The 144,179-nt window shown below is 36.1% G+C and overlaps 12 protein-coding genes across 14 annotated transcripts; 3 read left to right on the forward strand and 9 right to left on the reverse strand.

Annotated features, from left to right (window-relative positions):
• Window positions 1-11,722: 11,722 nt before the first annotated feature.
• On the reverse strand, window positions 11,723-12,382 carry LOC141715834 (secreted RxLR effector protein 161-like). The gene has a single exon (XM_074518748.1). The coding sequence runs from the start codon at window positions 12,380-12,382 to the stop codon at window positions 11,723-11,725; it is 660 nt and encodes a 219-aa protein (XP_074374849.1).
• Window positions 12,383-22,164: 9,782 nt separating this feature from the next.
• LOC141715865 (homeobox-leucine zipper protein HDG5-like) lies at window positions 22,165-27,638 on the forward strand. Its single transcript, XM_074518749.1, has 11 exons — window positions 22,165-22,303; window positions 24,297-24,429; window positions 24,631-24,748; window positions 24,936-24,998; window positions 25,290-25,637; window positions 25,830-25,925; window positions 26,094-26,312; window positions 26,522-26,690; window positions 26,770-27,038; window positions 27,132-27,233; window positions 27,312-27,638. Exons 1-11 carry the CDS (start codon window positions 22,165-22,167, stop codon window positions 27,636-27,638), a joined length of 1,983 nt encoding a protein of 660 aa, XP_074374850.1.
• A 7,945-nt stretch (window positions 27,639-35,583) lies between these two features.
• LOC141715896 (homeobox-leucine zipper protein HDG5-like) lies at window positions 35,584-41,057 on the forward strand. The gene is made up of 11 exons (XM_074518750.1): window positions 35,584-35,722; window positions 37,716-37,848; window positions 38,050-38,167; window positions 38,355-38,417; window positions 38,709-39,056; window positions 39,249-39,344; window positions 39,513-39,731; window positions 39,941-40,109; window positions 40,189-40,457; window positions 40,551-40,652; window positions 40,731-41,057. Exons 1-11 carry the CDS (start codon window positions 35,584-35,586, stop codon window positions 41,055-41,057), a joined length of 1,983 nt encoding a protein of 660 aa, XP_074374851.1.
• A 9,708-nt stretch (window positions 41,058-50,765) lies between these two features.
• LOC141715927 (uncharacterized) lies at window positions 50,766-51,332 on the reverse strand. The gene is made up of 2 exons (XM_074518751.1): window positions 50,915-51,332; window positions 50,766-50,830 (listed from the first exon to the last, which is right to left on the reverse strand). The coding sequence occupies exons 1-2, from the start codon at window positions 51,330-51,332 to the stop codon at window positions 50,766-50,768; spliced, it is 483 nt and encodes a 160-aa protein (XP_074374852.1).
• Window positions 51,333-59,353: 8,021 nt separating this feature from the next.
• On the forward strand, window positions 59,354-66,460 carry LOC141677840 (ubiquitin-like-specific protease ESD4). 3 transcript variants are annotated; one of them, XM_074483933.1, is made up of 10 exons: window positions 59,354-59,684; window positions 59,820-60,719; window positions 60,805-60,887; window positions 60,956-61,049; window positions 61,153-61,251; window positions 63,910-64,002; window positions 64,089-64,208; window positions 65,096-65,199; window positions 65,643-65,715; window positions 66,062-66,460. In XM_074483933.1, the coding sequence occupies exons 2-10, from the start codon at window positions 59,880-59,882 to the stop codon at window positions 66,122-66,124; spliced, it is 1,569 nt and encodes a 522-aa protein (XP_074340034.1). In that variant the 5' UTR covers window positions 59,354-59,684; window positions 59,820-59,879; the 3' UTR covers window positions 66,125-66,460. The 3 variants fall into 3 exon arrangements, with proteins under 3 accessions (XP_074340034.1, XP_074340025.1, XP_074340019.1); XM_074483924.1 differs by having other exon boundaries at window positions 59,354-59,679; window positions 59,842-60,719; XM_074483918.1 differs by having other exon boundaries at window positions 59,355-59,684; window positions 59,842-60,719.
• Window positions 66,461-67,396: 936 nt separating this feature from the next.
• Window positions 67,397-77,966, reverse strand: LOC141677860 (kinesin-like protein KIN-13A). The gene is made up of 13 exons (XM_074483945.1): window positions 77,744-77,966; window positions 76,870-77,133; window positions 76,357-76,578; window positions 76,052-76,243; window positions 74,440-74,541; window positions 74,211-74,288; window positions 73,903-73,984; window positions 72,549-72,711; window positions 71,063-71,392; window positions 70,245-70,463; window positions 69,544-70,144; window positions 69,384-69,449; window positions 67,397-67,794 (listed from the first exon to the last, which is right to left on the reverse strand). Exons 2-13 carry the CDS (start codon window positions 77,077-77,079, stop codon window positions 67,612-67,614), a joined length of 2,448 nt encoding a protein of 815 aa, XP_074340046.1. The 5' UTR covers window positions 77,080-77,133; window positions 77,744-77,966; the 3' UTR covers window positions 67,397-67,611.
• A 3,452-nt stretch (window positions 77,967-81,418) lies between these two features.
• Window positions 81,419-83,459, reverse strand: LOC141677864 (translationally-controlled tumor protein homolog). The gene is made up of 5 exons (XM_074483960.1): window positions 83,301-83,459; window positions 82,329-82,402; window positions 82,100-82,228; window positions 81,856-82,013; window positions 81,419-81,733 (listed from the first exon to the last, which is right to left on the reverse strand). The coding sequence occupies exons 1-5, from the start codon at window positions 83,326-83,328 to the stop codon at window positions 81,616-81,618; spliced, it is 507 nt and encodes a 168-aa protein (XP_074340061.1). The 5' UTR covers window positions 83,329-83,459; the 3' UTR covers window positions 81,419-81,615.
• A 3,084-nt stretch (window positions 83,460-86,543) lies between these two features.
• On the reverse strand, window positions 86,544-87,110 carry LOC141715944 (uncharacterized). The gene has a single exon (XM_074518752.1). The coding sequence runs from the start codon at window positions 87,108-87,110 to the stop codon at window positions 86,544-86,546; it is 567 nt and encodes a 188-aa protein (XP_074374853.1).
• A 1,330-nt stretch (window positions 87,111-88,440) lies between these two features.
• Window positions 88,441-89,033, reverse strand: LOC141724120 (peptidyl-prolyl cis-trans isomerase-like). Its single transcript, XM_074526121.1, has one exon. It carries the CDS (start codon window positions 89,000-89,002, stop codon window positions 88,466-88,468), a length of 537 nt encoding a protein of 178 aa, XP_074382222.1. The 5' UTR covers window positions 89,003-89,033; the 3' UTR covers window positions 88,441-88,465.
• Window positions 89,034-90,627: 1,594 nt separating this feature from the next.
• On the reverse strand, window positions 90,628-91,493 carry LOC141724128 (peptidyl-prolyl cis-trans isomerase-like). The gene has a single exon (XM_074526131.1). The coding sequence runs from the start codon at window positions 91,256-91,258 to the stop codon at window positions 90,740-90,742; it is 519 nt and encodes a 172-aa protein (XP_074382232.1). The 5' UTR covers window positions 91,259-91,493; the 3' UTR covers window positions 90,628-90,739.
• Window positions 91,494-125,873: 34,380 nt separating this feature from the next.
• On the reverse strand, window positions 125,874-126,695 carry LOC141715975 (uncharacterized). Its single transcript, XM_074518753.1, has one exon. The coding sequence runs from the start codon at window positions 126,693-126,695 to the stop codon at window positions 125,874-125,876; it is 822 nt and encodes a 273-aa protein (XP_074374854.1).
• A 1,072-nt stretch (window positions 126,696-127,767) lies between these two features.
• On the reverse strand, window positions 127,768-128,286 carry LOC141715991 (peptidyl-prolyl cis-trans isomerase-like). The gene has a single exon (XM_074518755.1). It carries the CDS (start codon window positions 128,284-128,286, stop codon window positions 127,768-127,770), a length of 519 nt encoding a protein of 172 aa, XP_074374856.1.
• Window positions 128,287-144,179: the final 15,893 nt, after the last annotated feature.

A 144,179-nucleotide genomic window follows, 5' to 3' on the forward strand; every position in this document is an offset into this window, starting at 1 on the left:
CACTTGTATGTACACTCTCACATTCATAGTATCTATTTATTATATATGCATGCATCTTATAATCAAGTTCATTCACAGATTCTATATATTAACTCTCTAAATATTCTCTAGAATGTTCTATGGGATCTATATAAAGAGCATTCTACATCATTTGTAATTATCAAATAAAAATTAATCAATTCAAAAATATAAATTTGTTCCATGTATTATTAGAGCTCTGCAGCAGCAACTTAATTTTATTTCCTTCAAAACATAAACCCTATATACAAACCCTAAAACACCTATATACATATCCTACTGTCACAACTACAAAACCTACAAATTGGCATCAAATCAGTGTTTTGATTCTAATCTGGGATTGATCACATGACATCAAATTCAGACTCTCAATCATCTCTAACTCCTGTCTTTGATGATGAAGATTATGACTATTGGAAGATCAAGATAAGAACTGTTCTAAGGGCTGAAGGCTTATGAAATATTATGCATAAAGGGTTTACAGAACCTGATGATGAAACTAATTTGTCTGAAGCAGATCTTAAGAAAATTAAAACATCTCGGCGTCAAGATACAAGAGCATCGAGTAAGCTTCAAATGGGAGTCACAAAACCAAACTTTACAAGGATTTCAAGAGCATTGATAGCAAAAGAAGCTTGGGAAATTCTTGAAGGTGAATTCCATGGAGATGAAAAGGTAAGAAATATCAATCTCCAATCTCTTAAAAGGATTTTCAAAATTTAAAAATAAAGTATTAGGAAAATATATAAAGTAATCATGCTCGTGTAATGGAGATTGTGAATCAAATGAAAACCTATGGTGATGATATTTCTGATCAACATGTTGTGGAGAAATTTTTGATCAGTTTAACAGATAAATATGAATATATTGTTGCTGTTATTGAAGAAATAAAAGATCTCACCAAGTTGTCTGTGAAAGAATTGATGGGCTCTCTTCAAGCACATGAAAAAAGAAGGCTTAAACAGGCAGAGCAATCAGAAAATATTTTTTTGTCCAAGGCAAAGGTGAAGCCACAACAATCTGCAAAGAAGGGTGTTTACAACCAGGAACAAAAGAAACCAGACTGGAGAAACAGGAGAGAGAATAATACCAGCAATTACAAAAATTATCAGAATGAAAGAGGTACAAGTTCTAAACCTAAATCTTTTTGCAACATCTACAAAAGAACCAGTCATATAACATCAAAATGTTGGTTCAAGGGTAAGCCTCAATGTATTGTAGAAGATTTGGTCATATTGAAAAAACTGCAAATTTAAAAATTATGAGAAGGCAAATTTTACAGAAGAACAGGAGGAAAGCAAAGGAGAATAAATATTTTATGCTTGTTATTACAGCCTTCATGGAGACAATAAAGCCTGGTATATTGACAACGGTTGCATCAATCATATGTGTGAAGATGAAAATATCTTTGTGCATATTGATACATCAATAAATCCAAAAGTGAAGATGGGTAAGGGAGCTGTTGCAGAAGCAAAAGGCAAAGGAACAGTGGCTATCAACAAAAAACTGGAGTCAAATATATACGAGATGTTCTTCTCATTCCAGATTTAAAAGAAAATTTATTGAGTATTGGACAACTTCTGGAACATGATTATTCTCTTGTATTTGAAGATAATTTATGCAGAATCTTTGAGAAAAAGAACAAGAATCAGGCCATTATAGAAGTAAAGATGGAGAGGAACATGAACTTTCCACTAGTTTTTGAATGCAATGCTCTAAAGACGGAAGTTCAAGACCAATCATGGCTCTGGCATAAAAGATATTGCCATCTAAATTTTCAGGGGTTAAAACTTCTCTCAGAAAGAAACATGGTGACTGGTCTACCAGAATTACAAAGTTAGAAGAACCCATGTGAAAGCTGTATTATGGGAAAACATCACAAACTGCCATATCCAAAAGGAAAATCATGGAGAGCAAAAGAACGCTTGGAGCTTATACATACCGACATTTGTGGTCCAATAAAAACACAATCTTTGGGACAACAAAGGTATTTTATAATTTTTATTGATGATTTTACAAGAATGACATGGATTTATTTTCTAAAGGAGAAATCAGAAGCGTTCAATACTTTCAAAATATTCAAGGCCCTTGTAGAAAAACAAAGCGTCTGTGACATCAAATGCATACGGAGTGATAGAGGAGGTGAATACACCTCTAAAGAATTTGAAGATTATTGTAAAAATGAAGGCATTTGGAAGCAGCTCAAAGTAGGGTATAGTCCACGACCAGAACGGAGTTGCAGAACGCAAGAATAGAACAATTGTTGAGATGGCCAAGTCTATGATGAATGAAAAAGGACTGCCAAAGATGTTCTGGGCAGAAGCGACAAATACAGCAGTGCACATACTCAACAGGTGTCCCACAAAAGCTGTAAGAAACATAACACCTATAGAAGCATTGAGTGGAGAAAAACCTACTGTAACTCATTTTAAAATATTTGGTTGCATTGGTTATGTACATATACCTGTTGAGAAACGTACAAAACTAGATGAAAAAAGTATCAAATGTATTTTTACTGTCTATACTCTGGAGAATAAAGGTTACAGGTTGTAAAATGTTGAAACTAACAAACTGGTTGTTGGTAGAGATGTTCTTTTTGATGAAAATGCAGCCTGGGATTGGAAAGCAAAACAAGTGGAACATGTCAATCAACCAAGGTTTCTAGAAGAAAATGAAGAACCTGTACAAACAGAAGAACAAGATCAACACACTCACACATCTGGATCAGAGGATGATAATGAAACCCCACCAAGAAAATTCAGAAGAGTGAGTGACATATATCAATCATATAATTTTTTGGTTAGTGAACCAGAAAATTTTGAAGAAGCGGAGAAACATGAAGTATGGCAGCATGCAATGGAAGAAGAACTACACATGAGTGAGAAAAACAAAACTTGGGAGCTTGTAGACAGGCCGGAAGGTAGAGAAATTATCGGGTTAAAGTGGATCTACAAGACCAAATTAAATCAAGATGGAGAAATTCAAAGGTATAAGGCGAGACTTGTTGCTAAAGGCTTTACTCAAAAGCCTGGTGTTGATTTTTCAGAAACATTCTCCCCGGTAGCAAGACTTGAGACTATAAGAACCTTGATCTCACTCACTGCTCAAAAGAAGTGGAAAATTTTTCAGCTTGATGTTAAATCAGCATTCTTAAATGGAAAGCTAGATGAAGAAATTTATGTTGAGCAACCAAAAGGATTCTTGGTGGAAGGGGGAGAAAATAAAGTGTACAAACTCATAAAGGCCCTTGACACATATTTTCTGAAAAACGGATTTCAAAGAAGCAAGAATGAAGCAACTCTCTATGTGAAAAAAGAAGGAAGCAAGATCCTCATTATTTGTCTCTATGTTGATGATCTCATTTTTATAGGAAATGATAAATAAATGATGGAAAATTTTAAAGAACACATGATGAAGTCTTATGAGATGAGTGATTTAGGGATACTTCATTATTTCTTGGGCGTTGAAGTATCACAAGGAGTTGACGGAATTTTTATTTCACAAAAGAGGTATGCAAAATGTATTCTTGACAAATTTAATATGTCAAATTGCAAGCCAGTTTCTACACCTCTAGTTGTTAGTGAAAAATTGTCCAAAGATGATGAAACATCAAAGGTAGATTTTTCTCATTACAGAAGTTTGGTGGGTAGCTTGTTGTATCTTACACCAAAAAGGCCTGACATAATGTTTGCAGCAACTCTACTATCAAGATTAATGCAAAACCCTAGTCAAGCACATTTTGGAACAACAAAAAGAATTCTGAGATACTTGCAGGGAACACTTGACTGTGGGATCTTATACAAAGCTGGAGAAAACCTAAATCTTATTGCTTACTCAGATAGTGATTGGGCTGGAAGCATAGATGACATGAAGAGTACATTTGGATATGTATTTTTACTTGGAACAAACATTTGTTCATGGCTGTCAAAAAAACAAAAAGTTGTTGCACAATCATCAGCAGAAGCTGAATATGTGGCAGCTGCAAAAGCAACATCATAAAACAATATAGATGAGGAGGATTCTGGAAGATATTGGAGAAAAACAACAGGAAGCTACTATTCTGTTCTGTGACAATAAGTCAGCTATATATATAGCTAAAAATCCAGTGTCTCATGAGAGGACTAAACACATTGCCATTAAATATCATTTTATCAGGGATGCAGTTGAAGAAGGAGAGCTCAAGCAACAATATTGGAAGACTCAGGAACAGCTTGCTAACATTTTTACAAAGGCTCTTCCCAAAGAAAAATTCTGCTACTTACGTGAACGCATCGGAGTTGTCAAACAAGTGCATTAAGGGGGAGTGTTGGAATTCATGCACTTGTATGTACACTCTCACATTCATAGTATCTATTTATTATATATGCATGCATCTTGTAATCAAGTTCATTCACATATTCTATATTTCAACTCTCTAAATATTCTCTAGAATGTTCTGTAGGATCTATATAAAGAGCATTCTACATCATTTTTAATTATCAGATAAAAATTAATCAATTCAAAAATATAAATTTCTTCCATCTATTATTAGAGCTCTGCAGCAGCAACACAGTTTTATTTCCTTCAAAACATAAACCCTATATACAAACCCTAAAACACCTATATACATATCCTACTGTCACAACTACAAAACCTACAGCCTATACATACCATCTTCTAAAAACATGTATCACAAAAACCAACTCCTACACAATCTCCACTACCTTATTTCTCCTAATACTACGCCAACTACTAGCTGACTACTTCTATGTACACAAGTAAATATATATAGCCATATAATAGCTATAATTTAAATATGTTTAGATTATTTAAATTCAACAAATTCCCCCTTAAGCTAAACATATTTTTGCATGCCTGGTTCGCCTGTACCAATGTCCTTGACACCTAATAGCTTCCTCATTGCTTGCCCAGAGCTTTTGGTAGGATATCTGCCCGTTGTTCCTGTGTACTCACGTACTTCACAATCAACTCACCCCGCTCAATGCACTCTCGGATGAAATGAAACCTGACATCTATATGTTTACTCCTTTCGTGCAGCATTGGGTTCTTCATTAGTTCAATAGTCGACCCGTTATCCACACATACGTCACAACTCCAACTTCTTGCCCTATTAGTTCATCCAGTAAGCCTCGAAGCCATATACTATGACACGCCGCTGTGGTTGCCGCCATATACTCTGCTTCACGGGAAGAAAGTGCAATCACTCCCTGTTTCTGTGATGCCCAGCAAATGAAATTTCCATCCAAATAAAAACACATCCCTCATGTGCTTCTTCTGTCTCCAACGTCACCTGCTAAATCACTGTCTGAAAACCCAATCATAACCCTCTTGCTCCCAGTTTTCTCATACTCAAGTCCATGGTCGACTGTGCCTTGTATATATCTCAAAATATGCTTTACTGCTTGTTGATGTTTCGTCGTGGGTGCTTCCATGAATCTACTAACCACTCCCACAACATACGAAATATCAGGTCGCGTGTGGGTTAAATACCTCAAAATTTCAACAATGCTCCTATACTCCGTAACATTCACCAGTTGTCCTCCTTCATCTTTATCAAGTTGTATCTACTGTTCCATTGGATACCTTGCCAAGTTGCAGTCTATCATCCACGTTTTTTCCAATATTTTTTTTGCATATGTTGTCTGCTTCAATGTAATAGACGACCTCCCATGCTTCACTTCTATACCCAAATAATACGACAGTAAACCCAGGTCGCTCATCTCAAACTTATCACTCATTTGTTTCTTGAAGTATTTAATCTCATTCTCACTTGAACCCACTACTATCAAAGCATCTACATAAACTCCCACTATCAACACACTTCCTTCCTGATACTGTGTGTACACTGCTTGCTCATGTAGGCATTTTTTAAAACCCAAATCTCGCAAACATCTATCCAATTTTGCATTCCATGCTCTAGGGTCCTGACATAAACCATACAATGCTTTTATCAGCTTATATACATTTTGTTCTTGACCTTTCTTCACAAAACCCTCCGGCTGTACAACATACACCTCTTCCAGTAATTCTCCATTCAAAAATGCTGATTTGACATTAAGTTGGTGCACCTCCCACTGTTCCCTAGCTGAGAGAGCCAATAATAAACGTATCATTTCCAAACGTGCCACTGGAGCAAACACCTCCTCATAATCAATTACTTTCCTTTGAACGTACCCTTTTACAACGAGACGGGCCTTATATTTCACAATATTTCCATCCACATCTCTTTTGATTTTATAGACCCACTTTAAACCAATGGCCTTTTGTTCGGATGGTAAGTCAGTAAGAAACCATATTTTGTTTTTCTCAATTGCTTCCACCTCCAATTTTATAGCATTCTGTCATTCCTGTTCCTTTGCTGATTCAACGTAACAAACTGGTTCCTCGACTTTTAGTAACATGAGCTCATCGATCATACTTTATCACCTCTGTCTCATTATACAGTTCTTCCATCATTCTATAATGATGTGGCCCACTACTAAGTTCGGTCGATCCACCTGTAGATGACTCAGGCGTAGATGTTTCCGGCGTACCTGTTCGTGGCGTTTGTACAGGTGTTGACACCTCGTGTTCTGTCCCTGAGGTGTCATCTGTCTCTGCAAAAATATTGGCAATGGTAAAGTACTCAGATGTCGCCATCCCGTCACCTCCTTCTTGTACCCATGGCCAGATATTCTTCTCCTAAAACACAACATCTCTACTTACATGTACAGTCCCTATTTTGGGATTATACAGTCTTTCTCCCTTTATTCCTGGTTCTCTCCCAAGGTACACAACCTGTTTGATGCGATCATCAAGCTTTCTAACACACACCACGGGTATTTTCATATATACAGTACACCCAAATACTGGTATATGGGCTAGATCAGGCTTCCTTCCATTCCAAGCCTCATATGGAGTTTTACCATTCAAAATACGAGTTGGCAAGCGGTTCAGAATATATACCGTGTGACGAGCTGCCTCCCCCACATATATGATGGCATTTTCGACTCCTTCAGGAAGCTTCTAATCATGGCTGCCATGGTTCAATTCCTACGCTCTACCAGCCCATTTTGTTGTGGGGTGCAAGGCGCTGTAAATTGTCTACTAACACCTGAGTCTTCACAGAAACCTGCAAACTTTCATGAACAGAACTCCCTTCCACGATCTGTCCTCAACATCTTTATGCTCATCTCCATTTTCTTTTCGACCAGCACCTTAAACTTCTTAAACACAATTAACGCCTCGCTTTTCTCCTGCAAACAGTAAACCCACATTTTTCTACTAAAATCGTCCACAAATAGCAAAAAATAGCGATTACCTCCAAGTGTTGTTGGCGAAATGGGTCCACAAATATCTGCGTGTATTAGCTCCAACACCTTTTTTGCTTCAAAATTCGCTTGTGAAGGGAACGAACCTCTGGACTGTTTCGACATTAAATATCCTTCACAACTGTTTGATGGGCGTGTCAACTTCGAAATACCCCTTTCCATTCCCTCATTTGACAAAAGCTCAAGCGCTTGGAAGTTTACATGTCCCATTCTGGAGTGCCATAACCATGTGTTTCCTCCGATTTTGTGATCAAGAACTTAGGCCACATCTCTTCAAGGCTTATTTTGTACAACCAGTTCTTAGACTTTTTCACTTTCATTAATAGTCTCCCTCGCTCATCGTACACCCATAGATAATCTCCATCCAATATCACTTTATTCCCATCTTCAGATAACTGTCCCAGGCTGATAATAATACTACACAGCGCAGGGATATAGTATATATCTTTCAGAAGTTTCTCTTCACCATTCTTGCACCTGAATGAAACGACCCCTTTACCTTTTATACTTATAGTTGATCCGTCCCCAAACTTTACCTACCCACTCATGTTCTCATCTAATTCTTTAAACTTTCCTCGATAGCCTGTCATATGGTTGGATGCTCCATTATCCAAATACCAGACTTGTGTCTCCTTCTGATCTCCTATATTCTCTTTCAGCTTTGGGTTCACTGTTTCTTCCTTTAGCAACATTGAATTTGTTGCTTCACTTGTGACCTCAGTAATAAGTAAAGCTGGTTCATCCTCTTGGAGCTTTGATAAATTCAACTCCTTTTGCGTGTCCCTTTCTTTACGAGGTTTTCGATATTCATACGTAAAATGTCCGTACACTTGACAATTAAAACACCTCACCTTGCTTTTGTCTCATCCACCACGATTCCCGTCTCTCCAACGTTTATCTCCATTAGCTAGAGTCCCTTCTTTATTGGTTCGCTTTAACCACTCTTCTCGAATCAATAAAACTTGCCCCTCATTGCTCTCCTTCCTTCTCCACTCCTCCTTAGTCAGTAAAAATTGCCCTCGACCCGCTTCAGTTCGTCCGCCCAAATGTTCTTCATGAACTTTCAGCGAGCTAATAACCTTCTCCACAAATATTTCCTCTAAGTCTCCAAATTGCTCAATGGCAGATGCAATTTGAAGAAACTTTGAAGGCACGGCTCTGAGAAGTTTTTTCACTACATACGCTTCTTCCATTTTCTCCTCTAGTGCTCTTATATTTATGACCAGGCCGTTCAGCTTTATGTAAAACTCGTCTAGCTGATCATTTTCTTTCATGCTTAAGGTTTCAAATTCTCCCTTTAGTGTTTGTGCTCTTGCTGTTTTCACCTTCTTAGCGCCCAGACTCATGACGTTGACTGCCTCCCACGCCCCCCTGGACGTCGTTTTGTCAACATCATATCTTCCGGTATTCCTTGGTAAATGACAGCTAGAGCTCTCTTGTCGATCTTATCTTCCACTGTAGCTTTTGGATCTTTTGGTTCTATGGCATCCCACACTCCATGGGCCTGCATAAACACCTTCATTTTTAGTGCCCATGCAGTGTAGTTCACCTTCGTTAACATAGGAAAGCTTAAACCAAACGAACTCTCTTTGGATTTGCTGGCCTCCATCGCAACTGATGTGGTAGAATTGCTTGAACAGCCGCCTAAGCTCTGATACCAAATATAGCACTGATATATACCCACACACACCTGTATGTATAATTGAGGAACGTTAACTCATCTTGTTATTAAAGTTAAACAAAACCTACTGTAACTCATTTCAAAATATTTGGTTGCATTGGTTATGTACATATACCTGCTGAGAAACGTACAAAACTAGATGAAAAAAGTATCAAGTATATTTTTACTGGCTATACTCTGGAGACTAAAGGTTACAGGTTGTATAATGTTGAAACTAACAAACTGGTTGTTAGTAGAGATGTTCTTTTGATGAAAATGCAGCCTGTGATTGGAAAGCAAAACAAGTGGAACATGTCAATCAACCAAGGTTTCTAGAAGAAAATGAAGAACCTGTACAAACAGAAGAACAAGATCAACACACTCACATATCTGGATCAGAGGATGATAATGAAACTCCACCAAGAAAATTCAGAAGAATGAGTGACATATATCAATCATGTAATTTTGTGGTTAGTGAACCAGAAAATTTTGAAGAAGTAGAGAAACATGAAGTATGACAGCATGCAATGGAAGAAGAACTACACATGATTGAGAAAAACAAAACTTGGGAGCTTGTAGACAGGCAGGAAGGTAGAGAAATTATCGAGTTAAAGTGGATCTACAAGACCAAATTAAATCAAGATGGAGAAATTCAAAGGCATAAGGCGAGACTTGTTGCTAAAGGCTTTACTCAAAAGCCTGGTGTTGATTTTTCAGAAACATTCTCCGCAGTAGCAAGACTTGAGACTATAAGAACCTTGATCGCACTCGCTGCTCAAAGAAGTGGAAAATTTTTCAGCTTGATATTAAGTCAGCATTCTTAAATGGAAAGCTAGATGAAGAAATTTATGTTGAGCAACCAAAAGTATTCTTGGTGGAAGGGGGAGAAAACAAAGTGTACAAACTCATAAAGGCCCTTTGACATATATTTTCTGAAAAATGGATTTCAAAGAAGCAAGAATGAAGTAACTCTCTATGTGAAAAAAGAAGGAAGCAAGATCCTCATTATTTGTCTCTATGTTGATGATCTCATTTTTACAGGAAATGATAAAGAAATGATGGAAAACTTTAAAGAACACATGATGAAGTCTTATGAGATGAGTGATTTAGGGATACTTCATTATTTCTTGGGCGTTGAAGTATCACAAGGAGCTGATGGAATTTTTATTTCACAAAAGAGGTATGCAAAAAAGTATTCTTGACAAATTTAATATGTCAAATTGCAAGCCAGTTTCCACACCTCTGTTGTTAGTGAAAAATTGTCCAAAGATGATGGAACATCAAAGGTAGATTATTCTCATTACAGAAGTTTGGTGGGTAGCTTGTTGTATCTTACAGCAACAAGGCCTGACATAATATTTGCAGCAACTCTACTATCAAGATTTTTGCAAAACCCTAGTCAAGCACATTTTGGAACAACAAAAAGAATTCTGAGATACTTGCAGGGAACACTTGACTATGGGATCTTATACAAAGCTGGAGAAAACCTAAATCTTATTGCTTACTCAGATAGTGATTGGGCTGGAAGCATAGATGACATGAAGAGTACATCTGGATATGCATTTTTACTTTGAACAAACATTTGTTTATGGCTGTCAAAAAAACAAAAAGTTGTTGCACAATCATCAGCAGAAGCTGAATGTGTGGCAGCTGCAAAAGCAACATTACAAGCAATATGGATGAGGAGGATTCTGGAAGATATTGGAGAAAAATAACAGGAAGCTACTATTCTGTTCCGTGACACTAAGTCAGCTATATCTATAGCTAAAAATCCAGTGTCTCATGAGAGGACTAAACACATTGCCATTAAATATTATTTTATCAGGGATACAGTTGAAGAAAGAGAGCTCAAGCTACAATATTGCAAGACTCAGGAACAGCTTGCTGACATTTTTACAAAGGCTCTTCCCAAAGAATAATTCTGCTATTTACGTGAACGCATCGGAGTTATCAAATAAGTGCATTAAGGGGGAGTGTTGGAATTCATGCACTTGCATGTACACTCTCACATTCGTAGTATCTATTTATTATATATACATGCATCTTATAATCAAGTTCATTCACATACTCTATGTTTCAACTCTCTAAATATTCTCTAGAATGTTCTGTAGGATCTATATAAAGAGCATTCTAGATCATTTGTAATTATCAGATAAAAATTAATCAATTCAAAAATATAAATTTCTTTCATCTATTATTAGAGCTCTGCAGCAGCAACTCAATTTTATTTTCTTCAAAACATAAACCCTATATACAAACCCTAAAACACCTATATACATATCCTACTGTCACAACTACAAAACCTACAGCTTATACACACTATCTGCTAAAAACATGTATCACAAAAACCAACTCCTACACTATCTCCACTACCTTATTTCTCCTAATACTACGCCAACTACTAGCTGACTACTTCTACGTACACAAATAAATATATATAACCATATAATAGCTATAATTTAAATATATTTAGATTATTTAAATTCAACAAATTCCCCCTTAAGCTAAACATATTTCTGCATGCCTGGTTCGCCTGTAACAATATCCTTGACACCTAACAGCTTCCTCATTGCTTCAAACTTGACTTTGCTCAGAGCTTTTGTTAGGATATCTGCCCGTTGTTCCTGTGTACTCACGTACTTCACAATCAACTCACCCCGCTCAATGCACTCTTGGATGAAATAAAACCTGACATCTATATGTTTACTCCTTCCGTGCAGCTGTGGGTTCTTCATTAGTTCAATAGCCGACCTGTTGTCCGCGCATACGTCACAGCTCCAACTTCTTGTCCTATTAGTTCAGCCAGTAAGCCTCGAAGCCATATACTATGACACACCGCTGTGGTTGCCGCCATATACTCTGCTTCACAGGAAGAAAGTGCAATCACTCCCTGTTTCTGTGATGCCCAGCAAACGAGATTTCCATCCAAATAAAAACACATCCCTCCTGTGCTTCTTCTATCTCCAATGTCACATGCTAAATCGCTGTCTGAAAATCCAATCACAACCCTCTTGCTCCCAGTTTTCTCATACTCAAGTCCATGGTCGACTGTGCCTTGTATATATCTCAAAATATGCTTTACTGCTTGTTGATATTTCGTCGTGGGTGCTTCCATGAATCTACTAACCACTCCCACAACATACGAAATATCAGGCCGCGTGTGGGTTAAATACCTTAAACTTTCAAAAATGCTCCTATGCTCCGTAACATTCACCAGTTGTCCTCCTTCATCTTTATCAAGTTGCATCTTCTGTTCCATTGGATACCCTGCCAAGTTGCAGTCTATCATCCACATTTTTTCCAATATTTTCTTTGCATATGTTATCTGCATCAATGTAATAGACGATCTCCCCAGCTTCACTTCTATACCCACATAATATGACAGTAAACCCATGCCGCTCATCTAAAACTTATCACTCATTTGTTTCTTGAAGTATTTAATCTCATTCTCACATGAACCCACTACTATCAAATCATCTACGTAAACTCCCACTATCAACTCACTTCCTTCCTGACACCGTGTCTACACTGCTTGCTCATGTAGGCATTTTTTAAACCCAAATCTCGCAAACATCTATCCAACTTTGCATTCCATGCTCTAGGGGCCTGACGCAAACCATACAATGCTTTTATCAGCTTATATACCTTTTTTTCTTGACCTTTCTTCACAAAACCCTCCGGCTGTACAACATACACCTCTTCCAGTAATTTTCCATTCAAGAACGCTGATTTGACATCAAGATGGTGCACCTCCCACAGTTCCCTAGCTGAGAGAGCCAATAATAAACATATCGTTTCCAAACGTGCCACTGGAGCAAATACCTCCTCATAATCAATTACTTTCCTTTGAACGTACCCTTTCGCAATGAGACGGGCCTTATGTTTCACAATATTTCCATCCACATCTCTTTTGATTTTATAGACCCACTTTAAACCAATGGCCTTTTGTTCGGATGGTAAGTCAGTAAGAAACCATGTTTTATTTTTCTCAATTGCTTCCACCTCCAATTTCATAGCATTCTGTCATTCTAGTTCCTTTGCTGATTTAGCGTAACAAACTTGTTCCTCGGCTTTTAGTAACATGAGCTCATCGATCATCTTTATCACCTCTGTCTCATTATACAGTTTTTCCATCGTTCTATAACGATGTGGCCCACTACTAAGTTCGGTCGATCCACCTGCAGATGACTCAGGCGTAGATGTTTCTAGTGTACCTATTCGTGGTGTTTGTATAGGTGTTGACACCTCGTGTTCTGTCCCTGAGGTGTCCTCTGTCTCTGCAAAAACATTGGCAATGGTAAAGTACTCAGATGTCGCCATCCTGTCGCCTCCTTCTTATATCCATGGCCAGAAATTCTTCTCCTAAAACATAACATCTCTACTTACGTGTACATTCCCTATTTTGGGATCATACAGTCTTTCTCCCTTTGTCCCTGGTTCTCTCCCAAGGTACACAACCTATTTGTTGCGATCATCAAGCTTTCTAACACGCACCACAGGTATTTTCATATATGCAGTACACCCAAATACTCGTATATGGGCTAGACCAGGCTTCCTTCCGTTCCAAGCCTCATATGGAGTTTTACCATTCAAATTACGAGTTGGCAAGTGGTTCAGAATATATACCGTGTGACGAGCTGCCTCCCCCACATATATGATGGCATTTTTGACTCCTTCAGGAAGCTTCTAATCATGGCTGCCACAGTTCGATTCCTACGCTCTACCACCCCATTTTGTTGTGGGGTGCAAGGCGCTGTAAATTGTCTACTAACATCTGAGTCTTCACAGAAAGCGGCAAACTCTCTTGAACAGAACTCCCTTCCACGATCTGTCCTCAACGTCTTTATGCTCATCTCCGTTTTCTTTTCGACCAACACCTTAAACTTCTTTAACACAGCTAACGCCCCGCTTTTCTTTTTCAAACAGTAAACCCACATTTTCTACTAAAATTGTCCATAAACAACAAAAAATAGCGATTACCACCAGGTGTTGTTGGAGAAATGGGTCCACAAATGTGTGCGTGTATTAGCTCCAACACCTTTTTTGCTTCAAAATTCGCTTGTGAAGGGAACGAACCTCTGGACTGTTTCGACATTAAACATCCTTCACAATTGTTTGATGGGTGTGTCAACTTCGAAATACCCCTTGCCATTCCCTCCTTTGACATAAGCTCAAGCGCTTGGAAGTTTACATGTCCCATTCCGGAGTGCCATAACCATGTGTTTCCTCCGATTTTGTGATCAAGAACTTAGGCCACGTCTCTTCAAGGCTTATTTTGTACAACCGGTTCTCAGACTTTTTCACTTTCATTAATAGTCTCCCTCGCTCATCGTACACCCACAAATAATCTCCATCCAATATCACTTTATTCCCATCTTCAGATAACTGTCCCAGGCTGATAATATTACTACACAGCGCAGGGATATAGTATATATCTTTCAGAAGTTTCTCTTCACCATTCTTGCACCTGAATGAAACGACCCCTTTACCTTTTATACTTACAGTTGATTCTTCCCCAAATTTTACCTACCCACTCATGTTTTCATCTAATTCTTTAAACTTTCCTCGATAGCCTGTCATATGGTTGGATGCTCCATTATCCAAATACCAGACTTGTGTCTCCTTCTGATCTCCTATATTCTCTTTCAGCTTTGGGTTCACTATTTCTTCCTTTAGCAACATTGAATTTGTTGCTTCACTTGTGACCTCAGTAACAAGTAGAGCTAGTTCATCCTCTTGGAGCTTTGATAAATTCATCTCCTTTTACGTGTCCCTTTCTTTACGAGGTTTTCGACATTCATACGCAAAATGTCCATACGCTTGACAATTAAAACACCTCACCTTACTTTTGTCTCATCCACCACGATTCCCGTCTCTCCAACGGTTGTCTCCATTAGCTCGAGTCCCTTCTTTGTTGGTTCGCTTTAACCACTCTTCTCGAATCAATAAAACTTGCCCCTCATTGCTCTCCTTCCTTCTCCACTCCTCCTCAGTCAGTAAAAGTTGTCCTCGATTCACTTCAGTTCGTCCGCCCAAATGTTCTTCATGAACTTTCAGCGAGCTAATAACCTCCTCCATAGACATTTCCTCTAAGTCTCCAAATTGCTCAATGGCAGATGTAATATGAAGAAACTTTAAAGGTACGGCTCTGAGAAGTTTTTTCAGTACATACGCTTCTTCCTTTTTCTCCCCTAGTGCTCTTATATTTGTGACCAGGCCGTTCAGCTTTATGTAAAACTCGTCTAGCTGATCATTTTCTTTCATGCTTAATGTTTCAAATTCTCCCTTTAGTGTTTGTGCTCTTGCCGTTTCCACCTTCTCAGCGCCCAGACTCATGACTTTGACTGCCTCCCACGCCCCCTGGACGTCATTTTGTCAGCATCATATCTTCCGGTATTCCTTGGTAAATGACAGCTAGAGCTCTCTTGTCGATCTTATCTTCCATCGTAGCTTTTGGATCTTTTGGTTCTATGGCATCCCACACTCCATGAGCTTGCATAAACACCTTCATTTTTAGTGCCCATGCAGTGTAGTTCACCTTCGTTAACATAGGAAAGCTTAAACCAAACGAACTCTCTTTGGATTTGCTGGCCTCCATCGCAACTGATGTGGTAGAATTGCTTGAACAGCCGCCCAAGCTCTGATACCAAATATAGCACTGATATATACCCACACACACCTGTATGTATAATTGAGGAATGTTAACTCATCTTATTATTAAAGTTAAATAAAATACAAACTAATATAAGCCCATGCAAATGACTGAGCCTATACACACTATCTGCTAAAAACATGTATCACAAAAACCAACTCCTACACTATCTCCACTACCTTATTTCTTCTAATACTACGCCAGCTACTAGCTAACTACTTCTACGTACACAAGTAAATATATATAGCCATATAACAACTATAATTTAAATATGTTTAGATTATTTAAATTCAACATAAATATCTATCAGTTGGAAACCGAATTCTTGCCCTTACTTCTCTTACTAAGAACATTCTCTGGTTACTACTCTATTTGAAATCCATAATTTCTCCAGCCAAATTACCTAAACGCTTTTACATTATTCTCGTTAAAAATTTTCAATGGAAAATTACACATTTGTATCCAACAAGGTAGGCCTGTCAATGGATCGGGTTTGGATCGGATCAACCTAAATCCATATCCACATCCATTTATTTTTTCGGATTCGGGTTAGGATCAGATCGGCTCCAGATTTTTTATAGACCGATCCATATCCGGATCCGTTCGGATCACGGATTTCGGATCGGATATCCGCTCCATTTATGTATATTTATTTTTTTAAATTCAATTATTACAAAATCTATTTAAAATTGACAATTTTGAAATTATTAAAATACAAGTAGAATATAATAAAGTCCAAAGATAAATTACGAACTAAAATTCGCTTTTTGAAACAAACATACTACTGGGTTGTACAGTATTTTAATTCTAACAATGAAAAAAATTGATGTTGCAAAATTAAATTGTTATATGAATTGAGACTTGGGTTATGCGGCTCTAAAAGGTAAAAAAACTAGAGTTATAGAAATGGACTAGACTATAGAGATCGAACCGAACGAAATTTAGATAATGGAACTTGACTCGATGATAATGGGACTTGACTCGAGGATAACGGGATTTGACTTGGAAATGAAAGTGTTCTATGAATTGAGACTTGGGCTATGCGGCTCTAAAAGGTAAAATAACTAGGGTTATAGAAGTGGACTAGACTACAGAGACCGTACCGAACGAAATATAGATAATGGGATTTCACTCGAGGATAATACGTTTAAAATTAGAATTATTAAAAAATATTTTTATTACATTATACATATATATATGTATATATATATATAAATCGAATCGGGTTATTAACGGATCGGATCGGTCTAAATCCATATCCACTCCATTTATAATCGGATTTTTCTTATCGGATCGGATTTTTAATAGGTCGATCCATATCCACTAAAATGGCCTCGGATCAGATCGGGTCGGATCGGATTTTCGCTCCATTGACAGGCCTACAACAAGGCACCACATTAACCTTTGTGTCCTCCTAGTCTCCCAAATATGGTCACTGCTCAACTATCATCAACCTCCTTCCAAAATTCCATGGCATCTTCTCACACATCCACCGTGCATCCTTCTTACTTCCAAAAGTGAACCCAGTGGTAGTATTTTTCCTTTCCACCTTCAAAACCTTAACTTCCCATCTTTATTCGAGCTTCTATATACCCGTGAATACATTTCTTATGAACTTCCGGTTGCATATGGCCTTGCCGACAAAACCATCCAATGAATTCTCTTTTTATTTAAATATAATATTACCTTCAATATCTTAAATTCTTAATCCTCTTCGATCGCTACTGCTAATTTTGTAGTCATATTCGTTATAACTTCTATTTCACTTTGTTTTTCCTTTAATCTCGTTATTTTTACAAAATTACACCAGCAAAGTGAATCTAATTATAATAATATTTATTACTAATTTAATTAATTACTTTTCTCAACTAAAACATGATATCTTTTTCATTTTTCGTACTACGCACCCTTTTACAAAAATAGTGTGAACATATTTATTTAATAAAATAAAAAATTATAATTTTTTTTGTTATATAATAAAAAATTATAATTACTAATAACTATTTAACTATCTTTTTTAACTGAAAATTGTTACCTTTTCTAATATTTTCAAAAATAACACCGAGCAATCTAATTCATAGAAAAATTATTTCGTCTATTCCACTTATATGCCCTCTCGAAAAAAATCAAATATTTTAAGAAAAAAGTTAATTGCATAAACTTTTCAACAAATACCATGATTTAATATTATGAAAAACGAGAATATGGCTGACTTAAAAAAATTCAAACCTAAATATAATAGATATAAGGATAATTATGTCCTTAATTTGTATTGAAAAAAGAAATGAACAATTAATTTTGACAATTTTTGGATAATTTTTTGCTAAAAAGGACATATATAATATAATGGAGGGAGTAATATTATATTTACTAGCAATTACCAAATTAACTTTTTCAAATAAAATACATACTCTTTTTCATATCTTCTAACTATTAAAATACTTTAATTTCAGGAAAATATCACTAATTTATATATGTGTATGTATAATTATCTTTAAAATATTTATATCAATAAATTTCATAGTTTAAAATTTTAATTTTAAAAGTAAACTAAGAAAATATTCTAAATCCATTTTGACATGTAGTTTCACTTTTTAAAATTGGATGGTTGCACATCCACATTATGTGGTTACCTTAATAACAACTGTAATTTGTTCAAAGAAAATAAAATCTATAAGATAATTTTTTTTGCTCAATTTATTGTTGTTATTCTTTTTATTCTATTAATTTTGAAACTGATAAACCAAAACACTTGAATAAAATTTATTAGGTCATATTATAATATTTTTATTACATATTAAAAGGATTGAGGCAGATTTTATTGAATTGGGTTGCTAAAATGCACTAAACAACTAAACAAGATTGCCCAATAGAAAATGCACTTATAAATTCATGCAAGTTAAATTAAATAATAAGTTATTAGTTAATATTTATTTAAAAATATTATTTGTACAAATTTTTTATTTATTTTAATTCTACTTATACAAATAATTTTTTAACATTTTAGAGAAAACATTTACATTTATAAATTGTCAGTACATTATTTTGCATTTAGCAGTCTAAAGATGCATGTTTAATCCTCACCCAAAATAAAAAACTAAAAAGATAAAATAATAGGATAAACTTGTTTATAACTTTCTAGGTAATTATATCGAGATGTATAAAAATTTGGCCTTAAATATTTATCTAACTTTGACATGTTAAACTCATTAAAGATTTCTTGAGCATACTTTTTTCACTATAAAAATTTATAAATTATTAACGATGTGAGATTAATGAAATAAATATGATGATAAATTAAATATATATATGTTATTTTGAAAACTTCAAATCTGCATGTAAGAAAATTTAGGTAGTCGCTATGAAAATTTATGTTTATCAATTTTATTAATTATGAGTACTTACAAGTAATATGTCTTCCAATTGCTTTCTATTTAACTTGGACACCACTGTAATTTTTTTTAAAATAAGATACATATAATAATTTAAAATTATTTTAATATAATAATGAATTTAAATTACTAATTCACTACCAACTAACAAACTGAGGAGGTTAGGGTGTATTTTATGTTTATAATTATTTTTATTTTTTAACAATTAATTTTCACTTAACTATCACAACTTTATACTTATTTCTTATTCACTTCATACTCAAGTTACTTTTAAAAAGTAACGTGATATATTATTTTTGTTGTATGTTCGTAATATTTAAGTAAAAGACTATCTTTAAAAATTTATTTTGTCATTCAATTGTAGAGATAGATTTATTTATTTAAATTCTAATATCAATTTTGCTTAAAAATAAAATATAAGATATTTAATAGAATGTGTGAAATCATTTTACACATAAATTTGTTTATAAAAAGAATTTAGTTTAGAAATAATTAAATTTAAATTTTATTTCTCACTTTGAAAAATGCAAAATAAATTAATTAAAGAGTTTTTGCATAACTTGTCTTTTGAATTGTAATTATATTTAGGTAAAAATAATTATTAAAGTAAATATAGTTATTCTTTGAAATTTATCTATGCAAGTTCATCTAACATATTTTAACATTTGTAAAATCATATTTAGTTGTAATAACTTTTCATATCATAGAAACAAAAATATTAGTTTTAAAATAATATTCTAAAATATTACATAGCACATTAAAATAAGTGCAAAATTTTTATAGCTACAAAAGTTTACAAAATTTTTATACACCTGCTTTAGGTTGAACTTAAACAAAAATAAAAAAATGTAAAGTACATAAAGATTGGGAGTTAAACCTAATCCTATTCTTAAGTTGTGAATTTTTTCTGTACAGAGCTAGACCGGTCACCTAAACTATTATTGACATCACAACAAACCTAAAGTCAAATATTAGGTTGTGATTTTTTCCTAGTTTGTTATAGAGTTCACTGCTCAACTCTAAAATATTATTGACATTACATACAAACCTAAAATTTGCTTTAGGTTGTGAATTTTTCCTAGTTTGTCACATGCCCTCTACAAATATTACTGACAACAAACCTAAAATAGTAGGCGCTTAACTCTTAAATATTATTTACTTTGACAAACCTAAGTAGGGGCTTAACTCTATTATTGACTTTTTTGACAAACCTAAAGTTCAATGCTTAACTCTTAAAAAATTGGTTCCAGGGTTAATGTTATTATACACAGCTCTAGCCCTAACATGATTAATGTTATCACACACAACCCTAAAGTAAAATCGGCTTTAAAAATAAAAAGATTAATATCATCACATACAAACCTAAAGTCGACGCCCATTTTTTGAAAACTAAAGTTGGACACTCAATCACTTTTCATGGTCATCACACGTAATCCTAAAGTCTAACATAATCATGGTGTTATTCATTAATCAATATAATCAATATAAGTAAAATTGTCTTTAATTCCTATCCACGTATATGCATATTTTTTTGTATCATATGATTTTTAATTTCAAATATTTTATAGTTTTTTAATAAATAAGTTATAAATGGTGTTTGATATATAAAAATAAAAATATAAAATATTATTATTATAAATAAATATTTCAAACATCATATTAGAATGACTTTATACATTTTGATGTTTATAATTAACTAAAGAAGGATAATTCAATTAAAATACAACATGTACCTTTAATGTATATTTTCATCTTTGTTTCTCTTTAAAATATTCAAGTAAAAATTGCTAAAGTTATGAAATTTAAAAATTTATTGTTATTTTATTTAAATAACATGCAGTACTTCTCTGAAAATTTATTGTTATTTAAGAATGGGATTATTTAAATAATATTTGGTTAGCAGAGTTTTTAAGGCCCGTTACTTCTGTGAAGGTAATTTTCTAAAAGCGGATATTGGGAATAATCCCAGTTATGTTTGGCGGAGTGTGTGGGCGGCTAAAGATCTGATTAGGATTAGAAGTGGTACAAGATGGATGATAGCTTCAGGGGATAAGATAGGAATTCAAAATCAGCCTTGGTTGGAGAATGAGGATAATCCCTACATCACCTCTGTATCACAACGTTTTGATTCGAATATGGTTTCTTCGCTTATGAAGGTGAACCAAAGAGGTTGGGATGAAGAAATTATCAGGAACCTATTTAATGAGAGAGATCAGCAGTGCATCCTGAATTTGACTATAAGAGAGAATCTGGTGGAGGACATAATCTATTGGAATAAGGAAACTTCTGGAGTTTATAGTGTGAAGAGTGCTTATAGGTTTTTGCAAGCGCAAAAGGTTTGGTGGAATGATAGAGATAATTCGAATTTCTTGAAAACAATGTGGAGAACCAAGGCTCCAGCTAAAGTGCTTAATTTATTATGGAGAGCAGCAGCAAATTGTCTACCAGTTTTGACGTTGCTTCAACAGAAAAAAATCCCGTTAATAAGCATTTGCCCTATGTGTCATGGGGAGCAGGAAACCATTTTACATGCTCTGGTGACATGTCCTAGAGCTGTGCAGATATGGAGTACGTTTCTTTCAACTTCAGACATCTATCAAGAAACCAGAGAGGATTTTTTTAGTTGGGTGCAAGGGATTTTTGAATCAATTTCCCACGACATGAGAGCAAAGGTGGCCACAGTGTGTTGGGCCATTTGGAAGTCTTGTAATGAGAAAATTTGTAATAACAGAATCGGTTCAGTAAATGGTGTTCTGAGTTCAGCGAATTATTATCTTACACAATGGAAGAGTACCCAAAGTCATTTTTTCGAGGCTCTACCTCAGGCAGGTTGTGCAGAGGATGGGGCTATGTCTTGGGTTAAGCCACAGGAGGATTCAGTTAAGATAAACGTTGACGCAGCTCTGTTTCGAGAACATGACTTGTTTGGTTCTGGTTTGGTAGTACGAGACAGTAATGGAGGAATGATTCAAGCACGGACAGTTCTGAATGCAGGCAAGGTAACAGCAGAAATGGCTGAAGCCATGTTAATCAAGGAGGCGTTGAGTTAGATTGAGGGGAACAAGTGGAAAGAGGTAGTGTTGGAGTCGGACTGTCTAGTAGTCGTTCAAGCTATTAGAAGTAAGGTGAAAGATGCGATCACCGTTTGGCCTTGTTATTGAGGAGTGCATGAATAAATTATTGTCACTAAACAATGTTAGTTTGTTATTTGTGAGACGATCTGCTAATATGGCGGCTCATTTTGTGGCCAAAATGTCATATTCTTTCCCAGGTAGAGTATTTGACAGGGGAAGTGTCCCTATTAAAATTAAGAATGTATTGATGGCTGATTTAATGATATAAAATTCTCTTTTCGTCAAAAAAAAAATGCAGTACTAGTTTTGGATATCTGTGTGAAAAATTATTATGCACCTCAACCAAATATTATGCTCAAGTACTTCTTTTACATTTCAATAGTTAGAGTTTTTGTACTTCCCATCTTTCTTCCTTAAATTGATCTTGAATTTGTGAATATTGATGAGAACTCGTACACATATAAAGAATAAATGAGCACACATTCATTACTTAATATAAAATAACTTCCGACTACAACTCCTAACTAGCTTCAATGATATTCCATTAGCCGGTAAAACAATTATGAACCATTTTAACTTTAGAAATTTTATCTTAACTAATATCTCTGCAATATTATTGTTTGGCCTTTGCATTTCACAAAATCTAAGAGTATCTTTGCCTTTTTTATTTCAAAAATTATCCACACATTGATATTTAAAAAAATCCTACTTTTTATTATTTTGTTCAAAAGATTTCATATCAAAAGAAATACATGCATTTAAAAATATCAACAAACTTTGACTATGTGATAGAAAAAATGAATTGTTGATCCTACATTTTATATTCTAGTAAATTGCACATGTGGGGCCTTGAGTAAGATACTATATATATTAATCTTGTTGTTGACTTTTTTATTTCTTTGCTATTATCTTATAAAATAAAAGACAAGTTAACAATTATGATAACCAATTGAATGTTGTAAAAATCGGAAATCGGGAAAAATCGGTCGAGCTACCAATTTGAATTAACTGAAAATCGGGATTAATCGAAGTAAAAATTGGATGTATTATAATATTAAATTATATTTAATATATTATTATGATTATATTAGTTATTTATTAACAAATATATATTTACTATATCATAATTTTTATAATCATTCATATTAAATGAATATAGTATTTTATTTTAATAAATAATTATATATACTCCAATAGAGGAAAATTCGCAAGGATTGATCGAATTTCAAAAATCGAATCGGTCAGTTACTTTGCAGGGAATTAATCGGTTAAATCGGGGATTTTACCCATGTTTACCAGCAGCAATAAGCTAGCTTTTCTACAAAAAAAATAATGATAAAAAGATACTCTAAACTTTTGTTATTATTTTTTGGCTGAGAAAATCAAAATCCATATAAATGAGATTTGATTTTATGTATTCTTTTTCAAATTTTATTTACTTTCTAAGGAATATTGGATTATTTTTGTAAAAGAAAGTATCAACATCACTATATATATGAGGAGCCACAAGCCACCAACTCCACAATTTACAATGATAGAGAAGTAGTAGAGAGATTGTAGTCTTTGGCATAATAGTAAGAAGTAAGAAGAGCGATCACTTACAAAACACAGACACATGTTTTCTTTCTTTTGCCTTGTAGTTGTTTTCTAATACATAGCTAGTCATAGATTTGTTTCTTCACATTACAACAAATCGTCAAATAATAAAGCTCTGATTTGTTGTAGTGTTGAATGTTAGATATATCTTTTCATAAATTTTTGTTTAATTTTATGTATATAGATCTGCCTGTGTGTGTCTTTTTCTTGATCCTCACATTGGCAAATGATGCAATGATCATCCTTGAGAACCATGTTTCCTTGGAAGAATCAAAACCCTAATGCCTAGCTTCATGTCTAGCTTGCCATTTCATTTTGTTAAGTGAACGTGTGTTTTTATGTGTGTGTGTTATTTGATTTTACGTATATAGGTGTGTGTGTGTGTATTTTTCTTGATCCTTAGTCTGGTAAATGGTGCAATGATCATCCCTGAGAACCAATTTTTCCTTGACAGAATCAAAACCCTAACGTTAGCTTCATGTCTAACATATGCCATGTTTATGCATCACATTTCTTTTGTATACAACTGATTTAACATTTCTTGGGCAGACAAATCTAGATATATATGATATACATAACATATTCAAATTACAGGAAGATTATCAACCAACAATATGTCTACTAATGAGATTGGGAGTGGCTCAGGCAATGGCAATGGCAATGGCAATGGCAATGGCAGACAAAGATCATTTAGGCACAGTGACCATCAGATCAGAGAAATGGAATGGTATGTACCAACTTCTAAAATTTTAATTATGTCTTTTTTATGTTTCTACGTTTGAAATATGTTTTTGATTTTTGGTGGGAACAAACTCATTCCAACCAAAGGTTTCCTTAAAAATTAGTTATTAAAAAGGATACATTTTATGTCGGCTATGCTTGATACATTTTTTGTTTGTCTTAATAAATTTATTTTGTTATTTTGTAGGTTCTTTCAAAGATGTTCACACCCTGATATGGAACAAAGATTGCAAATGGCTCGGGATCTAGAGCTTGCTGAACCCAAAGTGAAGTATTGGTTTCAAAACCGCCGAAACCAACTAAAGGTAATTTGAACCTAGATATTTTAATATACTAATTATTAATGTAAATTAACAATTATTTTGTTGATCTAGTCTTTGTTAAAATAAATAGTATTTTTTTAATAAATATTTATGTAATTTTCATTATAATTAATATGATAAAATTTTCGTGTAATTAGAAATAATTTGATTATTTTATTTTGATTCGCAGATTAGCGCACTCAAAGCAGAGAATGAGATTTGGAAGAAGGAGTGTCTCCGACTTCAAGAGGAGGTTTGTTTCTTAATTTTTTTAGGCTATGTGTAATTAATTTTCATGTTTTACTTTACTAAATAATTTAATTATATTTATTTACACTTGGAGCAACAATAATTTGAGGAATGAGAATTAAAGATTCCAAGAGGAGGTATATTTATAAATATTTATCTTTATTTTTAGTTTTACTCAAGATAGTAATGATGTGTCTATATATGCCAATAATTATATAGTAGAATTAAATATTAACAAATTTGTTTTATAAGCCTTTGACATGTAATTATTTGTTGTATATGCATGTAATTTCAGAACCAGAGTTTTCGTGCTATTTCTTCAAGAATTGTTGTGCCTTTGTTAAGGACTGTGGAACCTGCAACATCTGCTCTTTTACCTGGTGTACAGTTTACAGAAGAACTGAAGCATGCTGTAATGAACATTGCGTCGCAATGTATTGTTGAATTACGGATGATGTGCGAGTCCAGAGAACCTCTTTGGAATCGTGCAAATGATGGAAAAGCAATTCTGGATATTGCCCAGTACAATAGGATGTTTCCATGGGGATCCTCGTCAAACGAGCATTTGAGGATCGAGGCCTCGCTCTGGAGTACTTATGTCCTGATGAATAGTGGTGATTTGGTTGATACATTTTGTGATGCTGTAAGTTTTCGAATTTCAAACATATATGATTATTAGTTTTTTAGTGCATTTAAGTTAGTTAGCTGATCATTGCCAACAAAAAGGAAGTTCGACTAATGTGTGCGTGTGTAATTAATTAGAAGAATAAAACAAATTTAGTGGATCATTATAAATTGTATCCGTGTGTTAATTTTTTAGTTGTTTTTTTTATAGGAGAAATGGATGCAAATGTTTCCATCCATTGTGTCAAAAGCAAAAACTCTTCATATTGTTCAAGATTCCGAAAATTTCAATGGTTCCCTCTATCTGGTAAGTATATATAACTTTGCTATTCAATTCTTTAAGCTCTTTAATTTTTTAAAAGTTAAAAAGGGATTATGAAATTGATGTAGCATTTTTTATTTTGCTAGCATACAGTTTTACTAAATGTAATATGATTCAAATCAATAACTTAATTTTGATCGAATATTGCAACAGATGTACGCGGAATTGCAGACTTTGTCACCTGTGGTGCATCCAAGAGAAGTACATTTTATGCGTTATTGCCAACAAAATGGCGAAGATGGAAGTTGGGGGATTGTTGATTTTCCGGTAGATTTTCTGGTTGATTCCACTCATGCATCGCCTTTCCCCAAATGCTGGAGAAAGCCTTCTGGATGCATCATTCAAAATTGTTTAACAAGTGACCGCTCAAGCGTAAGTATATTCTGTTAAAATAATATAAGATCCTGCAAAGAGCCATTATTTAACATCTTTAGGTTTTAGAGTAACTTATTCCTTAACATGGTATCATCAGGTTCGATGTCATTCTCTAACACCTTGAGATTTTAGAGTAACTGTTTCCTTAACATATATTCTTCTATTATGAAATTTTTAGCCTTGATGAAAAACATTTATATGTACAGGTGACTTGGTTGGAGCATGTGGAAGTCCAGGAAAGACCAATGCATCCAATCATCGACGAGTTTGTGAACTCTGGCACAGCATTTGGAGCAATCAAGTGGTTGTCTGTCTTGCAGAGACAAAGTGAGAGGCTTCGTAGCCTCAGAAGTCTGAACGCGTCTGATTATGGAGGTAAGCATAACTAATTATTAGTACCCCGATATGATCGTAATTAAAAATTTGGAGCTCAATGATTTCTGAAATTTTGCAGTACCATCTCTGGAGGTAAAATCAGATTTGATGAATGTAGCTAAGAGAATGATGAGATCATTCTGTATTAGCCTTAGCAGTTTGAGTGGGAAATCATGGATGGCTCTGCCGGATAATCCCGAGGACCAGTCGATGAAAATAAGTACGAGGCCTTCCACCGAGCCTGGAAATCCGATCGGCTTAATATGCAGTGCAGCATCCACTACCACACTTCCATATTCTTATGTTGAAGTTTTTAATCTCTTGAGAGATATACGTTGTACAACTCAGGTTCCATAAGTTTCTCTAATCTATATACAATTGAATTCGATATAACATTAATTTATAAACGGTTAGAATGATTTATATTGGTTCATATCACAGAAAGTGGATGGTGGTTTGAAGGAGAATTTCTTGCAGGAGCTAGCTCGCATATCAACTGGCGGCTCTCCTGCAAACTGCATCTCTCTATTTCGCATTTATCATGTACGTAAAACAACATAAGGAGTACATTAATACATGTTTAGTCATGTTAACTAATCTATATTCATACACATGTTGCAGGCTAACTCAACACAAGAGTGTGTGTTGCATGAGTGCTGTAGTGACGATTCCGAAAGTGTTGTGGCTTACACCGCGCTAAGTGAAGATGGGATTGCTAAATTAGGCACAGCCGATTCGGCGAGCATTCAGATTCTCACCAATGGATTTGTCTTGGTTCCAATTCAACAAGGCTCAGGATGTCTGCTGACTGTTGGGATCCAAAGTCTAGCAAGCATGAACCCTTATGAGAATCTTAGTTTGTTGGGTGCAATGGCTAGTCAGAGACATCTTGATGAGATCATTAGTCGGATCAAGGAGGTGCTCAGTGGCCGCACCGCCAATAAATGAGATGGGATGAGATACCAAGAGAAGGTTGGGAGCACAAGCTGCAGTTGGAAAATTTTGATTTTTTGCTTAATTTTTTTTGTTATGAGAAGTTGAGAACTGGATTTTTTTTAAGTGTTATAAATTAAATTTTTTCTCCATTTTTTGTCATTTTTTATATTTATGTTTTAGATTGAAAAATTTATCTTTCCCATCTTGCCACCTAGAAATATTTGAACTTGACATTTTTTATAACCATGTATAAAATTAATAATATTATCTGACATTAAAAAGATAGTGGCAAATTAAGAAAAAATTTCAAGTTTGAAAATGGTCACTATGATTTTGGGACCATGTAAAATAAACAAGAAATGCTAAAACAGCCATAACATGCTCAATGAATATGAGTGAATAAAGGATAAGCTCAAAAAATATTATCTAATTGATTTATAGTTTAAATTAAATAAAAATAAGATATAGTATCTTCTTCTTTATTTGCTAAAAGTATAGTATCTTTTACACATTATCTATAAATATAATATATGAATATATAGAATATCTTTTTATGTTAAGTTTTTAAGTAAGAGAGAGAATCATTTATTCTACTTAAATCGCATAATTGTAATTATAAACTTTTCCTTAATATATATTTTTTTAAAAAAATTAATGTACAAAATTTATTGTATATAAACTTAAAATTTAATTTAATTTTAATTTTACACTTTGAAATATTTCACTGATTTTAAACAATTTATTCACAAAAATAACATAAATTTTAATAGTATTAGACAATAATGATGTCTAATATATAACTGCAAAAGAATTCCCCCCACCAAGTTGATTTTATGGCAACCTATCCTAAATTCCTATATTCAATTTAAACTATAAGTAATTAGATGCTCGAATTTAACTAGATAGGTGATTAGTAAGGAGGACTTGGCAATGATAGAAAATAATGGGTGTTGTTTGTTTCGTTATTTGCTGAATAGGTGGGGTGCTAGAGTATTGGAGTCATAGGTTGTTTGGAAAATTGTTGACCAAAGTCTGTTGTCTACTTGTCTTGGATTGTTAAATATATTATTTTAATAATATCATGTTCCACAAATTCTGCTCGAAGCAATGCAAAACAAAGCATTAAGAATAAATGTTAACAATGTTGTGAAATAAAACTCAGGGTTTATTAGTATTTAATAATAAGGTTTATGAGTTTCAAGTTTTACTAGTAAGATGCCTACGTATCTCTGTGTTATAAATAATCAAGCTAAAAACGTACTTCTAGCTTGAGGGGTAGAGCCTTTTATATAGATGTGAGTCTAGGGTTAAACTGGTGTTGGAAGACTTACTGGACTACTCTCTTACTTAGATGGTAATTAGGACTTCGATCATGTAAAACAAGATATTCTAGATCATTCCTTGTAGGAGTTAGTGCATGTTAACATTAAATTGATAAAAATATCATATCATAACAATAAATAAATGATAGATGTGCATTAAAAATTTAACATCAAGAAATAGGTATCGGTTTCTTACAAAAAAAATGATATTCTATGTTCTCTTTCACATCAGTTTAAAATCGAAGTTAAATAGGGGGTCTTTGATATCACCCACGAAGACATCGGATTTTTTTATTCATAGACATCGGTTTTTAGCCGGTGTCTATTGATGTTTTAGTAGTAGACGTTGGACGTCATGACTCTCCTCTTTTAACCGTATTGGGTCTAGTCCATGAACAACTCATGTTCGTGGACCTTGACGACCTCTGCTAGTGGGTCTTGACTGCTTGGGCCGTCTTTAGTCCGTTACGAGTCTAGACCAGCCTAGTTTATATTGGGCTTTGGACAAGAATCCCAAGCGTAATTAATGCGATATTTAATATGTCTTTAGGATGTATTTTCTATCCATATCATTTTTCCCCTAACTTCCGGGGAAACTACTCGAGTTTGCGTGGAAGTTATAATAGTCTATTCGCGACTCGGGGTACTTTCGGCCCTTCTCGAGCATCGGCCCTTCATTGATATCATCCCTTCATTGGTATCGTCATTTTATCGTAAAGTATGGAGCAACCTACACATTTATAATGACTTATATTCTTAGTGTGAATATACAGGCCTTTGCACATGCTAATTGAATAGTGTTTGACACTAAACAGTCCTAATCGGGACTAAAAAGTGAGCGTTTATCACCCCCTAACCTCCAACAAGGTCAATTATAGGATGAAAGCTGCTAACAGACCCTAATCAGGGTTAATCGACCCTAATTGGGGCTAATTTCAATGTACAAGCTGCTAATTAGGCTTAAAATATTCTAATTTTAAGCTAAAATATGCTAATTGGCCTTAATCGAGGCTAACATGCCCTAATCGGGGTTAATTTGTCTGAATCATGACTAATTAATATGCACAAGCCATTAGTCATCCCTAATTCACGCTAATCATATGCGCGAATAAGTTAAACGACCTTAAACAGGGCTAATTATATCACACAAGCCACTAATTACCCTTGATTCAGCTTAATTACGTGTAATATACAATAATCAACCCTAATCGAAGCTAAATCTCACTAATCGTCCCTAAACGGGGCTAAGTTTAAAATCCTGAAAATTTTAAAAAATCATTTGTTCCAATATTTTCCAAAAAAAATCAAAAAATTTCACAGGAGGGCCACCGGAAATCCTCCAGGAGGTTCTGGACCAACCTCCCAGGAGGTTCTAGCCGGCCAAAGCCTCCCATTTGGAGGATTAGGCCCCTCCTGGTCGGCTGGGAGTGAACCTCCTATTGACCGGGAGGTGAACGTCCTGATTTATTTTTTTGCAGAAGGTTCTACTAGGTCTTAAGCCCCTATGTGGAGGACTCAGCTCCTCCTGCTCTTGGTCGGCCATGGAGCCACCTCTATGGTGGTCCTGGTCGGCCAGGTAATGGAGCCTCTCGAAACTTTTTTATTCTTGTTCTTGTGAATGCTCTGTTCTTGTTCTTGTTCTAGTGAACGTTCTGTTCTTGTTCTAGTGAACGTTCTGCTCTTGTTCTAATGAACGTTCTAGTCTTCACGAAACTTGTTCACGTGGACACTAAGTTTTCAAGAAAAAAATTCAAAAATTTCCTAGGAGGGTCACCAAAAATCCTTCATGAGGCCCTGGACCAACCTCACAGGAGGTTCTGGTCGGCCAGAGGCTTCCACGTTAAGGACTCGGCCCCTCCTGCTCTTGGTCGTCCAGGGAGCGACCTCCATGGTGGCCTGGTCGGCCGGGAGGCGAACATTCTCCGAACTTTTTTGAATTTGTCCCCATGAACATCTGAGCTCATTATGGGGAACGTTCTACTCTTTTTTGGTGAACGTTCTGCTCATGTTCTCGTGAACGTTCTGCTCATGTTCTCGTGAACGTTCTGCTCTTCACGTAACTTGCTTTTCAGAACGTTCCCCTAATTGAGTCGTGGCTATAGATGGCCATTAATGTTGGACTAAGAGACTGGCCTTGCTCTAATCTTCAAGGTTTTCACTAATCATGGTGATTAGCGTAATTAATCACCAAATTAAGACTAATGACTTGTGTTTATTCTTCATCAGGCTTTTATTGGAGGACTGATACGATAAGCGACACTCCGCATCGCGTTGTTCATTTATTATGTCATTTTCTCTCAGTTCTTGATAATTTTTCTACCATTTTCGGTCATTTTTTCAAGCGATACATGCTAGCGCAAACCAAACAGAGTTGTGACCTGCTGTAGTAGGTACCTCTTTTCCTATAAAAGAAGATGAGAATTGCTCATTTTCGTTCACACCTTCATTTCTCAACTCCTCCCAAATTCTCTCAAGCTTGTAAGCTCTCAAGTTCCCAAGTTTTTTAGGATCTTTCAAAGTCCTTACCGCAAGCCCTCCATCTCGGCTAAGGAAGCTATGCACAAGAGAGCCACGATTCGATCACTAAAAGATATAACTTTCGTTTCACCTTACTATCTTAATCGTTGTTCCAACAGCCTAAAGAGCATGCTAGATGAGCTGGCCGACTAGTATCCGAGCACCGTGCACTTCGATGTGTTCAAGCATAAAAATTGGATGGTTGCACATCCACATTATGTGGTTACCTTAATAACAACTGTAATTTGTTCAAAGAAAATAAAATCTATAAGATAATTTTTTTTGCTCAATTTATTGTTGTTATTCTTTTTATTCTATTAATTTTGAAACTGATAAACCAAAACACTTGAATAAAATTTATTAGGTCATATTATAATATTTTTATTACATATTAAAAGGATTGAGGCAGATTTTATTGAATTGGGTTGCTAAAATGCACTAAACAACTAAACAAGATTGCCCAATAGAAAATGCACTTATAAATTCATGCAAGTTAAATTAAATAATAAGTTATTAGTTAATATTTATTTAAAAATATTATTTGTACAAATTTTTTATTTATTTTAATTCTACTTATACAAATAATTTTTTAACATTTTAGAGAAAACATTTACATTTATAAATTGTCAGTACATTATTTTGCATTTAGCAGTCTAAAGATGCATGTTTAATCCTCACCCAAAATAAAAAACTAAAAAGATAAAATAATAGGATAAACTTGTTTATAACTTTCTAGGTAATTATATCGAGATGTATAAAAATTTGGCCTTAAATATTTATCTAACTTTGACATGTTAAACTCATTAAAGATTTCTTGAGCATACTTTTTTCACTATAAAAATTTATAAATTATTAACGATGTGAGATTAATGAAATAAATATGATGATAAATTAAATATATATATGTTATTTTGAAAACTTCAAATCTGCATGTAAGAAAATTTAGGTAGTCGCTATGAAAATTTATGTTTATCAATTTTATTAATTATGAGTACTTACAAGTAATATGTCTTCCAATTGCTTTCTATTTAACTTGGACACCACTGTAATTTTTTTTAAAATAAGATACATATAATAATTTAAAATTATTTTAATATAATAATGAATTTAAATTACTAATTCACTACCAACTAACAAACTGAGGAGGTTAGGGTGTATTTTATGTTTATAATTATTTTTATTTTTTAACAATTAATTTTCACTTAACTATCACAACTTTATACTTATTTCTTATTCACTTCATACTCAAGTTACTTTTAAAAAGTAACGTGATAAATTATTTTTGTTGTATGTTCGTAATATTTAAGTAAAAGACTATCTTTAAAAATTTATTTTGTCATTCAATTGTAGAGATAGATTTATTTATTTAAATTCTAATATCAATTTTGCTTAAAAATAAAATATAAGATATTTAATAGAATGTGTGAAATCATTTTACACATAAATTTTTTTATAAAAAGAATTTAGTTTAGAAATAATTAAATTTAAATTTTATTTCTCACTTTGAAAAATGCAAAATAAATTAATTAAAGAGTTTTTGCATAACTTGTCTTTTGAATTGTAATTATATTTAGGTAAAAATAATTATTAAAGTAAATATAGTTATTCTTTGAAATTTATCTATGCAAGTTCATCTAACATATTTTAACATTTGTAAAATCATATTTAGTTGTAATAACTTTTCATATCATAGAAACAAAAATATTAGTTTTAAAATAATATTCTAAAATATTACATAGCACATTAAAATAAGTGCAAAATTTTTATAGCTACAAAAGTTTACAAAATTTTTATACACCTGCTTTAGGTTGAACTTAAACAAAAATAAAAAAATGTAAAGTACATAAAGATTGGGAGTTAAACCTAATCCTATTCTTAAGTTGTGAATTTTTTCTGTACAGAGCTAGACCGGTCACCTAAACTATTATTGACATCACAACAAACCTAAAGTCAAATATTAGGTTGTGATTTTTTCCTAGTTTGTTATAGAGTTCACTGCTCAACTCTAAAATATTATTGACATTACATACAAACCTAAAATTTGCTTTAGGTTGTGAATTTTTACTAGTTTGTCACATGCCCTCTACAAATATTACTGACAACAAACCTAAAATAGTAGGCGCTTAACTCTTAAATATTATTTACTTTGACAAACCTAAGTAGGGGCTTAACTCTATTATTGACTTTTTTGACAAACCTAAAGTTCAATGCTTAACTCTTAAAAAATTGGTTCCAGGGTTAATGTTATTATACACAGCTCTAGCCCTAACATGATTAATGTTATCACACACAACCCTAAAGTAAAATCGGCTTTAAAAATAAAAAGATTAATATCATCACATACAAACCTAAAGTCGACGCCCATTTTTTGAAAACTAAAGTTGGACACTCAATCACTTTTCATGGTCATCACACGTAATCCTAAAGTCTAACATAATCATGGTGTTATTCATTAATCAATATAATCAATATAAGTAAAATTGTCTTTAATTCCTATCCACGTATATGCATATTTTTTTGTATCATATGATTTTTAATTTCAAATATTTTATAGTTTTTTAATAAATAAGTTATAAATGGTGTTTGATATATAAAAATAAAAATATAAAATATTATTATTATAAATAAATATTTCAAACATCATATTAGAATGACTTTATACATTTTGATGTTTATAATTAACTAAAGAAGGATAATTCAATTAAAATACAACATGTACCTTTAATGTATATTTTCATCTTTGTTTCTCTTTAAAATATTCAAGTAAAAATTGCTAAAGTTATGAAATTTAAAAATTTATTGTTATTTTATTTAAATAACATGCAGTACTTCTCTGAAAATTTATTGTTATTTAAGAATGGGATTATTTAAATAATATTTGGTTAGCAGAGTTTTTAAGGCCCGTTACTTCTGTGAAGGTAATTTTCTAAAAGCGGATATTGGGAATAATCCCAGTTATGTTTGGCGGAGTGTGTGGGCGGCTAAAGATCTGATTAGGATTAGAAGTGGTACAAGATGGATGATAGCTTCAGGGGATAAGATAGGAATTCAAAATCAGCCTTGGTTGGAGAATGAGGATAATCCCTACATCACCTCTGTATCACAACGTTTTGATTCGAATATGGTTTCTTCGCTTATGAAGGTGAACCAAAGAGGTTGGGATGAAGAAATTATCAGGAACCTATTTAATGAGAGAGATCAGCAGTGCATCCTGAATTTGACTATAAGAGAGAATCTGGTGGAGGACATAATCTATTGGAATAAGGAAACTTCTGGAGTTTATAGTGTGAAGAGTGCTTATAGGTTTTTGCAAGCGCAAAAGGTTTGGTGGAATGATAGAGATAATTCGAATTTCTTGAAAACAATGTGGAGAACCAAGGCTCCAGCTAAAGTGCTTAATTTATTATGGAGAGCAGCAGCAAATTGTCTACCAGTTTTGACGTTGCTTCAACAGAAAAAAATCCCGTTAATAAGCATTTGCCCTATGTGTCATGGGGAGCAGGAAACCATTTTACATGCTCTGGTGACATGTCCTAGAGCTGTGCAGATATGGAGTACGTTTCTTTCAACTTCAGACATCTATCAAGAAACCAGAGAGGATTTTTTTAGTTGGGTGCAAGGGATTTTTGAATCAATTTCCCACGACATGAGAGCAAAGGTGGCCACAGTGTGTTGGGCCATTTGGAAGTCTTGTAATGAGAAAATTTGTAATAACAGAATCGGTTCAGTAAATGGTGTTCTGAGTTCAGCGAATTATTATCTTACACAATGGAAGAGTACCCAAAGTCATTTTTTCGAGGCTCTACCTCAGGCAGGTTGTGCAGAGGATGGGGCTATGTCTTGGGTTAAGCCACAGGAGGATTCAGTTAAGATAAACGTTGACGCAGCTCTGTTTCGAGAACATGACTTGTTTGGTTCTGGTTTGGTAGTACGAGACAGTAATGGAGGAATGATTCAAGCACGGACAGTTCTGAATGCAGGCAAGGTAACAGCAGAAATGGCTGAAGCCATGTTAATCAAGGAGGCGTTGAGTTAGATTGAGGGGAACAAGTGGAAAGAGGTAGTGTTGGAGTCGGACTGTCTAGTAGTCGTTCAAGCTATTAGAAGTAAGGTGAAAGATGCGATCACCGTTTGGCCTTGTTATTGAGGAGTGCATGAATAAATTATTGTCACTAAACAATGTTAGTTTGTTATTTGTGAGACGATCTGCTAATATGGCGGCTCATTTTGTGGCCAAAATGTCATATTCTTTCCCAGGTAGAGTATTTGACAGGGGAAGTGTCCCTATTAAAATTAAGAATGTATTGATGGCTGATTTAATGATATAAAATTCTCTTTTCGTCAAAAAAAAAATGCAGTACTAGTTTTGGATATCTGTGTGAAAAATTATTATGCACCTCAACCAAATATTATGCTCAAGTACTTCTTTTACATTTCAATAGTTAGAGTTTTTGTACTTCCCATCTTTCTTCCTTAAATTGATCTTGAATTTGTGAATATTGATGAGAACTCGTACACATATAAAGAATAAATGAGCACACATTCATTACTTAATATAAAATAACTTCCGACTACAACTCCTAACTAGCTTCAATGATATTCCATTAGCCGGTAAAACAATTATGAACCATTTTAACTTTAGAAATTTTATCTTAACTAATATCTCTGCAATATTATTGTTTGGCCTTTGCATTTCACAAAATCTAAGAGTATCTTTGCCTTTTTTATTTCAAAAATTATCCACACATTGATATTTAAAAAAATCCTACTTTTTATTATTTTGTTCAAAAGATTTCATATCAAAAGAAATACATGCATTTAAAAATATCAACAAACTTTGACTATGTGATAGAAAAAATGAATTGTTGATCCTACATTTTATATTCTAGTAAATTGCACATGTGGGGCCTTGAGTAAGATACTATATATATTAATCTTGTTGTTGACTTTTTTATTTCTTTGCTATTATCTTATAAAATAAAAGACAAGTTAACAATTATGATAACCAATTGAATGTTGTAAAAATCGGAAATCGGGAAAAATCGGTCGAGCTACCAATTTGAATTAACTGAAAATCGGGATTAATCGAAGTAAAAATTGGATGTATTATAATATTAAATTATATTTAATATATTATTATGATTATATTAGTTATTTATTAACAAATATATATTTACTATATCATAATTTTTATAATCATTCATATTAAATTAATATAGTATTTTATTTTAATAAATAATTATATATACTCCAATAGAGGAAAATTCGCAAGGATTGATCGAATTTCAAAAATCGAATCGGTCAGTTACTTTGCAGGGAATTAATCGGTTAAATCGGGGATTTTACCCATGTTTACCAGCAGCAATAAGCTAGCTTTTCTACAAAAAAAATAATGATAAAAAGATACTCTAAACTTTTGTTATTATTTTTTGGCTGAGAAAATCAAAATCCATATAAATGAGATTTGATTTTATGTATTCTTTTTCAAATTTTATTTACTTTCTAAGGAATATTGGATTATTTTTGTAAAAGAAAGTATCAACATCACTATATATATGAGGAGCCACAAGCCACCAACTCCACAATTTACAATGATAGAGAAGTAGTAGAGAGATTGTAGTCTTTGGCATAATAGTAAGAAGTAAGAAGAGCGATCACTTACAAAACACAGACACATGTTTTCTTTCTTTTGCCTTGTAGTTGTTTTCTAATACATAGCTAGTCATAGATTTGTTTCTTCACATTACAACAAATCGTCAAATAATAAAGCTCTGATTTGTTGTAGTGTTGAATGTTAGATATATCTTTTCATAAATTTTTGTTTAATTTTATGTATATAGATCTGCCTGTGTGTGTCTTTTTCTTGATCCTCACATTGGCAAATGATGCAATGATCATCCTTGAGAACCATGTTTCCTTGGAAGAATCAAAACCCTAATGCCTAGCTTCATGTCTAGCTTGCCATTTCATTTTGTTAAGTGAACGTGTGTTTTTATGTGTGTGTGTTATTTGATTTTACGTATATAGGTGTGTGTGTGTGTATTTTTCTTGATCCTTAGTCTGGTAAATGGTGCAATGATCATCCCTGAGAACCAATTTTTCCTTGACAGAATCAAAACCCTAACGTTAGCTTCATGTCTAACATATGCCATGTTTATGCATCACATTTCTTTTGTATACAACTGATTTAACATTTCTTGGGCAGACAAATCTAGATATATATGATATACATAACATATTCAAATTACAGGAAGATTATCAACCAACAATATGTCTACTAATGAGATTGGGAGTGGCTCAGGCAATGGCAATGGCAATGGCAATGGCAATGGCAGACAAAGATCATTTAGGCACAGTGACCATCAGATCAGAGAAATGGAATGGTATGTACCAACTTCTAAAATTTTAATTATGTCTTTTTTATGTTTCTACGTTTGAAATATGTTTTTGATTTTTGGTGGGAACAAACTCATTCCAACCAAAGGTTTCCTTAAAAATTAGTTATTAAAAAGGATACATTTTATGTCGGCTATGCTTGATACATTTTTTGTTTGTCTTAATAAATTTATTTTGTTATTTTGTAGGTTCTTTCAAAGATGTTCACACCCTGATATGGAACAAAGATTGCAAATGGCTCGGGATCTAGAGCTTGCTGAACCCAAAGTGAAGTATTGGTTTCAAAACCGCCGAAACCAACTAAAGGTAATTTGAACCTAGATATTTTAATATACTAATTATTAATGTAAATTAACAATTATTTTGTTGATCTAGTCTTTGTTAAAATAAATAGTATTTTTTTAATAAATATTTATGTAATTTTCATTATAATTAATATGATAAAATTTTCGTGTAATTAGAAATAATTTGATTATTTTATTTTGATTCGCAGATTAGCGCACTCAAAGCAGAGAATGAGATTTGGAAGAAGGAGTGTCTCCGACTTCAAGAGGAGGTTTGTTTCTTAATTTTTTTAGGCTATGTGTAATTAATTTTCATGTTTTACTTTACTAAATAATTTAATTATATTTATTTACACTTGGAGCAACAATAATTTGAGGAATGAGAATTAAAGATTCCAAGAGGAGGTATATTTATAAATATTTATCTTTATTTTTAGTTTTACTCAAGATAGTAATGATGTGTCTATATATGCCAATAATTATATAGTAGAATTAAATATTAACAAATTTGTTTTATAAGCCTTTGACATGTAATTATTTGTTGTATATGCATGTAATTTCAGAACCAGAGTTTTCGTGCTATTTCTTCAAGAATTGTTGTGCCTTTGTTAAGGACTGTGGAACCTGCAACATCTGCTCTTTTACCTGGTGTACAGTTTACAGAAGAACTGAAGCATGCTGTAATGAACATTGCGTCGCAATGTATTGTTGAATTACGGATGATGTGCGAGTCCAGAGAACCTCTTTGGAATCGTGCAAATGATGGAAAAGCAATTCTGGATATTGCCCAGTACAATAGGATGTTTCCATGGGGATCCTCGTCAAACGAGCATTTGAGGATCGAGGCCTCGCTCTGGAGTACTTATGTCCTGATGAATAGTGGTGATTTGGTTGATACATTTTGTGATGCTGTAAGTTTTCGAATTTCAAACATATATGATTATTAGTTTTTTAGTGCATTTAAGTTAGTTAGCTGATCATTGCCAACAAAAAGGAAGTTCGACTAATGTGTGCGTGTGTAATTAATTAGAAGAATAAAACAAATTTAGTGGATCATTATAAATTGTATCCGTGTGTTAATTTTTTAGTTGTTTTTTTTATAGGAGAAATGGATGCAAATGTTTCCATCCATTGTGTCAAAAGCAAAAACTCTTCATATTGTTCAAGATTCCGAAAATTTCAATGGTTCCCTCTATCTGGTAAGTATATATAACTTTGCTATTCAATTCTTTAAGCTCTTTAATTTTTTAAAAGTTAAAAAGGGATTATGAAATTGATGTAGCATTTTTTATTTTGCTAGCATACAGTTTTACTAAATGTAATATGATTCAAATCAATAACTTAATTTTGATCGAATATTGCAACAGATGTACGCGGAATTGCAGACTTTGTCACCTGTGGTGCATCCAAGAGAAGTACATTTTATGCGTTATTGCCAACAAAATGGCGAAGATGGAAGTTGGGGGATTGTTGATTTTCCGGTAGATTTTCTGGTTGATTCCACTCATGCATCGCCTTTCCCCAAATGCTGGAGAAAGCCTTCTGGATGCATCATTCAAAATTGTTTAACAAGTGACCGCTCAAGCGTAAGTATATTCTGTTAAAATAATATAAGATCCTGCAAAGAGCCATTATTTAACATCTTTAGGTTTTAGAGTAACTTATTCCTTAACATGGTATCATCAGGTTCGATGTCATTCTCTAACACCTTGAGATTTTAGAGTAACTGTTTCCTTAACATATATTCTTCTATTATGAAATTTTTAGCCTTGATGAAAAACATTTATATGTACAGGTGACTTGGTTGGAGCATGTGGAAGTCCAGGAAAGACCAATGCATCCAATCATCGACGAGTTTGTGAACTCTGGCACAGCATTTGGAGCAATCAAGTGGTTGTCTGTCTTGCAGAGACAAAGTGAGAGGCTTCGTAGCCTCAGAAGTCTGAACGCGTCTGATTATGGAGGTAAGCATAACTAATTATTAGTACCCCGATATGATCGTAATTAAAAATTTGGAGCTCAATGATTTCTGAAATTTTGCAGTACCATCTCTGGAGGTAAAATCAGATTTGATGAATGTAGCTAAGAGAATGATGAGATCATTCTGTATTAGCCTTAGCAGTTTGAGTGGGAAATCATGGATGGCTCTGCCGGATAATCCCGAGGACCAGTCGATGAAAATAAGTACGAGGCCTTCCACCGAGCCTGGAAATCCGATCGGCTTAATATGCAGTGCAGCATCCACTACCACACTTCCATATTCTTATGTTGAAGTTTTTAATCTCTTGAGAGATATACGTTGTACAACTCAGGTTCCATAAGTTTCTCTAATCTATATACAATTGAATTCGATATAACATTAATTTATAAACGGTTAGAATGATTTATATTGGTTCATATCACAGAAAGTGGATGGTGGTTTGAAGGAGAATTTCTTGCAGGAGCTAGCTCGCATATCAACTGGCGGCTCTCCTGCAAACTGCATCTCTCTATTTCGCATTTATCATGTACGTAAAACAACATAAGGAGTACATTAATACATGTTTAGTCATGTTAACTAATCTATATTCATACACATGTTGCAGGCTAACTCAACACAAGAGTGTGTGTTGCATGAGTGCTGTAGTGACGATTCCGAAAGTGTTGTGGCTTACACCGCGCTAAGTGAAGATGGGATTGCTAAATTAGGCACAGCCGATTCGGCGAGCATTCAGATTCTCACCAATGGATTTGTCTTGGTTCCAATTCAACAAGGCTCAGGATGTCTGCTGACTGTTGGGATCCAAAGTCTAGCAAGCATGAACCCTTATGAGAATCTTAGTTTGTTGGGTGCAATGGCTAGTCAGAGACATCTTGATGAGATCATTAGTCGGATCAAGGAGGTGCTCAGTGGCCGCACCGCCAATAAATGAGATGGGATGAGATACCAAGAGAAGGTTGGGAGCACAAGCTGCAGTTGGAAAATTTTGATTTTTTGCTTAATTTTTTTTGTTATGAGAAGTTGAGAACTGGATTTTTTTTAAGTGTTATAAATTAAATTTTTTCTCCATTTTTTGTCATTTTTTATATTTATGTTTTAGATTGAAAAATTTATCTTTCCCATCTTGCCACCTAGAAATATTTGAACTTGACATTTTTTATAACCATGTATAAAATTAATAATATTATCTGACATTAAAAAGATAGTGGCAAATTAAGAAAAAATTTCAAGTTTGAAAATGGTCACTATGATTTTGGGACCATGTAAAATAAACAAGAAATGCTAAAACAGCCATAACATGCTCAATGAATATGAGTGAATAAAGGATAAGCTCAAAAAATATTATCTAATTGATTTATAGTTTAAATTAAATAAAAATAAGATATAGTATCTTCTTCTTTATTTGCTAAAAGTATAGTATCTTTTACACATTATCTATAAATATAATATATGAATATATAGAATATCTTTTTATGTTAAGTTTTTAAGTAAGAGAGAGAATCATTTATTCTACTTAAATCGCATAATTGTAATTATAAACTTTTCCTTAATATATATTTTTTTAAAAAAATTAATGTACAAAATTTATTGTATATAAACTTAAAATTTAATTTAATTTTAATTTTACACTTTGAAATATTTCACTGATTTTAAACAATTTATTCACAAAAATAACATAAATTTTAATAGTATTAGACAATAATGATGTCTAATATATAACTGCAAAAGAATTCCCCCCACCAAGTTGATTTTATGGCAACCTATCCTAAATTCCTATATTCAATTTAAACTATAAGTAATTAGATGCTCGAATTTAACTAGATAGGTGATTAGTAAGGAGGACTTGGCAATGATAGAAAATAATGGGTGTTGTTTGTTTCGTTATTTGCTGAATAGGTGGGGTGCTAGAGTATTGGAGTCATAGGTTGTTTGGAAAATTGTTGACCAAAGTCTGTTGTCTACTTGTCTTGGATTGTTAAATATATTATTTTAATAATATCATGTTCCACAAATTCTGCTCGAAGCAATGCAAAACAAAGCATTAAGAATAAATGTTAACAATGTTGTGAAATAAAACTCAGGGTTTATTAGTATTTAATAATAAGGTTTATGAGTTTCAAGTTTTACTAGTAAGATGCCTACGTATCTCTGTGTTATAAATAATCAAGCTAAAAACGTACTTCTAGCTTGAGGGGTAGAGCCTTTTATATAGATGTGAGTCTAGGGTTAAACTGGTGTTGGAAGACTTACTGGACTACTCTCTTACTTAGATGGTAATTAGGACTTCGATCATGTAAAACAAGATATTCTAGATCATTCCTTGTAGGAGTTAGTGCATGTTAACATTAAATTGATAAAAATATCATATCATAACAATAAATAAATGATAGATGTGCATTAAAAATTTAACATCAAGAAATAGGTATCGGTTTCTTACAAAAAAAATGATATTCTATGTTCTCTTTCACATCAGTTTAAAATCGAAGTTAAATAGGGGGTCTTTGATATCACCCACGAAGACATCGGATTTTTTTATTCATAGACATCGGTTTTTAGCCGGTGTCTATTGATGTTTTAGTAGTAGACGTTGGACGTCATGACTCTCCTCTTTTAACCGTATTGGGTCTAGTCCATGAACAACTCATGTTCGTGGACCTTGACGACCTCTGCTAGTGGGTCTTGACTGCTTGGGCCGTCTTTAGTCCGTTACGAGTCTAGACCAGCCTAGTTTATATTGGGCTTTGGACAAGAATCCCAAGCGTAATTAATGCGATATTTAATATGTCTTTAGGATGTATTTTCTATCCATATCATTTTTCCCCTAACTTCCGGGGAAACTACTCGAGTTTGCGTGGAAGTTATAATAGTCTATTCGCGACTCGGGGTACTTTCGGCCCTTCTCGAGCATCGGCCCTTCATTGATATCATCCCTTCATTGGTATCGTCATTTTATCGTAAAGTATGGAGCAACCTACACATTTATAATGACTTATATTCTTAGTGTGAATATACAGGCCTTTGCACATGCTAATTGAATAGTGTTTGACACTAAACAGTCCTAATCGGGACTAAAAAGTGAGCGTTTATCACCCCCTAACCTCCAACAAGGTCAATTATAGGATGAAAGCTGCTAACAGACCCTAATCAGGGTTAATCGACCCTAATTGGGGCTAATTTCAATGTACAAGCTGCTAATTAGGCTTAAAATATTCTAATTTTAAGCTAAAATATGCTAATTGGCCTTAATCGAGGCTAACATGCCCTAATCGGGGTTAATTTGTCTGAATCATGACTAATTAATATGCACAAGCCATTAGTCATCCCTAATTCACGCTAATCATATGCGCGAATAAGTTAAACGACCTTAAACAGGGCTAATTATATCACACAAGCCACTAATTACCCTTGATTCAGCTTAATTACGTGTAATATACAATAATCAACCCTAATCGAAGCTAAATCTCACTAATCGTCCCTAAACGGGGCTAAGTTTAAAATCCTGAAAATTTTAAAAAATCATTTGTTCCAATATTTTCCAAAAAAAATCAAAAAATTTCACAGGAGGGCCACCGGAAATCCTCCAGGAGGTTCTGGACCAACCTCCCAGGAGGTTCTAGCCGGCCAAAGCCTCCCATTTGGAGGATTAGGCCCCTCCTGGTCGGCTGGGAGTGAACCTCCTATTGACCGGGAGGTGAACGTCCTGATTTATTTTTTTGCAGAAGGTTCTACTAGGTCTTAAGCCCCTATGTGGAGGACTCAGCTCCTCCTGCTCTTGGTCGGCCATGGAGCCACCTCTATGGTGGTCCTGGTCGGCCAGGTAATGGAGCCTCTCGAAACTTTTTTATTCTTGTTCTTGTGAATGCTCTGTTCTTGTTCTTGTTCTAGTGAACGTTCTGTTCTTGTTCTAGTGAACGTTCTGCTCTTGTTCTAATGAACGTTCTAGTCTTCACGAAACTTGTTCACGTGGACACTAAGTTTTCAAGAAAAAAATTCAAAAATTTCCTAGGAGGGTCACCAAAAATCCTTCATGAGGCCCTGGACCAACCTCACAGGAGGTTCTGGTCGGCCAGAGGCTTCCATGTTAAGGACTCGGCCCCTCCTGCTCTTGGTCGTCCAGGGAGCGACCTCCATGGTGGCCTGGTCGGCCGGGAGGCGAACATTCTCCGAACTTTTTTGAATTTGTCCCCATGAACATCTGAGCTCATTATGGGGAACGTTCTACTCTTTTTTGGTGAACGTTCTGCTCATGTTCTCGTGAACGTTCTGCTCATGTTCTCGTGAACGTTCTGCTCTTCACGTAACTTGCTTTTCAGAACGTTCCCCTAATTGAGTCGTGGCTATAGATGGCCATTAATGTTGGACTAAGAGACTGGCCTTGCTCTAATCTTCAAGGTTTTCACTAATCATGGTGATTAGCGTAATTAATCACCAAATTAAGACTAATGACTTGTGTTTATTCTTCATCAGGCTTTTATTGGAGGACTGATACGATAAGCGACACTCCGCATCGCGTTGTTCATTTATTATGTCATTTTCTCTCAGTTCTTGATAATTTTTCTACCATTTTCGGTCATTTTTTCAAGCGATACATGCTAGCGCAAACCAAACAGAGTTGTGACCTGCTGTAGTAGGTACCTCTTTTCCTATAAAAGAAGATGAGAATTGCTCATTTTCGTTCACACCTTCATTTCTCAACTCCTCCCAAATTCTCTCAAGCTTGTAAGCTCTCAAGTTCCCAAGTTTTTTAGGATCTTTCAAAGTCCTTACCGCAAGCCCTCCATCTCGGCTAAGGAAGCTATGCACAAGAGAGCCACGATTCGATCACTAAAAGATATAACTTTCGTTTCACCTTACTATCTTAATCGTTGTTCCAACAGCCTAAAGAGCATGCTAGATGAGCTGGCCGACTAGTATCCGAGCACCGTGCACTTCGATGTGTTCAAGCATAAAAATGTGCTCGATGAAGAGGATGTTGATAAGATTCGGTCAAGTTACCCCTAGCCTGACTGGATAGAGGTTTGCAAGGCCAAGTCCAATGAGAGTAACCCGAGTACCAACATATTGTATGTGTATAAGGTAGCGTTGAAATCCGGGCTAAGGTTCCCACTGTACCCTTTCATTCCAAGACTCCTTGCCGAGCTGAAGGTTCACTCGTGCCATATTTACCCCAAGAGTCGGGCCTTCATTATTGACTTCATTTTAAGGTGCAATGATCTTGGTATTCCTTTAAGTTTTTCGATGTTTCGAAACATATTCATGTTGAATGCATCCCCTTCTTTCAGGCCCGGCTGGGTTCTACTACAACACAGGCCCTGTGTTCCTCATATTATGAACACTAACTCTCTTCACGACTGTATCCTTTGGTGGAACAAAACGTTTGTGGTCTTGGAGTAGAAGGAAGGTGATTGGGGAGTATACTTCAGACGTGATTATAGATGTCCAGTAGACAGTGCTAACTACATTCTTCACCTTACAGATGTTGAGCTCTATGATCGTGACCGTCTTATTGATGATGATGGATGAAACCCTTATTGGAAGTTTGTTACGGAGACAAAGCTCGTCGAGGTCGGCATTAGTAGCCTCTATAAAGAGGGTATTCATTTTTATTCTATCTCAAACTTGGTCAAGTTTGTTTTTATATCTATCTTTCCTTTGTTTTGTTTCAGCTGCTGAAGCCCTGGATGCACTGACCGACAAAAGTGATATGGTTACTGGAAGGATGGCTAAGGAAGCTACCAAGCAGGTGAACCGCATCCCTAAAGTCCCAGCATTCCTTGAGGCCTCTAGCTCCGGAAAAAAAAGATCAAGAATTCGGATAGAAACGTGAAGATCCCCTTCGAACCTTCGTGGGGCATATCCACCAACAACTCGGTGTTCGGGAGTCCGGCCCTTGCTCTTGAATCGTCCAAGAATTGCATTACTCCCCCAGACCTTGTTCACGCCTCATCGGGTGAGAAGTTACTCGAGGCCGAGATGTTAAGGCATCACGCCTTGTTAAGATTCTGAAGAAAATTCACTAAAAGAAGTGCACTTTAATGAAATATTTTACAAGTTAAGAGTACATGATACGCTAGCCTAAGTGTAGAAAGGTTTGCAAGCCATGTCTAGTGAGAGGACTTGCAACCTGAGTACCTATAGATTGTATGTGTATAAGGCAGAATTGAAATTCGGGCTAAGGTTCCCACTGCACCCTTTCATTCCCAAAATCCTTTTCGAGCTGAAGGTTCACACGTTCCAGATTTACCCCAACGGTTGGGCCTTCATTATTGTCTTCATTGTAAGGTGCAATGATCCTGGTATTCCTTTAAGTATTTCAATGTTTCGAAGCATATTCATGTTAAATGCATCCCCTTTTTCCAGGCCCGGCTAGGTTCTACTACAAAACAGGCCCCGTGTTCCCCATATTGTGAACACTCACTCTCTTACGACTTTATTCATCACTGCAACAAAAAGTTTGTGGTCTTGGAGAAGAAGGAAGGTGACTGGGGAATATACTTCAGACGTGATTCCAGCTGTCCCGTAGACAGTGCTCACTATATTCTTCACCTCACAGATGTTGGGCTCTATGATCGTGACCGCCTTATTGACGAAGATGGACGAACCCCTTATTGGGAGGTTGTTACGGAGACAAAGCTCGTCAAGGCCGGCATTAGAAGCCTCTCTAAAGAAGGTATTCATTTTTATTCTATCTCAAATTTGGTCAAGTTTGTTCTTATATCTATCTTTTCTTTGTTTTATTTCATGCTTCCAAGGCCCTGGATGCACTAACCGACAAGAGTGACATGGTCGAAGGATGGCTAGGAAAGCTATCAAGCAGGTGAACCGCATCCCTAAAGTCCCGGCATTCCTTGAGGCTGCTAGATCCGGAAAGAAAAGGATCAAGGATTTAGATGGAAACGTGAAGATCCCCTTCGAACCTTCATGGGGCATATCTACCAACGACTCGGTGTTTGAGAGTCCGACCCTTGCTCTTGAATGATCCAAAAATTGCATTACTCCACAGACCTTGTTCATGTCTCATCGGGTGAGAAGTTACTCGAGGCCGAGATGTTAGGGGCTCAGGCCTTGCGAAGATTCAGAAGAAAATTCGCTAAAATAAGTGCACTTGAACGAAATATTTTACAAGTTAAGAGTACCTGATACCCTAGCCTGACTGTATAGAGGTTTGCAAGGCCAAGTCTAATGAGTGAACTTGCAACCTGAGTACCAATAGATTGTATGTGTATAAGACATCGTTGAAATCCAGGCTAAGGTTCCCACTGCCGAGCTGAAGGTTCACCCGTGCCAGATTTACCCCAACGGTTGAGCCTACATTATTGTCTTCATTGTAAAGTGAAATGATCCTGGTATTCCTTTAAATGTTTCAATATTTTGGTTTCGATATTTTGAAGCATATTCATGTTGAATGCATCCCTTTCTTCTAAGCCCGGCTGGGTTCTACTACAACACAGGCCCCGTGTTTCTCATATTGTGAACACTCACTCTCTTCATGACTTTATTCATCAGTGGAACAAAAAGTTTGGGTCTTGTAATGGAAGGAAGGTGACCAAGGAGTATACTTGAGACGTGATTTCAGTTATCCCGTAGACAGTGCTCATTATATTCTTCACCTCACAGATGCTGAGATCTATGATCGTGACCGTCTTGTTGACGATGATGGACGAATCCCTTATTGGGAGTCTGTTACGGAGACAAAGCTCGTCAAGGCTGGCATTAGAAGCCTCTCTAAATAGGGTATTTATTTTTATTCTATCTCAAACTTGGTCAATTTTGTTCTTATATCTATCTTTCCTTTGTTTTGTTTCAGTTGTTGAGGTCGTGGATTCACTGACTGACAAGAGTGACATGGTTACTAGAAGGATGACTAGGGAAGCTACCAAGCAGGTGAACCGCATCCCTAAAGTCCCGGCGTTCCTTGAGTCATCTGGCTCAAGAAGGAAAATGATCAAGGATTTAGATGGAAACGTGAAGATCCTATTCGAACCTTCGGGGGGCATATCTATTAACGACTCGATGTTCGGTAGTCCGGACCTTGCTCTTGAATGGTGCAAGAATTGCATTATTCCCCCAGACCTTATTCACGTCTCATCGGGTGAGAAGTTACTCGAGGTCGAGATGTTAGGGGCTCACACCTTGTATTCGATACTCTTAACTTGTAAAATATTTCATTCACGTGCACTTCTTTTAGCGAATTTTCTTCAGAATATTCAAAAACATTTCACATGAGGGTCATCGAAAATCCTCTAGGAGGCTCTAGACCAACCTCAGTGGTGGTTTTGGTCGGCCAAAGGCCTCCATGTAGAGGACTCAGCCCTTCCTGGTCTTGGCTTCGTGAAGGTCCTGGCCGGCCAGGACTCTATGTGTTGAAGACTCGGCCCTCTTGAGTATTGGTCACCTTTGCATCTTATCCTTGTTTTTGGTGAAGTTAATCTTTTATGACCTCTCTTCTTGTTTTCTTTGTCAGGCCACTGCATACTTTATTACATCCTCTATACAAAGCATCAAGATGAGGAATGACTACGTTGCACTACAAGATTTTATGAGCAAGATGAAGATCTCTGCAGAGGAATGGGAGTCTAAGGCACATCAGGCGGAAGACAAGACTGCTCTCCTCGAGAAGAAGCACTTCAAGGAGATGAAAAGGAGGAAGATGGAGTGGAGAAAGCTCGTGAATATGTATTATGGATCCAAAGAGTTTCTCCATATAATAGATGATCAGATGCGCCCCGTTAACCTGGCTATAAGATGGAAAAGGGGCGTAAAGGACGTCCATAGCATGTATACAGACGTGGTTGACCCAAGAATTTTTCACTTGCCCTTGGGCAGCTCCTGTGGTTGATTCATCCGGACAGGCCTCCGGGTCCGTACTCGAGACTTCCCACCAGCAATCCCTATCCGGTTCGAGTCGCGTGGGTTCTGGTTCTAAGGGAAAAGCTCCTTCAGAAAGCCCTAGCTTCAGCGCGGCCCTCTACGGGAAGATCCGGGAGCCATGGAGAGGGGAGTAGCAGCTCTTCCTCTGAGGCTAGTTCAGATGAAGATAGCAAAGAAGAGGAGTACGAGGTCACCCATGGAGAGGGGAACGAAGAGGAGAATTAGGGGGATGATTCTTCAGATGATTGATTGTGATAGCCTTGCATGACTTTAGATGCCACCTGTGGCTTTTTATTCAGAACTTTATTTATTTGAACTCTCATGGTTTGTAACCTAACTGTCCTTCGGGACTAATTTGTGATCCTTCGGGATCTTATCTATGCATCATTTGGTTTGATTTCATACTTCTCTTTTATTTTCGGAATTTGGTCCTTCGGGACTTGCATTCTTTAGATGCTCATACTTAAATAAAATGATAGACAAGATGATAGAATTAAACTTGCATATATAGATAATATCTTTGAAAAACGGCTCCAACCCTTACATAAAATATTTTCATCGACCTTATTCATATATTTATTACTAAGTACTGGGAACATGTTATGAACGTCCTAAATATAATAAACCTTCAGGTGTGAAGCGTGCCAACTGCGGGGCACTTCATCACCGTTCAAGGTCTCTCACTTGTAGGATACTCATCCTAATGTCTTCCTGTCCTTATAAGGTCCTTCCTAGTTGGGGCGAGTTTTCTCTCTCCCCAACTCAAGATGCCTCAATCCTCCTTAAGACCATGTCTTCTTACTGAAAGAACCTTTCCTTAAATCTTTTATTGCAATAGAGGGAGGCTCTTCATTGATGCTCTGTATTACGTGCATTGGCCTCATCTCTAACCTCAACAATAAGATTGAGAGCGAGCCTCATGCCTTCTTCATTAGTTTCCGGTTCATAAGCTTCAACCCTAGGTGATCCATGGGTGATTTTTAGAGGTACCATAGCTTCGGCTCCGTAAGCCAGCATGAACAGGGTAGCTTCAGTTGTCACTTTATAGGTGGTTCGATATGCCCAAAGTATAGACAGTAACTCATCCCGCCAAATATTCCTCGAGCATTCACCCTTTTCTTTAGTCCTTCAAGGATAATCCGGTTAGCAACTTCTGCCTGCCCATTTTCCGGTAGATCGGCAGCCGAGGTAAAGTGAAACTCTATGCTATTATCGTCACAGTACTCCTTAAATTATGCGTTATCAAATTATCACCATTATCCGTGACAAGGATGCGTGGGATACCAAACCGGCATATCACATCTTCCCAGAAGAATTGGGTAATTTGGTTGGTGGTTATTTTGGCTAGTGTCTTAACCTCAATCCACTTTGTGAAGTAGTCTATGGCTACCACAATGAACTTCCTCTGTCCCGATGCCACAGGAAATGGACCAAGTATATCCATTCTCCACGTTACAAAAGGGATGGGTCTTTTGATGGATGTAAGTCTCTCTGGGGGCTGTCGTACTATCGGAGCATGCATCTGGAATCTGTTGCATTTCTTTATATAAGCCTTTGCATCAGCCAATATCGTTGGCCAGTAGAACCCCACTCGAGTTATCTTATGAGCGAGGGCCCTACCCCCTAAGTGTAATCCACAAATCCCCTCATGGGCTTCTTTAAGCGCCTCCTCTACTTCAAGAGGTCTCAAAAACTTCATGTACGGAATAAAAAAAGACCTTTTGTACAAAAGGCCTTCAATCAACGAATATCTCAATGCCCTCACCGATTACTTGCGTGCTTTCCGAGCATCATCGGGGAGCCATCCATTCTCAATGTGAGATTTGATTGGATCTATCCAATAAATCGCCACACCAATCGGTGCTATCAAATTTATGACATGTCTAGTAGGGGTCTTCAGTACCTAAAATTAGATACTTCTTGTGTAGTTCTCGATTTCAGACGAGGTGAACTCAGAAAGGGCATTGACCGTAATGTTCTCCTCTCTTGGAACATGTTCAGCGTACCATTCGTCAAACTGAGTCAGTATTTCATTTACGACTCTCAGGTACTTAGCCATTGTATCATCCTTTTCCTCAAACTCTCCATTAACCTGAGCAACCACGAGTCTCGAATCTCCATAAATCTTAAGGTTTTTGGCCTTCACGACTCTATCCAAGCCTAAGTCGGATATCAAAGCTTCGTATTCTGCTTCGTTGTTCATAGTTGGGAAGTCCAACTTCAAAGAATACTCAATCATGAACCCTTCGGGGCTTTGCAAGACTGGGCCTACACCACTAGATTTAATTTTGGATGCTCCGTCAAAATGGAGAACCCAATACTCTTTCAGAGTCATACATTCATCTTTCTCTTTCTCTTCTCCTTCTGGGGTTACTATCTCTTGTCCCCGACTTCTTGGTCGCTAATGGTACATTCGACCATGAAGTCTACTAAGGCCTGAGCACTGATGGTTGTTTGAGGCTAGTACTTGATGTCAAATTCTCCTAACTCAATTGCCCATTTTATGAGTCGGCCACTTACCTTCGGGCTGTGAAAAATGCTTCTCAAAGATTTGTTTGTCAAGACTTCGATCTTGTGGGCCTGAAAGTATGGCCTTAACTTCCTCGAGGCTTTATGAGGGCAAGTGCAAACTTCTTTGTGGTGGAATATTTCAACTTTGCTCCGTGGAGTATCTTGCTCACATAGTAGACAGGCTTCTGGAGTTTCTATTCTTCCTTTAATAGGACTGCACCCATGACTTGCTCAGAGACCGCGAGGTATAAGTAAAGGATGTCCTTCGGACTAGGATTGGCTAGCAAAGGGGCCTCGTTCATGTACTTCTTCAGCTATTCGAAGGCCCCTTGGCTCTCAGCTGTCCACTCATTTAAAAAAGGGCAGACATTTGTCTCCGGACTTGGAGATGAACCACCCTAAAGCTGTGATTCTTCCGGTCAGATTCTGAACATCCTTGATGGAGTGTGGTGGCTCCATATCTAGGATGGATTTGATCTTGTCGGGGTTGGCCCAATTCCCTTCTTCGAGACCATGTGACCCAAAAATTTTCCAGGCCCAACATCAAAAACACACTTGGCGATGTTTAACATCATCTTGTGGTGCCTGAACACTTCAAATGCCTCCCTGAGGTGATTAATATGATCGTCCTTGGCTAAGATTTTGACTAACATGTCATCAACATAGAACTCCTTGGTCATTCCAATTAGATGGACACATATTTTATTTACCAATCTCTGGTAAGTAGCTCCTGCATTTTTAAGTTCAAAAGCCATAACAAGATAACAAAAGACACCAAAGTCAGTTATAAAAGATACCTCGGGGGTGTCATCTTTGTGCATTTTGAAGTAATTTCTGAAGCCATTCATGAAACTCAGCATCTCGTGTCCAGTGGTGGCATCGATCAGGGTATCAATCCTTGGTGGGGGTTATAGTCTTTAGGACATGCATTATTCAAGTCAATGAAGTTGATGCACATTCTCCACTTCCCATTGGCCTTCTTGACCATTATGGGGTTCGCCAACCACTCAGGGAATTGCACTTCCTTTATGAATCCAGCTTCTAGGAGCTTCTCGACCTCTTATTTAATGGCTTCCATCATGTCAGGGGCATAAGTTCTCTTCTTCTGCTTCATGACCTTCCGAGTTGGATTGATGTTCAACTTATGAGTTATAAGCTTGGTGTCAATTCCAGGGATATCAGATGTCAACCAAGCAAACACATCACTGTTCTTTCGTAAGAACATTATCAATTGGCCTTTCAGGGGCTTGTTCAAAGATGCTCCAATATATGTGACCTTCTCCGGGTCTAAGATGTCTAGGGGAATTAGGATTAAGTCCTCCATTAGCTTCCCTTGAAATTCTTCATTCTCACGGACATCCATGTATACTATGGGGAGAACCTGCCCCCTAGTTCCATCGGGCCTAAGTGCTACAACATAGCAACTGCGGGCCATTTTATGATCTTCTTTTGTCTCACCGACACCATTTCTAGTCGGAACTTGAGTACCATGTGGTAGGTTGAGGGCACGACCTTGAAAGCATTTATCCATGTTCTTCCCATGATAGGGTTGTAAGTAGAGGTCACCTTAGCAACCTGAAAGTTTAACATCTGTGTGGCCTCTCTGGGCTCTTTCCCAATAGTCACGGGAAGTTGTATTGCTCCTTCGACTTGGCATTCCACTTGGTTAAACCCGTAGATGGGTGCGTCGGACAGAGTTAGTTGGGAGTCATTGTACCCCATCCTTAGGAACGTGTCATGGAACAAAATATCAATGGAAGATCCATTCAAACCTTCAAGATCGGGGTCACCAAACTCCAGCTTCATCTCTGTCTTAGAACGCTTAGGCGACTCTCCGACTATACTCATTACTTCTCTCGCGAATGAGTTTTGAGAGTTTCTTTTAGTCCAAGCTGCTGTTGGGCCTTCTGAGATCATGTTGATTACTGGCCCTTGGGGTTGTGGGTTACGATCTCGGTCGTTACCCCTTCGGTCGTCATCTCCTCGGTCATTATCTCTTTTTTGGCCTCCAGCCTCTTCACCCTTGGTGAAGCGTCCGAATTTTCCTCTTCAGATCAAATACTCAATATCATCCATGAGTTGCCTACAATCATCAGTATCATGACCAACATTTTAATGAACCCTACAGTATCGGCCCTTGTCTCTTTTTTCGGGGTCTCCCCTTAGTGGCTTCGGCCATCTGAACTCTTTGTCCTTCTCAATTTCCATAAGGATTTGGCTCCTTGTAGCATTTAACCTTGCATATTCAGTGAACCCTGGTGGTTGATTATTCTTAGAAGATGAGTCAGAATTTTTTCCAATTCGAGGATACTTGTCCTTGGCGTCATACTCCTGATCCGTCTTCCGCTTCTTGTTGCTCGTGGGCTCATTATTTACCACCGCCTTCTTCACACTTTCCTCTACCTTGATATACTTTTTGGTTCTATCCTGGAGCTGCATCGTGCTTTCTGGAGGGCATTTGTCCATGGACATCTTGAAGAACTCATCTCTAATCCCTTGTCGTAAGGCTATTATAACCACCATATCGTCGAGATCCGGGACCTTCAGGGTCTCCTTCGTGAATCGGTTCTAGTAGTCCCTAAGGGACTCCGTTGCTCCTTGGACTAAACCCATTAAAGACGCCGAACTCTTCTCGTGTACTCTACCACTAATGAACTGCTTGATGAAAGCTTGGCTCAAATCTTTGAAAGATCCAATCGAGTTTGGGGGGTAAATGGTTGTACCACCTTTGAGCCATACCCGATAGGGTTTGAGGAAAGGCTGACACTTGATAGCGTCAATCATGGTCTGTAGCAACAGGGCGTTAGAGAATGCCCTGACATGGTTAGCTGGGTCTCCAGTTCCATCATACACCTTGATGGTGGGAATTTTAAAATTCCTTTATATGTGGGAATCCATTATCTCTTCAGTGAATGGTGGATTTGGATCATCAGGATCTTCTAGGAGCATCAAATCACTTGGATCAGCCCTTGGGGTCGCAACCCTTCTAGGTGTTGGACCTTCCAGGTCTATGATAGGAGGACAATCCCTTTGTCTCGCTATTTGTTGGGGCATTGGTGTATGGTGCATCTCCAGATCACGCTTCAGCCTTTGGATCTCAGCTTCATGAGCTTCGATCCTCTCTTGTACATCTTGGGGAATCTTCCCTTCAGTGCTCATGCATTGTTAATAATCACTAGGCATCGGCTTTTTACCAGCACGTCTCCTCCTTGGAGCGGCTTCATCGTCCGACGAGTCGGGGCCCCTATCAGAATCAAGTCCAAAGAATTCTCGATTCTCAGGGATGGGAGCCAAGCCACGGATGTATAGGGACGTCCGCCCTTGTCCTTTTCCTCGATTAGAGGGTCCACTTCCTCTAACCTTGGGATATAGAGACATCTCGTAAGGTAGGTTGGTGGTTCATGGGGTCACGATCGTTAAGTACTCATACCCAATAGGCTGAGGGTTTATCATTTCCTGTAGTTGCTGAAATTGGGGATTCGTCCCTTGAGGAGATGGGGATTCATCTGGGGATTCGTCCCTAGGGACGGATCTTGGATTGGGGGATTAGTTCCTTGAGGTTGAGCCTTAGATTCCCCTGCAGGCGTTCTTCTTTAAGTGGTGGCATAGGTTGAGTGCGGGGGTATCTCCACTATTGATGAGACTATTTGTGATGATATGGGATCGTCAGTTCCACTATTGTTTCTGCTTCGTGTAAGTATCATGGTTATTGTCGTATTCCCATAGACGACGCCAAAATTTATGGAATAAAAACTAGGGTTTATTAGTATTTAATGCTAGGGTTTGTGAGTTTCGAGTTTTAATGGTTGTTCTCGCGGTGGGGACTGACTGTCCTTGTAAAATGCCTACGTATTTCTATGTTGTAGAGAATCAAGCCAAAAATATAGTTCTAGATTGAGGGGTAGAGACCTTTGTATAGAGGTTAGTCTAGGGTTAGACTAGTATTGGAAGACTTGGTGGACAAGTCTCCTACTTAGATGATAATTAGGACTCCTGTAAGGCAAGAGATTCTAGATCCTTCCTTGTAGGAGTTAGTATCCATGTTGGACGTCATAACTCTACTCTTTTAGCAGGCCTAATCCATGAACAACTCATGTTCGTGGACCTTGACGACCTCTGTTAGTGGGACTTGATGACCTCTGCTAGTGGCCCTTGACTGCTTGGGTCGTCTTTAGTCTGTTACGAGCCTAGACCACATGGTTTGTATTAGGCTTTGGATAAGAATTACAAGTGTAATTAATGCGATATTTAATATATTTTTAGGATGTATTTTCTATCCATATCAAACAACTTTGTACAAGTTGTTTAGCACATATCTCAATCAAATGTAAAAATGCCTCTTTTTAGAGTGAATATTGTATAAATGTTGTTAAAAATGAGTTGAGGAGAAATAATATAAAATAATAATTTTTTAGATGATTTGGAGATTATAAACAACCTTTGAAGTTGTTATCATTTTGGGTGCTCTTATAGATATAATATATATCTCTATAAGTGCTTCATCCAATTAGTGAAATTCAATAACTGAAAATTATTGATGGTTGAAAGGATATTTGATAACTTAAGCTATTAGACAACATTTTTTGATGTTTACAAGCTGACCATCCGCAGTAGCTATCGAGAAAGCAACAACAACAATTACTAGTACTATTGGAAAGAGGTGAATAGACTCCAAGAAAATTAAGCCCTATACTTTGAATGGAACGAGTTTGTCTCTATATTTGTTAATGTTTGTGAAGCTAACAATATTCACACCTAGAAAAATTGATAAGCTTTCATATTTGGTCACCCAAAACTCATGTAAAGGCACCTACGGCAGGATCCGTTATCCTGACATAAATTCCTTTAAATTAGCTTGTACAACAAATTTACATGGTCCAAAACATGACTCATGTATTCTAAATTGCAAAACCAAGATATTATTTGCATAGAGTCCCTAAAAGTTCACGTTTTATGTGTCAAGGTGTTACTCATGTCTATTACATGTTAGGAGTTGTCCCGCATCATTTGGGGGATGGGTAGTTTGCTAGAATATAAGCAACCAGATAACTCCATCAGTATGAGGTCTTTTGGAATATGCCCAATAAAAATTTATGTGGACTCATCCCAAAGTGGACAATATCATACTAATTTGGACTTAAGCCTGCTTAGCAAGCCCAACAAGTGGTATCAGAGTTTCAGGTTATATCGGTCTATAACAATCTCAAATGGGCTCCCAGAATGGACCTAGGAAAGATAGCCATATAAATTTTCAGTATGGGTCAAGGGGGAGCCAAATCACAAAATTAGGAGGCAGATTCGGCAGGTGTCGAGTATGATGTGTGAAGGGGAAATTGTTAGGAGTTCTCCCATATCATTTGTGGGAGGGGCAGTTTTAAGGATATAAGTAGCCAGTAGCCAGATAACTTCATTAGTATGAGGCCATTTGGGAGTGATCCAAAAATAAACCCGTGCGGGCTCGGCCCGAAACGGATAATATCATACTAATGTGGAGTTAAGGCCTGCTTAGCAAGCCCAACATTACCACTCTTTCCAAGATGCATAAAAAATTCAACGAAAATGAAAAGTGCACCCGCTCTATGATAATTTGAAATATCTGGTTAAGCTTAATAAACTACCATGTTTGAGTCTTTAAGATCTTGACATATCAGGGGTTAGAGGGAGTATATAATATAGAATTTCACAAGTCATAAATAATACAGAAGATTAAAATACTTACCGCATATCCATCAGCTGTTTAGCTTATTACATCCCACTTGATCATATGAAAACAATGCAAACATCATATTACCCTACATATATTAAAACAACATCTTAATCTCCCGTAGCATAAAAAAGAGATAAGGGGGGAGAGAAGCATAGCAAATCAAACAAAAGCTATTCATTTTAATATTTTCGTCCTTTAATTTAATATAGTTGCTTCATACATTACCAACGAAACTTTTCAAATAATTTTGTTTTCACTTAATTCACGTTCATAGTTTAATATCTGAAATGAAAAAGAGATACAAATTCACATCAAGATCTTGAGGACAATCCAATTATCTGGCTCAAAAGCAAACAAATAATACTCAAGACTAAAATTTTCATAACATGACTGGACTAATACAGACCTCAAATAAATTAATTTTCTATGCGATTGAAAAAAAAGAGTATGGCCATTTAGTTCAAGGGATTGATTTTAATACTCAAATGTAAGCTACTTCAACAACAGTAGTTTCAGCTTTTATCCCCCAACTGTGCATCTTCTAATATTGAATGCGTTCATGCACCAAGGTAAGATTAAACTAATATAATCTTCAAATCAGATTGCAGATTCCATTAATCTTCACTAAAATGAAAATTTTAGAAAATAATTGCACACCGTAGATTTCATGTAGAACATTCGTAATATTATGTACATATCCATTGCAGTGCATCTAAATCAGGATTTTTGTTACTATTACTCTAGATTTCTGCAATTTTTGATATATACATGGTTGCGTAAAGTGAGTTACAATGGGGTACATATGGCTTCGAAGTATACCTTCAACTCTGGTGATTCATAATCGTGTGTGGGACAAAGGGAAAAAGAGAAGAGGGTAGAGTGGAGAACGAACAATAGGTCTTTCGTATACGGGTTGGAGAGTATAAATATAAGAATCAGTATAAGAGCATTGATTAGTGCAGGGCTAGAAAATATATACAAGGTATAAAGCGTGGGGAATGTAAAGGATAGTTTTACAGAGAAAAGAGTTTTTGCAGGTTGATCACCTCAATGTGAAGATGACAAATGGACTATTTTTCTGCAAACACCCTTGAATTTTAAGCTAAACCATTCCTTGTCCTAAACCTTCGCTATTAATTTCAAATTTTAGTTCCCTTGCATAACATTGGACCCGATCCTTTTATGTGCAATATCACTCATTTGATTTTAGCGAAGATTACAAGTCTTGGCGCATGGATAAACTTAAATAATCTTAAAATCAGATTGCAAATGCGCCAATGTTAAACTATTTCAATTCAATTGCATAATATTGGACCACAAAGTTGCATAGAATGTGAATGCAGATTGTAGAGCTGTATAGGTTCATTTTAATATACCATTAAATTATATATTTGGGATTTATAAGATTATGAGACCAGCAAAATAGATTTCTCGAAATCAAGATTAAGCAACTTGTGTAATCAATAAAATATCACATGTAAACAGGAGAAAACCAAATACGGCGATCAATACTTACCTAATATACACATCTTTTGAGCAATAGATCAAATACTTCATCTGCACAAGATACAAAACGCAGATCGCGGTTACACAAAATTAATATAATATTAAATACCTATAGTCATACTTTATAATTAAAAATCTGAAACTAAAAAAACGATGTAGAAATCATACCTGATGAAATAGATCTGAAGAAACAAAAATGAAACGATAAACTTGTACTGTTAAAGAGACGCGAATGAAAAAAAAATCAGAATTACAATCAATACATTAAATGTATAGAAATTTAAACTCATTTGGTATAAAATATTTATACACTCTTAGACGATTTTATACCAAATCTCTCCATCAACGAACTTATATGAGGTCGATAAACAAAAATTATTGAGAATAAACTAATAACGTATAATAAGAAAGATGCTTGGATACATTATTTCAATATCTTTTTGAAAAAACTGACCATTCAATTCAAATTTACATAATGAATACCGGAAGTTAATAAATTTTATATAATCACGGTGTACACGGAAAATTATATAATTTATTTTAAAAACGGGTATACCCAACATTACGGATAGTCATAAAATTAGATTCGGGTTGACCCATAGAGGACAAAAGTAAAATGTGTAATTCGGAAAACCTAACCAACGTTGGAATTGAATTGAATTAATTAAAAAAAACCCAAATATAAAACATGCTATCGGAGGAAAAACTTTTTGAATCTCCCTAAATTCCATTAAAATCGACACACATTCTCCATACTTTACCCTATCAAAACCTTAACATTCTCAGCGCCTATACACACACATATACATACATTCAATTCTACATCTTCTCCAGCTCGTTTTGCCCATCTGCTCATATCTTAAAGATTCAATTTTTTTGCTGAAGAACGTCAGTTTAATCACTGTTTTGGCCTCAAATCGTGAAATCTTGACGTGGGTGCTTTTCAAGAACGTTTTATGTGAGGTTAATTACAACCCCTTTTGATATTTTTTAATTTTCTTGCAATTTTAGGGTTTATGTTTATGATTATTGTTTTGTGATTTTTGTGTTTAAATGGTTGTTTTTAGTGTTAGTATGGTTTATGATGGTGAATCTTAGATGGGTTTGTTTTGGTTTTTAGGGGTTTTGCTGGATTGTTACAATTAGGTGATTTTTTTGATGGGTGTGTTTACGAGGGACCGAAAGCGTGGTAGTGATTATAATTCCCCTACATTGCATGTGAATCAATCGTATTCGAGGTTAAGGTTTGATAGCCCTGTTCCTAAGAAGCTTAAGTCTTTGGAGATGTCGATATCAGCTGTTTTGGAGCGGCCGGGGCTTGCTTCAAAAAATGCAGCTTATAAGGTGCAGCAATATCCTTCGCGGTATAGTCGGATTAGAAGAGAAGTGCATGCCCCTTGTGGGAATAAGAGGTTTGCGCGATTGAGGGTTAGTGGTAATGTTAGAAGAGAGGATTCTGATAGTGGTGATGTTAGTAGAAGAGGGGATTCGGATGGTTTTAAGAGGGAGGTTCTTGTTGAGAAGTTTGAAAAGCTGAGAAGCGAGGCGTTGGATACTTTTAGATATGTGGGGAAAGGCAAGGAGGTGACTGATGTTGATGATTATATAGGGAAAGAGAACGCGACTGTTTGGGAGGATTTGAGTGTTGAAGAAGTTGAAATTGTTGAGAATGGGAAGGAAAGTTGGAGAGAAGATGAGGGGAAAATGATGGATATAGATAAGACTACAGGAGAGCGGAATTTTCAACCGTCATGTTCTTCTGTAGTTTCAGAAGATTTGCCAAATGCGAATTTAAAGTCTGAAAGTGCAGGGAAAGTGTTGGATGTTGTACCAATGGAACAGGATATTGGCATGCTTCGTGAAGCTGTTTATAAAAAATTGTATAATTCAGCTGTTAAGCATGATAAGAAGCTGGACTATATAAACTTTCAGATCGCACTAAATACAAATTCCTTGTCTACACTTCGGCTGCGGCCTACTGCTAAAAAACCCACAAAGGTGCAATATGTGAACCGTTACCTTCTAAGTGATTTTTATGTTACTTATTTATTGGCTCTTGATGTAATCAAAACTTTGTTTACAGGAAGTAGTAGTTAAAGAGCCTTTTGTGCCTCTTACTGAAGAAGAACAGAACGAGGTTAATCGTGCCTTTTCTAATGCTAGCAGGTAAAAGTTTACAGCTTTTGTACTTGTAGTTTATTACATTTTAATAAAATGTCTCTCCATATTTGCAGAAGGAAGATTTTGGTTACTCATGAGAACTCTAACATCGAGATTACTGGAGAGCTATTGCGTTGTTTGAGACCTGGTGCATGGTTAAATGACGAGGTGAGTTTTTAGTTCTTGTTCTCTCGTTGTGAATAAGAGCAGCAGTGCTTGTATTCTATGTGTATAATTGCTAGCTTTTGATCTTGACTGTTTCAATTGTCAGGTTATTAACTTGTACCTTGAGTTGCTGAAAGAGAGGGAAAAGAGACATCCTAAACAGTTTTTAAAATGTCATTTTTTCAACACATTCTTTTACAAGAAGGTTGGTTGTTTCATGCTACAGTGTAAATATTTTCTTACTTCACCTGAACGTATTAATTGAGTTGTCGTATTCTGGAATGGTAGTTAATGTTTAATAGACAATACTCTAATCTGCTCACACATTCTCTTGAACTCAGGTGTAGTTGTAAAAGTCAAATAATGGGTTCTTTTTTTGCTAAAATAAAGGCCGGGCTATGGTTTTCTTAATACAATTGTGACAGGGACACAAGACAGTAGACCTGACAATACTGGTATACGACACATGAACACGGAACGAAACGACACGAATAATTAGTGTTTGAGTTCGAAAATTTGGTACACGAACACAGAAAAACACGGATATAATTAGTGTCGGGTCTGGGTTTCCGATATAGGTACACGATACGGAACGAAAGTACACGGAATAAATAAATAGTTATTTTTAAAAAAAATATAATATATATATATTACATACAAAATATGAATTTTACGTATTCTATATAATAAATAGTTTCTTTTGAATGTCGAACAATTTGTAATTTGCTGTACGCAAAAACATTTTCACTTGTTTCGTGCTTTTGTATTCAGAATTTTGTTGTTCACTATTTAAGACCATTTAATTATCTATTGCATTTTTTAATATGTAATTTTTTTCGTATATAATCCGTGTACTTTAGTGTACCAAAGGGGGTAAACTCGAATATATTAGTGTCGGGTTAGTGTCACCAAATTGGTACACGAATCCAAATCTGGATCGGGTTTGGGTCTAAGGTTGGGTACACGAAAACACGAAAGTACACGGAACGTTTGTACACGACACGGAACGTTGCCAGGTCTACAAAACAGTAATGATACAGAGCAAGCAATATAAGAGTTGTATGAGTAAAATTCGGGAAAAAAAATTACTGAATTTTTTTTGCTATAGTGCTGGACTGAGTTCTATATCTTTATATTAGGTAGTAGATGACTGCAAAGAAGTTCTATTCACATTTGAATATTGATATTTACTACTTGTTAGTTCTTATGTGGATAAGTGTCCCTAATCGATAAGGTCTTTCATACACTTTTTTTACATTTAGTATCTTGTTGGTCAATGGTACAAGGATTGCCATACTGGTCGGGACCGGTGATGTAAATTAGAGTTTTTGAAGATCCCAAACACAAAAAATGCATGTACAAATGTGTTAATTGTTAAGTAACCTGTGAACATCCTTACATGTAATAGTCTACACTCTACACATGTCTTTGTACATCCCAAACACTAACCAAAGAAGGTTCGGATTGGAACATAAGTAAAGTGGCTGGATCTTGATGCATTTTTTAAATGCTTCAGGTATCTGATTTGTAAAAGTTTTTCATTTTGAATGTTGAGAGAATAATTCTAATTAACCGGTGAAGGAAAAATTCGAGAAGAATACTCAAAGGGGAAAACATGGAAGCATTTTAAAATGTGAAGGGCGGGATTTCAATTTGAAACACTTGGACTTTTTTAGATTGTAAGAAATCTAGTGTGAGGGGTGGGATTTAACTGTGTCAAAAACAGTAGAACCTTAACACACAATTTAGATCCTAATGGTTGGCACTCTAATATTAGAAATAATAATTTGTTTATCCTCCCGGTGATTCACTTTTCCAGATAAGCTCTAAAATGATGGCAATAACTATTGAAACGTTGTGATCTAACAGTTTCATTAAGATTAATCAAGTTTACTCCTAATGTCAAACTCGTTGCTAAATCATACTCATCAAACTCATTATTGAATCTTACAGTTCTTGGTGTTTACTAGCTGAACCTGACATGCCTAAATATACAAAAGATCTGACAGACCTTGACACCTTTGTTGACTCGTAGATATGTTGAATCTGCATTTCATCGCAAAATGTGTATTGTATAACTTTTGTTGAGTTTACAGGAATGTAGATAGGAGGATAAGAGTTTAAGACAAAATCTATAAAGAGCGATACTATTTGTTCAGACTTCTACTTGTTGAATCTGAACACCTAATTGCAAGGTTTTGATAATCTTCTCATTTTTGATTCTTCGGATAGACACATTTATTCTTATCCTGTATCTGCCTTTATGTTATTTAATAAATTCGTCATTTTTTCCGCCTCATGTGATCCATAAAGTTAATGAATTGTGAGTTTGTATCTTCAATCCAGTTCATGTGTGGTTAATTTTGGATCCCAATTAGGTAACAGATCCAGATAAGAGAAAGAGTTAGATGTGACTTTTTGAATATCAAAATCCTAATATATATGGCTTCAATATTTCATTTGAACAAGGTGATGGAATTGACAACATTCACTTTATGGATCTCTAATTGTAGACGAAATTAAATCAAAGAAGAGAGTGGCATGGGAGGGATTAGGGAGAAGAAGATGGAAGAGAAAGGAGGAGTGTGTGTGTGTGTGTGTCTGATGGGTAGGAAAGTGGGGGGGGGTATGTTGGTGTCATGCTGCCAAAATTCTCATAGTTCTTTGACTTGATTGCAGTATTGCTACTTCTTTATATAATGACTATTAATTTATTCCTATATAAATATTACTTGTTTTATTTCCTATTTAATTAAGGTTCCTGCTAGAGTTGACTGATATATTTTTCTTTTGGTGTTGGATCTTTCTTTCTGCTCTACGCGTCCTATTTGTTTTGATAAATTTTTTTTATATGTGATCTCAGTTGATAGGTGGGGGAAGTGGCTATGATTACAAATCAGTCAGAAGATGGACTACTCAAAGGAAGTTGGGATACAGTCTCATTGAATGTGAAAAAGTAATTTGTGTGTGTGTGTGTTAATTGTTGTTACCCTATTATAGTTGGATGCTGACAATGTTTCTTATCATCAATATTAATTTCAGATATTTGTCCCTATCCACAAAGAAGCACATTGGTGCTTGGCAGTAATCAACAGGAAAGATGAGAAGTTCCAGTATCTTGATTCTCTTAAAGGAGGGGATCGACAAGTAATGAAAGTTTTGGTATGTTGTGGGTTCGCCCCTGCCCTTCAAATTATTTGTCTACTTGCATACGTGTAAATTAGTTTTAGTAGACTTTAGGTTTGGCTAATCTAGCATGGTTGTTAATGCAAAGCTTCCTTATCTATCTTATGTGAAGATTCAGTAAATTGGTTTTTAAAGAATGAAGAGGAGTTGCAATATAACTTGTAAATAGAACAAGACAAAAGATGGTTATTAAAATTTTATAGTGAGCACACAAAAGACTGTTGTTAAACAACAGTCTTGCTGACTATTGTTTTTTAACACATCTGTCGCTTAGGCCTTCTTTTAATTACTTATATCTAGTTTTCTATATCTTTTCCTTAAATCTAATCTGATTCAAGATAATAATCTTAAAAATGATTTTAGAGCCCTGATTTGCTAACTCACAGAAAAGGCAAAATATTTAAAAAGGTGGGTTTTGATCAAGTGAGAACCAATAAATAAATGAGAACCAGTAGAACCATGAACACACATATAAATGAGGTTCAATAAACTGAAAATATCAGTTTTTTTATATATAATGACAATGGCTCATATGGGGTTCACCGTTTCAGAATTAGGGTGTAGAATACGCACGGTTTAAGCTTCCTTAACGAATGTGCAACTTAACTTACCATTCCAGAGTTGGGTTTTACCATTCCAGAAGAACGCGGTTTTAGCATCTCTAACAAGGTTCAATGCATCTCGGTGTTGAACCTTTCTTACCGTTCATGTTCTTATTCAGTGCCCAACTGTAGCTCTATGGCTGCTTATAGCATATCCCAAGATTTAGTGTCTGAAATTAGTAATCGCATTGAATACAATTAATAAAGATCATGCTATTACAAAATTTGCTTACATATTATTTTTTGATTGTTGACATCCAGGCTAAATATATTGTGGACGAGATGAAAGATAAGACTGGCAAATCAATGGATGTTAGTTCGTGGAAGCAAGAATTTGTAGAAGACCTTCCGGAGCAAAAGAACGGGTGCGGTTTGCCTTTTTTTGTCTATCTGTATTGTTCCTTTGCTCAAAAGAGTAAGCTGATATATGTGCTGTTTAATGAGGAAACTTTAGGAATTTAAAAAGGTGTAAATGGAGAGAATATTCAGTAATAAAGACCTTTCTTAGCAGAACAACGTGTGCTTTTCTTTGCTCAAAGTAGTAAGTTAAGATATGTGTTCTTTAAGGAGGAGACTGTTGGAATTTAAAAAGTTGTTGCATAAACAGGGAGAATATTTTGTAATAAAGAAATTTTACATGTGTGTTGCATTCTTTCAATCGTTTAGAGCTCCATGAATAATAATCCTTTAGTTCTTATCTGATCATGGTTTTCGTTCTTCTATGTACGCAATCAGTTTTTACTATCTATTGTACTGGTTTGGGATTGATGCTTCTGAATATAATACAATGGTGCTCTATTTGAAACAGGTATGATTGCGGTGTGTTCATGATCAAATATGCAGATTTCTATAGCAGAGACGTGGGACTTTGTTTCGACCAGGTGCGCTAGGTGCTAGCTATTTTGCATAGTTTTTGAAATTTTCTTCAGAGGAAAACATTGTTCACATTCTACACTTGTTCTATCACATACTTTGTTTCACATGTCTAATAAAATCATGTGAAGTCCCTGGCAGAGTCTTGTTCATCTACGATATGCAAGTTAAAAACTGTGACCAGAAGTCTCTGATATAGCTAAGGAATATGTGTATGCATTTTAAATTATATTATCAAACTTCATTTCACTCTTTAACTCTTAAGTCCTGTCCATGAATGCTGTCTTACAATTTGATCAGTTGATATATTCAGAATATTTATAATCCTAATATTTGATTTATATCGACTTTCAGAAACACATGCAATATTTTCGACAGAGGACTGCCAAGGAAATTTTGAGACTAAAAGCAGATTGAGCGTTTTGGTGTGCTTTCGTTCTATATGATACATTCACTTGTGATTAAAGTTTACAGTTAACATTGGCCTATGGTATATTCTAAAGTGAAGAGATCTTGTTTGGAAATTGTATCGTGTTCTCTTTTTTTGGCCTCCAGTGGGTTGACACGTAATCATTGTAACGGCACTACAATGTTTTTGCGTTGTTTTAGAGAAGAATTTGTAGTTTGAACTATATATGAATATATATTTCTCAACTTACTGTAAAGCCGGGAGAATTAAATTGCCTTGTCCAATTTTTTACTGACTGGCACCTATTGTTTTAGTCATTTTTTCAAATTCAAATTTTGTGCCTAGCATGGTCACAGATATGGAGTAAGCTCTGATATACAGGAAGTCATTCAAGGCTACATTGCTGATTCCACTTTCTTATCTCAACAGATTCGATTATTTATTTAATATATTGCTATGCGAGGGTTGTATTTTTATTTAGGTGTTGTGTTAACCACTCTATCATAAATTTTGCGATCAAATTTGGTGCTACTTGTCACTTGACATTTTTTACGGATCTTACATGTACAGTCAAAAGCCGGAGGTATTTATGAAAAAGGCTTTCATTCTTTGAAAAAGAAGGTAAGCTCGTGCACATCCTTACCCTTAAAATATCACGAGTTAAGCGGGATATACCGGTATGGTTGGTCGGTTAAACTGGGACTGGTGATATCGAAGTCCGATTTATAAGGAGTCGGAGATGGAGTGCAGAGGTTTACGAGCATATCGAATTTGAAAAATGATGAAAATGTCTTGCAAGTCTGCCAGACTGCCACCAGTTGAGTTAAACAATTATGTTCATGATCATGGTTGTAAAATATGTTGATGAACAAAATCATGTCAAAGTCTTTTTGTACTTTCATCTTGTATGACTAATCTGTCTGATATATATAAATGAAACTTATGCAACATATATTACATTAAATAATAAACATATCTATATTACAAGCACTCTTATCTATAAATTATGATAATTTTTAAACATTTACAGTAGATATTGCAAATAATGAGCAAAATTTTATTTGATGAGTTGTCTTCGCTACATGATTAATTAACTAGTCTACTTGCAATTCAAATACAATGCATTTTCTTAACAAACAGCTCAAATAAAATTTTGAGTTTGATCACCTTCATTGTAGACATCAGGGTACCAACTGAAAATATTTTGTACGAGATTGGGTTACATCACGAGACACAAGCAAAATATTGAAGAAATATTCTACACTCTACAGCAGCTAGTCGAACCAAAACATTATCAATGTTTAGGTGTTATCTTTAATTCTTTGAAATTCTATATTTGATATTAACATCTTGAAGAAAAAATGTAAAAGCTAATTACAGGATTATTGTTTTCAATAGTTAAAATGAATTGTATCATCATCTGAACTTCAAGTTCAAACTGATATCACTTATAAAGCAAACAAAGATACAAATGAGGAGATGATATCGATGAACATTAGCGAGGCACCCTCTTCCTAGTAAGAATTTCCTGTTCTTTTAGTCGATGCTGGAACCTTGCAAGGCGTGATTGAAGGCTGACAAGACTTGCTGCTTTCCGGGAGAGCACAAAACTTAATTGTGTCACGTAATTATCTATTAAGCTGCCTGGTTGATCAACTTCTGCCAACAGTTTCATTTCCTTCAACCCACAAAGTTTTTAAGATAAGCAAATTTACGAAACAAGAAAATCATGTAAATATTAAACTGTCAACTAGAGAAGTTTGTGGATTTATCTGCATCTAAAAATCAAGTAATAATTTTTCCCAATGTTAACTCTGTTAACAAATCAGGTTCAAGTTGAGGGTTATTGGAGGACTTAACAAAGGATGAAAACGTCACAAGTTATAGCACAGGGAAATAAAAAAAAAGGTATACTAAACAGATAATTCTCAATTCCATTTATCTTTCACCTGGGAGAACGTTTTGACTACAATTAAATAAAAACATGTAATCCTCAGATGAAATCAACGAAATCTAGGATTAAAAAGGTACCTAATTTAATTAAACAAGTTAACACCACTGGGGTACCTAGCAACTATTACTTCATTGCTTATATCTCAAGTAAGATGGCATTTCCAACAGCAGCTGAAGCTGTGAGATTTCACCCAAAATCCAATAAAACTTCCCAATCATAAGCAAATATGATCCCTGAAGGATGGATTCAAAGAACTACAGAAATGAGTGATGTAATCTACCTCATAGTCCTATGTTAAATAATGGGTAAAATGGCTATTTGGTCACTCTAGTCACTAGTAACTTGCAAGTGAGTCACCAAGTTAAAAAAACTCTCAATCACATCATGAACTTGTAATTAACTTGCAATCACATCACTGAAGTTCAGAATACTTGCACCGCCGTTAAAAATGTGTTGACATTTAACTGAGACCGTTAAATTGTGTAGCATGATCTTTAAATTTTCAAATTCATCACTGAACTATGTGTTAATTTTCGATTAGGTCACTTACTGGGAAAAAAATTGAATTTTGAAAATATAACATTTTAGAAAAAACTAAAAAATTTAAAGTATAAATTAAATGGTTATGCAAATTTAAATTTAATATACATATATGTGATTAAGTTAAAAAAGTCAAAAAAATTGAAAATGGGATATGTTTATAATTTATATTATAAATAGGATAAATTTGTAAATGGGTTTTTAAAATGAGACTTATTAATAAAAAAAACCTTAAATTTAATATATTTTAAAACCAAATTTAGTTGATAATCTAATTGAAAATTGAGATAAAGTTAATGATCTAATTGAAAATTGAGATAAAGTTAACGACCTAATTGAAAATTGAGATGAACTTGAGAGTATGCCACGTCATTTTTCCGTTAGGGAATTTAACGGAACTAACGACAATGATGAATTTGTAAGTTTTAAAATACTTCATGATTTGACTGAAAGTTTGCAAGTTACTACGGACTACAGTGACCAAATAGCCATTTTACCCGTTAAATAATTATATCTCACACTTGCTAGAAATCGGGGAGCTTGTTTGCTTATAAGCACTAGGTTCAACCTTGAGTCAATTGCATAAGGGAGATAAATAATCTGGGTATGTACTTAAATATCATGTCCTTGTAGAACCAGTATTAATAAGTAATACCACACAGATGTATGGTGTAGAAATTACTGGGGAACTAAAATTAATATTATCCAACAAATGCAACCTGAAAATAACACAAACCGCATCTTTAGAAGCTACAATAACAAGAATTACTTACTTCGCGAACTATCTCCATTGTATCTTCAATTTCTTTTCTGTGGGCGGCTATTAGTGCTTCTTCCTCCTAGATATTTCAAGCAGAATTATAACTAAAAAATCAATATTTATTTAAAAAAACAAGATAATTATTGGGTGAACATCGCAACATAACGACCAACCTCAAGTATATCATTAATACTCCCATCCATCAGAGATTCAGGTTGTTTGGAAACCATATTGTCTTTGTCAGAAGTACCAGGGTTTTGCGCCTTGAAAGTTGTGGACTGATTAGACATTGTGGTATCTTTCTTTAGCCAATTCCCTACCTTTTCAGATTTTTCATCCCTGTAAGCTTTTCTCCGCGGTGGTGATACCTTCTGCACCTTTTCCTCATTGTCAACTGAGTGCTGGGGATATGATGCTGCGGGCACCTTGTTACTTGTTGAACCACCAAAGGTATTTCTTACATCAATCTTCTCCTTATCCATATTGGCAGAAATCATTCCAGCCTCTTCCCGAATGTTTGAGGAGTTATTTGAAGGAAAGCTAGCAGACTGTTTATCTAGATCAGTAGTAGAATGGTAAGACAAATTTCCTTTCTCTACAACTCTTCTATTTGTATCTGTCGATTTAATATCTCGATTTTGCTCATTAACATCATCAGCATCAATTTGAGAAGGTGCGGGAATTACTGTTGTAGATTCCTTGTTAGTGAGTTGCGATGATGAACTTGAGACCTGATCTTTTTTTGGATTTCCACTTTTTGATAGACTTTTAACCCTGTGTATTATGGAGATGGTCTTTAAAATGAATGGTATATGGATAAGAAAATTAGCAATGCTGCAATGATGTTCAGGCATATTCTCAGTAATAGATATACCTATCTGCATATCTCAGAGTATTGAGAGTGTGCTCGCATGATCCAGCATTTGGAGATATGCAAGAGATCATGACAGTCCTAGAGTTCCCGACAAATGAGTCGCGAAGGACCTCTGTGAGTTTACTTCCACGAAATGGAATATGTATCTGGTCATTATCAAGTGCACGAATGCACTCCTTCAGAGCCAAAAGACTCTTGTTAATTTCAGCTCCTTCAATCCTACAATACAAGAACAAAGTAACAACCTAAGAATTACAACTAACTCTGTGCATTGACGAACAAAATTGGATCACTCATACAGATGAATGAAGCGTCAGAGCAGTAATCAATTGACCATGTCAGTTAGGCACAATAAACTTAAAAGGCAGACTGCACCAAACAGATGAAACGGCAGGGACAAGATGACAAAGAGTGATGTTAGACATATCAATCGATTCAATCCTAGAAACTTAATCATTCCAACTTCATGTAATGTGGAGAAACATTAACATAATTGCACAAACATATGCTATTAGTAAGACTTGATCCCCAAGGCTTCCAAAAAGGCTTGAAAATGACTGTACCTACCTCATACCGTCATACGGAGTAGTGTAAACTCTTATCTATATCAAGGTACAATCTAAGGCTTCACTGCTTAAATGATCAACAAAAAGACAAATGATATGTATCTTAAAACTATTTTCTCAGCAAAAGTTTGCTCAAAAACAGGCACTATAAAAGTAGGAAATCCCCAAAAAGAATTTCTCATCATTGAGGAGTGCAATTCTACAGATCAAAATGCAACAATGACATATGTCTGAATATGTGGAAATGTTTACCGTGTTTGTCGGTCATTATCAGTTGTGTCAGCACCTCTTTCACTACCAGCAAGATCTATAAATGAGATCTTTCCCACAACCTTCCCAACCTTGGGCTCATTTCCAGCATTGTTGCGCCTTGAGTCTTTGACCTCACTGTGCTTTTTAACAACAAGTTGCAATATCGCATGTGATCTGGAGGACTCCTCATTGGCTCCAGTTGAGCCTGTACTTCTGGTTGCATTCCCCCTTTCAATGTATTCTTTAACAATTTGTACATCTAAAACTTCAAATTCTTGCAGTCCAACGATACAAACTTGTTGTCGACCATCTTCTCTCATACAAAGTTTCCTGCATAAGATTAAAAGGGTTAGGTGAAAACAAGCACCAACGGGCCTTGCAAATTAGGTAAAAGCACAAGTTCAGTCATTTCTACAGGTAAATGTAACGTCAGAACATAAAAACCCGGACAAGATGATAAGGTATCAAAAGAGAAGTGCTGCACCAAGAGGAAGATGCAAGAGGAAATATAAAGAGAAAAAATGTACATATACAAAAAGGTACATCGTGAAATTATTTTAAGGATACTCGAAGAAGTTGTACATAAATGAAGAACTGAGCGGGGAAACAAAATCCATGCAAGAACATAGGCAAATCGAAGTAGTTGGGGTACTGAATCTTTAGTCGTGTTAATGTTTTTATAGTGCCTCCCATAATCAAATTAGCTTCTAAACATCTATTCTTTCTATTTGCACTACATAACCAATAACCTTATATGCGAGAGGAGTGCAAGTCAAATGACTTGCATTCTATCTAATAATATACATTACTTGTTTTAAGCACATCTTTCATTTATTACTCTTACTGTTTGTTTTTCATGAGATTATTGTGGTTAATCCATTTGTTGTCAAACACGGCTCAGTTGCAATAACCCAAACTATTTCTAAATAAGATGCTATATTCAGTTGGGAGTTGTTTGTGGAAACAAATGACAGAACATAAAAACCCGGACTCTTCATTTTACCTTCGAGTACCCGTGTCGGACACTCGACACTAGGACATGGACACTCGGACTCGGACACTTATTTTAGGCCAAAAACATATATATTTTTCATAATGTCGCCGAGTCCGATACTTGGACACGTGTCCGTGTCGGACACTTAAGCCGAGTCCGAGTAACATAGGAAAATACTTTATGCCTTCTATAATGAAACCTCACATATCATACTTTTGGTTGTTTTGTGCACTTCTTCCGATTATTACTCTTAATTTTGTTATTTATTTGTTATGTGATCCTTGTGGTCTACTAAATTGTTTCCAAACAGGATTCAGTGGCACTATACCTAGATTAGTATTAGTAAGATATTTTTTTAGTTGAGAGTTGTTTGGGCCCAGACAGATGATTACTTTACTACGCCTAGAATATTGACATCCAGAGAGGGTAAAAGTTATGAAAGTGCATTAGCATGCTTCAAAATCAAAATAATTACAAAGATAGGATGAATACTTTCTATCGCTTAGAAGGTCAAAGAGCTTTCCGCCGTATATCTCAAAGTAACTAAGCCACAATTTGAATCCCTGACTACGGTATGGTGGCTGATGCAATATTCTAACCAGGCCTTCTGCAGCTCGTAAAGGCAAAGGTTGCATTGTGTACGTCTTGCCACTACCTGCAACCAAATAGATAAATAATGATTACTTTTTAAGTGCAAGTTTTGTTCATGTCAGGACAGCAATGACGACCGAAAACTAAAAAATATATATAATATAACATATCAAACAAGAATAAACATTAATTCGAATATAAAAAAAGCTATTTGCCCTTGGCCCTAGCAATAAATGTAACAGGGTGTTTCAGACAAGTAGAAACTCAGACCTCAGGAATCAGGATTGTACAGAAGAACTTTAACCGTGGCTATTACAAAATCCATTAACTAGGCTTTCTTGTTCCATCATATAGGATAAACAGTGAAATTTTAAAATACTAAAGCCAACTAGAACAAAAAAACAATATCAAATTAAATATATAGTATTAATCATTTACTTCTGATCACGAAGTTTGACCAAAAGTTTGTCTATACATCTACCAAAAATAACCAAATTGAAAATTTGTTCTTACTAACAAAATCTAAACACATCAAGTTAAAATATTCAACATCACCTAGCAAGCATTAACAAATTCCATTGCTTCTTTACCACAAATTCATTTTTAATTTAATATATTACACTGATCCACTCTAAAAATTTTTGCAAGCAGCCTTAATTAGTTAAAACAAACAACCTACATCATCTCCCTCCCTCCCTCTCTCTCTCTCTCACACACACACGCACACAATATGTGAGGATGAAAAGGGTGAAGAGAGGTCATCAAAGAGAAAGGGTGAAGAGAAAAAGGTCAATATTTTCTAAGAAAAAATTGTGCTGAGATACAAATTGCACACTTTCCAACCTTACAAAAAGACGAGAAAACAGATTAACTCATTCTAATTGGGATTACACAACCTTTGAACTTCCAGCAGCATTGGGCAAAAACAAAAAACTTAAAGCAGAAATAATGCCTGAAACATAACCGATTTCAAACTTCAGACTGAGAAGACCATGATCAGAGAAAAAACATTCTGGACAGATAACAGTTCAGTCATTCCTTGAAAAACTATATAACTGATTCCTTTCTGAATGAACGTCTCTTTCTATTTTTTCTCTGATTTTCTTCTTCCACGATTTTAATATATGTATAAGGAATTCACTGATTTGCTACTGCTATGCTAAATAAGGATAGTACTGTGTTAAAAGAAGTCAAATCATGCTTTAATTTTAATTTGGAAACAAAACATATAGCCACAGCCAATGTTTATGCATACCTGTCTGACCATAAGCAAAACAGGTTGCTTTAGTTCTCTGGAATATGGTTGGAATGATTGGCTCAACCGTAGCACGGTACACCTGTTAGAAATGCATGTGCAGTCAATTTAGAATGCATTATATTAAGGCAATTGAAATTTTCATACTAATATAAAACACACTAAACTCAAAGGCAAACAATCTGAACATTAAATAAAATGACATGATATCAGTTTAAAGACATCAGCATTTTAGACCAAATGACTAAAATGTCAATATCTAGTGGAGAGTTTCCACTGATATATTGAAAATATGGAAGTGCTGCTACCTCATCATTGGTTACTTGTTCATCTAAAACAGCATCAAAGCAGAATTCATGCTTCTCAACATAAGCAGTCAAATCCACCTTACACAATAAAAAAAAGAGAAAGAAGTATAGGTTAGTTCACCCCCTGTATATATAATAATTTTTAAATCACTTAAACAAGGTCCCAAATCAAATTCAGCCGGAGACATCAACAAGTGTATTAGTGAAATTTGAGATGTGTATGAAAGACCTTGAGCTTGGTTTCGTGAACCGTTAATGCATTATCCTCCACAGTCACAATGTCCTCCTCCTTACGAGATACTTCCTTCTTATTTAGAGGTCTTTTTCGCACCTGAGCAAAAAAATGATGTAAAACCATAAACAGTCAAAAGAAAACACAGCAAAAACAAAAAAAACAATAAACTTTTTAAAATAGAAACATATGAATCTAATAAACAGTCAACTAAAACAATCTAAAAAAAATCATAAATTGAATTTGTCAAAGGGATGAATGATGATCGATGCCAGTGTGGAAGTAATTAATAATTATGACTACGTACTTTATTACTTCAATTTTATTAGCAACAAAAAACTCATTAACAAATTCAAAATCTGGTTGCAAGATCTTCACTAATTCCAGGAGCAAATAAGTGTAAAAATATAAATATACAAGAAAATGTATAAAAACGGTTATCAGTCATCAAGAAGCAAAGACAGGTCACTGGTGGCATATTCACATGCATCTTTCATCAAAAAAGTTAAATGACTGACATGAATGAGTTAGGTCCTACGTTCTGTCGAGAAAAGATCATCAATTAGTCAGATACTCAGATTGGATTAATATAGCAGCCTTTTATGCTTAGTAGGCTTTTTGGTCGACTACTTCACTCCCCTCAACTACAAACAATACACTATTATGAGAATTTGGCTTTGAGCCTCATTTTTAGCAACAGTATCCACGCAGATGACTAGCTACTATGCTTCAGGATGGATTTAGTGGCTATCTCCAAATGTAGTTGACCCTTTCTCAGATAGACCTATCAATCATTGCTTAGCCTTGTTCAATCTGCTTACTGGCAAGTAAGGAAGACCGTATAAGATTTGCTACTCTCCATAAGAACAAATCGTATTAACGCATTTTCTTGGTACCATCAGTTTGGTTGTGGACCATAATTAACATAGGGAAAACTATTCGCATCTGCTTCCAGTCTTCCACCATTACCTGTTTATTTGTTTCCTTCCACCCCTCCACTTAGATAGTAGTGATCTTAATGTTTGTTTAAAAACGCAGCAACTCAACCACAATCCTCAATTATATTTTTGGTGATAATTCAGAGCTTCCTAGAGCTCACCTTTGATCATTTTACCCTGTGACGCTATAATACTACCAGGACCACTTAGATAGTAATGGACATATTTAGTTGTAATATAATTAACATTTAATTAGCAAATCCGATTGGTAGTGCCCATGGGTATACTCTACAAAAATTAATCTTCAAGCAACCTATACATAACCATGGGTTCTGGTATGGACTATGCGGTACATAGCTATAGTGGGGTGTTGAACCAGTATTGACTGCCACTTCTCCCAAAAAAGAAGATTTGCAATTACTTTGATCAACTAGTGTAGTATCTATGGTTTTATGCATTTATTACATTATAATCTCTCTTTACCTAGATTTACAAATACAAGAGAAACTTTCATAGGCAAAAGAACAAAAGTATCGTTCAATATTGCATATTAGCTTCATAGTTCATTGTAAACTACTGAATATCCGATGTGGACCATCTAAAAACTGCAATTTCAAGATATTTGCAATAAATGCATACAGACAGAGACAGAGACGAGAAAATACACATACCACAACTTTAATTTTAGCCACATTATTTTCCCTTGCACTGTTTTCCTTCACATTTGTAGGTAATACAACTAATGCATCTCCATCAGTTTGCCCTCTTTGTTGTTTGCTGGTAAACACCTCAAGATCACTGTCAAAAGCTTCACTGACAACAGGCATAAAAGGTGATTGCTCAAATGGTTCTGTCATTACATGCTGAAACCAAAAGGTAACTGTCACAACACTAAAAAGAGACTAAAAATTACAAATGCTTAGGTTCTATGCAAATAACTCATTTTTAATCGACAAAATGACAAATAGTAACACACGTCAGATAGAAGCTCCGTGTCATCCATAGAATGAAGATCTAAAAGACCAGCTCCAAAATCCCCTCTGAACTCAGGAGAATGAAAGCCATCCATTGCAGAAACCCCACCAGAACTTTGTGCAGGCGGAGTATATGGCTCTGAATTATAGTCCCCATTGAGATTGAGGTTTCTCATTAGTTTAAAAAGCCTTTGCTTCTCTTCAGCAGATTGTGCTCCATAACCCTAAAAAAGGTATTATAAAAACACCCCAATAATCACAGGCTGATAATTCCACACATTTATTAAAATTAAAAACGTTAATGACTGTTATTGCCATACCAAATCTTATTATTTATAAATGAAATGTTAAAAAAAACTCTAAATCACGATCCACAAATATAAAGCATAGCAGATAATGAAACAATAGGCACAAATCTTATAAACCCTTGCAAATATCTTGGCACATTCCACCAAAGACATAAAGGTAATTCAATGACTCAACTATAATATATAAAAGAAAAAATTCAGTTGTACCTGCATGAGCATATTGCGATGATCATTTGCGGCAGACGTAGCCAAGGGTGAGGCCAGATGCTGCAACCCTGCGGACTGCAGCCACCGTGCCATGACAGCATCTCCAGCATCACTCGCAGAACCTGCATTATGCAGTGATCCGCCGGTGGTGCTGGGCTGCTCATACATTGCAGTTGCTGCAGTGTTGGTCTGCTGCATCTGGCCACCCATGTGGCGCTGTGATCGGCGTTGAGGAGCCAATTTTCCTAATTTACTCGAACAACGCTTCAAATGACCAAACAAAACAAAGTCAATCAATATTACACATCAAAACACTAATCCAAATATGCTTACACAAACATACAATTACTCGAAACGTACTTGATTACTGCTTCAACAAACCAAATAAAAAATGAAATTAATCTAATATAAAAAAGCATTCAACAATAATACAGCAAATACCTTAATCTATCTTTCTATCCAAATACATATGTATGTCTGAAACTAAGTAAATTACGCAGAAATAGGTAATAGATAAATCCAAAGAAACACGAGAATCGAATTCCAATACAAATCATACTAATTCATATTCATCAATTGGTGATTGTAATATTGAATTGCATATATGTAACTGTAGCCCTAAGAATTTCAATTTTATGTTACAATAATCACAACAAAATTGCATTATTCTGCCACGTCATATCCCTATACATACATAATATGTGTAAGAACAAATAGAAACAAACAAAAAACAGATTATGAAATTAAATTTACGAGAGAGGGAGAGAGAGAGAGAGGGAGGGAGGGAGAGAGAGAGGGAGAGAGGGAGAGGGGGGGGAGGGAGAGAGAGAGGGGGGGAGAGAGAGAGAGAGAGAGAGAGAGAGAGAGATATTACGAGATTGTGGAAATGATATTGAGATTTGAATCGGAGAGGGATGAAAAGAAGAAATTAACCCCAATTGTGTAGGGGAGAGGAGAGTAATGGTGGTGGTGTTTGGTGATGAATTGGGATCTCAAATTTTGGATTTAGGAGGGAGGATAATTAATTAAGACGCGACGAAATGAAATGAAATGGAGAAGAAGAGTGTAATTTACACTTCCTGATGCGTGTTAATAAACAACGTAACCTTTCAATTTTCATACATGCTCTTTCAAATAAAAAAATTACAATCAACTTTTATATATAGCGGCAAGAGTAAAGTTCTACAGACTCCACCTTTTAATTGGAGTTCTCGGAGTCCATCTATATTCTGCAAATAAAATATCTTCTAAAACATGTTATCTTGCAAAACATGTTTTACAAATATCATTATTTGAATAAAATCATGCAAATCGCATATATTTACAAGTACAATATGTACGTTCTGCAACATGAACATTTATGTTCTGCAAACTAAGTATATTTTCTAGAATAATATATTTTGCAATGTTCTACTTGTAAAATCTATGCAATCTGCAAGATTTTCAATAAAATTGTGATATTTGTAGAATATCATTCGAAAAATAATACGTTCTGCCACAATTTAAGCTATATTTTACTTGCAGAACATATATGGATTCCAAAGACTCCAATGAAATAGTGAACTTCATAGTGGCAAATTGTGAAATAAATAAAAAGTATTAACCGTTGATAAGAATTGAAAAATGGATGGCAGGGTGTGATAGGTATGTTATAATCTTTTGTTAATTGAGAATGAATATTAAATAATTATTCAAAAATTTAGAGTATTTATTCAAAATTTAGAGTATTTGTTTTTGCGAATAGGCTTAATAGTATAAAGATGTGAATGTAGTCGCAGATAACGTCACTCTCTTCGTGATTAATTGTTTTAAACAAGTTTTATTTTTTCGTTAAAGTTTTGCGAACATATAATTTATCAACCTGTTTGGGATCGAAAGTTTTATACGGGTATGATAACTCCTGGTGGCGGGGCTGCTCCTTCGCCGGCGTCCTGGATCCTTCGCCGCTGTGGAGGTGTAGCTGCGGTGGGGTTCCTACAAAACAACACCGGAAGGGGGGTTGGAGTCCCGCGGCGCCTCCGGCCTGAGAGTAAGAACTAGATTTTTGGGAAGATGGAGATGAATATGGATGTAAGGTTGTTGTGTGTGTGTATGAGTGTGTAAGAATGATTAACCCAAAACCTCACTTTCTTGGGCTATTTATAGCCTAAGGGTAGGGTTTTGGGGTTGGTACCTTTGAATCGTAGCCATTGGTTTTGGGAGCGGAGGACACCTGACGGGAGTGGATGCTTAACACGTGTCAGCGCGGGACTGGTCGAGGAATGTTCTGAGGATCCTCTGACACGTGCCCTGATTATTCCCATGATTGATGTGTGACAGTTGTCCCCGTCACGTGTTTGGGCCAACGTCTCACGTGTTGGGGTTTATCAAGGTTCTGCTTGCGGGACTGAGCTAGTCAGGAGTGGTAGTGTGCGGGACTACTCCTTCCAGGAGCTGTGTTGAGTTAGGAGCCTAGGAGTAGGCCTCCCAGGAGCTGTATGGAGTTAGGAGCTTAAGAGTAGGCGTTCCAGGAGCTGTATGGAGTTAGGAGTTTAGGAGTAGGCCTACCAGGAGTCATATATACTATCAGGGTACACATTCAAAAAAAATATTCTCACTGTTCAAATTACATGTCCACTTTGGATAAAAAAAATTGTTTCAAAATAGTTGTTTACTCCAACTTTCGGTGTAGGTTTATGATTTCAAAATCAACCATATTCCCCGTATCTCAAACTTTTATCTTTAAGATTAATTAGATATCACATATTTTAATGTAAATAATAAAACTTTTTTTTTTATCAATTTTTACTTTTCTGTATAATTTTTTAAAAGCGGACATATAAATTGAAACGGAGGTAGCAACCGTAATAATATGTACTATCATTGTTTCAAAACTGGAAGACATAATTATTTGTAGGTGTTCCATCACAGAGTTGTAGCAAAATTGTCCTAAACATAGTGTTTATGGAAAGATTAATTAACAAAAGCAGCTCTAATTTTATGGCAAAGCACAAGCAAAAATCTCTCAGCATGTCTGCTCCTTTTTCCCACATGATTTTAGATGATCATGAGCTTTACAAGTATACTATATGGACATTGATGTATGTTAAAAAATTCATGTGGGGATACATCTTGTTGGTAGATCTCAATGTTAAAGTTACAAACTTCAAATTTGTGGCCAGACTCATTATGTCCACTATGGTTGAAAATAAATTAAAGGGGTTTGCTTTAACTTGAAGCAAATGTGAGGTTGAGATCCAACAAACAATTAATTAAGCTCTAAATTCTAATTTTTGAATTAAAGGTTCATTATTTCCTTGACCTGTGATGTGCTTTTTAAAAGGTTGGTTATAATGATAGTACAATATTCTTAAAGTTGTTTACTAGGTAGGTTAATAAGTTGATTTGATTTACGGAAATTTTTTATTTTCAAAACTGAATAATCTTAAGATCGACTTTTTTATTTTCAAAACTGAATACCATGAAAAGACGAAATTACTCTTACATTATTTTTCTTTCTTTGTTGTTTTATTATTGAGGGGGTTTTACCTTTTTCATATTTTGATTGCTTTCGAAATTAGAAATATGCTCCGGAAATAGTATTTCCCTTGATTAATCTTTTTAAGAATTAAGGTTAACTTTTCAGGGTTTATTTCATTTGATTAATTATCTAGTGAAATTGAATTTTTATAAGAACTTACATTTTAAAAAATCCAGCATTAGCAAATAAAGTTGTGTGATTTAGGACTAAAGTTATACGTTTGATCTTATTAGCTATGTGTTTACAGCCTTTGTGTGGACAACCATACCAAACTCTTAGCTGTTCAACTCAAAACATAAGATATGTGCAGTGTACTCTCTGCACATATTAGACAATGGACATGCACAAGGTCAACAACAATTCTACTCCGAAACATATTTTTCTTTTGAACTAGGCGAATGTGGAATTTTTCACCAATGTTCTGCTATTTAGTTTCCACTTTCCAGTTTTCCGATTTCGGCAATTAGGTTTATACGTTTTCTCATTGTGTTTTGATTAGAATAATTGTTCCGAACTCTATCCCTTTCACCAGTATGGTAAACATTTGAAAGGAATATATCGCTTGCGCCCAGAAAGAGTTGTGAAAACTCGACTAATCACCAGGATACTTTAACCAACAAAGCCACCGGTATACAACATCCTCAAGTGAGTTGTGGAAACACAATCAACAATAACAGATATCTTGATCAACAAAGCCATGCATATGAAATGAGATCAATTTATACACCACCATCAAATCCTCCGTCAAATATTAACCAAAAGACCTCTTCACAAATCTCTAAGAGCAAACTCGCACTAGCACATCTTATCCAGAATGCTTCCAGTGCTAGTTAGCCAAACAACATAATCTATAATATTACCAACACTTATAAAGTCTCTAACACCCTTACATAACTCCTCATACCAAAAAAAAAAGAAATTATATTCTTTTCAACAAGTTGTACTAGGAGTAGAGGCAGCTGTAGCTGGTATTACAGCACATTACTCCAAGGCAAGATAGCATTATACGGTGGGAAGAAAGAGAAGAAATTGAACGAAACAACCCAAAACTGCCACTTCATTAAAATCAGGTAAAAGTCGTGGATTAATCCAAAAAGGACTGAATATTGGAAGAGTTCTAAAGCCCGAGTTCGAGGCAGTACAAAATTTTGAAGCCAAATCATAAAAACATAACAATAACTAAAAGTACAACAAGAACACCACCAATAATAGAGCTAGAACTTTTTCTAGCACTTAATCTCCTTCAACCCATGGCCAAAGTATAAAAAGGTTGGATCAGCTGAACCATCCTTGTAATAAGCAAACACCAAGCTGCCGTCATCATGCATACTCTCTCCAACAAAACTGCAGTAACAAAGGGATCAGCAAGTTGCATCAAAGATCAATTTAAGAACATGCAATGGAAATGAGATAAATCTATAGTTACACAACACCAGAAGCTAAGGAGAGAGTTATATTTAGCTTACAATTGGAGGTCCTTAATCTTCCCGAGCAGATATTTGGTTGCCCCTTCTATACCCTTCTTGAATTCCTCTTGCTTATCGGCCTCCAACTTGGGTGTCAAAGTTTTAATGTACTTCTTGATGAAACCAACAAATTGCTTCTTGTCAAAAGGAGGTTGCTCCTACAGTTAAAAGATATTCATGTCAACCTGCAAGTTACATTTATTTCTAGATTGAAAAAATGTGAGTACTCTGAAATTTAACTCACCTGGAGTCTAAAAGTGTCTACAATATCAACCACCTTCTGAGCTTGATCATCAACACCCTCATCTTCACCCCCACCCTCAGCAGAAGGGTTTGCACCAATGTTCACATCAACTGCTCCTTGCACAACCCACTACAATATTCAAGTAACATGCTACCAATCAGTATTCAGACATTAAAAACATAAAAACAAGACGATCTTATCTTCTACATGAGAGTAATAAAAAGCTAACCTTTCCCTCAACTTCCCACAGGCACCCGTTCTCAATTTCCTTGTACGGGAACGAATCTGAAAGAAGCTCATCGCCTGAAAGGATAAAAATTTGTTACAAAACACCTCATAAATCTAACAAGCTTTATAAGAAACTATCTACGATAACAACAAATATCCACAATATATTTTACAAACAAAATAATAAATATGTGATCTATGATCACCCACATATCATGCTTACAAACAAAATCTGATATAAATACAATTTTCATGTTTTAAAGTTATAAGTGGTTATCATTATTATGGCAAATTATAATTTTATAGATTTGATGTGGTTGTCTATATAAAAGTAAAATAGAGTGATGATGTATTGGAGAGAACTAAGAAAACTTATAATGAAAACAGGTATTCAACAATGAAGTGAGATAGAGTGATGTATTGAGTGATGTATTGGAGAGAACTTAAGAATATGTATTGGAGGCATTAGGTATTTAACAAATCCTAATTATAGATTTCATAATTGAAAAATCAATTATAAACTATAATAATTTATGAGATGCCTTTTTCAAATTTATGAATCTATATATAAATAAATATAACTAACTAGTTTGATAAAAAATTAGAAGGGCTAATACTTGAAAAATTGAAAACAAAACTTTTCCCAATTTTTCTGCTCTCAGAATGTATATGAAAAACTATATCGACTATCGAGTTATGATGGCTAACTAACAATATTGACCTAATCAATACAAGTACATCCTCAAATCAGATCTACACAAGCACCCAATCATGGACAAAATTCAATTGAACCAATATCCGATTCTAATAGATAACAATCAGCTAAACGCAGATCTACACAAATACAATTAAGATCAAATCAAAATCAGTTCAAAACAGCAAATTAACTCCAATCAAATACTTAAACAACTAATCAAACACAAATAAATGAAAACAGTAAAATTCTACCAATATAATTGAGAAAGATAGTTACCAGTAAGTAAATCTTGATAAACCAACATGTTTACTGGCTGCAGGGAGAGAATAACAATGAATCGCAGAGAGAGTTTGTGTTTCCAGAGAGATCTGAATTAGATTGTATTATGTGTTTATATATCTGTGCCCGTGCGTGTGGCGGTGTGTGTTGAGGGTTTGGGGATTGCGATTTCGAGTAGGAAAAGATTAATTGAATTTACCAAAATAGGAAGCTGATTTGTATTTAATTACAATCATATCCTTTCTCAATTACTTTTGTTGTTTTCTCGGTCCGTTTTCCTACTGATTTCTGCGTCGATCCCGGTGTTTAAAAATAGTAGCATAAATCTCGTGCGATACACGGGTTCCCATTAATATTTTAAATTTTATTTATCCAGTTATATTATATTTTTAAAATATCTATATAAATATATAATAATTATAAATTTATAATAAAAATAATAGAATAACATGTGGTCGTAATTTAGTAGAATAAATAGACTATTTCTAGTAGTTTAATAATTTAGTAGTTTAGCAGATATATAACACTATTATTTATATTTTTTAATAATAGGATAATTTGTATTCGTAGTTTAGTAGGACAAGTATACTATATTTAGTAGTTTAATAATTTAGTAGTTTATTAGATATATAACACTATTTATCTATTTTTGTAATAATCAAAATTAGGGAATTATTGTTGAACCAAAACCAAATTAATTCTATTCCGGCTATTATAATATAGAGGAAGCTGATTTGTATTTAATTACAATCATATCCTTTCTCAATTACTTTTGTTGTTTTCTCGGTCCGTTTTCCTACTGATTTCTGCGTCGATCCCGGTGTTTAAAAATATTGGCATTATTCGGTAGAAATACTTTGATTAAACGAATAATTTGTGATTAATTAAAATACCAATTAAATAAATTTAAAAATTTAGAATAATTTTTATTTTTATGTATTAATTTAATAAAGATAGGTATTGATTAATTGAACTGTAAAATCAAATCCGTTGAGTACCCTATAACGATTAATCGATAAAATCGGTGAATTTTAGAAGTATGATCAAGTCCAATTGATTTTCGGCTTGGTATATTTTTTTATTTTAGTAAATCAGGGAAAATTATTATATATGCACATTTTTTATTAATAAGTCATGTAATGTAAATAAAATAAAAATTTAAATAATAAATAAAGATTGTGACTTGGGTATATTCGAAAAAAAATTCTATATTATATAAAAAATTAATATGAGAAATCAGAAAATAAACTGTAAAAAGCTTGAGAGAGTCAATTGTATTAAATTAAATACGATGCACATGCTAAGAATTCGTGTTTGATGAGTTATCAAAATTTTATTGGTGGAGATTTTTGTGCATGTACGGGTCCATCATTTTTAATAAGCTCTCCACCAATAAAATTTTGACAACTTATCAAGTACGGATTCTTAGCATGTGCCCTTGAGCACACACTAGAAAATTCAAATCAAATATTAGTAATTTCTTACTGACTTCGTCAAAGCGATAAATGTGAACATACAATTAACATGGGGCATATGCAATAATGCAAGGCCTCAACAGTTATGCAGTTTTGAGACAAACTTAAACTAAGAGGAAAACATAATGTGAAGCCTACATCGTTGCTTTTTACCTTCCCCGAACACGACTCTAAACTATATATATGAGTATCTTTCATTTGCCGTCAAGTGCCAAATTTAAAATTTGGAGTTAAAACAGACAATCATATTCAAATTCAAATGAAGATGAAACCATAACATATTTGAACACCAAATTAGAAGTTAACAAGGACACACATTAATAACCAGAGATTCTTATAGGGCTCCACATCTTCATCAGTAGCAGTTAGTTAGCCCTTCCATCCCAGTTGTTCACTTTTGATCACGGAGCTAGTATTGCAATCTTTCCCTTTTTGCTTAATGAGTAAAATCGAGACTCAAAGAAAGAATGCATTATCAAGGACCATGTCTGGTGAGAGAACAAGAAAAACAACTGCAAGAAAAATTAATTTCAACAAGCCAAAGCTAACAACTGAACACTGGAGAATCTGCAGTTGGTCCACTGTCTTTGCTTTTCCAGTGTGATGAATCCGATCATTAGAACATATGCACTGGGACAGGTTTCTAGATTGATTCAGCTGCTTTTTTGATGGGGCACACCAAAATGAACATGCACCGCTGAAAAATTGATGGCTTCAATTTTTGAAGTTCCATCAATTCAGCAACCCCAGCTTTGATTTTCAACGGACGTTGCAATGGCCGGCAATAACGGCTATATCTTTGATGCAACAACGGTCCAATATTTATGTGTATATGTTACTTCTTCTGCTTCTTCTGCTTATTACTTGTACCAAATTTTACAATACTCATTTTTCTATCTTCTCGATTTTATTTTTCTTTGAAATTATTATATATTTAAATATTTAATGGGTACTAATTGGCTTCCTTCCGTAGAATTACAATTATGTATTTCGTGGGGGAGAATTTATGGGGGCGAATTCATGAAAATTATGCAAAAAATTGGTGTGACACTCCCGAGAATCCTCATGCCGAACCTCATTCAAAAGTTGCTCTTGATTCACATTGGACACCATTGAAAAGAGCACTAAAAAATGGCATTGTGCGAAGAATCAACCTAGTAGACATAGTGCAAGCGGAACCAATTTGGTGGATGAGGTAAGATTTTTTATTTTTCACAATCATATGTTATATATTATTTGTATGGTAACTTAATATGCATAATTTGTCATTTTATTTAGATAACTCAAGCTCAAGGATTATATTTCAAGGACATGAATAAAACATTTAACAAATGGGATTGTTATGAAGCAGTTGCGGCGCATCCTCAATTTATAGACGTTCCAACCACTTCTCTTCCGTTTCAACGAAACTTTCCAACACAAATGGAATCATCAATTAATTTGAATAGTGATGATTTCGTTGATGAAGAAGGTTTCACGACTCCGGAGTCTAATCGAGAAACTGAAGGTCCTTCTAGTCCGGTTAGACTCATGGGCGTGAAGGCATCAAAGCAAGCCAAAAAGAAAGGAAAATAAGGTATGACAAAAAAATAAGAGATGTCTATAGCTATTTTCAATAATATGCAATGTAACCAAAAACAGCTTCTGGAGGCCAACATCAAAAGAGACGAGGAAACCCTTCAAATGTCGAAGGAGATATTAGAACTTGAAAAATGAAAGGAAGTAAGATAGTCGGACGTCCTTTTCGACCACTATAAGCTCCATCCTACCCACTTGGACAGTTCTTCCATTCCCAGTGCATACAATCGATACTCTCAATCATACTTGGAAATCCTCTTTGTTCGCCTATTGCTAAGAGCCTTCTTAAATCTGCAGGTGTTGGAGCACGAAGGTACTCTTTACCAAAGAGTCCTTCCACTTGCTCACAAAATTTTTTCATGCACCCCAATGTAGTTGATTCTCCCATTCTACATATTTCGGCACATTGATCAGCTGCTGCACCGTAAGCTAGCATTCGTAATGCAACATTCATTTTTTGTTGGGGTAGCAACCCCAATAATCCAACCGCATCCGCTTTTTGATGCCAGTAGGAATCTTGAGTGCAAAGAGCTTTCATGATGCGATTGAAAACATGAGTGCGCATTCTATACCTTCGACGAAAGTCATCTTCACTGAATATTGGACGATCAACGAAGTAATCTTCCATGAGATTTTTTCCCCTCGAGAGCCTTTGTCTTTGATGATTGAGAGATTTGTCACGCCGTGAAACGCGTCCTTGTGGTTCATCTGAAGTGTCGATGAAGTCCATCACTATTGCCGCTTCGGTGACCATGGTATTCATGATTTGAGATACTAAACTGAGAAGATCATGATATTATTTATGAACAATTTTTCTATCTACAAATTTAGATCAAGACACGTGTCATTATGTGATTCAAAGAAAATTTTATCAAAAATTTAAATTTATCCACAATCTTATCAAAAATCTAAAATTATATAACAAACTATTATTGAATATTATTTGTGGGATCATTAAATTATGGAGATGGACTTAAATTTATGATGTAAATTTAAATTATTTATTTAATGAATAGTAATAGATGAATTGATTGAGTTTCACGGGTGCATAAAAATCAACAAAAATAGTTGATTCACCGTAAATAGTAATCAACTCCATCAATTAAATCCATGAATTGATGAATCAATGGAGTTTGTGGGTGCATATACTCTTAGGCTCTTTCAAATTGAGTGCCCGGCAACCGAGAGATAAAGATGGTACAGCAATCTTACACCAAGGGCAAAAACGAATTAATTATTGGCTGAGCATGCACCATCTGCAGTTAACTAACTATCTTGGCACAAAGAAGCCTAATAAAGAAAACCCCAGGAACATGACAAATGCTCGACTCAAAGTACTCTTCGCCATAAATCGTCTCTACATCAGCCTGACAAACAATAATACCTTCACGAGTACTGACATAATTGAAACACAATCCTCTATAACGCAAAGGCTTGCCAGACTTTCCTATTCCCTTTTCGCCTGTACAAAATGCACCGAAATTCTCAGCTGTTTTAGGAGCTAAATAACAATGCGACCAGCTGGTGCCCCGCGGATCTCGAATTCTCAATATCCATGTAAACCTTTGGGTTTGTCATATTCTTTTTACAGTTTCTTTTAGGCTCTTAAGACTAGCAAGAAGACCAAAACTAAATACATAACAAGTCGTACAAGATGACGCTTAAGGTATTGAGAAAAATTTATCTATTTTAAAACCCTGGCATGTCGATCATTTGTCTGCAGATTGTAATGACCTATAAATTTAGTTAAGTTTGACTTGAGAGATGACTCTACCTGGAGTAGACGAGTAGTAGAATAGTGTAAGATTAAATAAAATAGAGATTAGATTACACTAATTCAATACAGCAAAGTTGTTAGGGAAGCAGTCTATGTAAAAATGTCTCCTGAACTACAAGTCAGCTTCTTAAAATGTAAGAATGCCTCTTGCTGTATTTGAGACATGTCGATTTTGGGCGTTTACTTTCCGAATTTTATTTAATTATATTGGACCCAAACTACAATGGAAGTAGAAAGACAGTTTTATTGAACAGGAAACAAAACCACATTAGTACTGAAATGCTAATTTAGTAATTGAAAGACGAAAATAAAATACACATCCAGACAATATTCTAATAAGGTTCGATATCATCTTCATCATTGTCAATGAGCTGGCCGCAATCAACAATGATAGCATCCTTCACTGTGGTAGAACCTTTCTTAAAAATAGCGTTAACCACATCCATGCCATCGATAACTTTTCCAACCGCAACACATCTCCCGTCATATTGGGGAAGCGCACACACGGTAATAAAGAACCTCGAGTTGTGACCTGAACCTGATCCCTGTCCAGAAACACCCATGGACAAAATTCCGGGTTCTGCATGTTTTGTCAGGAAGTTCTCGCACTTAAAGTGTCCGCCATAGATGGACTCTCCATTGCCTTCTGAAAGAATATAACCATCCTCGACGTAGTTGAAACCTAATCTCTTATAGTGCAAAGGCTTGCCAGAGATCTTTCCAATGCCCTTCTCTCCGGTACAGAGTGCGCGAAAATTCTCGGCTGTTATAGGAGTTATGTCTGCGAAGAGCTCAAAAACAACGCGACCAGCTGGTGCACCTGCGATATTAATATCCATGAAAACCTTTGGGTTTGCCATCTTTTTCATTTCAGATATTACGAGACTAGAAAACTAACTGATATTTATAGACAGACTTGTACACAATGAGAAATGTACTGGATTAAATACATTTTGATTTCTAATCAAAATCCTGATTCAGAAAATTAGTAATTTATACAGCAGATTTGGTAGAAATGTAACAAATCAACACCTACACGAACATTTTGCGATTAAATAAATTTTGCGTGTGATGATAAAATATTTATCTGTAAAAAAATGATTCTCTTAAGAAACTAGAACATGAACATTAGCTGGTCTATTCTCTTATGTATTGACTATTAAGAGACGTGCTTGCTTTGTGCTTAAAGTAACATAAACATGTCATTCGTCTTGAAATTCATCATCGTCAAAGAGCTGGCCGCGGTTTCCCGGTATAGTATATCTTAATTCCAATAGAATTAAATAAAATTCGGAAAGTAAACGCCCCAAAGTCTACATGCCTCAAATACAGCAAGAGGCATTCTTACATCATAATTAGTTGACTTTTACATCAGGAGACATTTTTACATATAAGTATCTGACAACATCCCTAATGACTTTGCTGTGTTAAATTAGCATAATCTAATCTACATTTTAATCTTACGACATTCTACTACTCGTCTGCTCCAGGTAGAGTCATCTCTCAAGTCAAACTTAACTAAATTTATAGGTTATTACAATCTGCAGACAAATGATCGACATGCCAGGGTTTTAAAATAGTACATATTTTTCTCAATACCTTAAGCACCATCTTTTGATATTTGTTATATATTTAGTTTTGGTCTTCTTACTAGTCTTAACTTAAGAGCCTAAAAGAAACTGTAGAAAAAATATGACAAACCCATAGGTTTTCATGGATACTGAGATCCGCGGTGCAGCAGCTGCTCTGGCATGAATGTGGTTCGAGCTATTGAGAATATTGAAGGATCTATCAATGATGTGATCATTGTTTCCTGTCAGCTTAGAGTCTACTTTGATGAATGATTTGCGTAATTAATAGAAATCCCATTTTCCGTCAAAAAAAAAAAAAAAAAAGATATACTATACTGTACTTTACCATCTGCAGTTTAGTAATTTATCTTTCAAACAGATTCACTTTGCTCGAAAAACCTGGCTCAGGTACAATTCTCTTGCATATACGACTAAATATAAACAGTCCACCACGATTAACAGGGGTGAGAAACTGAGACACCAGTTATGCAGTTTTAACCGTATATTGTTGAAGACATGAAACAAGCTTAAACCAAGAGAAAAACATGTCGTGGAGCATGCACATTTTGCAGCTTGAAGTTAGCAACATTGTAACCAAGGGGAATGTGTTATTTTATCGCGATAAGATTTTAACGGTAAAAGAGGTCGGAATGACACATAATATGGGATTGACGTTATTTTATCAATTGACGTTTGGATCTAATGGGAATCATTCCCATTCCCATTGCCAACCATTCAATCCAAACACTATAATATGGGATTTAAGTTCCGATTCCTGCTAACTGGCTTCATTAACTACGATCCAAACACCCCCTAAGTCTATGATATGCCGGTTAAATACGTCTAGAAACACTATGTACACAGCATATTCATGATTCAGACTTCTTGGCAAGAAATATGGACAAGAACATAACTTTGACAGAGCCAAATTTATTTGATTTCATGATTAAAAATATTTAATATCGCAGTCTTAGTCGGACCCAAGCTACAACAGATATAGAAAGATGAAAACAAATTACACATCCAGAAAACATTTTAATAAGGTTCGATATCATCTTCATCATTGTCAATGACCTGACCGCAATCAACAACCATAACACTTTTGACAGATCCAGATTCTTTATGAATAGCGTTAACCACATCCATGCCATCAATGACTTTTCCAACAGCACCACATGAGCCGTCAACACGGGGAAGCGCACACACAGTAATGAAGAATCTCGAGCTGTTAGTACGCACTGCATAGTTACCCATGGACAAAATTCCGGCTTCTGCATGTTTTGTCAGGAAGTTCTCACACTTAAAATGTGCACCGTAGATGGACTCTCCATTTCCTTCAAAAAGAATATACTCACTAGCATATTTACCATCAGAACATAATCCCTTATAGTGTAAAGGCTTGCCAGAGATCTTTCCAATGCCTTTCTCCCCGGTACAGAGTGCGCGAAAATTCTCAGCCGTTATAGGAGTTACGTCTGCGAAGAGCTCAAAAACAACGCGACCAGCTGGTGCACCTGCGATTGTAAAATCCATGAAAACCTTTGGGTTTGCCATCTTTTTCTTTTTCAGATACTATAAGACTATGATAACTAACTGATATATACAGGCAGACTTGTACAGTGAGAAATGCACCGGAATAGATCTCTGAATTATTAATTTGATACAGAAAGTTTGTTAGGAATGTAACAAGTCAACACCTACATCATGAACATTTACTACACACGATTTTTATATTTAGAATACAAGATTAAGTTAAATTATCGTGTGAAAGATAAGATATTTATTTGGAAAAGATATATTATCTTAAGAAACTAGAACATGAACATTAGCTGGTCTATTCTCTTATGTACCGACTGTTGAGTATTGAGACATGTTCTTGCTCCGTGCCGATTATAGTTAAATCTCGATAAAATAATACAATAATAATCTCGATAAAAATATATTTTTCGATTACAATAATATGAATATATTTATAAAATAATAAAATTGCTAAAATTATATTTTTTTCTTAATTTTAACCATATTACTCTGCGTGAACATGTTCTTTGCCTTAAAATACTCAATCATTAACTATATTATGTTTTTAGTTATGTAGGAGTACTTACGTGGGAGATGACTGTTGGGTGGATTGGTAAAATGAGTCTCGATATGAAAAATTAAATCAAAATTTTTGGAACTGAGATCCGATCCAAATCATATATTTGATAATGATCCGAAAATCAATTTAAATCGATCCGAAAGTTACCCAGACTGAAATTTTAACCGAAATTTGTGCTATTTTAAAACCCTGGCATGATAGGGTATAAGAGACCCGGCTAGGATTCAACCTGGATCTAAAGGATACCAGGCTCGATCGATGGACCGAGACCCCCCTCTCCCAAAACAATCAAATGGAGAGACCAGGCCCGGACCCATCCCATGACCCGGATCCAGGTCCAACTCGGAGCCCGGACCTAATGCCTACCCAGATCTGGACTCAGACCACCACGAGGGGGGTCCCAGCAAACACACGCACATCCCACACACCCGCCAATCAAGGGTACATGGGCACGTGACAATGACAGCTATCAACAACCAACACACCAGACAAGTACGACGCATGTCAAAAGGCCGTTAGGACACTCTGGAGGTGGTCCTCCCCTGGACACGTGTAAGCAATCCGCCCAAGCCAGGCGTCCTCCGCTCCCAAGATCCAACGGCCCAGATTTAGAGGTAACTACCCCTAAACCCTACATTGGGGCTATATATACCCCCAAGGCTGCAGGGTTTAGGGGTTGGAAAATATTCACTCTTGCACACTCACACTCTCTCATATACTCATAAACACACAGCAGCCATCATATATACATATCCACACACAGTAGCCTCTACATTACATATACATACCTTCATCTTCTTCAAGACCCTGTTCTTATTCTTACACCGGAGGCGCCGTGGGAGCCAAACCCCCCTTCCGGTGTTGTTTTGCAGGCGCCCAACCAGCAGCTACACCTCACCCACACCCAGAAGGTCCAGGAACGGCGTCGGACGGAGCCGCCCGCTCACAGGAGTTATCATTTGACGCTAGAAGGAGGGGCACTCCATCCTTGGGTCTCGGTGCCCCTGGATTCGTCTCCATCAGCAAACTCTTGAGAGAGTCCACTTTTAAACCTGAACATAAACAACCAAACCCTTTCTTGGATATGAATGTTCATTTTAGCGACGTTTGTGTGAGCTCGTTACTTTAGGCCACGTTTGTGTGAGCCCGCTCTTGTTTGTTAAGTTTTGGTTGTTTAGGGCATGATAATCTTGATAGTCTTGAAGCCTGGGGTTTGATAGTCTTGGTAATTTTAAAACCCAGAACTGTTTTAGCTTGCATATTTTCTTTTGTGTTCAGGAGCCTGATGTTCTTGTTTAGTATTATTGTTAGCAAAACCCAGAAAAGTTTGCTTGCTGTTATTCTGGAAATTTTTTGTAATCCTAAAAAAAAAAGCAACCTCAGATCCACATTTGTAGCCTCAAATCTTGGTCAGTTGTTTGTACAATTGTGGTAATGGCAAGAGCAGGAAAAAGTACGGCCGGTAGGCCCTTCGCCAGCACCCAGGTCCAGGATCAGGACCACTCTCAGGCTCATTAACCTGGGGGAGATCGAGAGACCCTCCAGGAGCAACCATTGACACAACACACCCCGGTCTTGGAAAGGCTAGTAACACCCCGGGATGCCAGAAATGTCATAGAACTCAATCAGTACAAGTACACCAATGTTCCGGTTGCAGAGGAGCATATGGCTAACTTAACAAGCCATGAACTTGCTGAAGCAATCAAGCTCTACAGAGACGAACAAGCCCGGGCTCAGATAGAATTTGAATAAGATGATGAGCAAGAAGAGTCCGGGGACTCTCAGCAATCCAGGAGATCTGTCTTCGACCGAATTGGGGCTAAGGCAAAGAAGAATCAAAAAGAGCCTAGTAAGAAGGAGACAGAAGCAACCAGAAAGAAAAAGTTAGAAGAAATCAGAGAAAAGATAAGAAAGGAAGAAGAGGAAAAGCTGAAGCAAAAAATTCAGAAAAGAATGCAGCTGGAGGAGGAGAGGCTCCTAGCTAAAACTAGAGGCAAAAGAACTCGGAGGGACCCTACTCCCGAACTCATTTCTGATGACGAAGAGGAGGGTCAGAAAGATCTCAAAGACATGATTTACGAGCTCTAGAGAAAAATGGAGAAAGATTCCGGGTTGGAAGTTGGGGAGACCCTAACGCCCTTCAGTCACTCTCTAGAAGCCATCCCTCGACAGAAAAATCTCAAACACTACAACTTCGACTCTTTCGATGGATTGGGGGATCCGGAAGAGCACCTCAACTACTTCGAACAAATAGGTCAGATATATTATTACAACGACTTGACGAAATCCAGATTCTTCGTTTCGACCTTCAAAGGGGGGCTCAGAGATGGTTCAGCAGAATCCCATCAAGAAGCATCCACTCATGGAAAGAATTCAGAGGAACCTTCCTTAGAAGATTCAGAGCCAATAAAACACATGAAATGCACATGTACCACCTGGAGACAATCCGCCAGTATGATAACGAAGCACTCTCAGCCTATATGCGGAGGTTCCAGGAAGCCATCAACAAAGTTTCGAATCTCGATGAAAGGGAGGCTCTAAGCATATTCCAAAGGAACCTGGATCCAGAACACAATGAGAGGTATATTGTGGACTTGATAAAAAAAGAGCCCCAAAGCCTGGCCGCGGCTTATTCTATGGCAGCCCGGTTCATAAAAGAAACAGATGTTCTCCAGGCGATGAGAATGACTCAGAATGGAGGAAACATGAACAAATCTTCTGATGATCGACCGAAAGAGGGTTACCATCAGGAGAAAAAGTTCAAACAAAGCAACCAAACCCAGCAAACGAATGTTGTACAAAACACCCCAATATTCCAAAGATTGGGTCCTAAAACAGAATCCAAAAGTGATCCCGGTCCACCTAGGCAAGCCAGAGAGCCTAGGAAAGAGCCAGAATGGACGCCACTAAACAGGTGCCGGGAAGAAATACTGAAGGTGATCAAGGGAAAGCCATTATATTATCCTCCAAAGCCAATGCAGACTCCCCTAGAGAGCAGACCTCATAACAGGCAGTGCGACTACCATGAAACCCATGGGCACAAGACTGAAAATTGTCTCTCTTTAAAATACTTTATTGAAGATCAAGTCAAGAAAGGCAACCTGAATCAATACATCTCAAGGGAGAAAAGTTAGAGAGAAGAAAGGCAAAGAAAAGGTAAAAATGTGGTAAATGTGGTCATAGGGGGGTCTCACTCTCCCCCTAGGAGCCCGGGCTCAGGAGATGAGGTGTTCTCCGTCCAATCCTACCCGGAGATAATGATCTCATTCAGCAGCAAGGATTATGAAGGAGTCAGCCCCAATCACAACGAAGCCTTGATGGTAACACTTGATATATTTGACAACGAAGTAAGAAGTATGCTGATCAATAATGGATCTTCAGTAAATATACTCTTCAAGCATACTGTGGACATGATGAGGCTTGGGAGTGTATGCTCCAATGAATGCCAAGAGGACCCTCTGTATGGGTTCGGGAACAACTTGGTCCCGATCCAAGGTACCTTATACTTATCAGTCATATTTGGGTCGGGCCCAAATCAAGTTACCCATGTGATAAAGTTCTACGTGATCAATACTCCTTCATCCTATAATGGCATAATCGGGCGCTCAGCCCTGACCAGGATCCAAGCAATCACCTCCATATCACATTTGAAAATCAAATTCCCAACTCCAACCGGGGTAGGAGAAATCAAGGGAGACTATGAGGTAGCTGAAAGATGTTATAGCCAGGCTCTGGTAATGGCTGAGACCCATCAAGATAACAAGAGAAAGGCTGTGGTACTCCGGAAACAGCAAAATATTAAGAAACATCACCCCCACTCAAGGGCCGATGCGAGAAAAGAAGTTCAGGTCATAGAGTCCCTCTCAAATCCAAAAGCAACCAAACCAAACTCAGAAGAGCAAAAAATTAACCAAGTCACAGAAGGGATTGAATTGAGCCTAGGCCTTGGCCAAACCAACCCTACTGTGCAAGCAACCAACCCAGAAAAAAATTGGAGAAATGAACAATAAAGAGATGACAGCACAGGCTCAGATTTATATGAAGAAGAATACAGAGGCTCGGATCCAGCAAATGGTATCAAATATGGATCAATCCAAGATAGAGGCCGTTGTTGAAACGGAAACAATTCTGATCAATACAAGCGATCCTTCTAAAAAGATAAAGATAGGATCCGGGCTCGAGGCTAATTTCAGAAATGACCTGGTATCATTACTCCAAGGGTACTCTGACATATTTGCTTGGACACCAAGAGACATGCCCGGGTTGGATGAATCCATAGCGATGCATAGCTTGGACGTCAACCCCGAGAGGAAGCCAGTCAAGCAAAAGAGAAGAAATTTTTCCCCAGAAAGGCAGAAAGCAATCGATGAAGAAATTATGAAACTACTCAAAGCCAGAATAATATGCGAAGTCAAGTACCCGGAATGGCTGGAAAATGTAGTAATGGTGAAAAAAGCAAACGGAAAATGGAGAATGTGTATCGATTACACAGACCTGAACAGTGCATGCCCCAAAGACCCCTACCCCTTGCCAAATATTGATCAATTGATCGATGCAACTTCTGGGCACGTAATGCTAAGTTTCATGGACGCCTACTCGGGGTACAACCAGATCAAGATGAATCCCAAAGACATCCTAAAGACAGCCTTCATAACCCACAGGGCGGTCTACGCATATGTAATGCTGCCTTTCGGATTGACTAATGCGGGAACAACATATCAAAGGGCAATGAATAAAATCTTCAAGGACCAGATTGGAAGGAACCTGGAATCATATGTCGATGACATGATTGCAAAGTTTACAAGCATCCCCGGGCACATAGGAGACCTGAGAGAATGCTTCGACAACTTGAGAAAATACTCACTCAAGCTCAATCCAGAAAAATGCACATTCGGAGTAGGGGCAGGAAAATTTCTTGGATTCGTGATAAGCAACCGAGGAATTGAAGCCAACCCAGAAAAGATAAAGGCAATCCAAGAGATGAAGGCTCCCAGAACGTAAAAAGATGTGCAGAAGCTAGCAGGGTCACTGGCTGCACTAAGAAGATTCATCTCCAAGCTAGCTGAAAGATGCCTACCCTTCTTTGACCTGTTAAAAGGAGCAACCAACAAGAGAGAAGTTAATTGGAGCCCAGAGTGCCAGAGCGCATTCGAAGAAATCAAAATGTACCTTTCTCAACCCCCTGTGTTAACCAAAGCTCAACCCGGGGAGCCCCTATCCCTTTACCTGTCAACAGGGACCCTGGCAGTTGGGGCAGCCTTGATCAAGGAAGAGAATGGCAAACAGCAACCAGTTTATTATGTGAGCCAAGTGCTAAAAGATGCAGAGACCCGGTACCCAAGGCTAGAAAAGTTTGCTTTTGCCTTGGGCACAACATCCAGGAAGCTAAGACACTACTTCCAGGGAAGGGAGATACGAGTTGTAACCAATCAACCCTTAAGGAAGATAATACACAAGCCAGATGTCTCAGGGAGGTTGGTAAATTGGGCGGTTGAGCTAAGTCAGTTCAACTTGAGTTTCATTCCTAGAACAGCAATCAAAGCCCAGGCTCTAGCTGATTTCATAATAGAATGCAATTTCCCAGAAGAAGAGCCCGTGCCCATGAGCATTGACCCTGAGATAAACACAGATGAAGAAACAGAAGCCTGGGCTCTCAAAGTTGATGGTTCTTCAACCAATGAAAGATCAGGAGCCGGGCTCATCCTAAAGAGCCCAGAAGGATTCACAATCCAAACAACAATATCCTTTGGCTTCTCAGCAACAAACAACCAGGCAGAGTATGAGGCCTTGATTGCAGGATTGAAGCTAGCAAGAACACTCAGGATCCAGGATCTTAAAATCTACAGCGACTCCTAGATCGTGGTAAAGTAAACAAATGGCGAGTACATAGCCAAGGATCCAGTTCTAGCCAAGTACCAGGCTCTGGTCCAAAGCTACCTCGCCTCCATACCAAAAATCCAAGTCATCCAAATCTGCAGAGAGGAGAATTCAGAAGCTGATGCACTATCTAAACTTGTTCAAAATTCATCAGACCTGGATTGCTCCGTCTACTTCGAAGAATTGCAGAAACCGAGCACAGAGTCTGAAGAAGTCATGGAAATAGACAACAGTTTGAATTGGATGACTCCATTTATTAACTACCTGGAGAAGGGAGAGCTCCCGGAGGATAAAGGGAAGGCTCAAAGGTTAAAGGCAAAAGCTTCAAAATTCTTCATCGAAGAGGATATACTCTATCGCCGGACCTTCTCCTCCCCAATCCTGAAGTGCATAGGACCAGGAGAGGCACAGTACTGCCTTATGGAAGTTCATGAAGGACTCTGCGGGGACCATATGTCCGCAAAGGCCCTAGCTCACAAAATCATAAGACAAGGATACTATTGGCCAACTATTCACCAGGATGCAATAGAATTTGTGAAAAAATGCAAGGAATGTCAGTTATTCAGCAATGTCAGCCGGATGAGCCCAGTCCTACCCTTCTCAGTCTTGTCACCAATCCCTGGGGTATTGATATCATAGGATCATTCCCAAGAGCCAGAGGAGACCTCAGGTACTTACTAGTCTCAATTGATTATATGACAAAATGGGTAGAAGCAAAGGCCATGAGAACAATAAACCAGCAAGATTGCATCAAATTCATGGATAACATTCTGATGAGGTTCGGGATCCCGAGAGTACTGGTCTCAGATAATGGTCCGCAATTCGTTGGTTCAGAATTCGAATCCTACCTTCAAGAACGGGGTATTCGGCACAAGAAGTCATCTGTAGCCTACCCTCAAGGGAATGGCCAAGTTGAAGTAACCAATCGAATACTTCTCCGGGGGATCGAGAAAAGGCTCAGGGAAAGCAAAACAAATTGGCCGGAAGAATTGCCTAATGTACTATGGGCATATAGGACAAGCCCTCGAACAAGCACATGAGACACCCCCTTCAAATTGGCTTATGGAACTGAAGCCATGCTACCAATTGAAGTAGGATCCCCCTCCCATCGAGCAATCAACTTTGATGAGATAGCAAATGAGGAGGGGCTCAGAACGAATATTGAGCTAATTGATGAAGTCCGAGACCAGGCAGTGGAAAGAATGGAAAAGTATAAACAGAAAATAAGAGAGCACTTCAGCAAGAAGTCCCGGTTCAAAAACTTTCAAGTTAGAGACCTGGTCCTTCGAGACACGGAAGCTTCAGACCCCACCAACACTGGAAAGCTAATGCTAAAGTGGGAAGGCCCATACAAAGTCAAGGAAGTTCTAAGGCCAGGAACATACAAGATCATGAACATGGATGAGTCTGAAGTACCAAATACATGGCATGGACTCAGGCTCCGAAAGTTTTACCAGTAGAAAAAGCAACCAAAAAGCAACCAGAACTTGTAGCCTATGGCAAGCAACCAATCTATGATCCTACATTTTGTATGAAAAAATTTGCAAATCAATGAAAAGAATTTTCCTTTCTTAGAAAGTTATTACTTTTAAATTACCAGTTATGGAAGCAAAAAACATCCCGGGTACGTTCTCATACCCGGGTTGGAAGCAAAAAACAAAGGCAACCACTATTTGCTTAGAAAATTTCTAAGGGAGCAATCACCAATCCGGATTAGACATACCCGGATTGAAAGCAAAATTAAAAGCAAAAAACAACCCGGATTAGCATTCAAATCCGGGTTGCAAACAACCATTATGTACTTAGGTAACCCTCCAAGTACATAAAGCAAAAAAGCAAACACCAACCCGGATAAAAATTCCAATCCGGGTTGAAAACAACAATTATGTAAAGCAAAAGAGCAAACAACAACCCGGATAAGCATTCAGATCCGGGTTGTAAGCAACCATTATGCACTTATATTTTTTAAGTACATAAAGCAAACAAGCAAACATCAAACCGGGTCGGTTTTATACCCGGATTGAAAGCAAATTTCAAAGCAAAATCAACCCGGATAAGCATTCGAATTCGGGTTAGAAACAACAATTATGCACTTATATTATCTAAGTACATAAAGCAAAAAACAATACTTCAACCCGGGTGGGTATCATACCCGGATTGAAAGTAATTCCAAGAGCAAAAATCATGTTACAAGAATTCAAATCCGGATAAGACTCCATACCCGGAACAATCCGGTTATAAAGCCCATCCGGATCGGGGGCCTGATACACAGCCCGGATCAAGGGCATTTGTGTAAGGATCCGGACAACCTATAAAAATTAAAACTACAGATGGAAAAGCAAATATTTTCAATAATGGAAGGAAAGTACAAGGCAACGAAACTAAAATCTAAAGCAGAATCCGGATTGCCTTCAATCTAGAACAAATCCAAATATTATAAATAGTTCAAATCAAAGTACGAGAATGAGAAATCCTAGAAAAAGAAATTACAAGGGCTGGGCCCGAGAAGCTTAGTAAAGCTGGTCCGGATCTAGAGGAAGCTGGGACTCGGACCATCATAAGGTTTCGGCTCCCCCTGACCCTGCTCCACTGCGGCCTTTGCAGCAAGGAACTCCTGGATGAAGCTCTCCCAGGACGCCAAGGGGTCGGTCTTGTTGTGGCGCTCAGCAACGACCCAGGATCTGCGGACTTTGGGAACCCGGCCTGAGCAACCTCAAAGTCATAAACATCGTTGGCCTTGAATTCGGCAATTATAGCCTCCTTGTTCAAGTTTTCCTTGGCAGCAAGTTAGGCCTTGAGCCTCTCCACTTCTTTTGCAAGCCCCTCATCCCGGTCCTCAGATTCCTTCAACTTCTCATTTAATCCAGACTCCACCACCCGGAATCCCTCCTGGGCTTCCTCCAGCTCCCCCTTCAAGGTATCGGCACGGATCTTCTCGGCGTTAGTCCGGTTGTTGGCCTCCCGGATCTCAGTAAAAGCAACATCAGAACAGATGGATATGGCACTCCCGAGCTGAGAAAAAATAAAATAAATAAGCCAAGTACATAATGAACTGGGGGGAATAATCCGGAACTAAGAACTCAGAAATTCAGAAATCACCTGCCCCCATTGACCTGTAACCCTCTTCAGGGCAGCCGCCATGCTGTACCCCTCAACCTCCTCCCAGTCATCTTCGGAGGGGATACTGGACATGAACCCGGCTAGGTCGATTAGAGATTTGGTACCTACCTTCACGGCCTCTCCATCGGGTCCTCTACCTTCCGAATCACATACAACCCGGTTGGAAACCACAGCTTTGCCCCGGGGTGGCTTGGTCGAAACAGATTTTCTTTTCTTCCTTGGGGGGTCATCACCGCCCGAAATCTCCTGGACCTCGGGATCAGACTCGTGGCCCGAATCCGGGATGTTTTGAGGGACGGAGGACTCGGCCCCTCCCTCAATATATGCGGAGCCAGATCCGGGACCAGGGGCTCCCTTGCTTGTCTTAAAGGCCAGCCCGAGAGTGTTGAAAGCAACAACATATGCAGAAGAAGACATGATTTTCAGGAAGTTACGGTTGAAATGAGGCAGACCTGTGGAAATGAAACAAAGGGAGATTAAATACCGGATCGAAGGCAAAAAACTTATGCAAACAAATTACAAGCAAACTAGACCTTGATCCGGATCATCAAGCTGGGTGAAAGAGATCCGGATCAGAGGCAAAAAACTTATGCAAACAGATTACAAGCAAACTGGACCTTGATCCGGATCATCAAGCTGGGTGAAAGAGATCCGGATCAGAGGCAAAAAACTTATGCAAATAGATTACAAGCAAACTGGACCTTGATCCGGATCATCAAGCTGGGTGAAAGAGATCCGGATCAGACCCGGGCCCCGGGAGGAAAGGGGGATCCGGATCAAGAGCAGCATAAATTAAAGGAAAACTTACAGCCAAGATTAAAAAACAGCTGATGGTTCATAAATGTGTCCCGAGTCGGTTGAAACTCGAGAGAATCACAGATACATCTGATCTGGGTAACAGCCCGGTCTTCAAGCACAGCCGGGTTGAACTTAGTCTGAATTCCCTCAGTCATAAAATAAGGGAGATAAGCCATGTCATATCCCTTCAGGAGGATGATCTCCCCATTCCAGTACTTCAAAGAAGACTGGTGCATTATTGGCTTGGATCTACCCGGGCCATAACCACACTCCGAGGCCCGAAACCTAATCTCATAAAAAGGTTTCTGACTCGACTTAGAGAGATAGAAAATCTGGTGGAAGAGCTTCAAAGTGGGCAGGAATCCCAATTTGTTGCAGAAAGCAATGAACCAGGTCATCGACTTTATCCCAATCGGGGTGATTTACATCGGGGATATCCTGTACACATGCTTGCAGAGGTGCTTGATGAACATATGGCACCGGGGGCTCCACCCGGATCTGAGATGTTCCATCCAGACCGGGACAAAACCATCTTCCGGCCGATGATAGATCCTCTCATGGGGTTTTGGCCATCTCCACTCAATATCTGGGGTCAACTGGAAAGCAGCCCGGACCGCCTCGTTCATCTCACCCGGATCAGCCTCAGAGAAAGAATCCTTTAACTGGTAGTGATCCCGGCTTATAGGAAACTCAGCAAACATCCACTCGAGAGCTTCCTGATTATATACCCCGGGATGACCGTCGGGCTGTCTATCATATCTAACCGGGCTATAATAGACCTCGTTTTCAATCTCGGTCGGCTTTTCAACAAAGTGATACTTCACATCTATCCAGTACCCCTCGGGCGTGAAGGGAACTGAGCCCCCAGGCATTCTCTTATACCTGAACTTTGAGATTATCTCGGTGGGAGGAGAAGCTGTTAGTCCCTTAACAATATAGCAAGAATTACAGAAGGGGGGTTGAATGGAATTCTTGAACCTTTTTCTTGAAATAAAAATGTTCAACTCGATTATAGATATATTTGTTTTGATTATCACAATGCGGAATGTAAACTTAATTGAATCAAAACATAAGTAATTAAAAACAAGAGTCTTTAAAAACTTTCTGGTGGATTTAAACAATTCCACCAGAGATATATAATATATCGAGATGACTCTATGTGCAGAAATGCTCACAGCTGCTTACAAATGGAACTACTGAGAATACAGAAAATGCTAATGATTCTGCTTACAAAGATTTCTCTGTTTTGTGTTACTCAGCTTTCTCAGTTATTTTTCTATTTGCTACTCTCTTGGTTTATATAATACCAAGATTATAAAGTCAAAAAGACTGAACAAATATAAAATCTAACAGTCTTAAGCTTTGCTGTTTTTCGTCCTCTATTACCCAGTTAATGGGCTTCCATAGTGTGTTTGTATACATCTCGACGGCTGTGCGTCAGCTTTCACTGTTCAACTGCTGTTTGAATTCTTCATATGATCATCCGTCGAATTTCAGAACATCCGTTGATGATTTAATTGATCATCCGTCGACTGCTATATTAAACATCCGTTGATAGTCATTTGATCATCCGTTGATGGCTTTGTTAATCATCCGTCGGTAGCTATTTTGGCACTTGACTCTATATCACTTATGCAGAATGACAAGACATCATATATGTATAATTAATCAACCTATTCTGCATATCTAGTTAAAGTCAACATGACTTATATGCTACTACAGATTCTATACAAAGGTGCATACATAACTGTGCTACAAACTTATTATTACATAAGATACTCACTCGATGGATAATAAGTTAATCATCCGTCGGGACTATAATGAGTTATCCGTCGGGACTATAATTCTTATCCGTCGAGTGCTACATAATTTCACTAAGTAAAATCTACTTAGATGTTTTGTTTATGAAATCATCAAGTACACAACATATGCACAACAATCTCCCCCAATTTATGTCTACTGGAATTGTAGCCATAAATTAAGAGATACTTGATGATAACAAAACATCCTGAACATATATCTTTAAAGATAAGTAGATAAAACTGAAAGTGCTTCAATTAATTAAAATGAACAAGGTTTGGCTCACAGTCAATTCAAGATGCTCCTCTAGCCTGAGCAGATTTTTCTAGTTCCTTGAATGTCTGGATCTTCTTCTAAGCTTTCTGTTATTTTCTTCAATTTGATTCTGGAGCTGCCTGTGGAATTCTAGTTCATCAGATTCTGAGAGATCTAGCTTTTCTTGCATTTCCAAGAGAGTCTCATTGCTAGAGATACTCAATTGGTCTTCTAATCTGAAGAATCTTCTTACACCCTTATCATCCATGAATTCCATCAGCCAGTAGGGCCTTAGATGCACTCTTTTCCCTGTGTATGGGATGATTAGAGTCTTTGGGAGTGCATCTCTACTCTAACACTCCTCAGCTGTTCAATCTTCTTCAATACTAGTCTTCTTGCAGTTATATTGAACCCAAAGTTTTTCTTGAAGGATGAATAGACTTTAATCAGCACAACTTGGCTTTCTTGAAGAATCCTGTGAAATGGCCACTGAATCTCCCTTCCTCCTTTGTACTTGAACACCAACCTTTCAGGTAGGTTTCTGTATGCATCAATTGCCCTTACTTCATCCAGTTCATCCAGATAAAGATTTAGATCTGAAAATTCTTTGATGTCACACAAGTACAAGTAGTCTCCCTTGTTGACCTTGGGTTGAGCTTTAACTACTGACTTGGATTTGAGAGGTGACAGCTTCACTTTCTTGACTGCCCTTGACTTTGTCCTTTTTGGCTTGCTAAGGATTGGTAAGTTGAAGTCAGGAATTGGTATTTTATTCCACTCTATTGGCTCATCCTTTGGCACAATAGGTTCACCATGTATGTTCCTATAGGGATCCTCCACCCTTATGTCTTCAAATACCACAGAGGGCTTTGATGCTTGAGTTGTAGCTGGTGTGGATTCCTTAGGAAATTGATCTTCCAATTCCTTGTCAACAACATCCAATTTCCTTTTTGTTCTTCTAGCCAATTCTTTCTTCCTTGGGGATTTCTTCTGTTCTTCAATTTTCTTCTTTGATTCAGCAGCTTCAGATAGTTGAGAGGGAATTTGTTGAGAAGAGTTTACAGCCTGTAGCTTGGCCAAGATAGCAATCTGTTCTTTCTTTTATTTAGATTTCTTTGCATCTAGAGCAGCTTGCCTCTTTTCCTGCTTTAATTTGGCTTTTTCTTCTTTCTTTGCTTGAGCAAATTGTGGATGTCCAGCTACCACACAAATTTCCTTTCCATTTCTGAATATCTTAGCAATTCTCCTTTTTGAAGCTGGATCTTTATAGAAGACAATAGATCTTGACAGAAGCTTCTTTTCATCCGGCTTGGGTGTCTCATACACAGTGTCCATAGGGTTCTTCCAAGATGATTTTGGATAATTTACCCTTGGTTTAAGGATTGTTTCAGCCTTTGTAGACTTGATGCAGGAAGGTTGTCCTTTTTCCAGATAGTTCATGCTCATCTCATTCACACTGATTGGCTTGACATGAGAGTGATGGATGGCTGACTGAACTGGCTCCTTGACTAGTTCAAACTTTTTCCGTATCTCCTCATCAATCTTATTCCAGTTGATCAAACTCAACTTTCCTTTTTCAGCAACTTTCAAATTTGCTGCTGCTGCTTTAATTAGATCTATACCATCTGCAATTGTTGGCTTGGAGACTGTACTTGAAGGTACAATTACTTTGTTGATTTGTACTTGAAGTTTCTCCCCCTCAGTTGGTCCGTTCTCCCCCTTACTTTATTCTCTCTCCCCCTTTTTGTTATCATCAAGTTGAGGAGTTAGGCCTTGTGCTTTAGCCAGTTGCATGAGAAGATTTGTCTGAGTCTGTTGATTTTGAAGAAGGATAGCCACTGAATTCTCAATAACTTGAACTCTATTTTCCAGCTTGGCTAGCTTCTTTTCAGAATCTGATTCTCTCCTCAATCTTAGTAATAGGTCTTGCATGGTACCATATGGCATTACTGAATCCAGCTTCTCAGAATTGTATGTCTTCAAGTCAGCTATATCTCTTTTTAGTTCATCCACACTCATATTTTATCTTAAGTGCTGGATCTTCATGAGATGTAGAGAGTTTAGGTGAGCTTGAAGAATAGCCTTGGTACCAGCATCTGAAGTTTCCTGAAGGGCCTTTTGAATAGCCATCACTTGCTTGACCAAAGACACATCAAATTGTTCTGGTGTAAATTCCTTTGTCCATGCCCATCCAGGTAAATTTAAAACATAAATTGGGCATTCATCTCCCCCTAAGTTCATGCTTCCATCCAAAGAAATAGAGTCATCATCATTAGAATTTACTCCAAATTCTTCAGATGGCTCACCAGCTAGAGAAGGCATCCTATTGACAGCAGCTTTATCTCTTTGAAGAGATTCTGAGGTGTGTACTAAATTCAAAGTCTGTTCTACCTCCACATTGCCCTGAGCAGCCAACAATTGATAGGCTGACACAGGATGAGTAAAAGTGTCAACATCCAAGGAAATGTTATCAATTCCAGCTTTGTAATGTTGCTGAAATTGTCTTCCCTTTTCAGCATCATCCACAATCATTGACTCACTAGCAATGGATGGATCCACCCTTATTTCTCCTGTACCTGCCTTTCTCTCATCATCTCTCTTTTGTTGCATCAGGGTCTCACCCTGGCTCCCCACCCTTACACCCTCACCTTCACCTACTAAGGTGGGACTCCTCTCACTCACTTTTGCCAATCCTGAATAAATGGATTGCTGAGATTCACTCTTTTCCTCTCCTTTTGCCTGTGAGCAACCCAGCCTCTCACTCAATGCACTCTCCTCTCTCAGTCCTAAGAGTGACTGTATTACCACTAAATCTTCTGCACTAGAAATAATTGAAGTTTGAAGTTGTGCAGAGACACTCGACGGATAAGTGATATCCATCGGGTGAGTGGTAAAGCTATCCGACGGATAACTGCTGTTAAGCTTATCCGTCGGGATACAATCACTACTCGATGGATGAGCAATATTCATCGAGAGAGTAGAAATGAATGAGGTGGGAAGAGAAACTATTGTTGACTCTGTGTTGATTGAAGTTATTTGAGGCACAGATGTCACAATAGTATCTGAAAGAATTGGCAAGTGAGCCAACAAATCATCTAAAAGATGATGCTCACTTGCACTAGATTTTGGCTTCTCCAACAGAGTTAAAGAAGGGGAATCAGGAATTGAAGTATTTATCATATCCACTTCCAGAGAGTTTGTTGGTGAGTATGGTGTTTCAGAGGCTTCTATTATAAGAGATTTTGGATGTGACTCCACATTTATTGGAGTCACATCAATCTGAATTTGAGAAAGTGCAGGGACTGTGTCTTTAGCACCAGTTTGCACTGTGTGTGTGCCCTGTGCATCCCCAGTTGTTTTGGATTTCTTCTTTCTTGTGAAAGTTTGGGGTGAGCTTGTGTCCCTAACCCTTTTGGCCTATGCTCTTGGCTGAGAGCTTTGTTCAATAGCCACATCCTTTTGGGAGGATGCAGCTAGAAGTGAGCTTTTGTCCTTTTTAAGCACTGCAGTTTGTTGGAAAACTGCAGTGTGGCTAGGCTGGGATTCACTCAACTCTCCAACCTTATCCTTGGGGTTTCTTTGATGTTCACCCCTTCCCTCACCTAACCGACCCTCCTTCACACTCCCCTCTTTGGCTTTGGTAGATTTTTCAACTGGTACCTTTTGAGAGATACCAGAGGGGGTTTTCTTTGACTTGGATTTGGAGATTACAGTTGTTTTGGCAGCTTTGGTAGGAAACTGTTTGGTCATTGTCACAGTTGTCATAGCTACTCCTGAACTCAAAGAAATTGAGGAGATTGGAATAGTTGAGGGTATGGATGAACTTACCTCACTTACCTGAGGTGTCTGCATTACAGGGAAGTAGAACATTGGCACATCCCTATGATGGTTGGCTCTGTTCAAATCTGCAATGATTCTTCTCTCTTGAACCCAACAAGCTAATTTGTTGTTTGGGTTCTCAAGTACAATCTCTTGACAAAGATGGTTAGCCAATAGCATAAAAAATCTAGCATAATATACATTCTTTCCCCTTTTGGCTAACTCACCTAGTTTAAAACCTAACGCATACAAGATAAGGTCACTGAAATTGTAAAATTTATCTGTAACTAGCATGTATAGCATGTTAAGCATGGAAATGTTCACAGAATCAAAATTACTGATTTTTCCAGAGAAAACTTTAGTCACAACATCACACATGAAACTTCATTCCTTCCTAAGACCTAATCTTCTAATATCACTAAGCTTAGTAGTAGGAAGTGTGTAATGCATGGAATTAAGCATATTGATAATATCAGTGTCAGTGTGTGGTGAAGTTACATTATCATCAGGAATTTTGAAACATGCTTTTATCACATCACTATTGATACATAACTCATTACCTTTGATAGTTAGAGTGATGGTTTTGTCAGTAGAGTTGTAGATTGCAGTGGTCCACATCTCTTCAACAACTTCATAGAAAATTGTGGGTGATTCAAGCATGGCATAGATTAACTTGCAGTTCTTCACAAAGTCCATCATCTTGTGGTAGTCTTCTGATTGCTGAATACCCTTATTGACCAAAGCAGTGAAGTTGTTTTTCTCATAAATGAACCCAGTCTGAGACATAATCTTTACTACATGTGCCATTGTTAGAGAATGAAAGCTTGAAGAGAAAGAGGATATTTGTTTGAGAGAGAATAAAATAAAAGCAGTTGAATTTGAGAATGATAAAAGAAAATAATTGGAATGAAATAAGCTTTTATACTATCTCAAAAACAACGGATGAAAATAATAAAGAAAAGTAAATTACCCAATAGAAATTGCCTAAAATAGCCGTTTAAAAATAAACTGTAAAAATTCCACCCATTATCCGTCGTGTAATACTTACAAACTGTAAGTATACTCGATGGATAATGTTCAGGGAATTAACGGTTAAGATTTAGACAATTCGACGGATGAGGATAAGCTGTTATCCGTCGAGTTTTAAAAGATTCCAGAAAAGTAATTGATTTTTATTTGCAAATAGTATATCAACGGATGACTCAACTCGATGGATAATGGTCATCCGTCGAGATGCAAATTTTGACTTAACCAAAATTTCATCCATGACTAAAAATCAGTTAAATTTCTGGCTACATTTCAACTTGCAAAATAACTCAGATAAATTTAAGAGTAATTAAGCATACCTAACTCACTTACCAACCTAGAAAAGGTGGATTCATCCAGTGGCTTGGTAAAGATATCTGCAAGTTGCTTCTCACTTGGAACAAAATGTAACTCTACAGTACCATTCATTACATGTTCCCTTATGAAATGGTACTTAATGTCTATGTGCTTTGTCCTTGAATGTTGCACTGGATTTTCAGTGATGGCAATTGCACTTGTGTTATCACAGAAAATAGGAATCCTCTCAACTTGCAAACCATAGTCTAGCAATTGATTTTTCATCCATAAAATCTGTGCACAGCAACTGCCAGCAGTAATATATTCAGCTTCAGCTGTAGAAGTAGAAACTGAATTTTGCTTTTTACTGAACCAGGACACAAGCTTGTTTCCTAGAAATTGACAAGTTCCTGTTGTACTTTTTTCTGTCAATTCTGCAACCTACATAATCTGCATCTGAATAACCAGTTAGATCAAAACCAGAATCTCTAGGATACCAAATGCCAAGTTTTGGTGTTCCCTTGAGATATCTGAAAATTCTCTTAATAGCTATCAAGTGAGACTCTCTAGGTTCAGCCTGAAATCTAGCACATAAACATGTAGCAAACATTATATCTGGCCTACTAGCTGTTAAGTACAGAAGTGAGCCAACCATGCCTTATAGCTTGAAATATCCACAGACTTTTCAGTAGTGTTTAGTTCAAGCTTAGTTGCAGTGGCCATGGGAGTTTTTGCAGATGTGCAATCCATTAGATCAAACTTCTTTAAAAGATCAAAAATATATTTAGTTTGACTAATGAATATTCCATCACTAACTTGCTTAACTTGTAAACCAAGAAAGTAAGTTAGTTCTCCCATCATACTCATTTCATACTTACTTTGCATCAGTTTGGAAAACTTTTTACAAAGTTTCTCATCTGTAGAGCCAAAAATAATATCATCTACATAAATTTGAACAAGTATGCTAGAGCCATTAACATTTTTGAAAAATAAAGTTTTATCTACAGTACCTCTTGTGAAGTGATTTTCCAAAAGGAACTTTGATAAAGTGTCATACCAGGCTCTAGGTACTTGCTTCAGTCCATAAAGTGCTTTCAGTAGATAATAGACATACTCTGGAAAATTTGGATCTTCCAAGCCAAGAGGTTGACTAACATACACTTCTTCCTCCAAATCTCCATTCAGAAAGGCACTTTTGACATCCATTTGATATACCTTGAAATTGGCATGGGCTGCATAGGCTAAGAAGATTCTGATGGCTTCAAGTCTTGCAACAGGAGCAAATGCTTCATCAAAATCTATTCCTTCTTGCTAGCAATAGCCTTTAGCAACCAATCTGGCTTTGTTCCTTACTACTATGCCATTTTCATCCATCTTGTTTCTGAATACCCATTTGGTGTCTATTGGATTCTTTCCTTTAGGCTTGGGTACCAGTTTCCATACTTTATTCCTTTCAAATTGGTTTAGCTCCTCCTGCATAGCTAAAATCCAATCAGGATCTAACAAAGCTTCTTCTACCTTCTTTGGTTCTTCCTTTGACAGAAAGCTGTTGTATAGACATTCTTCCTGAGTTGCTCTTCTTGTTTGAACTCTAGAAGAAACATCACCAATAATAAGGTTCAAAGGGGTGATCTTTTGTCCATTTCCTTGGTTGAGGTAGATTAGCTCTAGATGAAGAGACCTCAATGTTGTCTTGATGTGTGATTGAGTTTTGATTGCTAGAAACTCCCCCTGAGTTTGTGGATCTTTGATTTGAGAAAGGGGTACTTTCTATGGGTGATCTGCCTTGACTTCCTGCTCCTTTTGATAACCCGACGGATGGTGAATTTTGAATACCGACGGATGAGGCAGGTTGTCTACCGATGGATAACACTGATTGCCTTCCGACGAATGAAGCATTTTGCAGCTCGACGGATGTTGAGTTTTGTTCTTCATTGGTGGTAGATTTATCTGCATTATCCTTAAACACTGTTTCTTGATCACTCTCATCATCACTTTCATCACTGACCATCTCAACATTGTCGAATTTGAGGCTCTCATGGTAATCTCCATCTTTCAGTCCTTCAATCTTTTTATCATCAAACACAAAATGTATAGATTCCACAACAATATTGGTTCTTAGATTGTAGACTCTATATGCTTTACCAACAGCATATCCAACAAAAATTCCTTCATCTGCTTTAGCATCAAACTTCCCATTTTGATCAGTTTGATTTCTCAGAATATAGCATTTACAGCCAAAGACATGAAGAAAGTTTAGAGTTGGCTTCTTGTTCTTGAACAATTGATAAGGAGTCATGCATCTTGCTTGATTAATCAGAGAGATGTTCTGAGTGTAGCATGCAGTGTTTACAGCTTCAGCCCAGAAATATGTTGGTAATTTTGATTCTTCAAGCATTGTCCTTGCAGCTTCAATAAGAGATCTGTTCTTTCTTTCCACTAATCCATTCTGTTGTGGAGTCCTTGCTGCTGAAAACTCATGCAAGATCCCATTTTCCTCACAAAATGCTCTCATGACATAGTTCTTGAACTCAGTTCCATTGTCACTCCTGATTCTTCTAATTTGAAATCAGGATGATTGTTAACTTGCTTTATGTAATTGATGATGATTTCACTTGCCTCATCTTTAGATTTTAGGATATATGTCCAAGAGAACTTTGAGAAATCATCTACAATTACTAGGAAAAATCTTTTCTTTGAAATTGATAATACATTGACTGGTCCAAACAAATCCATGTGAAGCAGTTGCAGAGGCTCTTCAATTGCTGAATCAAGTTTCTTCTTGAATGATGCTTTGATCTGCTTCCCTTTTTGGCAGGCATCACACAGTCCATCCTTTGTAAACTCCACTAGAGGAATGCCTCTTACTAGTTCTTTCTTTACCAGCTCATTCATGGTCTTGAAGTTTAAATGGGATAGCTTCTTGTGTCATAGCCAACTTTCATCTTGACTTGCTTTACTGAGAAGACAAGTTACAGATTCTGCTTTACTTGAGTTCAAGTCAGCTAGGTACACATTTCCTCTTCTCACACCAGTGAGAACCACTTTGTTATTTTGATTGTTAGTCACAACACAGGCTTCTTTGTTGAAGGTTACTGAGTTACCTTTGTCACAAAGCTGGCTTATACTCAACAGATTGTGTTTGAGACCATCCACTAAGGCAACCTCTTCAATGATGACATTGTCCTTTAAAATCAAGCCATATCCCACAGTATAACCTTTGCTGTCATCTCCAAAAGTGATATTTGGGCCAGCTCTCTCCTTAAACTCTGTGAGCAGGGTAGAATCACCAGTCATGTGTCTTGAACAACCACTATCCAAGTACCAAAGATTCCTTCTGTTTCCCTGCACACATCAAAATCAAATCAAGTTGATTTTGGTACCCAAGTTTCTTTGGGTCCTGCCTTGTTAGCTTTCTTCTTCTGTTTCTTAGGTTTTATCTCATTTGACTTAGGAATTTCAGATTCTTCCTTAGTCAATTGGGTTGTACCTTTGAAACTACTAAATGCAGCAGAATTATCATGCATGTTATGGCTAACAGGAAATGGCATGCTTGGTGCAAACATGTTATTCCAGTAAGGCATGATAAATGGCATTTGAGGCATATTGTATGTAGCATAATATGGATTAGGTACAAATGGGAGTAGGCATGGCTGATTTGCAATTAACAGATAAATGATTTACACTACCACACTTGACACAGATTTTTCTAGGAGCATATTTATCAGGTGTGTAGTTATTGTGTTTGTTAATCCCTACTTTACCATTCCTATCGTTTTTCTTTTTAGTCTCTGTTTTTACCTCTATTTTCTCAAGTCTGTCACTTAACTGTTTGACAGTCATGTGACCAACACTAGCCTTTTTCCCTTTCTTAGCTTGACTTGACTCTCCTGAAACAAAGTTCTTGGAAACAGACCCATACTTATCATTTAGCTTGATTAATTTGGCTTTGCTAATGGGTTTGCTTACAGCCGACGGATGAGGATTTTTATCATTCGACAGATAACACTTTTTTATATCCGACGGATAGTCCTCATCATCCGTCGAGTCTACATCTGTCAGCAACCCATCTACCAAAATAGGTTCTAGTTTCTCTTTATTCTTTTTCCAGGCTTCATCACAAAAAAGACTCAATTCCTTGAACTTTGGTGATTTGAGCATGAACATCCCTAGATGTTTTCCATGCTTTAATCACCTCTTGTTCACGCTCGAGCTGCTTCTTCAAAATTTCTTCCTTTTTCAAGGACTCAGTTAATTCCTCCTTGACAATCTTACACTCAATTTTTAGTTTCTCAAACTCGGCAAACTGAGACTCAAGCACATTATTCCTCTCACTTAAAAACAAATTTTTTTCTTTGATTTTAGCATTTTCTTTAGTGAGAGACTTAAGTGTAACACGCAAATGATACAATTCTGTAGACATGTCATTTATTGCATCATTACACTCAGCTTTAGATAAATGTGCAAGGTTTGTAGTGATTACCTGATTGCTTGAGGAACTTGTCTCTGTTTCATCAGACTTGGCCATTAGGGCTAGATTGACATAGCTGACATCTTCATCTTCATCCAAACCATCAGCTGCCCAGTCATTCTCTTGTGTAATAAAAGCCCTTTCCTTTTATTTGAGTAGATCAAAGTATTTTTGCTTATAATCCATAGACTCAAATCTTTTCTTACTGGAATCTGACTTTCTACACTCATTTGTAAAATGCCGTGCCAAGCCACATTTGAATCATTTGAATTTTGACTTATCCACCATGTTTCTATTTGGCTTGGCTGCTCCAAAGTTCTTCTTGAACTTGAGCTTGGAAAATCTTCTTGAAAGAAATGTTAGGTGCTCATCAATATCCTCCATGTCATCTTGGCTCAATGAATCTTCACTTTCTGCAGCTAGCCCCTTACCCTTATTCTCATAGACCTTTGAAGTTGATTCTACAGCTTCCATCTTCACTTCCTTCTCCTTTTCCAGATCAGCAACTAGTGCAATGGATCCTCCTTTCTTCTTTCCTCTCTCCATTCTTTCATCCTGCTCTATCTCAAGCTCATAGGTCTTCAGAATGTCATACAGTCTCTCCAAAGTAAACTCCTTATAATCTTGTGAGTTTCTCAATGAGACTATCATTGGTTTCCATTCCTTTGGAAGAGTTCTGAGAAATTTCATATTGGAGTCTTTAGTCTGATAGACTCTTCCATGCAACTTAAGAGCATTTAGTAGTTTTTGGAATCTACTAAAAATGTCAGTGAGTGACTCACTTTCTTCATTATGAAAATGCTCATATTGCTGAATCAGGAGCTGCATTTTATTTTCTCTTACTTGCTCAGTGCCATCACAAATTATCTGTATTGTGTCCCAAACTTCCTTGGCAGTTTTACAGTTGATGATGTTATCAAACATGTCTGCATCAACACCATTGAACATAATGTTCATGGCCTTTTTATCTTTCCTGACTTGTTCAATGTCAGGATCAGACCATTCATGCCTTGGCTTTGGAACAGATGGCTCATTTCCTGTTGCAGCTCTCATTGGAACATGAGGGCCTCTTTCTATGCAGTCCACATAGGCCTCTTGAGAAAGCATATGAAGATGCATCTTTACCTTCCAATGATGGTAATTATCTTTATCAAGAAAAGGAATCTTGACTCCAACATCTTTCTTGTTCATCTTGATGAATTGTTTTGATCTTTAAACTCTTTGTAGATTAAGAGCTTGCTCTGATACCAATTGTTAGTCCCTTAACAATATATCAAGAATTACAGAAGGGGGGTTGAATGGAATTCTTGAACCTTTTTCTTGAAATAAAAATGTTCAACTCGATTATAGATATATTTGTTTTGATTATCACAATGCGGATTGTAAACTTAATTGAATCAAAACATAAGTAATTAAAAACAAGAGTCTTTAAAAACTTTCTGGTGGATTTAAACAATTCCACCAGAGATATATATAATATATCGAGAGGACTCTTTGTGCAGAAATGCTCACAGCTGTTTACAAATGGAACTACTGAGAATACAGGAAATGCTAATGATTCTGCTTACAAAGATTTCTCTGTTTTGTGTTTCTCAGCTTTCTCAGTTATTTTTCTATTTGCTACTCTCTTGGTTTATATAATACCAAGATTACAAAGTCAAAAAAACTGAACAAATATAAAATCTAACAGTCTTAAGCTTTGCTGCTTTTCGTCCTCTATTACCCAGTTAATGGGCTTCCACAGTGTGTTTGTATACATCTCGACGGCTATGTGTCAGCTTTCACTGTTCAACTGCTGTTTGAATTCTTCATATGATCATCCGTCGACTTTCAGAACATCCGTTGATGATTTAATTGATCATCCGTCGACTGCTATATTAAACATCCGTTGATAGTCATTTGATCATCCGTCGATGGCTTTGTTAATCATCCGTCGGTAGCTATTTTGGCACTTGACTCTATATCACTTATGCAGAATTACAAGACATCATTTATGTACAATTAATCAATCTATTCTGCATATCTAGTTAAAGTCAACATGACTTATATGCTACTACAGATTCTATACAAAGGTGCATATATAACTGTACTACAAACTTATTATTACATAAGCTACTCACTCGATGGATAATAAGTTAATCATCCGTCGGGACTATAATGAGTTATCCGTCGGGACTATAATTCTTATCCGTCGGGTGCTACATAATTTCACTAAGTAAAATCTACTTAGATGTTTTATTTATGAAATCATCAAGTACACAACATATGCACAAAAGAAGCTTTCTTAACCATCTCTACCCGGATCTGTTCTCTACCAGATGAATCCGGGTCACTCTCCTCTCCAGAAAAGTGTGGGTAACAGTTATAGACTTTTCTAGCCCGCTCCTTGATCCGGACCATATACCTATTAAAATGAAGGTCAGTTAGCCTGGTCCCTACATATTTTATTGGTTTCGCTAAGAGGTCCGGATCAAGTACGTTATGTTAGTATTAGCATAACCTAATGATCCGGACCACCAATGCAAGTCCAACCCGGAAAAACATCAACGATCCGGATCATGTTAACTATAAATAAATAGCAAAACAACCATGGACCCGGATCTTGGTGGCAAATACTCAGATCCGGACCCATAGCAACCAAAAACTTAAAATCACCCATATCAAAAGCAACCAAAAACAGTTTAAAAAACCCAAGTCATATAATCCTACCAAAATCTTCCCCCCGATCCGGATCCAATACCCTCAACCCAGATCCAAAACAAAAACCCTAACACACAAACAGTTATTTTGAGAATCAAAAGGCAAAACATATGAGTTTTATAGATACATACAAACATTTCCTTCAAGAACACGAAGAACACCATCAAAAAACCCAGAAAAATCGAACACAAAAACATGGCAAAAAACCCCAAAAGCTACAGATCCAAGCAAGATAAACCACGAAACAAACCAATAAACCACAAAATAAAACCACAAAGGCCGATTTGAAAAGTTAATTCGCGGATGGAGAATAAAACTCGAAGCATGCATCAGTTTAAAGAAAAAGCGAGAGGGATAGAGAAAGGAAACTAAAGAAGGGAAAAAGAGAACTCACAAATCACGAATGAGCGGCGGAGCACGGTGTCACAACAGCGGAGAAACCCAACGGAAAAGGCGGCACCACAAAAAACCTTGAGAAGAAAAGAGAAGAACAAATGACTGTTTAGTTGAGAGAAGAATAAAGAAAAAAAAGAAGGGGGAGTAAACCTGTTTTTATAGAGGGTAGGGAGATGAACCACCCCTGCCACGTGGCAGGGTCTTACTGGGCATAGCAGCAGTTACAAAAAATATATATATAAATATATATGTATTTACACAAATACAAATAATGACACATTTAAACCCCATAATCATTACGGGGCGGTTTTCTAGGAAGTAACTGCCCAAAATTCAAATGCGAAGGGGGGAAAATGAGCAAAACCGTTTGAAAATCCCAAACCTTTCGAATTCCACAGCCCAAGACCCGGATCAATAACCATAATCCGGATCACTGCAAACCAGATACATTTCAGAAACAACAATTCTACCTCAATCCGGATTGGTATCCATTACACCAGATCCGGATTGGGGGGCAAAACCAGGAGAAGAAATTTTTCTGAAGTAACAATTCTACCTCAATCCGGATTGGTATCCATCACACCAGATCCGGATTGGGGGGCAACCAGGAGCAGAAATTTTCCTGAAGTAACTATTCTACCTTAATCCGAATTGGTATCCATCACACCAGATCCGGATTGGGGGGCAACCAGGAGCAAAAAAATTTCTGAAGCAACAATTCTACCTCAATCCGGATTGGTATCCATTACACAAGATCCGGATTGGGAGGCAACCAGGAGCAGAAATTTTCCTCCAAGGCAACTACGTAATTCTAATCTACTCCCTCATCCAGAAAATCTGCATAAGGGAGTGGGGGGCAAATGATAGGGTATAAGAGACCCGGCTAGGATTCAACTTGGATCTAAAGGATACCAGGCTCGATCGATGGACCGAGACCCCCCTCTCCCAGAACAATCAAATGGAGAGACCAGGCCCGGACCCATCCCATTACCTGGATCCGGGTCCAACTCGGAGCCCAGACCTAATGCCTACCCGGATCCGGATCTGGACTCAGACCACCACGAGGGGGGTCCCAGCAAACACACGCACATCCCACACACCCGCCAAGCAAGGGTACGTGGGCACGTGACTATGACAGCTATCAACAACCAACACACCAGACAAGCACGACGCATGTCAGAAGGCTGTTAGGACACTCTGGAGGTGGTCCTCCCCAGGACACGTGTAAGCAATCCGCCTAAGCCAGGCGTCCTCCGCTCTCAAGATCCAACGGCCCAGATTTAGAGGTAACTACCCCTAAACCCTACCTTGGGGCTATATATACCCCCAAGGCTGAAGGGTTTAGGGGTTGGAAAATATTCACTTTTGCACACTCACACTCTCTCATATACTCATAAACACACAACAGCCATCATATATACATATCCATACACATACACACACAGCAGCCTCTACATTACATATACATACCTTCATCTTCTTCAAGGCCCTGTTCTTATTCTTACACCGAAGGCGCCGTGGGAGCCAAACCCCCCTTCCGGTGTTGTTTTGCAGGCGCCCAACCAGCAGCTACACCTCACCCACACCCAGAAGGTCCAGGAACGACGTCGGATGGAGCCGCCCGCTCACAGGAGTTATCATGACATGTCGATCATTCGTCTACAGATTGTAATAACTTATAAATGTAGATTAGATTACACTAATTTAACACAGCAAAGTCATTAGGGATGATGTCAGATACTTATATGTAAAATTGTCACCTGATGTACAAGTCAACTACTTAAAATGTAAGAATGCCTCTTGCTGTATTTGAGAATTTTATTTAATTTTATTGGAATTAAGAGATACTATACTGTACTTTACCATCTGCAGTTTAGTAATTTATCTTTCAAACAGATTCACTTTGCTCGGAAAACCTGGCTCAGGTACAATTCTCTTGCATATATGACTAAATATTAACAGTCCACAATTAACAGGGTGAGAAACTGAGACACCAGTTATGCAGTTTATCTGGAAAATATTATTATCCTAAGAAACTAGAACATGAGCATTAGCTTGTCTATTCTCTTATGTATTGACTATTGAGAGTGTAGTATCCAAATGTAAACCAAACACTTATATGTATAGATATATGTGAATGAAATTAGAGAGAGTGCAGAGCAAAAACAAACTCACTGTATTAGCAACTAAACAGATAGAATCAAAGCTACTGATGATAAAAAGAAATACAGATAAACTACCACTTCCTAATAATGCTCTACTACTCCACATAAGAAAGGACTCTCCTACAAACTCTCCAACTAAACAGAGACTAGTTCAGCCCGCTACAAATATGTTAGCCAGTTGTTTATTTTCCTGATAAAACAAAAATACAAGCTTAGATTAAATATAGTTTCAACACTCCCCCGTAATCTAAGCTGGTTACTGCAGATCCTTCAGGCCAAGCAACGTTCACATCCTTTCAAATTTAACCGTGGACATTGGCTTTGTAAGAATGTCTGCTCTTTGCTCCTCAATCTTCACATGTTTAACCTTGATATCACCCCGTTCTACACACTCTCGAATGAAATGATAGCGTATGTCGATATGCTTGCTACGTCTATGAAATACCGAATTTCTTGCTAAATCAATAGCACTTCTATTGTCCACATAAATTGTGACTACACCTAGTTTTAAGTCTGTAATTTTCCCAAGCAAGTTCCTCAACCAAACTTCCTGGCAAGCTGCAGCTGTTGCTGCCATGAACTCAGCTTCACACGATGACAAAGCCACACAACACTGCTTCTGTGACACCCAAGTTATAAGGTTCTCATCAAGATAAAATGCCATGCCACTGGTACTCCTCATGTCTTCTATATTCCCAGCCAAATCACTATCCGAGTATCCTGATAACAGGTTATTTCCAGCCCTCTTTGTGTATACCAGACCATACCCCACAGTGCCTTTAACATAACGTAATATCCGTTTAACAGCATTATGATGTAGAGCAGTTGGACGCTCCATGTATCGACTCACAACCCCAACAACATATGCTATGTCAGGGTGTGTGTGTACTAAATACCTTAGACCCTCGATTAAGCTTTTAAATTGTGTTGCATTCACTGGTTTCCCTTTGCTATCCTTGTGCAACGTCAATTTTATTTCCATCGGGTACCTGGCTGTATTACAATCAATCATACCCGCTCTCTCGAGTAGCGTCTTAGCGTAGGCAGATTGCCTAAGCTCAATGTACTCTCCATTTTGACTGACTTCAATGCCAAGATAGTGTGATAACAAACCCAGATTGCTCATGTCAAATTCTTGACTTATTTGAACCTTTAATTTTTCTATAATTGTAGCGTCCATACCAGTGATCAACAAATCATCGACATAAACTCCAATCACCAAAGCTTCATCCCCTTCACGTTTAGTATAAACGGCATGTTCGTGTGGGCATTTTTCAAAACCCAAACTTTCCAAATATTTATCCAGCCGTGCATACCAAGCGCGGGGCGCCTGCTTGAGTCCATAAAGCGTCTTCCTTAGCTTGTACACCAAATGTTTCCCAGTTTCTTTTACAAACCCTTCCGGTTGCTCGACATAAACTGTTTCTTGCAATTCCCCGTTGAGAAAAGCATATTTCACATCTAGATGATGGACTTGCCACCCGTTTTTGGCTGCTAAAGCAAGTAATAACCTCACAGTTTCAAGTCGTGTCACCGGCGCAAATACCTCCTCATAATCAATTCCTTGTTTCTGCACGTACCCCTTCGCAACGAGCCTAGCTTTATGCTTAATAAAATTCCCTTCTGTGTCCCTTTTCAACTTGAAAACCCATTTAAGTCCCACTGTCTTATGTCCTGTTGGCAATTCAACCAACTCCCATGTTTTGTTCCGTTCTATCGAGTCAATTTCGTCTTGCATTGCTCTCTTCCAAGCCTGTTCAGTGGCTGCTTCTCTGTAACTACTTGGTTCATCAATTCCCATAAAAAACAACTCGATTTCAGCTTCAACTTCCTCTGTTTCATTGTATATATCACCTAGTAATCGAAAATGCCTTGGCTGACTACTAACATCACTCTCTTGTGTGTTGCTCTCCCTCGTATCAGACTGAGTACTACCAGACCATGCACTCGGCTGAAAATCTGTGGTGTTAGGACCTGTACTCGCACTTGAAACCTGTGGTGTACCAGGTGTCCCATGGCTAGACCTTGTACTCGCATTTGAGGCCTGTGGCGTATCTGGTGCCTCATGACTCTCAAAATCTTCCTGACTTGACCAACTCGAGCCACTGTTTATCAGAATCAATGTACCATTTGTCCCTGAATTTTCTGCTTGCTTATTCCATTCCCAAGCCTTTGATTCTGCAAAAACCACATCCCTGCTTACGTGCATACTTCCAGAGACAGGATCGTATAGGCGATAGCCCTTCGTTCCAGGTTCTTTACCCAAATATATTATTGGCTTACTTCGATCACTTAACTTTGTTGTGTGCACCTGTGGTAGCTTCATATATGCTACACAACCAAATATCTTGATATATCCTATATCTGGTTTTGTTCTGGTCCACGCCTCATAGGGAGTTTTTTCTGAAAGAGCTCTAGTTGCTAATCGATTTAGTACATACACTGCATGACGAGCAGCTTCACCCAAAAATTCTGATGGCACCTGCATTGTTCTCAACATACTACGAGACATTTCAACAACAGTTCTGTTTCTACGCTCTACAACTCCATTTTGCTGTGGAGTGTAGGGTGTAGTGAAGTGTCGTATAATGCCTTCATTTTCACAAAATTCTACAAACACTTTCGAGGTGAATTCCCCTCCTTTATCTGTCCGGAAAATTTTAATCTTTTCTTCTGACTCATTCTCAACCATTACTTTAAATTTCTTGAAAACATATAGTGCCTCATTCTTAGTTTTTAACATGTATATCCACATCATGCGAGTGTAATTGTAATACCCCAACTTTTCAGAAAATAATTATACTTAAATATTCAACTAAAACTCCAAATTAAATCCATAATAAGAATAAGTTTCTAGTTTTCCATAAAATTCTAAAATCCGAGACAGAAATAAAGTCATCTAAGCTGAAAATAAAGCAAATCCTGGGAGACGCAGCTCCAATACAAACATAATCACTAAAATATTATTCCCAAGTAAGGTCAAATCAAGTCCACCTTTAAGATGTCCCAAAAGCTAAGCACCTGAAAATTTATAAGTAATGAGCCAAGGCCCAGCAAGAAAACAATTCTACACTAGTGGATCAAGTATCATAATTTTATAAAACAAAAATCATTTTCCAAAATCCATATGTCATAAGATATAAAATTCCACAGCTCGCTAAGACCACAAATACCTGGTGACACAGTATCAAAAGTTCATAATTTCTGTCAATAATGCGCCCCTTAATAAGGTATCATAGAGTGTGCGCTCCCGAAGGCATCATAAGTAGCACTCCCTACTAAGGTATCAAATGCTAGTTCCTGAACTATACGCAATTACTAACTCGTTCATAAGTCAAAGCTCACTGGGAATTCTTATTTCTAAAACAGGGTACTTGATCCATAAATTTTAAAATAAAAGCAGTGCAAAAATATTTAAAGATTTCAAAATAAAATAAAGTGTGAAGAGTTAACTTACCTTAATAGCAATATCTCCCAAATTATGTTGCCAAAATGAATCTAGACATACACATATACACTTAATATAATAATCAGAATGTTAACTTCTGTATGCTACTAAGCTAAAAAAACTTTAACTTTATAAAACTTAACCCACAATAACAATTAAATGTCACTACAAGTAACAAAATAAATTCATATTGACATATAAATACGACCATTCTCATATAATAGTTCAAAATAGTGTACCGACCAATAAAAAAAACTCAACACTTAAATACATTATATATACTAATAATAAATCAAGTCTATGTAAACTATTTAAATTCAGAACAAAATAGATGTACGTTTAATATTTACTATCTATATAATCTTTAAAATAAAATAACAAAGATAGATAAAATAGGTAACATATGCTTAGGATTATGCAAGTGGACAAAATATAAATATTGGTGTATAAAATTTTCATAACCTTACGTGTGAAAATATCATTATACAAAATAAGTATAACCAATTTAATAAATGAGCATATATTTAATTGGTGCACTAATCTAAATGCATATCTAAATCAAACATATATTTAACATATAACACATGAATTATTATGCATGCACAAAACACATAATTATAAACATAAATTCATGCATTAAATATTTACAAAAAAATGGTGATTGTTAACTAAAACATTTAATAATCAACATCAAACTAAATGATTAAATTAAGTAAACTATAGTGTTATACACATAACCATGAAACTAAATAATAAAATAAACTAATAATAAGTGAATTAGAGTAGTCATACATAAGTTCAAAAAAATGTAATTTAATTATATATATATAGAAGTATGCAGTAAACATGTAAAACATAAGTAAAAACATGAGAAATAGAACCTGAAAAAAGAAGATGTTATACATAGATAAATGATATGCTAATAGCCTATTTATACACAAGTTGGTTCAACTAATACTCCTATTCAGTGGGTACGTGATCACAAATTTAAACAAACATTATCTCTTTATTAATATGTAGTGTTTGACTAAGTTTTTCAAATACACATAACACGTACTAATAAATATACACAACATAACTACACCTATTTTAAATTCTAGTCATAAAATAAATATATATTAAATTAAAATTATGCACATATAAATTAATTTTTTTTTAACCTTACTTAAATATTTGGATAACTAGAAATGTTTATTTTTAATATAAAAATACGAGTCTTTATATTTAATAACAAATCTATATAATAAAATATTTTTTTTTATCTAACCAAATAATTAAAATGGGAAAAAAAGTGTATATACATATAATTACAAAAATCATGGTTATTACAATCTACCCTCCTTAAAATAAATTTGGTCCCCAAATTTAAACATACCAAAAATATTTAATGATACCAAAAATATTTCTTCATCCAGAAAGTCACAAAACATTTAACCAAAAAAATAAAGTAGTTTTTTTTTTTTGAAACACAAATAACTAAACTCATACCTCACCTAAAAGGGCAGTCTACACGAAAACAAACCTAGGCTCTGAATACCAACTGTAATATTCTAACTTTTCACAAAATAATTATACTTAAATATTCAACTAAAACTCCAAATTAAATCCATAATAAGAATAAGTTTCTAGTTGTCCATAAAATTCTAAAATCCGAGACAGAAATAAAGTCATCTAAGCTGAAAATAAAGCAAATCCTGGGAGACGCAGCTCCAATACAAACATAATCACTAAAATATTATTCCCAAGTAAGGTCAAATCAAGTCCACCTTTAAGATGTCCCAAAAGCTAAGCACCTGAAAATTTGTAAGTAATGAGCCAAGGCCCAGCAAGAAAACAATTCTACACTAGTGGATCAAGTATCATCATTTTATAAAACAAAAATCATTTTCCAAAATCCATATGTCATAAGATATAAAATTCCACAACTCGCTAAGACCACAAATACCTGGTGACACAGTATCAAAAGTTTATAATTTCTGTCAATAATGCGCCCCTTACTAAGGTATCATAGAGTGTGCGCTCCCGAATGCATCATAAGTAGCACTCCAAGGTATCCAAGGCTAGTTCCGGAACTATACGCAATTATTAACTAGTTCATAAGTCAAAGCTCACTGGGAATTCTTATTTCTAAAACAGGGTACTTGTTCCATAAATTTTAAAATAAAAGCAGTGCAACAATATTTAAAGATTTCAAAATAAAATAAAGTGTGAAGAGTTAACTTACCTTAATAGCAATATCTCCCAAATTATGTTGCCAAAATGAACCTAGACATACACACATACACTTAATATAATAATCATAATGTTAACTTCTGTATGCCATTAAGCTAAAAAAACTTTAACTTTATAAAACTTAACCCACAATAACAATTAAATGTCACTACAAGTAACAAAATAAATTCATATTGACATATAAATACGACCATTCTCATATAATAGTTCAAAATAGTGTACCGACCAATAAAAAAAAACTCAACACTTAAATACATTATATATACTAATAATAAATCAAGTCTATGTAAACTATTTAAATTCAGAACAAAATAGATGTACGTTTAATATTTACTATCTATATAATCCTTAAAATAAAATAACAAAGATAGATAAAATAGGTAACATATGCTTAGGATTATGCAAGTGAACAAAATATAAATATTGGTGTATAAAATTTTCATAACCTTACGTGTGAAAATATCATTATACAAAATAAGTATAACCAATTTAATAAATGAGCATATATTTAATTGGTGCACTAATCTAAATGCATATCTAAATCAAACATATATTTAACATATAACACATGAATTATTATGCATGCACAAAACACATAATTATAAATATAAATTCAAGCATTAAATATTTACAAAAAAATGGTGATTGTTAACTAAAACATTTAATAATCAACATCAAACTAAATGATTAAATTAAGTAAACTATAGTGTTATACACATAACCATGAAACTAAATAATAAAATAAACTAATAATAAGTGAATTAGAGTAGTCATACATAAGTTCAAAAAAATGTAATTTAATTATATATATATAAGTATGCAGTAAACATGTAAAACATAAGTAAAAACATGAGAAATAGAACGTACCTGAAAAGAGAAATGTTATACATAGATAAATGATATGCTAATAGCCTATTTATACACAAGTTGGTTCAACTAATACTCTGATTCAGTCGGTTAGTGGGTACGTGATCACAAATTTAAACAAACATTATCTCTTTGTTAATATGTAGTGTTTGACTAAGTTTTTCAAATACACATAACACGTACTAATAAATATACACAACATAACTACACCTATTTTAAATTCTAGTCATAAAATAAATATATATTAAATTAAAATTATGCACATATAAATTAAAATATTTTTTTAACCTTACTTAAATATTTTGGATAACTAGAAATGTTTATTTTTAATATAAAAATACGAGTCTTTATATTTAATAACAAATCTATATAATAAAATATTTTTTTTATCTAACCAAATAATTAAAATGGGAAAAAAAGTGTATATACATATAATTACAAAAATCATGGTTATTACAGTAATTATCTACCAAGAGGAAAAAATACCTGTTGCCGCCTTTAGTTGCTGGTGTGATAGGACCGCACAAATCGCCGTGAATCAATTCTAGACGTTTTGTTGCTCGAAACTCTGATTGTTTGGGAAAAGATTTTCTTGGGTGTTTTGACATTAAACATCCCTCACAGATCTCCTTTAGTTGAGTAAATTCAGGAAAACCACGTACCATTCCCCTTTCAGACATCATATTCATTGCTTTGTAGTTTACATGGCCAAGACGTGCGTGCCAAAGCCTTGGTAATTCATCCCGTTTGCTCATTAAACACATAGGATCCAGTACAGTCTCCAGAGTAATCTTGTATAGTCAGTTTGCTGATCGTTGTACCTTCATGACCAACCTTTCTTGACCATCGTATATCCACAAGTAGTCCTCCTTCAGGATTACTTTGTTCCCATTCTCTGAAAGTTGACCAAGTGAGATTATATTATTACACAAATCCGGAATGAAGTACACGTCATGAAACGTTAGCTCTTCACCATTTTTACACTGAAACCCAATTGTTCCCTTTCCTTTTATACTTACAGTCGAACCATCACCAAAACGAACCAGGCCAGTTACTCCGTCATCCAATGTTTTAAATTTCGATCTAAAACCAGAAATATGGTTAGATGTCCCGTTATCCAAATACCAAACATTTGAGTCAATTCTTTTCTCAGAATTGTGACTTAGTTTTGGCACTGTATCCTGTTCATTCAGCAACAGCTGGTTCCTTTCTTTAACCTTGTGTTCAACCAATAGCAATGCTGGCTCATCGTCACCCTGAGCTTGTGTTAGATGTGCTTCAGTTTTAACATCCCTCCTTCTCTCACGTTTTGGCCTACGGCATTCAGCAGCATAGTGGCCATAAATATTGCAATTGAAATATTTTATCTCGCTCCTATCTCGTACTGAACGTCCTCCATCACGAGAAGCGCCAGCACCTGAGTTTTTAATACCTGAAACCACATCGCCTTTGCTGGTCTTTTTCAGCCATTCTTCCCGTGTAAGTAGCAAATGTCCTTCATTCTTTTCCCGTTTTCTCCACTCTTCCTCGGTTAACAAAAATTGTTCTCCTCCAACTTCGGTTTTTCCCTGTAATCGTTCTTCATGCGCCTTAAGAGAACCCACTGCTTCTTCTATTGTCATTGTCTCGAGATCTCCAAACTGTTCGATAGTAGCCGTAATATGTAAGAATCTGGACGGAACGGATCACAACAGTTTCTTCACGACATATGCTTCATCAATAGTTTCTCCCAACGCCCTTATATTAGTGACCAAACCATTCAACTTCATGTAGAAATCATCAATCAGCTCCGAGTCTTTCATGTTTAAGAAATCGAATTCAGCTTTCAACGTTTGAATCCTTGCTTTCTTAACCCTGTCTGCTCCTAGGCACATCATCTTCACTGCGTCCCAAGCTTCTTTAGCAGTTTTCTTGTCTGCTAGAGATAATAGTACATCCTCGGGGATACCCTGGTATATTGCAGCTAACGTCATCTTGTCCGTCTTATCCTCAATCGGTTCTTTTGTGTTGATGGGTTCAAGCGCTGCCCATATGCCATGCGCCTGCATATATACCTTCATCTTGAGTGCCCAGGCCGTGTAGTTGCTCTTGGTTAACATAGGATCGGTTAATCCTACTGAACCATCTTTGCTCTTTACTGTCTCTATCGTGCTTGTTTTTGGCATGTACTTTGGCATACAAAATAGAAGCTCTGATACCAAATGTAGTATCCAAATGTAAACCAGACACTTATATGTATAGATATATGTGAATGAAATTAGAGAGAGTGCAGAGCAAAAACAAACTCACTGTATTAGCAACTAAACAGATAGACTCAAATCTACAGATGATAAAAAGAAATACAGATAAACTACCACTTCCTAATAATGCTCTACTACTCCAGATAAGAAAGGACTCTCCTACAAACTCTCCAACTAAACAGAGACTAGTTCAGCCCGTTACAAACATGTTAGCCAGCTGTTTATTTTCCTCATAAAACAAAAATACAAGCTTAGATTAAATATAGTTTCAACAGAAGTGCTTGCTTCGTTCTTACAGTAACAAAAATAGTCTTATAGTGCAGACTTCTTCTGTGACAGATGAGCCTATACAAACACAGTTTTATTGAACGGGAAATAGAATCATGAGATACTGAAATGCTGATATAGAAGTAGAAATTAAAGACGAAAATAAGTTACACATCCAGACAATATCCTAATAAGGTTCGATATCATCTTCATCGGTGTCATTGAGTTGGCCGCAATCAACAATGATAACACCCTTAATAGATTCAGATTCTTTATGAATAGCGTCAACCACATCCATGCCATTGATAACTTTTCCAACCACAACACATACCCCGTCATATTGGGGAAGCGGACACATAGTAATAAAGAACCTCGAGTTGTGACCTGATCCGCGTAGAGAAAAACCCATGGACAAAATTCCAGGTTCTGCATGTTTTGTCAGGAAGTTCTCGCACTTAAAGTCTCCGCCATATATGGACTCTCCATTGCCTTCTGAAAGAACATAATCATTATGGAAGTAGTCGAAACACAATCCCTTATAGTGCAAAGGCTTGCCAGTGATCTTTCCTATGCCTTTCTCCCCTGTACAGAGTGCGCGAAAATTCTCAGCCGTTATAGGAGTTGCGTCTGCGAAGAGCTCAAAAACAACGCGACCAGCTGGTGCACCTGCGATTGTAAAATCCATGAAAACCCTTGGGTTTGCCATTTATCTATTTTCTGATATTATAAGACCATGAAAACTAACTGCATATATATATACAGACAGACTTGTGCAAAAAGAGAAATGCACCGGAATAAATCTCTGAATTATTAATTTAATACAGAAAGTTTGTTAGGAATGTAACAAGTCAACACCTACATCATGAACATTTACTACATACAATTTTTATATTTAGAATACAAGATTAAATTAAATTATCGTGTGAAAGATAAAATATTTATTAGAAAAAAATATATTATCTTAAGAAACTAGAACATGAATATTAGCTGGTCTATTCTCTTATGTATTGACTATTGAGTAGTGAGACATGTTCTTGCTCCGTGCCGACTATAGTTTTTTTTTTTTTGCCTAATTTTGGCTTATAGCCTTACAAATGAGTATCTGTTCTCAGAAATTCTCGGGGTGAGCCAGGATCGAACCCAGGATCTGGGACGACAGAGGATAAGCCCTTTACCACTTGAGCTATCCAACCGTGCCAAAATATTAATATTAATAGTTAAACATATTAATAAAAATATTTTTTTTCGATGCCAATAATATGAATATATTGATAAAATAATAAAGTTGTTAAAGTAATATTTTTTTTAATTTTAATCATATTACTTTGAGAGGTTTTAAGTGAAACATGAGCATGTTCTTTGCCTTCGAATCCGATAAAATTCTAAATCATTAACTATATTACCTTTTGATTAATTTGAGAGATTTAAGTGAAACGTGATCATGTTTTTTGCCTTCGAATCTATAAAATTCTGAATCATTAACTATATTACTTTTTGGTTATGTAAGACTTACATGGGAGATGACTGGTGGGTGGTTTGATAAAATGGATCTGCATTCGAAAAATTGAATCGAAATTTTTGGAACTAAGATCCGATCCGAATTATATAATTCGATAATGATCTGAAAATCAATTTAAACCGATCCGAAAGTTACCCAGACTGAAATTTTAACCGAAAATTATTCGAAATATTAGATCTGATTATAATTTGGAACCGAGCAAAACCAAACAATATATTATTGGAATTGAATATAATTTGAAATTAAAAAAATTCATACATAAAATAATTTTATGTTCATGATAACGTAATTATTTAATCATAATTTTTTTTATAAAACTACATTATATTATATTAAAAATATTAAATTAATAAAAAAGATATTTTTTAAGTCTCATAAATTGAAAAAAAAGGAATAAGTTATGATCCGAAAATATCCGAACCGAATTAATCTGAACTAAATTTTATCCAATCTTATATTTTATCCGATTTTAATCCAAATTAAACTCGAACTGAATCACATCTGATCCAGGTTCTTCAGATATATCATAATCAGAAAGTGATCCAATTCGAAACCAATCCATCTATCAAAATTGTCTGATCTAATGATTTGCATCACTGTGTATGTATAATTAAAAACCTGTTTAAGAAGCTAAATTTAATTTAGGAAAGTTGTGAGAACGAAACAAGTCAACCTTTTGGAGAGTCTCCCGGGGCTCTTAATTTTGTTAAATAGTAAAGAGGGATTGCTTAAATTAGAGATCCTAGAAATTTGATTTTGATTTTGTTCTCTAAAATATAGGAGCTAAAAAGGAAATTTTGATTTTTATATTTAAGTTTGTTGAGAAAGAAAGTACTATATATTTAATTCTAAATGGTATTGAATTTAAAATATTTATTGTCTTCCCTATTTATTCGAATGTATATAAGGAAATTCAATTTTATTGAATTAAAATAGAGGAGTTCTAGAAAAATAGATAAATATGGTTCAAACGATTCTGGATAATTGATAATTGATTTGTTATGAACAGAGAGGTCCATTAATATTCATGAATAGAAGGCTTATTATGTACCAATTACTTATTATGTACCAATTACCATCTATCTATATATAAGTGTTTTATGTATTCTTTGAAAAAAACTATAATAAGCTGTATTATTTGATGAATATGATCAAAAATATTGGTTGGTTCTCCTCACAATGGCTCAAACGGGCAGGGGCTCGATATAAAGGATGATCACGCGTGTCTTACGTGGCGCTCCTAGGGGCTCTTATTCTCTCATCCTAATTTCTCCTTTTTTTTCTTTCGATTAATTTGATACACCTTTATGTCTCCCTGGATCTGGAAAACTAAAGGTCTCTACCAGTTACATCCCCTCGACTACTCAGCTACTAAGCTGAAATTATCATATATACTGTATAATAATCATATAAAATATCATAATCATTACTCATTTGCCGACTGTAATAGGTGTATTTTTGGTGTGTGGGAGCTGCTCTATTCTTATCGACATCGACAACGAGGACAAGCACCTCTTCTTCATCTTTAAGCCTCTATTCTTCGTTTGCTCACTTCCGGTAATCCAGTAATTTGTGCAAAAAGTAAGTTCTCTACTTAATCAATCGCATTTATTTAATTCATGGCTTGATTAAAATTTTATTTCTGTTTTTTTTAAATTTTAGTGATTTTAATATTTTAATATTTTCGAAAGATGATTTTTTGTGCTTTTCATGTTGATGCTTGTGGAAACAAAAAATTGATTCTGGGTTGTAATTTAAAAAAGCAAGAGTGTTTTGAGGACAAAATTTGATTAAAAAAAGGTGTTTGCTTTGAAAAAAATTGTGTAAGCTTGGATTAGAACAAGAAATAAGCGGCCAATTATTTCCAACTTGGACCTGCTTGTCATAAAAGAATATGGCGCTCTACTTGAGTGTGATCATCATCCTCAACTGTATGTTAAGAAAAAGGTCAGTGTTCATGAAATTCTCGGTATGTATCTCCTGATAATTTTTTTTTTATGTTTAGTGCTCCTTTCGTTATAAATAAGTAAGAATATTTGCTTAGTTGTGCATAATTAGTATTTCTCAGTCTATAATTTTTTTTGAACTTGCTACATATGAACGATTTAATTACGTTTCATTTGCAATTTTGATTGCATGACAATGATATGACACTTATATGGATCCAAGGCTAAATAACATGTTAAGTAGTTGGGCAAGTCCAATCTATGGGTTAAGAGGAGTTAAGAGTGTTCAATACTCAGTGATAACAAACCATTATGACAAGAAAAAAATTATGCAGGGTAGCAACATTTGTTGTGTAATTCACAAGAGAATATCTATTTATATTCTTTCAATTATGGTCTATTTGTATTAAAGGAGGAGCGAGTGCTGTCATCATGTCTGGATTACCAATTTTACGATCTTCTTCCCTGTCACAGGCTGTTTGGATTAATATAATCCTCTACAATCGGGTACGATTTGGGATTTTGAATTTAGTGCTATGGGTTGAAGAGGTTGATGCAGATCTAATATGGAAATCTCCTCCTTCACGCAATAATCGAGAGATAGGTGACTGGGTACTCAGTGTCAATTATAGAACTGGTCATACTTTGGATAAAGTAAGTTTAAGCGATTATAGTTCCTCCACTATTGGAAATTCAATCACTACTAACAACACTAGATCGACAACTATTCATTTAAAACTGCGGGTAAACATTACTTTATTTACTATGTTAATTGGTCATTTTAGTGGTGAAAAAAAACTAGTTGTGAACGTTGCAGCTGGCGCGGGATCATCTACTCATGCGGCCTCTATTTTAGACTATTTTCGTAAAAAATATTGATTTTGTTTTTTCCTGTTTCAAATTAAATCATTCAACTCTTAACTTTCTATCTTCCAAACTTGACCAGTGCTATACGGAAAAAAGAAGACTTTCATAATGATTCGCTCTTGTGGAGAAGATTTTTGCACAATCAGGTTTTTTTCCTTCTCACTTTTGGCTCGTATTTAAAAGAAAAACGGCAAGAATTTGTTTTACTCTTTCATCCTCAGAATTATGCAGATTGATCTTCATTTTAAAGATACTTTCTTTTCTTACTCCACCTTTTATTATGATGTAATTATGGATTTATGGTTAGTGTTTAATAGGATAAGAAGTATTAAACATATGTATAATTATCTTTATATTGCTTATAGTGTTACTATTTTGCTAGACATATAAGATATTATTGTAAATGAGGTGTGATATCAATGTAGATGAGGCGAAATGCATAGCGTACCAGAATGACATAAGAATTCCAAATTTAATAAAATGATATTATTGAAAAAGGAGGGAAATGTGGAAACCATCTCAGAGCAGGACTCTATCGTGCACAATAATGATCACAAATAATATATAGTCCACTATGTTAGGCGAGCATTACGTTACCAAAATTTAGACAAGATCCATCAATTTTAAATTTTGCAAAGAAATTACTGATCGGCGGTAGTTATACGTGATTATCCAATTTTGTGGCAAGATTGATGTAAATGTGCAGTACTAGGTATTTCCTATAATAGTTCGGGGATTGATATGTATGTTTGTAAATGAAGTAAAAATGAAGAAGTTCGTACAATATAATAATTCATCAATTAATTTTCTGCTTATATATATATATTCAATAAAATCAGAGAGCCTGGCATGGAAGAATATAAATTGTTATTTGAAAATGTATCGTCTCATTATTTTTAGGCACCAAAAGGTAGCACCATTTATGTTGAGCCATTTGTACTTTATAGTGATTAAGAATCTTTTATGATTTAGTTTAAACATTATTGTATTTCATTTTTAAGCTAATGGGCTTTATGATATCAGGTTAATGTTCATGCAGCATAACAACTTTGTGTTGGAGATGTCAGACTAATTGACACGTTTGTATAGTTCGGTTTATTATTCTACACTTTCATTGGTTTGAGAGAGAAATATATGATGAGAACCTTCTTGCACAATCTAGGCAATGACATGGAGATAACTCAAGAATTACTTGGGACATAGATGAAAGCTGTTGAATGATACAAGAATAATGTTATTTTTTATATTCTACTTGTTATTAGTGATTAGTGACATATAGTGATTTCTTTTTAAAATAGAAATTATGCCTTTGAACCGGAATCTCTAAATTCTTGCACTTAAATATTCGTATGGTACATAATTTTTTTAATTAAAAAAGAACTCAAAAGGTTCAACCATTATTATGGAAAAATTAGTACCTTAATAGAAATTAGTTGGAGAAAACTCAATCTATTTTTGGTTTATTAAAATTATTAATCTATTAAAAAATTAGGGTTTACTTAATTTTAATTAATATTAACATCCATACTAATCTTCTTAGATTTTTTGTAAAAGAGCCATATGATATATAATCAATATATTTTGTATTGTATGTATAAAACAAGTATTTATGGAACCGTGTGAAACACGATTTTTACACCTAGTTGGCTTAAAAAAAGAAGTCACTCGTGCTAAGAGAAGATAAAAAATACAAACAGTTTACCATCTAATTTTTTAAGCTTGCCGTGACTATTAACCATCCGTGTATCAAAATTTTTTATTTTTCAATTATTTTTGATTAATTTTAAAAAATATATTAGTCCAACAAAAATACAAAATATAGAATAAAATTTCACATAATTATATGGGTATGCCCATCTTGCACACAAGTAAATGTTTATTGGAAAATATTTTCTTTATGTCTCCAAAAATTTGTGATAACATGAGCCTTAACAATTTTAGATTGATATTTCAAAATTAAATATATATATTTAATGAGTTTAATACTCCTAAATACGTACTTATCTGATTTGGGAGAATATAAAATAATTTTTAATGTGAATGTAGATAATATTATTATAATTATAGAGTTTGATTAAAAATTAAATTTCTACCATTAAAACACTATGGGTACTCATAATTAGACCGGTCAATTCGTTCGCGTCGTGTACTTTCGTGTCGTGTACCTTTTCATGTCGTGTAATCAAAGTTCAAACACAAAACCGACCTATTTATGGTTCGTGTACTTTCGTGTCCGTGTACCTCCGTGTTTCGTGTCATTCTCGTGTAAAATTGAATATTAATATTAATGTAAATAAATAAATGTAAATATTGAAATTTTAGGTAAAATATATATAGAAAATTATATGAAATATATACATTTAAATCATTTATACCTACAACATTATAAAGTTAAGAATTATTTTTAAAATATTTATTATAATTATACATATTATATTTACATTTTTATGTAATTTAGATATTAATATTTCTAATAAATATTAAAATTTAATTAAATATATATTTATTTCGTGTAATTCGTGTCATGTCGTGTAACTAAAGGGTAAATACAAAACCGACTTCTGTCGTGTACTCAAATTCAAATACAAACAATAAATTTTTATTTCATTTTCGTATCGTATTAAAAATTACCGGGTCTACTCATAATATACGGGGACACATTTTTGGTACATAGAAATATTAACCGAATAAGTGCATGTTTGGATGACAGTCATTCCCACTTATAGTTGGTTAAATGATCATTGTTCATTTCTTGCTACGTTTGGCAAAATAAGAGAATGCAGTTTATCAAGGGGTTAAATGGCGTTTTGGTCACTCAAGTGACCACTAACTTTCACTTGGGTCATCGAACTCAAAAAGCTGTCAGTCAACTGATCACACTCATAAAAATTTTCAATCAAGTCATTACCCGTTAATGTCGTTAAGTTTTGGACGGAAAGCTGAATCAGCAAGTGACATGGCTTCCACGTCATGTGACCGTTGTACCCGCCCAGACCATTTAAAACCCGTAAATTAAAACCCATAACCCATAATCACTACTTCTCTTCTTCTTCAGTTTATTTTCTTGCAATTAGGGTTCTTCCTTTTACCCTTCTTTCTACCATGTCCACTTCCAAAAGCTCCACAACATCACCCCCATCTGTGAATAATTCATTTAACTCGTATAGAATCCATAAAAACAACTTCGGTGTCGATCATGGATATGATAATATTAAATGTAAGTGTGATATTGTATCACCCCTTCAAGAAGCTTGGAAAGAAGGTACTCAAGATCCGGGTCGGAGGTTTTTTGGCTGCAAGAACTATAGGGATCCCTGTAAGAAGTGTAATTTTTTTTTGTGGGCTGATTCACCCTACACTGATAGAGCCCGAGAAGTTATACATGGATTGAAGGAAAAATTGAAGATGAAAGATGTCGAATTGGCTAAAATCAAGCAATAGTTAAGTTTCGTAGAAAGGAAAATGTTAGTAATTGATGAAGAACGTATGGCAATGGATGGACGACGTAACAGAAATGGTGAAGGAAAAAGCTCATTTCAGAACGAAGAAGATGCTATGCTTTGTTATCTTAGTTTTTTTTGTGGTTATGTTCTTTAATTAATGTTAATGATGTAATATTTATGTCAGAATTAGTTGAATGTAATGTTATGGATGTTATTGTTTATGTTTTTATGAATGAAAGGTTTATGTTTATGTGATAGTATAACATTGAGATGTTCGAAATAAACACAGTACCAAAGTTATATAATAAGACCAAAAGATCAATTCATAGTGCGTACATAGAGTTATACTACATAAATAGTAGTTCAATGTCACAAATGACAACAGTTTAAAGTACTCAAATGGTTCTAACTTTGGCATAAATAATTCATCTAATTTTTTCTTGGGTATGGCAGTCCTGCTACTCTCTTTCTTGGAGTTGATTTTTTCACTTGTCCCACTGCACTTGTTGGAGTTTTGTTGCTAACTGGTGGATTAGTCACAGTTGGAGTGGTCACGGGTGGAGTGCTAACAGGTGGAGTGTTGCCGGTGCTCATTTGTCCCATATGCTTCCTCAACCCCGGATTTGGCATCTACAATATAAATAAAAAATGAATTAAACAAACCATTGATATAAACTTATCTTAAACATTTATCGACATAAACTGATGTAACTTACAAATTTCATAAAACAGCTGGTAGTTTCCTTAGGCTGTGATTTCTGGATTGAGGCCTCCAATTCATCGAGTCCTTGTGTTTGTTCCTGTTCTCTCAAGATCTCATCCATCATATCATTTTCACCTGTTGTTTCCTCATATCATTATAATTCCACACACAGTTATGCTCATCTATTATTGACTTTAAGTGCCACACATCCTTTTCTTTATTATAACTTACCCACATTCTAAAAGGACACCCATGTGCACACCCAACTTGGACCCTTTTTAAGTCATCATGTAGGAACTTGTAGGGTCTACCATTAGCCATTGAACAGGACCTCACAGCTTGCTTAAAATCACTCTTACTACCAAATACCATCCCAGCTTTAAATTTAATATTGTTGGCAGATGTGTTTGTTAGTGTATACTGAAAATATTTATTTGAAGTATGTACATTTATTTCTGGCCAGTTTATTTGAGAATCACTTGAATGTTTACATGTTATCTAATATTATATATTGTGAACAATCTAGTATCAAATGGGATACAGAATATTAGATTGTTAAATACGGTTATATAATATAATAAGGTTCACAACACAGGTGGTGTTGGACAATCCACTGGTATGGTTGTAGTATTATTTAGATTAGTTTATATTGACTAATAAATAATACTAGTATACTTTGTGTATATTGAACATGATCAAATTTAGAATTGTTCCCTTAATATTGATTAAGAAGGAGAACTAAGATTCTATGTTATTATTAATGCTTAGGTTCTTAATCCGAAAATAGTAATTGACACGTGTATATTATTTACATGCTTTGATTTATATATGAAATAATTCTTTTGAATTATATCATTATATTTTGGGTGATGGAATTATATACATGGTGGATATTATTTATTGAAGGAATCCATGTCCTGATAATATTCGGGTTAATGATTTCCCCTTGAAAGCTCAAAAAGATTTAATTATGTGAAACCCTGTAGGTGAAATTTATTCTGGCATAATTAAATAAAGGTTGAGTGGATGATCAATGATAAAAGATATTAATTAAATAAATTATCAGTAATTTATTTAATTAATGGACATATGATATTTTAAACATGGGGAATCTAATAAGCAAATAATATTGGAACCGAATTAATTAAATTAAGGTATTAGGAAAGGTAGTGCAAATATTAATTCTTTAGTGGATTGAATTAATATTTAATTACATTAGGCTAGGCTCAAGATGTAATTAGAAAGCCCAACCTAATTATTCATGGTCCCTATTGTAGCCTATATATATTCTTATTCTCTTCTTGCTTGGCAATTGTGTGAAAACATATTGTAGCCACCAAGGAGCAAGAAGAGAGGATAACTTGAGAAGACGGAGGCCACACTTCACTCAAGGGAATTTAGGAATACAATAGAAGAGCGTGGAATCAACCATTAACAAGATAATCCTCTTTTCGTAATCTTTATCATAAAACGTAGTAACACCCTAAGTCTGTGGTTCCCAACAATTGGTATCAGAGCCTGGTAATGGGTTCTACGTTTTATGATATAATGTCCATGTCGTAATTATATATGCGTGTATATAGTGTTTTGCTTGTATTGGTTTTGATGCTGGTTGTTAATCCACTATTATGGCCATGTATATTTTAATTATGTGTTTGGATCCCACGTGGTTTAATTGTGGTTAATTTTTGTTTTGGTTTCCACGTGGTTTAATCGTGGTTGTAATTTACACGAGGGTTGATCGTGTTAGAATAGATTTTACAAAATTAGTTTTGTATTAGATCTATTTTTTTGTAATTGTTCCGGGTATTTTGTAATAGTTATGTGCGATCGGAAATCAATTCCGGTAGTTTTTTGTTCCGTTGTGCGATTACAAGGGGCTGCTGTTGATGTTTGGATCGAACAAAATCAAAACAAAACTCACAGAAAAGCAACAGGCGCGCGCGCTGCGGCCGCTGCGGCAGTTGGGGCTGCTGGGGCCGCTGCGGCAGCTGCGGCTGCTGGGGCTGTTAGGGCTGCTGCGGCAGCTGGGGCTGCTGGGGCTGCTGGGGGCGTCGGGGCGCGCTTGGGGCAGATTTTTTTTTGAGAGCTGGATTTTTTTTTCAAGGGCCATAATTGTGGAAATTTTATTTTAATTTTTTCCATTAAATTTTAATTATTGCTTTAATTTATTGATTATGTGTGTCGTTAATTATGTGTGTAATTCTTTTAAAATTGCATGTTTAACTTAATTAGGACGACATGGACATAAATTTTATTTATTGTTTTAATTAAATGTTATATGTTGCTAAAATTATGTGTGTATTTTGAATGCAAGATTAGACATAATTATAACAATATAGGGCCCCATTTAATTTTAAAATTCCTCAATTTTAATAAAAAAAATCTAAGTGGGAGAGGGAATTAATATGAAATTAAATCCCATGGTCTCCATTATTGGTTGTAGGTAATTTAACATAAAGACGAATATAAATTATATATACGTCACCCATCGTGGCATGTAATTTATGGTGTCTAGAATGTTATAGAAATTACTAGAACAAACTTCTTAAATTAATAAATTTTGAAAGGAATAAATACGGATTTTCTTTATTTCTGATTTGGGGCGATTTTGTCAAAAACGGGTTCATCGAACTTGTAAGGCTGTGGGTTTTAAGCGAGACCGATGTGACTCCTCCACTACCTGGAAATCAAACCATTGATGAATATTGAATTGAAGTATTCTATTCAAGGCAAAATTATGAATAATTGGAAGGTATACACACCACCCATCGTGGCGTACCAAGTTCCATAGATTTCAAATAATTTAAGATTTGATGATGGTATACACTTAGCTATGAAAAATAATATAGTCCACCCCAACGTGGCAATTGTTTAGTAATAGGACCGAAGTAACATTTAAACAAAATTAGGTGGTATACATGTCACACATCGTGGTGTACCAGAAACTTATGGTGTTTATATGTTAGTGCATTAAATTTTAATAATTGTTAGAGGAATCAATAGATCTTAATAATTAATGCACCCTTATTTATGTGATGTTTTTATGCATGATTCTCAGGATAAAATGGGTTTTAATCCACTAATCACCATACTTAAGGATAACAAACTTACCGGACCTAACTATATTGAATGTAAACGAAATTTGGACATTGTGTTGACTGCTGAGGAGTACAAGTTTTGCACTTATGAACCCAAGCCTGAACAGCCTGCTGTTGATGCTCCTGAAGATGAGAAAGAGTATTATAAACGGTGGATTAAGGCTGATGAAATGTCACGATGTTACATTCTGGCAGCAATGTCGGGTGTTTTGCAGCATCAGCATCAGTCTATGGCCACTGCTTCGGATATGCTCTTTAATCTCAAAGAACTTTTTGGAGATCAGAATAGGGCTGCTAGGCAAGTAGCCATGAAGGCTTTAATGAACACTCAGATGGCTGAAGGCACACCTATAAGGGATCATGTTCTCAAGATGATGTCTCATCTGAATGAGATAGAGATCCTTGGTGCTGAACTTGATGGGGAAACCCAGATTGACATTATCCTTATGAGCTTGTCCAAGAGTTTTGAGCAGTTCCGCTTGAATTACAACATGAACAAGAGGCAGTATAGTCTCGCGGAACTGCTGACAGAACTTCAGGCAGCTGAAGGATTATTTCGGCAGAGTGTTCAAGTGAATGTGGCTGAGAAAGGTTCTTCCTCTAAGCCGAAAGGTATTAAGAAGAAGAAAAAGGCTCAGACACAGAAAGCTGTGAAGGCAGTGGGAGTTCAGGGTGGTGTGAAAAAGCCTAAGGGAAAGTGCTTCAGATGCAAACAGTCAGGTCACTGAAAACAGGATTGTCCTCTTCCTAAGAAGACAAACAATACTGGTATGTCTCTTTCTCTAGTTACAGAAACATTTATAGCGGCTATATCTACGAGCACTTGGTGTGTAGATACATGAGCCACTGATCATGTTTGTAATTCTATGTAGGGGTTCCAACTATCCAGAATGCTTAGAGATGGTGAGATATACGTGTTCATGGGAGATGCTACGAAAGTAGCAGTAGTTGCAGTAGGAGTTATTCATTTATCTTTTGGTTCTGATAGGATTTTGGTTTTGAACAATTGTCTTTATGTACCTTCTTTTAGAAGGAATTTAATTTCGGTTTCTAAACTTGCTTTGGATGGTTATAATGTTTGTTTGGATCGTAATGTTTCTATTATGATGAATAAATGAATTATATGTTCTGGTACATTGCAAGACAATTTGTATATAATTAATCCTAGTCAACCTGCACTGCAACTGCAATTTAGGGAATTGAACAACACATCTTCTAACTCTACTAAAAGAAAGGAAACTTCTAGTTTGAACCAAACATATCTTTGGCACTTGAGATTAGGTCATATTAACTTGAGGAGGATTCAAAGACTGGTAGTAGACAGACCTTTAAGCTCATTGGCAGTGGAGCCATTTCCAGTTTGTGAATCCTGCTTGGAAGGTAAAATGACTTATAGGCCTTTCAAGGCAAAAGGGAATAGAGCCAAACAACTGTTAGAATTGCTTCACTCTGATTTATGTGGACCCATGAATATCCAAGCAAGAGGTGGTTATGAATATTTCGTCACTTTCATTGATGATTATTCTAGATATGGGTACGTTTATTTGTTGCACCGTAAGTCTGAGTGCTTTGATAAGTTCAAAGAGTACAAAGCTAAAACGGAGAAGCGACTTAATAAAAGTATCAAGTCACTACGATCAGATCGTGGTGGCGAATACTTGCTTGGAGAATTTAGGGAATATTTATCAGAAAATGGGATAGAATCCCAGTTAACTGCACCAGGCACACCCCAGCAGAACGGTGTAGCAGAGAGAAGGAACCAGACTCTTTTAGAGAGTGTTAGATCGATGATGAGTTATTCAGATTTACCCAAGTCGTTTTGGGGACATGCCTTAGAGACAACAGCTTATCTTCTGAACTTAGTACCTTCTAAGTCGGTTCCTAAAACCCCCTTAGAATTGTGGACCGGGGATAAACCGAGTCTAAGACATATTCGAATATGGGGTTGTCCAGCACATGTGCTGAACAAGAACGGGACTAAGTTAGAATCTCGTACAGAAGTAAGGTTGTTTGTAAGCTACCCCATGGGAACGAAAGGATATTTATTTTATAGTCCGAAGAATCGGGATGTCATTGTTAGCACCAATGCAAGATTCTTGGAGGAGGACTATATAATGAATCACAAACCCATGAGTAGTGTCATTTTAGAGGAACTAGTGGGAGGACAAATAATACCCATGAAGCTGTACTACAAGTAGAACAACCACAACATAATGTACAACATGTCACTAATACCGCACCAGTGCCTCGTCGTAGTAGGAGGGTTGTTCAACATCCTGATAGATTCATGTTTTTGGGAGAGTCTTCAGACTTGGTCCCTGGTGAACATGATGATGATCCCCGTACATACGAAGAGGCAGTACAAGACAAAGATGCAGATCTTTGGCAAAATGCGATGGAATCTGAGATAGAATCAATGTATTCTAATCAGGTCTGGGAGCTCGTGGAACCACCCAAAGGTATAAAACCTATTGGATGTAAGTGGATCAACAAGAAAAAGAGGGGATTAGATAAAAAAAGAGAAAGCCTGAAAAGCAAGACTTGTTGCGAAAGGGTATACTCAGAAAGAAGGTATCGATTATGAGGAAACATTTTCACCGGTAGTCATGCTTAAGTCAATCCGTATTCTTTTATCTATAGCAGCTCATCTCGATTATGAGATTTGGCAAATGGATGTCAAGACAGCTTTTCTTAATGGAAGTCTTGAAGAAACCATCTATATGCAGCAACCAAAAGGATTCATTAAGGAAGGCCAAGAGCATCTGGTATGTAAGCTTAAGAGGTCTATTTATGGACTTAAACAAGCTTCTAGAGACCGGAATATTCGTTTTGATTAGGCAGTCCAGTCATATGGATTTGATCAAAGTCCAAGCGAATCGTGCGTGTATAAGAGAAGTGAAGGTAATGCAGTGGTTTTTCTAGTACTATATGTAGATGATATTTTACTCATTGGAAACAATGTTGAGATGTTTTCATCAGTAAAGGCATGGTTGTTCAAACAATTTGACATGAAGGACTTAGGTGAAGCGACATACATCCTTGGGATCAAAGTTATAAGGGATCGCAAGAAAAGGATGTTGGCTTTGTCTCAAGAGCCCTACATTGATGAAGTATTAGCTCATTTTAACATGCAGAACTCCAAGAAAGGTTTTTTACCTTTTAAGCATGGAGTTGCTCTATCTAAGAAGCAGTGTCCTTCAACACCTAAGGATATAGAGAGCATGAAAGCAGTTACTTATGCTTCAGCATGTGGAAGCTTAATGTATGCTATGTTATGTACGAGGCCTGACATCTGATTTGCTGTAGGCATGGTTAGTAGATATCAGTCGAACCCAGGTCAGGAACATTGGAGTGCAGTAAAAACTATACTCAAGTACCTGAGAAGGACTAAGGAGTATATGTTATTTTACATGGCCTCAGATCTATTTCATTTGGGATATACTGATTCAGATTTCCAATCAGATAGGGATAAGAGGAAATCAACCTCGGGATATGTTTTTACTTTAGGAGGTGGAGCCGTTATATGGAGGAGTGTAAAGCAGAAATGCATTGCAGACTCCACCATGGAGGCCGAGTACGTGGCGGCCTCTGAGGCTGCCAAGGAGGCTGTATGGTTCAGGAACTTCCTTTTGGACTTAGATGTGGTACCTAATTTGCCTGGGAGCTTGACGGTGTATTGTGATAACACTGGTGCTGTGGCAAATTCAAAGGAACCGCGAGACCACAAAGCAGCTAAACATATTGAACGTAAGTATCATCTCATACGAGGAATCGTAAAGCGAGGGGATATAGTTGTGGCTCACATATCATCAGAAGACAACCGAGCAGATCCTTTCACAAAGAGCTTGCCAACCAAGGTTTTTGACAAGCATGTGGAAGCGATAGGAGTCAGATGGATGGACACATAGATTTTTATATAATAGTGGATTAAATAAACACTGATGTACACATAGAATATTTTGAGTATAAGTGGGAGATTGTTAGTGTATACTGAAAATATTTATTTGAAGTATGTACATTTATTTCTGGCCAGTTTATTTGAGAATCATTTGAATGTTTACATGTTGTCTAATATTATATATTGTGAACAATCTAGTATCAAATGGGATACAGAATATTAGATTGTTAAATACGGTTATATAATATAATAAGGTTCACAACACAGGTGGTGTTGGACAATCCACTGGTATGGTTGTAGTATTATTTAGATTAGTTTATATTGACTAATAAATAATACTAGTATACTTTGTGTATATTGAACAGGATCAAATTTAGAATTGTTCCCTTAATACTGATTAAGAAGGAGAACTAAGATTCTATGTTATTATTAATGCTTAGGTTCTTAATCCGGAAATAGTAATTGACACGTGTATATTATTTACATGCTTTGATTTATATATGAAATAATTCTTTTGAATTATATCATTATATTTTGGGTGATGGAATTATATACATGGTGGATATTATTTATTGAAGGAATCCATGTCCTGATAATATTCGGGCTAATGATGTCCCCTTGAAAGCTCAAAAAGATTTAATTATGTGAAACCCTGCAGGTGAAATTTATTCTGGCATAATTAAATAAAGGTTGAGTGGATGATCAAGGATAAAAGATATTAATTAAATAAATTATCAGTAATTTATTTAATTAATGGACATATGATATTTTAAACATGGAGAATTTAATAAGCAAATAATATTGGAACCGAATTAATTAAATTACGGTATTAGAAAAGGTAGTGCAAATATTAATTCTTTAGTGGATTGAATTAATATTTAATTACATTGGGCTAGGCTCAAGATGTAATTAGAAGGCCCAACCTAATTATCCATGGTCCCTATTGTAGCCTATATATATTCTTATTCTCTTCTTGCTTGGCAATTATGTGAAAACATATTGTAGCCACCAAGGAGCAAGAAGAGAGGATAACTTGAGAAGACGGAGGCCACACTTCGCTCAAGGGAATTTAGGAATACAATAGAAGAGCGTGGAATCAACCATTAACAAGGTAATCCTCTT

The sequence above is a fragment of the Apium graveolens genome, chromosome 1 (genome assembly GCF_009905375.1).
Source record: "Apium graveolens cultivar Ventura chromosome 1, ASM990537v1, whole genome shotgun sequence".
Classification (NCBI taxonomy): domain Eukaryota; kingdom Viridiplantae; phylum Streptophyta; class Magnoliopsida; order Apiales; family Apiaceae; genus Apium; species Apium graveolens.

What these genes read in the sequence shown, in the direction of transcription:
- LOC141677860 (XM_074483945.1), bottom strand. Translation starts at nt 77,079, where the DNA reads ATGGGTGGCCAGATGCAGCAGACCAACACTGCAGCAACTGCAATGTAT. An exon ending in GTATTAATGATATACTTGAG is followed by an intron (nt 69,450 to 69,543) that starts GTTGGTCGTTAT and finishes TGAAATATCTAG; the next exon opens with GAGGAAGAAGCACTAATAGC. An exon ending in CAATGGAGATAGTTCGCGAA is followed by an intron (nt 67,795 to 69,383) that starts GTAAGTAATTCT and finishes TGTGGGTTGAAG; the next exon opens with GAAATGAAACTGTTGGCAGA.
- LOC141715896 (XM_074518750.1), top strand. Translation starts at nt 35,584, where the DNA reads ATGCGATCACCGTTTGGCCTTGTTATTGAGGAGTGCATGAATAAATTA. An exon ending in TTGATACATTTTGTGATGCT is followed by an intron (nt 39,057 to 39,248) that starts GTAAGTTTTCGA and finishes TTTTTTTTATAG; the next exon opens with GAGAAATGGATGCAAATGTT. An exon ending in ATATACGTTGTACAACTCAG is followed by an intron (nt 40,458 to 40,550) that starts GTTCCATAAGTT and finishes TTCATATCACAG; the next exon opens with AAAGTGGATGGTGGTTTGAA.
- LOC141715927 (XM_074518751.1), bottom strand. Translation starts at nt 51,332, where the DNA reads ATGACTCTGAAAGAGTATTGGGTTCTCCATTTTGACGGAGCATCCAAA. An exon ending in AATCGAGAACTACACAAGAA is followed by an intron (nt 50,831 to 50,914) that starts GTATCTAATTTT and finishes TTTATTGGATAG; the next exon opens with ATCCAATCAAATCTCACATT.
- LOC141724128 (XM_074526131.1), bottom strand. Translation starts at nt 91,258, where the DNA reads ATGGCAAACCCAAAGGTTTTCATGGATTTTACAATCGCAGGTGCACCA.
- LOC141715834 (XM_074518748.1), bottom strand. Translation starts at nt 12,382, where the DNA reads ATGGGTTTACTGTCATATTATGTGGGTATAGAAGTGAAGCTGGGGAGA.
- LOC141715991 (XM_074518755.1), bottom strand. Translation starts at nt 128,286, where the DNA reads ATGGCAAACCCAAGGGTTTTCATGGATTTTACAATCGCAGGTGCACCA.
- LOC141715975 (XM_074518753.1), bottom strand. Translation starts at nt 126,695, where the DNA reads ATGACAATAGAAGAAGCAGTGGGTTCTCTTAAGGCGCATGAAGAACGA.
- LOC141724120 (XM_074526121.1), bottom strand. Translation starts at nt 89,002, where the DNA reads ATGAAAAAGATGGCAAACCCAAAGGTTTTCATGGATATTAATATCGCA.
- LOC141677864 (XM_074483960.1), bottom strand. Translation starts at nt 83,328, where the DNA reads ATGTTGGTTTATCAAGATTTACTTACTG. An exon ending in TGTGGGAAGTTGAGGGAAAG is followed by an intron (nt 82,229 to 82,328) that starts GTTAGCTTTTTA and finishes TGAATATTGTAG; the next exon opens with TGGGTTGTGCAAGGAGCAGT. An exon ending in AAGATTAAGGACCTCCAATT is followed by an intron (nt 81,734 to 81,855) that starts GTAAGCTAAATA and finishes TTGTTACTGCAG; the next exon opens with TTTTGTTGGAGAGAGTATGC.
- LOC141677840 (XM_074483933.1), top strand. Translation starts at nt 59,880, where the DNA reads ATGGGTGTGTTTACGAGGGACCGAAAGCGTGGTAGTGATTATAATTCC. An exon ending in GCCTTTTCTAATGCTAGCAG is followed by an intron (nt 60,888 to 60,955) that starts GTAAAAGTTTAC and finishes CCATATTTGCAG; the next exon opens with AAGGAAGATTTTGGTTACTC. An exon ending in GTCTCATTGAATGTGAAAAA is followed by an intron (nt 64,003 to 64,088) that starts GTAATTTGTGTG and finishes TATTAATTTCAG; the next exon opens with ATATTTGTCCCTATCCACAA.
- LOC141715865 (XM_074518749.1), top strand. Translation starts at nt 22,165, where the DNA reads ATGCGATCACCGTTTGGCCTTGTTATTGAGGAGTGCATGAATAAATTA. An exon ending in TCAATGGTTCCCTCTATCTG is followed by an intron (nt 25,926 to 26,093) that starts GTAAGTATATAT and finishes ATATTGCAACAG; the next exon opens with ATGTACGCGGAATTGCAGAC. An exon ending in CTCTATTTCGCATTTATCAT is followed by an intron (nt 27,234 to 27,311) that starts GTACGTAAAACA and finishes CACATGTTGCAG; the next exon opens with GCTAACTCAACACAAGAGTG.
- LOC141715944 (XM_074518752.1), bottom strand. Translation starts at nt 87,110, where the DNA reads ATGGTCACCGAAGCGGCAATAGTGATGGACTTCATCGACACTTCAGAT.